This window comes from Hippichthys cyanospilos, chromosome 1 (assembly GCF_059441005.1).
Source record: "Hippichthys cyanospilos isolate Australia breed blue-spotted pipefish chromosome 1, RoL_Hcya_1.0, whole genome shotgun sequence".
In the NCBI taxonomy this organism is placed as follows: Eukaryota; Metazoa; Chordata; class Actinopteri; order Syngnathiformes; family Syngnathidae; genus Hippichthys; species Hippichthys cyanospilos.
The window spans coordinates 9,741,475-9,883,260 of record NC_142369.1 but is presented as its reverse complement, the minus strand read 5'-3'; the positions used below and the strand labels follow the sequence as shown (position 1 = coordinate 9,883,260).

The 141,786-nt window shown below is 40.9% G+C and overlaps 10 protein-coding genes across 21 annotated transcripts in view; 7 read left to right on the top strand and 3 right to left on the bottom strand.

The window, feature by feature from the left end:
• The window catches only part of ksr2 (kinase suppressor of ras 2), a 75,091-nt gene extending 56,849 nt beyond the window's left edge, over positions 1–18,242 (top strand). For both annotated transcript variants that reach the window (XM_088409692.1, XM_088409684.1), the window contains 8 exons: positions 3,173–3,242; positions 8,619–8,667; positions 10,962–11,323; positions 12,761–12,857; positions 13,191–13,324; positions 13,399–13,533; positions 15,908–16,037; positions 17,547–18,242. In XM_088409692.1, the coding sequence (XP_088265818.1) occupies positions 3,173–3,242; positions 8,619–8,667; positions 10,962–11,323; positions 12,761–12,857; positions 13,191–13,324; positions 13,399–13,533; positions 15,908–16,037; positions 17,547–17,693 (1,124 nt within the window). In that variant the 3' untranslated portion in view covers positions 17,694–18,242. The remainder of the gene's footprint in view (positions 1–3,172; positions 3,243–8,618; positions 8,668–10,961; positions 11,324–12,760; positions 12,858–13,190; positions 13,325–13,398; positions 13,534–15,907; positions 16,038–17,546) is intronic.
• A 6,795-nt stretch (positions 18,243–25,037) lies between these two features.
• On the top strand, positions 25,038–85,706 carry nos1 (nitric oxide synthase 1 (neuronal)). 3 transcript variants are annotated; one of them, XM_088416225.1, is made up of 31 exons: positions 25,038–25,105; positions 31,392–31,437; positions 37,051–37,762; positions 45,575–45,677; positions 50,261–50,398; positions 53,834–53,979; positions 55,588–55,750; positions 56,814–56,905; positions 57,555–57,696; positions 58,466–58,605; positions 61,199–61,373; positions 61,463–61,564; positions 61,776–61,970; positions 63,292–63,377; positions 66,978–67,122; positions 68,098–68,202; positions 68,500–68,558; positions 68,653–68,769; positions 70,343–70,495; positions 70,621–70,795; positions 72,297–72,435; positions 73,396–73,474; positions 73,739–73,932; positions 75,662–75,831; positions 78,654–78,864; positions 80,395–80,482; positions 80,574–80,695; positions 81,266–81,414; positions 82,053–82,247; positions 82,510–82,628; positions 83,606–85,706. In XM_088416225.1, the coding sequence occupies exons 3-31, from the start codon at positions 37,107–37,109 to the stop codon at positions 83,619–83,621; spliced, it is 4,374 nt and encodes a 1,457-aa protein (XP_088272351.1). In that variant the 5' UTR covers positions 25,038–25,105; positions 31,392–31,437; positions 37,051–37,106; the 3' UTR covers positions 83,622–85,706. The 3 variants fall into 3 exon arrangements, with proteins under 3 accessions (XP_088272351.1, XP_088272359.1, XP_088272365.1); XM_088416233.1 differs by lacking the exon at positions 25,038–25,105 and having other exon boundaries at positions 31,213–31,433; XM_088416239.1 differs by lacking the exons at positions 25,038–25,105; positions 70,343–70,495 and having other exon boundaries at positions 31,215–31,437.
• Positions 85,707–102,136: 16,430 nt separating this feature from the next.
• LOC148429049 (uncharacterized) lies at positions 102,137–106,040 on the top strand. The gene is made up of 4 exons (XM_088428231.1): positions 102,137–102,386; positions 103,148–103,357; positions 104,184–104,312; positions 105,161–106,040. Exons 1-4 carry the CDS (start codon positions 102,209–102,211, stop codon positions 105,775–105,777), a joined length of 1,134 nt encoding a protein of 377 aa, XP_088284357.1. The 5' UTR covers positions 102,137–102,208; the 3' UTR covers positions 105,778–106,040.
• A 2,320-nt stretch (positions 106,041–108,360) lies between these two features.
• Positions 108,361–110,881, bottom strand: LOC148429048 (uncharacterized). The gene is made up of 2 exons (XM_088428462.1): positions 110,599–110,881; positions 108,361–109,537 (listed from the first exon to the last, which is right to left on the bottom strand). The coding sequence occupies exons 1-2, from the start codon at positions 110,774–110,776 to the stop codon at positions 108,687–108,689; spliced, it is 1,029 nt and encodes a 342-aa protein (XP_088284588.1). The 5' UTR covers positions 110,777–110,881; the 3' UTR covers positions 108,361–108,686.
• Positions 110,882–111,337: 456 nt separating this feature from the next.
• On the bottom strand, positions 111,338–115,891 carry nudt18 (nudix (nucleoside diphosphate linked moiety X)-type motif 18). 3 transcript variants are annotated; one of them, XM_088428251.1, is made up of 7 exons: positions 115,816–115,891; positions 114,443–114,684; positions 114,250–114,360; positions 113,809–113,918; positions 113,611–113,727; positions 112,912–113,033; positions 111,338–112,792 (listed from the first exon to the last, which is right to left on the bottom strand). In XM_088428251.1, the coding sequence occupies exons 2-7, from the start codon at positions 114,605–114,607 to the stop codon at positions 112,410–112,412; spliced, it is 1,008 nt and encodes a 335-aa protein (XP_088284377.1). In that variant the 5' UTR covers positions 114,608–114,684; positions 115,816–115,891; the 3' UTR covers positions 111,338–112,409. The 3 variants fall into 3 exon arrangements, with proteins under 3 accessions (XP_088284377.1, XP_088284396.1, XP_088284386.1); XM_088428270.1 differs by having other exon boundaries at positions 114,443–114,659; positions 115,816–115,889; XM_088428260.1 differs by having other exon boundaries at positions 114,443–114,692; positions 115,816–115,886.
• Positions 115,892–116,117: 226 nt separating this feature from the next.
• sdhaf1 (succinate dehydrogenase complex assembly factor 1) lies at positions 116,118–117,405 on the top strand. The gene is made up of 2 exons (XM_088428449.1): positions 116,118–116,249; positions 116,914–117,405. Exon 2 carries the CDS (start codon positions 117,012–117,014, stop codon positions 117,258–117,260), a length of 249 nt encoding a protein of 82 aa, XP_088284575.1. The 5' UTR covers positions 116,118–116,249; positions 116,914–117,011; the 3' UTR covers positions 117,261–117,405.
• A 739-nt stretch (positions 117,406–118,144) lies between these two features.
• LOC148429045 (uncharacterized) lies at positions 118,145–119,792 on the top strand. Its single transcript, XM_088428427.1, has 3 exons — positions 118,145–118,310; positions 119,166–119,297; positions 119,538–119,792. Exons 1-3 carry the CDS (start codon positions 118,263–118,265, stop codon positions 119,676–119,678), a joined length of 321 nt encoding a protein of 106 aa, XP_088284553.1. The 5' UTR covers positions 118,145–118,262; the 3' UTR covers positions 119,679–119,792.
• LOC148429044 (bile salt-activated lipase-like) lies at positions 119,087–126,040 on the bottom strand. 2 transcript variants are annotated; one of them, XM_088427987.1, is made up of 13 exons: positions 125,872–126,040; positions 125,651–125,798; positions 124,715–124,834; positions 123,679–123,876; positions 122,722–122,852; positions 122,528–122,635; positions 122,317–122,440; positions 122,054–122,240; positions 121,551–121,754; positions 121,261–121,458; positions 120,981–121,088; positions 120,810–120,905; positions 119,087–119,290 (listed from the first exon to the last, which is right to left on the bottom strand). In XM_088427987.1, exons 1-12 carry the CDS (start codon positions 125,956–125,958, stop codon positions 120,812–120,814), a joined length of 1,707 nt encoding a protein of 568 aa, XP_088284113.1. In that variant the 5' UTR covers positions 125,959–126,040; the 3' UTR covers positions 119,087–119,290; positions 120,810–120,811. The 2 variants fall into 2 exon arrangements, with proteins under 2 accessions (XP_088284113.1, XP_088284106.1); XM_088427980.1 differs by lacking the exon at positions 119,087–119,290 and having other exon boundaries at positions 120,669–120,905.
• A 1,363-nt stretch (positions 126,041–127,403) lies between these two features.
• Positions 127,404–135,464, top strand: LOC148429043 (hamartin-like). Of its 4 annotated transcripts, none has more exons than XM_088427783.1 (22): positions 127,404–127,459; positions 127,900–128,009; positions 128,097–128,200; positions 128,323–128,475; positions 128,721–128,793; positions 129,018–129,172; positions 129,303–129,376; positions 129,460–129,596; positions 129,664–129,734; positions 129,858–129,966; positions 130,034–130,113; positions 130,201–130,264; positions 130,460–130,683; positions 130,748–130,911; positions 131,349–131,419; positions 131,780–131,946; positions 132,968–133,150; positions 133,220–133,330; positions 133,411–133,533; positions 134,225–134,412; positions 134,512–134,619; positions 134,877–135,464. In XM_088427783.1, exons 2-22 carry the CDS (start codon positions 127,901–127,903, stop codon positions 135,388–135,390), a joined length of 2,982 nt encoding a protein of 993 aa, XP_088283909.1. In that variant the 5' UTR covers positions 127,404–127,459; position 127,900; the 3' UTR covers positions 135,391–135,464. The 4 variants fall into 4 exon arrangements, with proteins under 4 accessions (XP_088283909.1, XP_088283894.1, XP_088283902.1 ...); XM_088427768.1 differs by having other exon boundaries at positions 128,649–128,793; positions 130,463–130,683; XM_088427776.1 differs by having other exon boundaries at positions 128,649–128,793; positions 131,349–131,392.
• A 379-nt stretch (positions 135,465–135,843) lies between these two features.
• Positions 135,844–141,786, top strand: part of ak8 (adenylate kinase 8) — a 6,613-nt gene continuing 670 nt past the window's right edge. The window contains exons 1-13 of one of the 3 annotated variants that reach the window (XM_088428139.1): positions 135,844–135,934; positions 136,635–136,786; positions 137,064–137,148; positions 137,819–137,868; positions 137,940–138,050; positions 138,114–138,182; positions 139,154–139,235; positions 139,334–139,405; positions 139,463–139,660; positions 139,903–140,025; positions 140,089–140,178; positions 140,557–140,698; positions 140,986–141,060. In XM_088428139.1, coding sequence (XP_088284265.1) covers positions 136,691–136,786; positions 137,064–137,148; positions 137,819–137,868; positions 137,940–138,050; positions 138,114–138,182; positions 139,154–139,235; positions 139,334–139,405; positions 139,463–139,660; positions 139,903–140,025; positions 140,089–140,178; positions 140,557–140,698; positions 140,986–141,060 — 1,193 coding nt within the window. In that variant the 5' untranslated portion in view covers positions 135,844–135,934; positions 136,635–136,690. The remainder of the gene's footprint in view (positions 135,935–136,634; positions 136,787–137,063; positions 137,149–137,818; positions 137,869–137,939; positions 138,051–138,113; positions 138,183–139,153; positions 139,236–139,333; positions 139,406–139,462; positions 139,661–139,902; positions 140,026–140,088; positions 140,179–140,556; positions 140,699–140,985; positions 141,061–141,786) is intronic. The other 2 variants (XM_088428155.1, XM_088428148.1) reach the window with 2 other exon arrangements.

The following is a 141,786-nucleotide window of genomic DNA, read 5'->3' as shown; positions in this document are numbered from 1 at the left end:
AGGTCGGGGTGTATTTACTCTTGCACCGGTGCAGGGTAGGGGAGGTACAAATTTCTTCCGTCATTATTAGCGTTCCTCGGGCGAGGCCAATGTAAGAGTGAAGAATAAGCAAGATATCCTTAGAAATACATAAATGGAGAAAAATAACACTTTGGCGGTGTTTAGGGTCAGAACTCAATATTGTTACATGGTTAAAGGCCAAATAGTTGAGGTTTTGAAGAAAACACAATTTTTTGCTTGAATCTAGCAAAACTGAATTTTGAAACAAATGAGAAAATATTGTTTTTACAGTATATTAGAACCATTTGCCATTAAAATAAGCATCCTTTGAGCCTAGATCTAAGGCTCAAACGATGCTTATTTTAAGTCATATTTTGAAAAATGTTAGCTTTAACTGAGAACTATTTGCTTAAATTTGACTTGCAACTATCTTAAATTAAGATTTGCTGGCTTGTTTTTGCACTCACATTGTTCTTAAAGCATTCAGAAAAAAAAGTCTTGAATTAGGTTTTCTAGGTTAAAAAAAATCATACCACATTGTCTGATTTTTTTTGCTTGAAAAAAAAAAGTCACTTTTGTTTTTTTGGGGGGGTCCGGCATTTTTTTTATTTTTTTTTACAGTGTATGACAGAAAAGACAAAGAATATAAAAAAAGAAGAAAGGCAACCACATTCTGTACCAAAGACAAAGAATTAAAAAAAAGAAGAAAGGCAACCACATTCTGTAGTAAAGGCGTTTTAAAAAGAGAACTTATTCACAAAGTATGAAATAAAAGCTTGATTGCTAAAACTACTAAGTGAGTAACTATCAACTACCTACACAAAACTTCAGTCATAAAGCATACACACTTGGAGATAGCTTCACTTCCATTTGTATGCTGCATTACAGCCAAATGTTGCTTCATCATGTTTGATTCAACGTCATGGGGTCCGCTAATGGACCCGAGTCTGCCTCTTAGCGTACATAAAAATAGCCGCTTGTATTTGAACTTTTTCAAATATTCATCACCTAAACCTTTTTGTGATATATGGACCAGTAGCAGAAGTTTAAAATCATTTCTACATATGACTGAGAGCCATTAAATGTAACATGTTCTCATCACTTTATTTTGGCCCGAACAAAGAATATAGTGGTATTGATTGATACTGGATACTTCCAAGTAATTTGGATGGACGCCATTTTGGCACTGTGTGCTGAGCCGTAAACAATGTGAAGTGTAATTGGGGATTTACAATACTTTTATTCATTTATTTAGTGTTTTGCTAAAGTCTCATTGTAGTAGTTTTTGTCAGTGTAACTTCTAAGTCAGATAACAGAGAACAAAGGCATTCCTCTCGGGGAGTTGCCCTGGGGGCTGGGGGTTCCTGGACCCCCACTTGACCAATGAGCATTTGCCAGAGGTTGACTAAGACACGTCATTTGAGTAGTAAAGGAGGAGATTAAGAGTTTTTAAGACAAGAACAAGGAGCTATGAGCGCTCGCCACCTTGACCTCATGACATCAGCGGTATGAAACGATAGAATAAATCGTTTTCCAAACAAGATGGCTGAGTCCAAGCGCTCTTCGTTTTCATCACCGACCAGATTCCGGAAACGCAGCTGGGCCAGAACCACTGCAAGCGTTAAAAGAAATTCACCACAGAAGCCCATGTGGACTTCATTGTCTTTGATGTTGACGAAAACTCATTTGTTTGGTTCTTTTGTATGTCGGTTCCTTCGTGTCTTTGATACAGCTCTGGTTTTAGCTATTGTTTGGATAGCGCCGCGTTGGCGCCTGCTCATCAAATGAGTGAATAATCAGCATCCGTCTTCACACTTTTTGGCTTTTTCCAAATCGTATTTTTAATTTCAGCGACGTGCGAACCGCGTGGGAGGCAATTAGCTCATCAGCATCCTCAAAGATTTGTCACTATGTGGTAGATGCGATACACGCTTTTGATTCGGAAGTCCGTTCCCAGCCGAGGTCTTGTCACTTGGGCCCAAGCTCCATCGACAGACTTGCATATGAGCCAATGGAGTTGGTGCACCCCCTTCCCAAATTTAACCCATATGTAGCTTTAAAAAGTACCAAACTAAAAAGAAGAAAATAAAAGGTTAAAGTCCAGAAAAGGATTGAGTTGAAAATGTATCAATTTAACTTTTTTTTTGCCCAAGTGTTAAATAACCGACACACAATGTGCAGTATCCGCCTAATTCCTCCACTTTGGCGTTAATGGTCCACTTAAGGTTCCACTAACTCAGCTTGTTTTTACATTTGACTTTTGTCAATACGGTTTATTGTCACTAATGCGTTTTCCTCATTAGCATTTGGCCCAAGCCATTGTTTGCTGGTTAACCCGCAGTGCTTTTGTGATTTCAAACTAATGCAGTCCTCCTCATAGTGTGTGTGTGTGTGTGTGTGTGGGGGGGGGGGGGGGGGGGGGGGGCAATTTGAATGCATCAATACATGATATTGATTCAGTATTTTTTCAGCATCAGACGGCTCAGTTGGTCAAAAAATTCAAGTTTAAGTAAGGATTGACTTTTTTTAAAATTTGCATTTTTCCCCTTGACTAAGCTGCCACCTGTATAAACATGACAAAAAATTGTTGAAAGTGGATTTATATTGCCTTTTTCTTTTGTTAATGTTATAGGGGTGCAATTTTAGGAATACTTAGACCATATTTTTTGATAATGATCTTAGTTGCCGTGGTGAATAGGGGGTGCATAAAAGGTATTATCTATCCTGGGGAGGCTTTGCAAAAATAATTGAGAAGTACTGAGCTAATGGCGCAAGCTTTTGATTTCAAGCAGTTGTAATCACAAGATGCACTGCGAATCCCGTGGTGCCAAATGTGAGGACACATTTCGTGGGGATGTTGAAAGGTCACGTGGCTTAAAAATTCGAGAAACTGCTATTGGAACTTGTCTGAGCGAACTTTTAGCATTCACAGTGACTTTACATCTTTGAGTGAGTGCCCCAATTTTTTCACGATTTCAAAGGGTGCATGAATTGAATGAATCTTCAGAACATGGATTCTTAGCAAGTTCAGGGGGTTGTTTTTACTTTTGGTCTTTTTTGAGTGTATGTGCAAGGAAGATGGGAGCAGCCATCGTCATTTTAGTTCTTGTTGCTACTGAAATCAATGTTAATGCCAATGCTAAACTTTTTTTTGCCTGCTCTGATTCCACAGACGTCACACCTGAGGCTCCTCCCAGCAGAGCACCGCAAGTTATCCTGCATCCCGTCCTGTCGGAGCCAGGGTGAGTACGTCAACGAAAACGCTCTTTTAAAAAAGCGTGACGAGCAGAGAATGTGATTTCTGTAGTAACGTCAACACTGAAGTGAAAGTGAAATGTGGAATACGAGTCGAGTAATTATGAAGTACGGAATTAGTAAAAAAAAATCAGAATAATCCGAAGAATGTGAACCTGAAAACGTCTCTCCCCATTTCAGTGGAATATTTGTCTGAGAGAATGTGAAATACTGAAAATTGTGAAGCAATGTGAAAAGAAGAGTTGTCACAGGTGGAAATTGGCATGGCTTTATTAAGAGAATCAAGAACAGTCATTTGCGCGTGCTGCATTTGCGTAACACCAGTAATATTCCACCCTGCGTCTTTAACCTGCAAAAAGTATATAACTTCCGAATACGAACACAAGAAAATACGATGACGTTACAAAGATGAGATTTATTCTGTTTTGCTATAGATGTCAAATCCTATACACCGTAACAAAGAAAATAGCAGAATTTGACCCTAAAATTAAGGGTTAATATTAAAATTGGGGAGTTACGGTAGCTTAAACATGGTAGCTAGCACATTACTCCTTGTGTCAGCTAGCTTGTATGCAATCTCAAGCAACATTTATGTTTTTTTCCGAACAATGCCGATCTTTATCTCCTGTCTTCTTTGCCTTCTTCATGTGGGAAAGCAGAAGCCCCAAAAGTCTTCGGCACACTCGTTCTCACTCTCTCTTTGCTGTCCCCGACAGTGTCACTTACATCACTAGGCTAATTCGCGATGAGCTTGTGCAGTCCTCTCCATCACGCATCAGTCCAAGCCTTTTGAAGCCCGTTGGTAAAAGTGGATTTTTTTTTTTTTTTACACTACTCCACATTGTCAGGATCCCGCAAATTTCAGCAAGGGTTGCTCTTACAAGCGGTGTCTCACTTTTGACATGTGGCCAAGTTTAGGGGAAACATTTCGTCATCCATGCCTCCCCCTCAACTATGCTGATATGAAAATTTAGTTAAAGGGGGACTTGGACAGTTTAATTCATTCACTGGGATGTATTTGCTAATTTCAGTGGTCAGATGTGACGAGACTGTCCGTAAATTTATTGGCGGCATGAAGACTGCCAGTAAAAAAAAATGAACACACACATCATATTTTATAGTCCAAAAAGGGATTTTTTTTTTTTTTGCCTTAATCTGTGAAGTTTACCATGTGGAAGACGTGCAAGAGTGACAAAAGTGGGATCTTTAGGAATGTTAAAAAGGGTCACAAGAATTAAATGAAGAAATAAAAAACGATTTGATAAAAACAACAACAAATTAGACAAAAAAAATCGTCTTTTCGACTTTTACGCAAATAGAACAAACACAACCTGAGAAAAAAATAATGCATGTAATAACTTCCTATAGTTTAATTATTATGTTGTAATTAAATTATACCACCAAGTAAATACTTTAAATAAGAAACGAATGCTACAGCAAACATTAGTATACCGCTAAAAAGTCACACTAGTGCAAACAAAAGGCGTAAGGTTGCCTCGTGAAACATTCATCACAGTCCGCAGAACCAATCAATAACATGATTGATCGCCTCACAAATGATCAATTTACAGCAGATCACCGATTTTGCAGAAAATGGCAGTTATCGACAAATCCCGATCAAGCCGATCAGATTAGTATAAAGCAGTGCTTTTCAATTATACTTTGCCACGCCCCCCCAGGAAAGAGAAAACTTTCCGCACCGCCCCCTTGACACGCCGACTATAAATAAGATTATTATCCATAAAAATTGTATAAGTATACCTAAACCTTTGTCCTTTTTAAAATTATCAAAAGAAAACAGCAATATACAGTAATTCAACTTTCAACAACTGTTAATTATTTTTACAGTGTTTTGTATGGGTTACAGCTTAGTCTAAAACAGAAGAAAAAAAATAATCAAGTGCAACAATGTGCATGAAACTTAAAAAAAAAAAAGCCTTTTCCTCGGGGTCATACGCACCCCACTATTTGAGAAGCACTGGTGTAAAGTCACATTTTTAAGAACACAAGGATGCTACCTCAAAAACTTGACTTGATATAGAAAAACAGATCAGTTTTGGGTGATAATATTGCATTCATTTGAGGATTTTTTTTAGAACGGGCTGAGAAACGTGGACCCCCCCCCCCCCCCAGCATAGTAGTATGACTAAGAATTTGTCTTGCTTTCCAGCATTTACACATTAAGTTCCCCTCATTAGCGCAGAGCTTTTTTTTTTTTTTCCCTATTTCCGGCTGACGACGCGGCGATTTTTGGCCGGGTCGTAGCGGCGGGCAAAGCTCAGTGGAGCAGCGAGAGACACGAGCACCGACGGGCTAATGTTAGCGCTTGGCGGGCTTCACGCTACGCCGGCCACGCCAGGCGGATTTGGGTGGTGGGGGGAAATGAGGAAACCAAGAGACGGAATGCCTCTCGACCCAGACGTTGATTAGATCAGCGTCGCCGTCCATCAGCGACCCAACAAGACGCTCCCGAGCCAGCCAAGGCGGCTCGCCGTCAAGCCATCAACAGCCAATAATGCCACGCCTCACGTTTTCCTTGATTTCTAATTCAAATCTTCATGTCATGATAAATGTAGGATAAAAACACTAGGAATAAAAGTCCTTAAAATAGGAAGAAGTAAATCGAGTTCCTTACTATCATTATACAGTATGACTTTACGTTCATCCCTCTAATTTTACTTGCAGTGATGGTACAGTTAAATCAGATATTATGCTGCATAATAATTCCTATATAGGCCAATCAAAATAGTACAATACAAATGTGCGCATAAACTTAATTTAGGCATTAAATGTATACTTTATTTCAGCAGAAAAAAAAAAATCTTTTGTCTAGAGTTATTTTGATAGTTATTGTTTGGCATGTGCAATTTTTGTGCCGCTTACTGTCAACTGAAAATGTCATCGCATGTAACAACCGATCACGGCGTAGCTCGTAAAAGTCACATGACCACATACAGGAAATAGGTGAGCCGTGGTTGGTTGTTACCTTAGCTCTGAGTGCAAAATATTAGTTGCTTCTAATAGTCTAAATAAGTAAAGAATCCTTTTTTGAAAGTTTGAAATACTTTAAAAATACTTGAATAATAGTGAAATACATTCTACTACAAATATAGTACTTAATACTTTAGAGCACATTTTCCGCCTAGAAATGATTATTATGATTTAAATGATATATATATATATATATATATATATATATATATATATATATATATATATATATATATATATATATATATATAAACGTAAACATACATTTGCTTTACTGCTAGATTGTTGGCTAGCAAAAAAATAAATAAAATAAAATAAAAACTTGCAGATAAGCCGCACTGGACTATAAACCGCAGGGCTCAAATCATGAGAAAAAAGGTGCACCTTATAGTCTGAAGAATAAGGTATTCTTCCTAGTTTTGTTTTTGTTTTTATCCATCCATCCCTGCCTCCCTCCTCATTGATTGTCTATCTACGCATCTATCCTAGATTTCTCTCACAATAGAAAGAAGGCAACACACACACTCACACACACACACACACACACACACGCACACGTCGTCCTTCGAGGAAAATTTCCAACATACCGCATCTTTAGTGTGTCGGCTTAATGGCCAGGTGGTGAACCCCGCCCGACAAGTGCCCGCGGGATCTCCTCATTAGAGCCGGCAGGGAAGCGGCACCGCAGGAAATCAGGTCCTTATCTGTCCAAGATGACCGCCCCGCGCCGGTGATGAAGCGCCGCCACATCGGGTTATTATTGATTTATTTTTTCCCTGTGAGAAGGCCTCACACCGAGGCAGGAAAGCATTAGATTGGATCTCTGGCGGATTATAGCCGAGGAGGACGATTTGACACTTGATAAAACGCTCGTGTCAGTACAACGGTTGGACATGATGTCAAATGGCCAAAAAGAGGCCTCTGAAACAAAATGAAAACATGTGTTGTTTGTTTTTTTGGGCCCCCTCATGTTGCGCAGCAATACTCAATTTCATGCTGCTGAATGCAGTTTCAGCATTTGAATTAAATGACCGTATTTATCAGCGTACAAGTCGACATCGCTTCCAAGTCCACCCCCTCTTTTTACTTCAATTTGCCTGAAAATTTTTTTTTAGAGTCCAGATGTTCAACGTTAATGATTTATTTTATTTTTATTTATTATTGTTTTGGTTAAAAAAAGTGGTTGAGTGGCTGGTGGTAAAGAACCGTGTGCTAAAGTAATCAATTAGTTTAGTTAAGTACTAATCTAAAAATAATAATAATACTTTATGCATTAAAGTAATTATTATTTTAGTCCTCAGAAGCTGACAGTGCGCCTTATAATCCGGTACGCCTTATCCAGTGCATAAATGACAAGTTTTCACGTTTGGGGGATGAAAAAATAAAATAATTCAATCACCATGTAAATTCTTTCCTTTTTACCCCTGTAGTTCAGTTATAAATGTATTTTTGATTTTTTTTTTTTTTTTTATAACACACTTTTAAATTTTGGTAGGCTATATATGCTCAAATTTTTTAGCAATTGCATGGGGACAAGACGTGAAAACTGAGTTTTTGTCAAAGAAAGCATAATTTAAAAAAAAAAATCTTTTTTAAATGAACAAAACAATATATTGCAAGGTTTTGCTGCCACTTTGATTAAAAATCATAATGAATCAATAATTCTGTTCTTTTAAACTCTTGATTGGTCTCGGCGTTGATTTAAACAGTCTTTTAATGTAATCAAGAGGTATTTTTTTCCCCATTCTTCAGGTAGTACTTTCCACATGTCATCTTTATTCTTAATTTCTGATTGTCTTAATCATAATCATGTCTTTGACTGACTTATCTGATGTGTTTTGTTGACATTCCCTTTAGCGCAGCTCCATCTAGTGTATGCAACCACAAGTGTAGCTTCTATTCTATGCACCTTATAATGTGGTGTGCCGTATATATGAAAATGGTTTTAAAATAGGCCATTCGTTGAAGGTGCGCCTGATAATCCAGTGCGCCTTATAGTGTGGAAAATACGGTACCTTTATACTTTATTTTTCTTTAAATTATGAAGGTATCTGTATTGAATCTCTGGACTCTTAAAAAAGTGTAAAAAAAAAATGTCGTTGATAATGAGTTATTTGATACACAAATTTTATGATAAAATGAGTTTCAGCAGCGTGATAATCGCTGTGTTTTTACATTTGGCAAAGATAACGAATCTCATCACTGTACAGTAGATCAAAACTGTAGCGGCTTGAACCAACAGAAGGAATTACGCACAAATTAAACAGGACGCTGCAACATTTTTTTACACAAGTCATCCGATGTTGAATTAAAAAAAAAAAAAAAAAAGTTTGCCGACGATGTTTTCTGACAGAAGTTGTTTGTGCCTCCAGCAACGAGGGAAACCCTTTGCTTCAAATCGAAGTGGAGCCGACTTCCGACGTGAGTCAATCTTTCTTTTAATGTCTATTTCTATATTGTATACGTATTGTTTTTGTCTGATGGATGCAAAAAGTGGGAATCATTTGGGCCCTCAGGTAAGTTGTGCGTCACAAACAAGAAGTATCGAAAAGGAAAATACTTTCTTCCCGCTAGAAGAATGACATATTTAGGGGAACGGCCATGGAAATTGCCTTGAATAATATTTCCAGCGGGTGTCTTGGAATAGATCATTTTCACCCTTGCATTACATTATGTTTCAAATCAAATCGGAATGAATCATCCAGTTAGTTCCCCAGGCCCCCCTCTGGCTATTTTTCCCTTTCATAACTCTAATTTGTTTTTTTTTATCTGTCAAGGCCTAAACAGCAGTCATATTTCAAACCGAACCAAAAGGAAATGCAAACGTATCACTACTGCATCAAAAGGAGGGTGCAGAGCGACCGCATTGTTAATTTGCATCCTTAATCTTTCAACCAGTGGTCACATTTTGAAATTAATCCAAAAGAGAGACCTTGAAAGATCTGATAAAATTTTCAAAATCGGGTTGCCTTTTCTTGGATAACATTTGGCACTGAAAGAATTCATGTTGATTCAGATTCAGCAATATTGTCATGATGAAAAGTGCTCTAATAATGGGTAGATTGCTCTTTTTATTTTCTTGTCCTCGATTATTAAAACTGGATTGCTTGCAATGGAATACTTACAATTATCACTTTAGAAATAGGAAAGGAAAAGGCCTTTGTAGCCAGACATTTTCAGGAATCAATTCCACAAAATGAAAAAGAAAAAAGATGTGGATTCCAATAAAGTCAGCCGGAGAATGAACTTTTGAACTTTTCATTTGCTCGTTTATTATGAGATGCATGAACTGAAGCTCGGATGAAAGTATATTGAGTTCAAGACATTTCTCAGCCCAGACAAACTTGTCTGGAAATGGAGAAAGGCACGAGAACTTGCTGATATCTTCTCGAAATCTCAAAAGGAAACTAAATTGAGATGAGGTTGTTGAGGAGAAAAAGATGAGCCAGAAGTCCAAGAGTGGTTTCATCCAAACCTCAGTTTTCTAGAGGTAAATACACCCTGTTTGCTCTCTCCTTTCAACATTTCTTTTCATCTGGGCATGCCTACCAATTTTCACGTTGCTAAGTAACACTGACCGTTGACCAATTTTTCAATTTCATTCTTGAGGTGCGAGTGAGCCACAAAGTCTACTTCAAACAGAAAAAGGTGCACTTCCTGTGCTTTTTCCTGCTTGTCTTTTTGAGGTGTTTGTGGGTCAGGAAATGTATGCTTTTAAATATCGACGACCACAGGGTCTGAATTTTTCAATTTAATTCTTCAGAGTGAAGCTGGGCCAACATTAAACCAAAATGGAGGACTTTCTCTGTGTTTTTAGGCATTGTTGTCCTTTGGGTCTAATCATGATAAACCTCGTTTCCGTCGATATTATCTACTCGGTTTCCATCAATTAATCTGCCCGGCTCTAACCAACACTTTTTCTGGTACCTACTGCTTTGTGTTTCCTAAAAAAAGAAGCAGCCTGGTTCAAAATGTGACAAGCAGTAAATACTCAAGGTGGGCTCTTTGTCAGCACTGACGGGCTGTCTGAATAGATTGCAATTGCATCTATTCTCTGATTGGCTCTTGGCCGGGAAATGCAAGATAGAAGTTCTACTTAATCCTACTTAAATTATGTTTTAAATGTAGTAAATTCAACCTCAGCAATACTTTGTTTCACTTGCAGTGTATGTGACAGATGACATTTAGAGAAATTTAGACATTTTTTTAGACAGTTTAGGCATTTTTTTAATGTGATTCTTGAGGCGCTACTGAGCCAAACTGAAAATGGGATGATTCTTTTGTGATTTCTTGCTTAGCTTCTTGAGGGTTTTTTTTTTTTCGTGGGTCTAGGCATCATAGGCATGTCTACTAAATTTCCTGTTGCTGAGTGTAACTGATTTTGGGACCTATTTTTTATTTTTTTTAATATAATTCAAGAATGTTGCCAGGCCCAAATTGCTGGTTCAAACCAAAAATGGCAAATGTCTTGTAAATTTTGTGACATGGCTTGTAGAAACATTTTGTGGGTCTACGCTTGTTGGACATGGCTTCCAAATGTGATGTTAAAATGTGAAACAAATTTTGAATTTTCAAAATTTCAAGCGACTTCATTGACAGCTTAAAAGGATCATTACAGACTTCTAGTTTGTTTCAAGGCATTTTTGCGGGTCTACTCTTGAACGACATGCCCACCTGCTGGAGTTCCCCTCCTAAGTGTAGTTGTGACATTTCAGAACGAGGAAGGCAACGATGAGGAATCAGGCGACGAGTTCGAGGAGATGAACCTGTCGCTCCTGTCGGCCCGCAACTTCCCGCGCAAGGCCAGCCAGACCAGCATTTTCCTGCAGGAGTGGGATATCCCCTTCGAGCAGCTGGAGATAGGCGAGATGATCGGCAAAGGGCGCTTTGGCAAAGTTTTCCACGGCCGCTGGCACGGCGAAGTGGCCATCCGCCTCATCGACATTGAGCGCGACAACGAGGACCAGCTCAAAGCCTTCAAGCGCGAGGTGATGGCCTACCGCAACACGCGCCACGAGAACGTGGTCCTCTTCATGGGCGCCTGCATGAGTCCGCCACACCTGGCCATCATCACCAGGTTGGTGACCCCGTCGGATGAAAAAAAACTGACAAGGTGTGGCTTGTGAGTATTTGAGGTGTTTTTCATCTTGATTTTCCTCGATTACAACCAAAGACGTCAAATACACAAAAACGTTCCCGCGTCTTCTAAGAATATATGAGATGATCATGTGGTCTGAGCTGTTGTGATAATTGGTTACAAAACTCTTTCTCTTTAATATGTAAAGTCCTGGTCTTTTCTCAACCTCCAAAAATCTTGGGTCTTCTCTGGTTCAATACTCTTAAGTCATGATAATATCTTGGCCTTGATTGGTGTCTACCAAACCTTCGTTGAAAGCAGTGCTTCTCAAATAGTGGGGCAAACTGCATTGTAGTGTAATTGCAGTAAAATGAGAATTTTCATCTTTTGTTTTTTTTTGTTTTTTTCCAGGCACTTTGATGCACTTGGGTTACTTTTTTTCAGTTTTAGACTAAGCTGTAACCCATATAAACACTAAAACAATAATGAAAAGTTGGATGGGAGAAGTCTCGGTGAGGTTGGCCCACGGGTGGCGTCCTTGACGATGGGGAATGTCATACGATGTAGCTGCGCCGTAGATGATTTGGTCCACATGTTGCACATGTCCTCATGCTTGACATCCGCGTTCGTTATCAACATATTCAACCGAGTAAAGTGGATGCGCAGAAGTTGCATACATGCATACAATATGTGTCAAGCAGTTACATAATCACGAACGTTTACAGTGGAGGTTATGGAGCTTCCGGGCCTTTTGTTGCTGATTAGTATGCATGAATCATTGGCTTGAGGTCATTTTTTTTGTTTCTTGGCTCACCTGCATGGCACAGCCGGGGTTTGGGGGGGTGGGGGTGAAGGCTCCTCAGGTGCATGCCAGGGGGCGGTGCAAGACCTTTCTATTAATACGCTTCGATGACATGCCCCCCCCAAGAAGTGATGGCGAACCTCGCCCATAAACCTTTGGGGTTTTGACAGCAGACTTACAGTCGCACTGGTCTAGGATTCGGTTTTTCAAGGATGCCAGAATGTCAGCAATGATGTTCTCTAGGGTTTCTCCTCTCACTCTTATTTCTTCCTCTCACATTTGTCTTCTACTCTCATTCCTTCATTTTTTCCCCCTCGCGACTTGCTTTTTTTCCATCATGTTTGCACTCACGCTTGTTTTCTTCTTGCTTGCTTTCTCTTCATGTGTATTTCCTCCTCTCACATTTTTTCAAGACAAGATCATATTTACTTGTCCCACGTGAGGAAATTTGCATTGTTTCAGATACAAAAGATGTCAATTGAAAAAATAGAAAGCTAATCTATGTTCTGTGCATACCAATCCAATTTATCCAACTGTCTAATGTTCCGCTTATATACTCTTAACAGCTGCAGGCGAGAAGGAGCAGAGGAATCATAGCTCGCTCTTCATCTCTCGTGTGTGTTTTCTTCTTGCAGTCTGTGCAAAGGCAGAACGCTTTATTCAGTGGTGCGCGATGTCAAGGTCGTCCTGGACGTCAACAAGACGCGGCAAATTGCACAAGAGATGGTCAAGGTAATGCAACGCAACAACGAACACATAATGATATCCTTCTCGGACCCGGCCTAATTATTTGTCCTCACTGTTTTGTCTTAGCAAGACAGCCAAATTAATTGCATACCAGCCAAACACATGAGACATTGAAAGGCCCAGGATGTTCTCTACTTAGCACATTAGGATTTAGTCGGGTGGCTCGGATGGGCCAAAAGATAGAGACGAAAAAACAAATATTCACATTAGTGGACGCAAATGATTGCGGTCTCACAGGCTTGTTTGGTAGTGTTGTGCATTTCAAAGGATTTGAGTTGTCCTGCAGAAAATCATACTTGTACACTCCTTCGTTCGCAGGGCATGGGCTACCTCCATGCTAAAGGCATCCTCCACAAGGACATGAAGTCCAAGAACGTCTTTTACGACAACGGCAAAGTGGTCATCACCGATTTTGGCCTTTTCACCATCTCGGGGGTCCTGCAAGCTGGCAGGTGAGTCGTCTGAAACCGCGTCAACTCGGTTTGGGTAAAAAACCCGTGTTGTTGTTTTTTTTCCGTCCGCATAGCCGGAGAGAAGACAAGCTGAGGATCCCGAGCGGCTGGTTGTGTCACCTGGCTCCGGAAATTATTCGACAGCTCTCTCCCGACACCGAGGAGGACAAATTGCCTTTCTCCAAGCAGTCTGATGTCTTCGCTTTTGGGTAGGCCGTTTTACTGCGCAGCCAAATCCGTTAACGGAGCGAAATTCAGCAGGTGCTCACAGCGTGGGAAGACGCTAACATTTTGGGTCGATCTCTTTCGCTTCCGCTGATGAGGTTCTTTAGCAAGTCAATTTTTCAATGGGGACTGTTGTGGGAGAGCCTCATTCTACCTTGGAAAAAAAACTCATCCGACACACGACTGCCAGTAGGTGGCAGTAATGCATGGAAGTTGCTCTTTTGTTTTTTCATTTGAAATTTTCCAGTTAACGACCATGGGGCAGTATTATCGGAGAAGCTTTGGCCTCCAAATGCAGGTGAGTATTTTGGACCATCGATTGAGGCGTGTTGTCAGCAAAGGCTAGAAAAACACACGTTGTTTGGGGCCGCTACCTCGCGGCCACTTTACGAGTGGCGAAAACGTGCCCTATGGTGGTGTACAAGAGATGATCCAGTGCGTTTCAAGAGGTTTTAATCAAAATGGCGTTTGAGCACGCGGTCCTGAACTGATGTGATGATTAAAGAATGCTCGCGATGTTATTGGTGGAAAACCAGGTAATTAGGTAATGTCTTTTTTGGTGGGGAAATTTTGAATTTTTTTTCATATCAAAATATATGCTTTTCTCTTGTAAAAAAGATGTCTTTCTTTTCCCTAAAAATGCCTTTTTTTTGCATTCGTTAATAAGATTTTTTTTCCCCTTTATGAAAATGTGTTTTTTTTCCCCCCTTTCTTATTTTTCTTTTAACTTGCTCAATTTTTTCTCGTAAAATGTGTTTTTATTTTTGGACGGAACTTTTATGGTTAAAAAAAGATAGGATTTTTGTTCATAAATATAAAACTTTTCTCTCGAAAGGACAAAATAATAAATTTGGTGTATTTTCTTCTATGAATGGAATTTTTTTTTCCAAAAATTAAAAAAATTATCGTCTTCTTTGTAAAAAGTTTTTTTTGTTTTCAAATATATATATATATATATATATATATATATATATATATATATATATATATATATATATATATATATATATATATATATATATATACACACACATATATACATATTATGCGGCTGCATGGTTAACCCATTTATAGTAAATGTAACAGCTTGAACTTTGATCCAAATAGGTTGTAAAAGGATGGGCAATTGCCCTTCATGTCGACGCCAGCGCTCCAGCCAACGCCATTAACCACATATGAGTGTGTGCATCTGCGTGCATGTGCATACGTAACTTGTAATTGAATTGGAACGTACAATTCATGGTGGGGGATGAGCAAGCCAGCATTGTGGATCTGTGCCTGTTTTTCCCGAAAACAACAGAGAACTGGGCAAAAAATTCCAGCTGTTGTTGACAGTGTAAAAGGGGCCTTACACACACAAGTTCTGTACCGCCTATGTTATGGCTCTTTTTTTTCTAAGGTTCATCCGGTTGTTCTGTGTGGATGCCATTTAGTTGGTGCGACGGCGCATAAAAAAAAGACAGATAATTACTGGATTTTGCGGGAAGTGTGAAATGGTCTTTAAACACAGATGGCCTCTCGCCTTTTTTGTGGTTCTGTTGGGAAAAAAATTGACAAGGCAATTCCCCCCCCCCCCCCCCCCCCCCCCCCCAATTCCAATTTGGCTACGAGAACAAAATAGGTAGAAAACACTAGGTTTGACGGGAACTATAAGAGAGGTTCACAAACCTACGACCTTACTACGGGTAAAATTTGTGCAGATTTTAACTGAAAAAACTAAACAAAAATTTGCAGATTTTAGCTGTACCACCTATGTAATGCCTTTGTTAATAGGGTTAGGAAGCAAAAAAATGTTGGGTCAACTCAAAAGCTGCAGGCAGTAAAAATTGCTTTTTGCACATAAATTGTGTCCTAACCTTGGTGGAGATTTTCCAGATTGACATCATCACCTATTTATACCCCACGTCGATGCATTTTGCATACAGCGGGAAAGGGGCTTCGTGTAATTTGGCCGGCTTGGTTACCGAGAAAATGTTTGAGGATCCCGTCAAGGTAACGAGCGGCGCCTGTGGAATCAGCTTACCCTACAAGACCCACCTCGCAACGTCCGTCCGCTTCTGAAAGTCACGCTGGAGCAGGTTAAAAATAGTCAAGGGGGAATAAAAAATAGAGACCTCATGAATATGCAAAACTGCCATGGGGACGGGGGCGGGGAGGGGGGGCTGACCTCTAGGTGGCAGCGCAGATGTACCTTCCGCCTTTGTCCTACCTTTAGCGCTCTCAGTTTAGACTTGAAAATGTAACTTAAATCCTCCTTATTGTGACTAAAATCCTAACCCTGATCAAGCCCTCATTTGCAATCTGAATTATGGCGCGGAACCCTCAATCAAAACTCTGTCTGTCCGTCTCCCGTTTCAGCACCATCTGGTTTGAGCTGCACGCCCGCGAGTGGCCTTACAAGAGTCAGCCAGCGGAGGTTATCATGTGGCAGGTTGGCAGCGGTATCAAGCCCAGCCTGGCCCACACCGGCATGGGCAAGGAGATCCTGGTGAGGTCATAACAGGAACCACATCGAGTTACAAATGAATTACTAAGTCACATTGGAGCTACTACCGAGTCATTACTGAGTCATCATTAAGTCACTGCTCACACAAAGACCGCTGAGTTTCTACTGTGTCACAACCGCGTAAACTACTGAGTCATTACTGAGTCATCATTAAGTCACTGCTCACACAAAGACCGCTGTGTTTCTACTGTGTCACAACCGCGTAAACTACTAAGTCACCGTAGAGTAACCACTACCCAGCCACTACTGAGTCCTGAGCGAGTCACTACTGAATCACAACTGAGTCACCATCGAGTCACTCCGCTTGAATCCAATCAAGAAAGGCCGCTTTGAAACTCACTTTAGCTTGAGTCCCGTATCTTGACTTGAAACCCTGACTTAATCCAGGTTATCCCCTATCCCGGTGCTTCTCAGCTATAAAACTCTTCGCACCGCCCACTCGACACGCTGATAAGATTATCGATTAAAAATTGTATAAGTGTACCTGAATCTGTATCATTTTTAACATTAATGAAAGAGAAAAGCAAAATAAATCAACTTTCAATGACTGTTTATTATGTTTTTTACAGCGTTTATATGGGTTACAGCTTAGTCTAAAACTGAAAAAAAAAGCAAAACTAAGACAATGCTGAAAATGTTTATTTTATTACTATCACACTTCACATGACAAAAACAAAGTCTTTTCCCTGGAGTCATTGGTGCTTGAGCCCCGTATCTTGACTTGAAACCCTAACTTAATCCAGGTTACCCCAGGTTACCCCCTTACCCGGTGCTTTTCAGCTATATTTTGCCAAAAAGAAAACTTTCCGCACCGCCCACTCGACACGCTGATAAGATTATCAATAAAAAGTGTATAAGTGTACCTGAATCTGTATCATTTTTAACATTAACAAAAGAGAAAAGCAAAATAAATCAACTTTCAATGACTGTTTATTATGTTTTTTACAGCGTTTATATGGGTTACAGCTTAGTCTAAAACTGAAAAAAAAAAAAGCAAAACTAAGACAATGCTGAAAATGTTTATTTTATTACTATCACACTTCACATGACAAAAACAAAGGGGTCCCTGGGGTCATTGGTGCTTGAGCCCCGTATCTTGACTTGAAACCCTAACTTAATCCAGGTTACCCCAGGTTACCCCCTTACCCGGTGCTTTTCAGCTATATTTTGCCAAAGAGAAAACTTTTCGCACCGCCCACTCGACACGCCGACCATACAGTAAATAAGATTATCGATAAAAATTGTATAAGTGTACCTGAATGTATCGTTTTTAACATTAACAAAAGAACTTTCAATGACTGTTAATTGTTTTCTTACAGCGTTTATTTAAGTTACAGCTTAGTCTCAAACAGAAAAAAATAAGCAAGCGCATCAAACTATAGACAATGCTGAAAATTCTTATTTTATTTAATTTTCCTTGGGGTCATTGGTGCAACCCCCCTGGCACCCCAATATGAGAGCTGAACCTTTTTTTGCTTCTTTTTTCTTCAGGACATTTTGCTGCTGTGCTGGGCCTTGGAGCAGGATGAGCGTCCCAGTTTCTCGAAGCTTGTGGAGCTTCTGGAGAAACTGCCAAAGCGCAACCGCCGCCTTTCGCACCCGGGACACTTCTGGAAGTCGGCCGAGTACGTCAAATGAGTTTGGCTCTCCTGCCCAAGGCGCCCGCAAAAAAATGAAACGCGTGACAAAACCACCCTTTCTGTCCTTTACCGATTATTTTGGGGGTAACTGACGAATGTGACTGTTGTACAGTTGAGTGTGTGGTCAGCATCCTTTTTCGGAAGTTCTGTCAAATTTGTGTGTGTGCAAGCGCTTGATCCTTGATAAAAGCTTTAAACGGCTGCTTGGGTTTCCAATTTTTTTTTTTTTTCTCGTAGTTTTTGGTCGTCCGCGCCGTACCGCATGAATGTCAATTTTTCTGCCCGGACGTCGAAATGTAATGCCGACACGATGCGCCAAAATTAATGATTTTTTTTTTTTTTTTTTCCATGATGCATTTAGAGTCGGGTAGCCAAATGAAATAAAATGAAGATGAATTTGGCTTGAAGGATTCGGGACACAATGGGCGAAAAAAAAAAAAATCTCAGCGATGAGAAAAAATGAAAACGAAAAAAAAACTTGCTTGTGATTTGCTTCATCAGGGAAAATGTTATTACTGAATTGGGGCGTGATTTTTTTCCCCATCCATCACACGCTCGTTTGAATCGCACCGGTATTGTCGGGGTGTCCACACACGCGCACACATATTAAATAGACAATCACATCATTCAAATTGCCCCCCCACCCAAAATAAATAAATAAATAACATTTTGATGCTGCTGCTGTTTTTCCGGGACTGGACAACATTTGTATATTTGAGATATGTTCAGTTCCGGAAAGAATGAAGAAACCAGAAAAGACCTTTTTTTTTTTTGTTGTTTTTAACTTTTTGTGCAATTAAACAACAATACGGTTGACAAGCTTATTTGTTTCCAATTGGGTAAAAAAATGATGAGTTTTTTGGGGATTCTGGCTATTAATTTTTCTATTCATTTTTTTTTACAGGAGCATATTATTGACATTGTTTTAGCTGACATGATTAGTTGCAGTAACTTTTTGTATTAACTCATTCATTGCCAGGGACGTATTTTCACATTTTTCTTAAGAGTCTGGACATTCAATCCCTGATTCTTAAGTATCAGTTTAATACTTAACTGTATGTATCTGGAAAATAATGTACTTTCGTATTGATCTAATACGAAGGTATTTGGGATTTAATCTCCGGACTCCAGAAAAAAGAAGTGAAAATACGTCCTTGGCAATGAACGAGATAAGCAATCAAAGGTAAAATTGAATGATTTGCAAATTTTTACTCTTTGCAAATTCCTGATCCCTCGCTCATTCTTTGTTTGTTTTTTTAAGTATATTTGCTTCCTATCTATGGAGAAAATCATTTTGAAATGATCTTTTTGGTTTTCTTTAGAGCTATATTTATCACAATTTGGTTACACCATTTTACATCAACACACATACATGCTATGTATATATATATATATATATATATATATATATATATATATATATATATATATATATATATATATATATATATATATATATATATATATATATAATGTATATGTGTGTGTGTATATGTCTAAAAGAGTGGAGTTGGGGGGGTTTCAAGTAGGTTGCCCTTGTTTATAATTATCCGCCCTCTTGTCAATACCAAACACAAGCAATGGGGGGAAAAAAATGCCAACGTGCAAACAAGCAGCGAGCGGCCAACAACAGAGGATCTAACATTAGTGCCAAGTGTACAGAACAGATTGTAGAGCAGCTTTGCCAGATGATTATGATTATTATCAATAGAATGATTAGCATTAGTGCGTTTTTTTTCACTCTACTTTTGAATGTAGAAGAAGGTGTTGTTGTTGTTGTTGTTGTTTTTGCATTCCTTTGCTGACGGTAATTTTCTTTCCTGGATGTGTTTTTGTGTTGTAGCTTGTAGACAAATATACGGTTATCAAGCATACGGTATCGTGTATACGGTATATGCTTTAGGAATTGTGAATGTGAAGGACGCCTTCTTTCTCTTCTTTTTCTTTCTCCTCACTCTTCTTCTTCCTCTAGTTCTTCTTCTCCTTTTTGTCCTTCTTCCCACTGGCTGATTTGCACTCATCCTTTGTCAACATTTGTGGATGACAATAAAAAAGCTCTTTTTCTCTTTCCTTTGTCATTTTTTTCCCTATGCCGTATAAATAATCAGCTCTGGGGTCAAACTTTTTGAAAAATATAAAAATAAAAGACCACTTAGTTTGAGAATAATAATATTGTTATGAAACTTTTTTGCTCCTCAGCCAAAAATGAAGAAGCCAAAAATACGTCCTTGGAGTATTTTCCTTTTTTTTTTATTTTTTTTTTTTGGGGGGGGGGGACAATTTTTTTTCCAGAATGTTTTTTGTTTGAGTAAACATATTTTTTATTATAAAAAAGGGGGGATTTCATAATCAGCAGTATAGACAGCAACAAAAACATAAGCTCAATAGGCAAACATTGCCGAATACCTAAAGAGGGTGAGGTAGATCCTCCAGCAAAAATAAGAGCCAGGCAATTCATACTTTGGCAATGCCAAATATTAGATGCCTTGTTGGCATAATATTCTGGCCACTGGAAGAGATACAAGCCACTGATATCAAGACAAGGAAGAAACTGAAAAATAACAACCGGCCCCTCCAAGAACAGTTTAAGATGACAACCTGCTTAGTGAATGTCAAAGGCAACAGAATCCCAGTCAGGAGAAGGAGCCAGATGGACTGTCATGGAACGACAAGTCCTTATGAGGGATGTACTAACTGACAAATTGGAAAAAACGACAGACATGAAGGAAGCAGAAGAACAGACAAGCTTAGGAAGACTAACAGGAGTGACCATAGAGCAGTTTTGACAGCAATCGTAAACCTTCAAACAACTGTTGCTTTAACGCGTGGAGCAGCAACATATACAATGAATGACAACATACAGTATGACAATGCAGGCAGAAATGCTTTCGTAATTACTTCCGCCTCCTCTTCCTTGTCCTCAAAGTTTGGTGGACTCACACCAGTAAATTGTTAAAAAAAAAAATCACTATCTCTAGAAGAGCACCTCCATAAAAAGCATCAGAGCATATATGTCTGGGTACCTTGCATGCTGGCTAAACTGATAAGAGCCCTGAGAAATTTGGCAGGAAAAAAATATTTTTTGCTCTGACACCATATGATGCTGAAATTCCGATCAAAGCTAAATAAATCAGGATCAGTTGTGATGAAATAAATGTATGGCGAGTCACTGTTTTCTACTGTGACTTGTTATGGACCCACCAATATCCACTCTGACTTTTTAACATATATTATGTCTCTTTATTGTCCTTGTTGGCAAGTCAAATTGATACAAAAATCAAAACAGTGCAACAATCTTTAACATTAACAAAAATTCTTCATGTGTCTTGGGACTGCAGACTACTCTCCCAGACACAAGACTAGTCTTCTGTCTCTTTTGATGTAGACAGATAGGAACATCTCAAAGAAGTGACCAACAAGTAAGCAACTGTAAATAGAACAAAATATGCCAATTACCATCTAATTTTTATGATCAAAGTGTTTCCCAGTCAGGAGAAGGAGCCAGATGGACTTTCCCAGATGGTAGGAATTATTTTCCAGAGCAAGTCTTTTCTTGACAAGCTTGCTGTCTTACAATACTTTCGCCTCCCGTTCTCCTTGGAAACACTCTGGGAACAACGGCTCACATCCTGTGTCAGTTCTTCTTTGTTTTGGGAGAGATAGTGTGTGATAACATGAGACTTGTGCCTTGAAGGACTTGTTTGGAGACAGATGGTGGCCTTGAATCTAACTATTGACACATACAATACAACCAAATCTATTCCATGCCTGATTTTAACAAAGCTGACTTTACCTGAGATTTATTGGTAGCTGCTCCGTTTCTTAGTCCTGGTTTCAGGTTTCTTGCTGATAAGAGCATTCTGGGAATGCAGAACAAGTTTGCATTCTTTCTCTGATTGGCTCTTGGCCAGGAAATGCAAGATAGTTTTTTTAAGATTTTTTTTCAGTCAATTCAACCTCAGCAATGCTTTCTTTTACTTGTAGTGTATGTGTTATATGAAATTTAGTCAAATTTAGGCAAATGTTAATTAAACCGTCTTCTATAGTTGTAGTGCAGGCAGTTATAAATGAGATACAACATCCATCAATTTGGTGCCATGTGAAGTGTGATAATGCCATCCAGTGGACATCATGGTTAATTGCGCACTTGTCCCCTGGATTTCTCAAATGTGGGATAATAAACATGATGTTGTATTACAGCCTACGGTTAAAATTCTTAGCTGGCTTTGTTTTCATCTTACACTTTTATTACTGTGTCGTGTTTCAATTTTAACACAGACACAGTGTTAACTTAAGTATAAGTACTGAAACAAACAAAGAATTAGTCATTGCAGACAGAATTAGTCAATCAATCAATCCAATTTTATTTGTATAGCCAATGATTTCGATGACAACAATTACAATTTCGTCTAGTTTGAAAAAATGACGGACTGACAATGACGGAAAGGGGGCGGGGGCGCTGACGAATGACGAATGTCGGACCAGCAAAAAAAAAAAAAAATGTACGTTGCCCACCTCTGTGTTTATCAATAATTTTCATCAGTTCACCATAAAGAAAAGGCCATGCAGCTCCGACTGTGGTTAATGACTGCAATCGGCTCCAGTTCATATAAATCAAATCAGAAATAAAAAGGTGAAATGACGGCAACAAGTCATAAATAATGCATTACAGTTTTGAAGTAACTTGCCCAACGCTGCTCAATACTGATCCAGTGGATGACATCGAACCATCGCTACGTAAAACAAACCAGAGAAAGTGAAAAAGGAAACAAAAGATTAGTGGGTAATTAACAGCCGATAAAAATGTAAAATGCTCCCAGAGTGAAACACGCAAATAAAATCTAAATAGAGCATCAATAATACAAATGCGCAGTAACAATAAAAACAAAGTGAGCGTTATTTCCTGTTAATGTAGTTCAAGAAACCGCAAGGAGCCCTGGAGCCACGTTAGCGCGGACAAAATGTTTGGGCCGCGCAGCCGCCGAGGGCAGCCGCCCACTTTCCGTTCTCTTCAAATACGCCCACGGAGCTCATTATGTCCAGGAAGCGTTTCATTAGACGCAGACGTCGGGCAAAAGTGCGTCCCACCGGGGCGACGGACGGATGTCCTGAGGGGGCGCTGGGGCTGGCGCTGGCGCAGCACCTGTATGCCACCGCGTTGCGCAGCCAAGACACAGCTGTCCACACGTGCAGTTGGCAACGCAACGCCCCAGGTGTTGAAACCTCCGTCTTATCGTCGCTCTAATTACCCGAGAGTCCCATCGGGGTGCGACTCCAACTACTCGAGAGTAACGTCTGACGCTCGAGACACAATGGTCCCGAAAATGTCCAAAGCTTACGTAATGAGCACAAAGAAGACAGGATGTGACACTCGCCTGCCCTGCGGCCACTCGTATGCTGGCCCATCTGTTTGTGTGCATTCAAAATGAGATTGTGGCTCGTGAAGGTTCACGCCGTTCCGCTAACGTCTACTGCGATTCGCCGACGTCTCCTGTGACTTGCAAAATTTCTCTTTGCGCTATGACTTGCTAACGTTCACGTCAACAAAGTAGTCACTAACCCTTTCAAAACCCCAATTTTGGCAATTTCGAAAGAACATGTAAAAAGGAATAGACTAATTAAGGCCAGGCCAATTGTTGTTGCCAATATTCGCCTTATTGGAGCACATCACATTTTTTTTTATTAATCTAACGGCCAAAAACTTTGCCATTATGCCTTTTCTTATGGAGCCTTGCTCCAGCACTGTCCCTCCCTCTCACAGGATCATCTGATTGGTTACCCTTGTAAGAGCTAAACCCAGTAGTGTATTATTGTATATATATATATATATATATATATATATATATATATATATATATATATATATATATATATATATATATATATATATATATATATATATATATATATATATATAATAACAGTCAATTCTATTTTAAATGTATATTTGGACCGGACAACTTGTCCTACGTGAAAACAATCTGAAGAACCTCAGTGATGTAATGTGAATGTCCACAGCCCAAGGCGAGGTACACCCGCCTGACGTATGCTTTGAAGCAAAATGTTTTGGAACAAAGTGTTATTTTTTTTCCTGGGGGCGTCACACTGGCGAGGTTTTCACTCAACCTGTCATTTGCATTTCAAGGAGACATTCTTTGGACCAAACAAAGACATTTCAAAGGGTTTATTAAAACATTCCGACCGACACCTGATGAGAAAATATGTGTCGGTAAAAAATGTATACAGTACCTGTTTTTATGGAATATAGTGGAACATTTAATGTAGATACCATCTACATCTCTCGCCATCGACGTAATGATTTCTACCTTCGTGGTGTTATGACGGATGGTGATGGATTAACTCTACTTGATTTTATCGCTTAGAGTTAAGTGTGGCATATTGTCTGTAAATAATTACATTTGAATTGCAAACTAATAACATCAATATCACATTTTCAAGCTGGCTCCCTTCCGAGTCTAGTTTTCGAGTCTAGTCTTCCAAATTATATATATGTATATATATATATATATATATATATATATATATATATATATATATATATATATATATATATATATATATATATATATATATATATATATATATATATATATATTCACACAATAAGGATTTGAGAGAATGATTAAAATTCAAGATATGATTTTGACACATAATTTAACGTATGGAACTCACGTTTCAAGCCAAGTCCAAATAACTTTCTGTAGACGCAAATGAGCGTTTGTGGGCCTATTACACAGCAGCAGCTGTCTTGTGTGTAGCCACAATTTGCCCCAAACCCCTAATAGGACCCTGTTGAGATCAAACGCGACAAAACAAAACATCTTCAGGACACGCCGATGGCGCAGGGCCGCCAGCATCTCATCACTCGGCCTAATAGCCGCCACCCACTCGCGGTGCGCATCAGCTCATTTGCGGGCGTCAGTGACACCTAAAAAAGAAAAGATGAGATGCTCGTTTGCCTTCTGGTTCAAGGTTGCACAAGCAAAACAGGCCTGCATGCATTACAATCTCATTTCCCGTCTCCTGGGATTCATTTGGAATGTAAAGAAAAGATTCGACAAAAACACATCAGCTCATGGGGCAAGACAAAAACAAAATGTTTTGATGGGGCACAAACCTTTGACATTGTTTGTGTTTCGCCGTAAATATCGCGCACAATTCCCAACGTAGTTAGTTTTAAACGTCCATTTATTTGTTTGTCAAAACGTCACCTGTCAAGTAAGTGCTGACCCCCCCCCCCCCTTTCAACTAGCATTAAATGGTTCAGTCCAATCTAAGCAGATGCGATACACCTGTGTTAGCAAGTCCGCTTCAGTAACAAAGTTAATACATCAGGTGGTCCATAAAGAGCTTTCTGGAATTAAATAACCCGGAGTGAGGTGTGTTGAGGTGAGTCAATTTATCCTCAAATATAGATTTGCGAAAACCACACGCTATATTGATGCGAAACAGGCTAACAATGCCAGTAGCTAAATTATTGCAGGTGTACGTCTGAATGTAAGACAGTGGTGGCAAACTCTTTAGAGAAAAAACAAAAATAAGTTTAACTTTCCGGGTGTTTTTATTTTATTTTTTTTATTAATAGCCAAAGCTAATCTATGATGTTCTAAGTTGAATGAAATGGATAACGTTTCTCCCGGCTGGTCCTTCATCCTAGTGAAACCGCTTCTTCCAGATGTGCGTGTGTGCGTGTTTTTTTTTTTTTTTTTTAATTGACTCGTGACAGAATCAGCGTATCGGCCGTTGCCACGGAGACTGAAATGAATGCCAAAGGGGCATAATGAAAGAAAAAAATAGTCACACACCTGTATGCGCAGGAATTTACATCCTTCATTACAAAAACAATGCGGTTCTTTTGCTACCACCTCCAAACTTTCCTCCCTCCCTACTCCCACTTTACTCCTTCCATCCTTTGTTCCTTTACGTCCTTCTTTCCATTCTATCATTCATCACTTTGTGCTTTCCATCCTTCCTTTGTTCAATTTCCTTCCCTTCCTTGTTTACTTTTCTTTACTTCCATTATTTGTTTTGTCATATGTTGCTTTTTCCTTTATTTTGTGCATATGTTCCTAAAGGAAGAATCCTTCAGTTTTTAATCCCTCATTTTTTTGTTTCTTTTCCTTCCTTCCTTCCTTCCTTCCTTCCTTCCTTCCTTCCTTCCTTCCATTATTTGTTCATTAATTCATTGCTCTATTTCCTTCTTCTTGTTCTATTCATTCCTGCCCAAAGGAAGAATCCTTCAGTCTTTATTCACTCATTTTTTTCATTTCTTACTTCCTTCCATTTCTTTCCTCCCATAATTTGTTCGGTAATTGCTTTATTTCTTTCTTTTGATTTGTTCTGTTTATACCTTCCTAAAGGAAGAATCCTTCAGTCGTTATTCACTAATTTCATCATTCCGTTTCTTGATTTGTTTTGTTTATGCCTTCCTAAAGGAAGAATTCATCAGGCTTTCATTTCTTCACTTCTTACTCATCTTACTTTCTTTTTCCTTCATTCCTTCCTTGCATCAATGAATTGCTTGTGTCCTTTTTCCTTGTTTATCTGTTGATGCCTTCCTAAAGGAAGAATTCTTGACTCTTTATTCTCATTTCTTCATTTTTCTTTTGTTCATTAATCCATTTATTTCCTTTTTTCCTTGATTTGTACTGTTCATACCTTCCCGAAAGATGAAACCTTTCTTTTTCTGGTTCATTTCTTTTAACATTCCTCCCTTTTCCTTCTTCCTTTCTTTGTCTGAGTTTCCTCCCTTTTCATTATTTCCTTCATGTTTTTTTTACTTCCTTTTATTTTTACTTTCTTGATTTGTTTGTACAATCATTCATTCTTCATTTTTGTTCCTGCCCGCCACCTTACAATCCTTCTTTCTGTTCTTTTCCATCTTCTTCGTTCCTCCTTCCTTTCCTTGTCTCATTTGATCGTTCCTTCCTTTTTTCAGTCATTCATCGCTTCCTTCCCTCTTGGAATTTTTCGGTAGTGCAAATGTTTCTGTTTTGCCTTCAGTTTGGCTCTGTTAGGTTGCGCTCACGCCCACCTGGCCTCTGTCCTTTCATCACTTTGCAAGAATGACGAGGTGCAATTTAATTTTGGCTTCGGCATCCAGGAGCATCAGGTAGTGTCGCTCTTATACATTTTGCTGAAGTTGTGCAGAAATTGCAGCAGGATTTCAAGCGAGTGCGCGTTTTTTTTTTTTTTTTTAAGGTGAATCTTGTGCGCGAGAATCTAGATGTGCCGCCACCGCCTAACTTGTGCGCGGTGATGGTGGAGGGCGCTAAGCACGGGGGCTTTGCACAGTGATCCGCACGCGTGGCTTCATGAGAGGGCAGATGGCAGCACTCAAGCAGGAAGTGATCGACATAATGACATGCGAGTGTGTGCGTGTGTGCACATAAGCACACATCCTTGGTTAAAAAATAAATAAAAACCCAAACTGTTTGCATTTCCTGCAATGCACTCTCATTTGAATTCCTGACAGTATGACGAAAAAATTGTCAATCATGTTGATGATTTCTTGAGGTGCGATGATTAATCGTATTAAAATAAGGTAACTGATTTAGAGAAAACTAATAACAGAATTTTGTCTATCTGTCCTCCCTCCCACACATTATACTTAGATAAAAATGACCTATGTGGTACAGTGGACCCCCGGCTTACGGCGTCCCTTACGTTTTTTTTACGTTACAAAGTGGAGTGCTACCTTTTATCGTCCCCTCTTAACGATATTTTTCCCGCTTAACGGCCATGTGACAAATAAATAAATAAATTGTAATGTTTCCTTTTGTGGCCAATCATGCAGAAATGCAGAGGCAACTATTGTGGCTTAGATAGACCAGAAATGCTGAAATTTTGAAAGAGAAATGTACTCAATTGAACGTTTTTAAAACCGTTTTAATCAGAAAAGTCTTTTATGATTCAAAATCGATTCATCAAACAGCCTTACTGGGCCGACCTCACCAGAGATGATCCATTATTTAATATCTTACTGTTAGTAAGCTTTTGAGTCCTTATTGCTGCTTATTCGGTAAAAAATAGCTAAAGGTATCAGCAAGTCAAATGCTGTGACAAGAACGGTATACAGTATTTTACTTTTCAGATGAATTACTACTGAATTAGAACATTATGAGACTTATTGCTAGTATCGTAGCAACAAAAGTTTCATATGCCTTTTTATTTTAAGCTTCATACACATGCCATGTCATTAATGATGCAGTTTTCTTGCAGGAATTAAAAAAGGATTTTCCATGATCTATCATCAAAATTAATCAAAAATGCTTTGCACTGATTTTTTTTTGGGCCCAAAAGATATTTCACTGCGGGAACATCATTAAAGAAAATGCGTCGAACCACATTTAGGAAACATGTTTTCATTTGATGACAAATTTTAAGCTTGCATAATAGGGGTGTTGTCTGGTTGGTGCGCCTTTTGCAATCTCTCTTCCCTCTTTACTGCGGCAAAAATAACCGGATTTACATTTTCACCACTGACTCGGTCTACTGACCTAAACGCATGCGAGTCGTGCTGGATAAGCAACAAAGCAGGAGCGGGAGTACTCTACGCTGCTCCATTACTGTGGTTAGAAGAAATGAAGCCAATTACATGATTCTATTCCGGGTGTAACGCATAACCTCACGCGGCGGAGATCGTGGTGATGATTATGACGATGATGATGATGATGATGATGATGATGATGATGTGGAGAGGGATGAGCAGGTGACAAAAGTGACAGCGCGTGGCTCGGCTTGTCTATTTGTTGGAAGCACCCACGCATGCTATCACATTCGCGGGGTCAAAGATCAGCTGGAGAGCTGAGGCAGATCTGTTCAAGTACGAGCAATTAACCGAGGAAATATACACTGGATATGACTTGCACAGCACACGTGCCGCATTCGCTACCAATTTGACGGAATGCCTAAAAATAAAAAAATTCATAGTTTTAAACCTTGTTTATTCAACTCGATAAATGAAGCTGTTCAACGCAGACCAATTGGTGGGGCCTGGAATTCAAAGCGAACGTGGTGAAGCAGCGTTTAGTTGCTTTGCTGCATAAGCTGGACAACATTAGTCAAGTCAGCCTTGAGTGTAAATGCATTCAAATCCATTAAAAACAATCCCCATACTTCTGTTACTGAATGTATTTATCCGTTTTCAGCAGTGAAAAATTAATTTTATTTTTGTTAATATTGTGTATAATTAATTTCATAACATGTATTTTTCTATCTACGACGAATAACTTTAGAAGTGTCGTTTTTCACTTGCTGTTGACTGACATCACGTGTATGGGCTCAGGGAATGACCAATCACGTCTCTGTTGTTTTCTGGGGTTTGCTCATGTGACATTTTGAGAACTTGAGATCATGCGATTTCTTTTTCAATTGACAGCAATTTGCAAAATGAGTTTTAAAGGTATTAAGTTGACATGGGGAAAAAAAAATCAAATATAGATGAAATATGAACTTTTTACTGCTTAAATGGCTAAATGTTTAGTGTCCCTGGGGGGTGTTGTTTTTTTTCTTCCAAACATTTTAGGATCCATTTCATAGAAACTTTGTTTAAACATTTTAAACTGTTAATGTTTAACATGTGTCAGGGAAGTGGCACAAACTTACTTTGAAAATCAAAAGGGAGTGCATTCATGGAGGGCAAAAATCTAAGAATTTACCACTCAGACGTTATAATTGTGCATATTTGGACATTTCAAATCCAACAAGGCCTCTAAATTGATAGTAAAAAAAAAAAAAAATATTTGAATAATCAATTAGTTGCTGATTGTTGTGCTTTTTTTTTGCAAAAAAGGAATAAGAGTTAAAACAAAAAACCTTCTACAGTTAGTTTTTTTTATGGATTAAAAGTGCAGTCTTTTAATAATTTCAAAAAATTCTCAGCAATTTGAACTTTTAATGTCATGAGTGGAGGATCCATGACTGTCAATATTATAATTTCTACGTGAGTGGAAATTACAGATTTGCTCCTGTGAACGCGTGCAATCTTGAGGCTGTTTTTAGCTTAAAAAGCAGCAAGTAAGGGAAGAGTCTCAAAATTGTTTGTGATTTTTCACAAATGATTTGTGACATTTGCAATTTCCATGTTTTTCAGATCATCATTCATGATTTTCACATTCAAAATTCACAAATACACTTACGATTTTTCACACTTTTAATGTCGTATACGCATTAACATGACTTACCATTTGGAAATGTTTTGCCTGTAAGTTGTCAGATGTGCGTTTGTGGATCGGTGTGCTCTCATTTAATTTTTTAGACGTGCTGCTGCAAAGTATTCACACACACACACACACACACACACACTGGTTTTAAGAAATGCATGTGTCTAAAGGCCCATTTCTCCTCCTTTGAGCATGAACTAAACTTCCAATTGTGATAGTAGAAGTAACCTTCTGTTTTGTGTTTGTTTAACACAAGTCCAAAAACAAGATGTGACCCTATTTTTTTTTTCTTTTGAGCCGTTTAAAAAAAATATATATTTTCATATTTTGCCTTCACACACCTGTGTTTCCATTCAAAAGAAAGGGCAAAAGTGCCTCTGTGTAGACCAGTCCTTCTCAAATAGTGGGGCATTCCCCCCTGGGGAGAACACGAGGCGATGCTAGGAAGTGCGCAGATAAACCCAGGAAAAAGGATTACTATTTGCTATGCAAAATATAATTATGATCAAATAAGCATTGGCATTTTTTTTTTAAATGGGTAATTTGCACTTTTTTCTGCTTGGACAAACCTTTAACCTGTGTAAATTCTGTATAAATGCACCCTTTTGACAATGTCTGTAATGTTGGAGGAAACCGGAGTAGCTGGAGAAATCCCATGTGGGCATGGGGAGAACATGCAAACCAACAACTTCTTTATGTGAGGCAGACGTTCTAATCAGTCTGCGTCTGTCTTGCCCCACCATGAAAATCATGGCTGTATTTGTGTGAATAATATTTATATATAATAAACTTTAAAAGTGGTGCCAGAAGTTTACAGTCAGTCCATCACTTGTATGGACGTGTACTTTACTTCTCATGTCATGTACTGTCATAAATGTCATAAGACAAAACAAAGCAGAGGGCCTGATTTTTTTGGGGGGGGACTTGCTCAAGTTCCTTTGGTTCCTGGGAAGCTGTGTGCTTTTAGAGTATTTAAGGTTGCCGACCCCCGGCCCAGGAAGAAGCAGCCTTTTAATCAAGATTAATGAATTGTAGCTCTTCAACAAACCGATAAATCAAAATTTAGCGCCCGACCCGTGGGCTACGACCGTGCAGAAGAGGATGGAAGCTCCATCTTCCCATCCTCTTTCCCTCTGCAGCGGGAGGGGGGACGAGGACAGCGAACCTCCTACCGCGAGCCGAGCTATGACGACAGGCGATGTGCAGCCCCCACCCCCCCACCACTCCCGGCCCCCGCTCCGGCTCTGTTCCCTCTCTCTCTTTCATCGCTTTAAAACTGCGCCCGAGCGCACTGTGCAAGCCACAAGGCGAGCCTCCAGAGAGGCAAAGCGCATGAAAAAAAAAAACACCGCTTTTTTGTACACCACAGACACCCTTTTTCCTTTTTGACACCCCCACACTCCAGCCCTCGTCTTGGTTTTTGTGGGGGTGTGTGAGGGATGAACAAGGCATACCGCTGAGGAGTTTCACACCAAGTTTGTTTGTTTGTTTTTTCTTTCTTTCTTTACCAGGGGGGGTTCTGTGCAACTGGAGAGCCGGTGATCTGATTCTCGGTGGGTGAGTTGATTTCCTCGTCTTTCTTTGCGTTCTCCGCTATGTTTGCGCAAAATCGGGGTTGCGCGATGCTGCTGCGTGCGCGGAGCCTACTTGAAAATGAGACTTCACACCTCTGCCGCTTGCCGCGATCCCCCCCCCCCCTCCCCCCCATCCTCGTCGAGTGATGGAGAACTTGTTGCTGCTCAATCATCCACACCAACACGACTGTGCATTTTTTTTCCCCCCAAACATCAAATTGTTGCAAAAATGTGAAGCTATGGATTGAGTTGTCTTCTATTGGCAAGATATATTTTAGAAGGAAATTACACATTTTTCAGTTCTGACAAACATGTAAAATGACATGAGAAAAAAAAATATCGCACCATAACTTTTTAAAATGAGGTATATTGAATCATAATCTTTCTGATCAAACAAAATAAAACGTCCTCAAAACATTTCACACACCGCCAATCGAAACTTCTTGTCGAGAGATTCGCACCAACACTTTTGGGAAATATTTACATCAAGTTAGCTGAAGACTAACTGCTTTTCATTTCACCAAAACATGTTGCGTTCATTGACAACTTGATTTATGAGGGGGAAAAAAACATGCTCAGTAGGTAAAGGTGACATTGTTGTCATTGCTTAGGAAAACATAATTAAGGTTCAGTCAAGACTAAACCTGTCAAATTGTATAAAGACATGAGTGTTAACCACTAAATTGTCTTCAAAAGCTATTTATTAAAAAAATCAAAAACATTTTTACGGAAGACTGGGTGTCCACGTCTGGTCCTCGAGCCACAATTCAGCCTCTTTTTGATGTTTCCCTCCAACCAACACGCATGATTCAAGTGATTAGCTCCTCAGCATGTCACAGAATCCTGATAACGACACAGATTTGAATCACATTTCTTGCTATGAGGGAAACTTCAAAAACAGGCTGGATTGTGGCTCCTGAAGACTGGACTTGGCTGCCCGTTACCTAAATCGTCACTAGTTTATTACACATACTTTAGTTTATCAGAGACTATGTCACTGCCAAATTAGATGAAAACATTTTTTTTAAGCGTTTATATCATATTATATCAGATTATATCATCATTTTCACAAGAACAAGTTGGCTTTAGATGTTTGAGAAGTCTAAATTTGCTCAAAAATAAATTAGCGAAAGATTTCTTGTGCACATCAGTTGTGACAAGAATGTGTAGTGAGCTGTTATTTAGCATACAAATATGCAAATCTGTGTGTGTGTGTGTGTGTGTGTGTGTGGGGGGGGGGGGGGGGGGGGGGGGTACTGTGCGTGTCTCTTCCCAAGGCTACGCACCCAGCAGATACGTATATGCTAATGTGTGCACATGTATAATGGGCCAACGTGGCTTCTGCTCGACTACACGCTCTTCTTCGCTGTAATGTGTGCGCGCGTGTTCCATCCGAGTGCGTGTGAAGCCGCGTTGCCACTTTGACACTGTCATCTGCTCGTTACCAAGGAAGCGAGCGTGAGTCAAAGCCACGGGAGGCGCCCAAACGCCAGGCTGCGCCAGCCAGCGACGCTGGCTTCCATCCTCATCCACATTTCCATAACTTTTTGGTCATTTCGCACCTCGGCAGGGAGCCCACGCAGACGACGAGGGATTAAAGGGCCGCCGCCTTAACTTATTCCCACGCCTCGGGGCCACTCTGCTCCCCATTGGTTCGCTAAACGTGGAAGTTAGGTTTGTCGAGGAGTCCGAATCATCAGCGACTGTGGAAACATGAAGGTTAGGTTTGTTGAAGGCTAAATCAGATGGTTACCAAAAATGAGTGCTTTCAATTCATTGGTGACCTTCAATTATGTGCGTTCCGACAAAATTGTTCTCAATATTTCTGGAAACATGTAGGCCTGGTGTTTTGTTAACAAAATCATAGACAGTTAGTGGTGTCCTGATGCAGATCACGTGATCAGCCCGATCACATCTGTTTCAGCTCTGTTCGGGGGAATGCCGTTGAGTATTTGGTATGTTCTGGCGATCCTATTTGTGATTCCTTTTTCACCTTTAAGATTGTGGTGATTCAGGGTTATACAAATTGATGTATTTTCACAAAAGCAGGCGTATGTCGTGGACATTAGTTTTGCATTCCAGTATTTCCAAAAACATGAATTTTTGACAGTTGATATCCGTTTTGAGATACCTACAAAAACGACCTTTTTAAGGTTTCTGCTTCAATTTCCCTGCAGCTACAACCCTGAACTGGTTGTCGGTCACTTGCAGGGCACGCAGGGACGAACAGCCATTCATGCACCGAACCACACCCAAGGAAAATTTATTATGTCCAATTCTCCTGCCATGTATGTTTTTGGAGTGTGGGAGGATGGCAAAGTACCCGCAGAGATTCCACACGGGCTCGGGGAGAACACGCAAACTCTATACATGACTGCCGGAGCGAGGTCATATATATGAAATAGCGAGTGTGTGTGTTGACCCTTTGCTATGGCCAAGCAAATTTGTCAACGACTGTCAGTTTAGTGAGGTGCTGCATTGTGAGCGTACAAAAATGTTTGCGCAGCGTCACGCAATAACAGTACCATTGTTTTTGTGGTTTAAAAAAAAATATTCAGGTGTAATCCATCTGATAGAATGATTGTCAGTAAACCATAACGGCTCTAGTGTGTGAAGAGATCAAGTGTAATAGGTCAAGAGGACAACTAAGTTCAGACTAAATAAATAGAGATAAAAATATTTGAAATTGTTTTTTTTATCTTTGAAATCGTCTCATGAATTGACATCAAGTTCCTTGGATGTAAAGTTCACATGAGAATCTTTTTTTCAAAAGCTCTTGTTTGTCTAGGATTAAGAGGCTGTGACCCGATTGTGAGGGTTTAGCCCTTCTCACTGTCCAGCAGCTTGGCATGGCCCTCGACCACTGCAGCAGAGAACCCGGTTTTCAAGTGGGTGGGAATGGATTTGATTTTTGGTGGCGTAGAAATGTGCCTGTATCGCCCCCGGCCTTGATCGAAGGCCACGGTTTTCAAATCCCACAAGCACTAAAGCGTTAGTGAATCTGTTCTCGGAACGTCAGTCACCCGACCAATGACACGCCCTGGCCAAAGAATAAACTTCATCCGCATGTCTTATGTAATACGGTGTTCGAGCACACATGCCAATTGGCTTCTCGATCATCGACCAATGAGGGCAAGAATGGATTACAACTTCATCTCCCATCGGTCGATGTCGTGCCGGGAGCCAACTTGTGTCTTGTAGGAGTGCCTGTGAGCTGATTGACTGACTGATTTTTCACAACAGTCTTATCCAAAATGTTGACTGCATGTACCTGCAGTAGCAGTCTTCGAGTGAACCTCACACGCGGCGGGAGGAATACGGTGAAAAAAAGAGCGTGTTTGGGAGTTTCGGAGGATGCTACTGAGAGAGTTGTAATAATTTTGAATTTCCATTGTAAACTCTGCTACCCTGTTATCATGTTTGGTCAGTTGCGGGCCATTACTCCAACTCAGGGCTGCCGTGGTTCCCGACTATGGCCAAGGGATGGAAACGTGAAGGCATAGCAGTACAGTTACTGTGTAAGGTTTAATGATTAAAATTGAAGTAACTATGCTTACTACAGTAATCCTTGTCTCATGTAAAGGATAAATACTATTCACGTTTTAAAAACTCTAGTACGCATACACAAAAGTCTGGGGGAGGCTTCTTTGCAGATTGTCACTTTTTCGGTGACCATTAACATTTAATAAAAAAACCAGGGAACACTGTTTAGAGAATATTACAGTACTGTATATCAATACATAGATATTAAGTAGATTAATTGAAAAAAAAAATCAGTTACGTCATTGATACAGTCCAGCATGTGTCTCTCCCAAAAGATTCACGGATCTTTTGAAGCACAGGTCTCCCTTGCTACCACCGTGAAAGAGATTCCCAAAAAAGTGTACACCTCTGCCAAGGGACTATTTCGATCCCATATTGGCAAATGTGAAGGTGTTTTTTATTTCCTTGTTTTATCCACTTTTTTTCAGTTTTCGTTTGGTTTGAGAAAAACTCTTCCTTTAAATGGTTGATTTTTCCCTAACTCAACGAAACTGAAGTTCACATTTTTTTTCAACATAAAACACCTCAAGAATGAGGCACAGAAGTCACAAATAGTTCGTTTTTGACAAGCACCAAAGTGATGATGAACCCATTTTCGTATCGGCTGTCGATTTGACATGACGCCCTGAAACAAGAAATGACATCAGGAAGACCTCCAATTGTTCGGACTTTGGCGAATCTCTCCGATGATGTCCTCAAGTTAACTCGCAATGTCCTCAGGAGTTTTGAAGGCGTGGTAGAGCTGATTGAAGGGAAAATCAATCAAGCAAAGCTGTGCTTATACAACAAGAAAAAGCCGTATTATTGACGGGCATTACTCAGAACATCTACTGTTATTTCAACCTTTTGCATCTGTCAAAGACAAAAACAGTCCAAGTTCAGCAGATTATCAAGTGAAAATTTCAAAAGATGTTTTGTCAGGATCTGACATGATGCCGATTGACCCTCCCAATCGCCTTAACCTGTTTGATTTTTTTTTTTTTTTTGTCTCTTCAGCCTGTCTTAATTTTAGCCACTGGAAGTATTCCCATTGCTTTAGTTCTCCACTAAAACACTTATATATATACTGTATATACACACACCAAAATATCAATATGATATAGAATACTTTTAAAATATCAATCCATTTTTTACACAGTTTTTCAGTGTATTAACGAAAATTAAAACCTGTTTTTAGTGTTCTAGTTCTCAATAGTCTTGGTCTTGAAACCTGTCTTTGACACTTTTTTACGTATTTTCTCATCTCAGAATTGAAAGAATTTTACTGTTTTTTGTCTCTGACAAGCTGGACTCTGGATTTTTGATTAACATCGGTCCAGACCAGAAGAAGAGTACCACTGTAGTTGGCGAAAAAATGCACAATGCCGGCGCTCCTCCGCTGTTGTGGTGATACTTGCTTAGATTTGAGAATTTTTTTCATTTGTCTGTCTCGCCTCCCGTCTAGTTCTTGTCTCGACCTCCAAAAGTCTAGTTTGTGTCTTGGATTCATCCTCCAAAAGTCTTGATCCCTCCTCGGTCCAAACCACAGAGAGTCTTGCTCTTGTCTCGGGCCCGACCTCACAAGGTCTATTTCTTGCCTCGATCATGACATCCGAAAGTCATGGTCTTGTCTCTCTCAACATCCGAAAGTCTAGTTCTTGTCTCGACTACCATCTCAACCTCCAAAAGTCTTTGAGGGAAAGAAAAAAAACAAGGATTTTAGAGGTCAAGATTGAGACCTTCTCGATATGCTCTAGTCTCAATGTCTTGATCGTGACTGCAACACTGAGTTTTTAAAAAACAGATTCAAATATTAATTTTTTGGTAATTATTTGACAAAATTGTTAATCTCCAATTGCTGCCCTACTGCTGATTATTTTATTTTTGTCATTTTCACCATCAAATGTGGCTGGAGCATGACTTTAAAGTTTGACTGGATCCAAAACGTCAAACCTGTTTGATGCTGCTCCTTTCCTGTCCAACAGAATCTTAGTAGACATTTTTAAAAAGTGCTTCCTGCTAAGTCAACTTCCTTTGAAATTAATCGAGACTCTTTCCTCCTTTTGCTTTTCAGAGACTCCTTGGGGACGCACGCACACTAAGCCTCCTACACACACGCACAAAGACGCCATGCAGGAGTCTGAGGCCAGCGTGTGCCAGCTGCAGCCCAACATTATCTCGGTGCGCCTCTTCAAGAGGAAGGTGGGCGGCCTGGGCTTCCTGGTCAAGCAGAGGGTCTCCAAACCACCTGTCATCGTGTCGGACCTGATCCGGGGCGGGGCGGCCGAGGAGTGCGGCCTGGTCCAGGTGGGCGACATCGTTCTGGCCGTCAACAACAAGCCCCTGGTGGATCTGAGCTACGAGCGCGCCCTGGAGACGCTGAAGAACGTGTCGCCCGAGAGTCACGCCGTACTGATCCTGCGAGGGCCCGAGGGCTTTACCACCCACCTGGAGACCACCCTATCGGGGGATGGCCGCCCCCGCACCGTGCGGGTCACCCGACCCACCTTCCCACCCTCCAAATCATACGAGAATTGCTCGCCTCAGCTGAGGGCCATAGAGAACCTCTCCTCGCCGTCCATTGCGCTTCTGGCCGCCCAGGACCCCCTGCTGATGAGGGAGGGGGGCCGGGGCGGGGGACTGTTCTGCAACGGGCTGGAGGAAAACAATGAGCTGCTGAAGGAGATTGAGCCTGTGCTGCGTCTGATCCGCAACACTAAGAAAGAGCTCAATGGTGAAGGCCAGAGGAGCGCCGCCCGCAGGGACGCCGGGATTCAAGTGGCCTGGTAATTATTGCCCCGCTGCTCATTACACTCTTCACACAAAACAGCCTTACCTTGACTTTTGAGGAAAATTTGTTCCGTGACTAAGATGTTGTGCGTGAGCTGAATAGTTTCGGTTTCGTGTGGACAAATGTAGGAGGAGGAAGTGAATTTGAATATTACCCCCATTTATTTGTGATTTTTTTACGTGATGAAAATTTCTGAATTTGGAGAACTAATAGATATGAATAGTTTTATGTAATGGTTTCTATCTGTGAAGTACTGCAGAAGGTGGTGGATCCGTAACATCTTTTTTGAGCGGAATTATGTTGTGAAAATGTTCACGGTTTTGCAATGTGATGAACAGATAGTACTCATTGATAACACAGGATGACACGATCACGTGCGTGCCATTCTATTGGGCCAGCGTACTGAGTCTGTATTGCTCCCCGTTGAGTTAATAACGTTACACCAAGTGTTATTTTGTTATGTAAAATGTGCTCATGTGTCTCACAGTATTTCTGTAGGGAAGATTTTATACTGGCGGTTTAGAGATCTGCAGTCCTTGGAGCGGTTTACGTCGGAACGTTGTTTGATTGATGGAATTGTTTGGAAACATTTGCCGCTGTACGTATTTCATGATGACGTTCACGTATATTCTGAGGAATGATTGGTTAACCTATTGTCCTCGATACCTAGCCCTGTATCCACATTTATTTATTTTTGCTGGCTAAAAGTAAGCTAAAAACATGGATTACCCGTTTTGACAGCTTTGGACTGTTTTCAATAACCGGGACTTTTACGATCGTCAATCTGGTTGTCGGCCCATATCTATTGCCTGCTAACAAATGCACTGCTGCTCATTACCTTGTAATGCTCATTTACCAGAGCTGATACCAAACCTTTTTTGGGTAGTTACCAGTATTGTGTATTGGGCCTACTCATGCATCACGCCGTAGCATATTTTGCGATTTCTATCTAAATCCAGTCATATACAATGATATTTTTTTTCCTATATGTTTTTGTTGTTGTTTTTTTTTTTTTTTTGGTTTTTACATACCAAAGATTTTAAAATAAATAAATAAAATAAAAAGATGTATAAACAACAACAAAAACTGAGGTAGGAGCATGGTCAGATTAATTGATAACTTTTTTTTGTTTTAAATTCTTTAAATGTGTCTTAATTTAAAAAAAAAAGACTTTCAGGAGTGGTGTCACTGTAACATGAGTTCACGCATACAACGGGAAAGAGCACAGAGGAGTGATTTCAGTGTCAAATTCTAACATGGTTATGTTACTTCTATACTTCTAGATGGTTTTACGTGTTGTATCATTATTATTTTCCTAATTTGGGGTTATATTTAAGATAGTGGATTTCATTTTCCCCCAAAATATCAAACGCATTTGTTGCATTTACCTGGTGACAAGTGTTCTGGCGCGTTCTGATTTGGTGGATTTGTAAGCTTATAAACGACAGCAGTGTCCGAGTATTGTCGAGGACCTTCTGACTGATATCAGAACAGTCTTGTCTAGCCCTTAAAAATTCTTGTTGAAAATTACATAGACAGTGATGTTTAGTCTTTTTCTGCTTACACACTGTTTTCATGCATTTTGTTGTCTTTGGTCGGCTCAAGATTGTCTTAGTTTTAAGAAATGGCAACTTCCAAGACTCTTGATTTTCCAGACAGATTTTTGTCAACTATATCTAAATTTGCAGTCCATTACACTGCTATAAATTGCATAAACTAGGTGCAGATGTTGTAATTCATGCACCTTTTTTCCATAGGCGTATCTGACCATTTTTGGAGGCTGCTGAGCCCACCTACCCCCTCAAAAAAATATGCCATATTTTTTCACGTTTACTCTTTTTAAACAAACGAGAGGTGTATTAAAATACAATACATTGTTGAAATATAATTCTTCAACAGCAACCTCACTCCCACCACAAAAAAAGGTGAATGAATATACTGCATTCCAGTAGTAGTCAGACAGCACATTTGTTGTGTAGGTAAATAGCTGGCTGAAGCGTATCTTATGTGGAACATTTTTTTAACCTTCTACCACTCAGTACTTTACCAAATATTATAAAAATCCATCCATCCATCCATTATTTGTAGCCGCTTTTCCTCATTAGGTTAGCTGCCTGGCTGGTGTTTATTCCAGGCAGTCTTTGGGCAGTAGGCGGGGGACACCCTTGACTGGATGGTAGCCAATCGCTGCGCGCACACAAAGAGGAATAACCATTCACGCAACCAATCGCACCTGAAGACAATTTAGAATGGCTAATACACATGCCATGCATGTTTTTTGGAGTGTGGGAGGAAGACGCAGTGCCAGGAGAGAACCCACGCGGACTCGGCCAGAACATACAAACTCCACATACAGGAGCTGGATTTGAATTATGAACCGTGTGCAGACGTGCTAACCAGTGCATCGCCGAGCCGTCCTATTATAGTTAACCATTCCTAATTGCTTCTGAATGTAATTTTAGCTCATAGGTAGAAGTTAGTATTTTGTTTGTTTTTGTTTAAGTCTGAAAACGTTTACATCTGCTACCGGCAAGCTGATAGAATGCCCATGACTAAACAAAGGTTAACCTTCATCGGTCATGAAGTGATTGCGTTAAATTGTACGAAATGTTAAATTTTTCCTCATTCACCCCTGCATTAAAATGTACTTGAGTTCTAATTCGTCATTATTCAGATCAGCCCCCCCACCAACCTCTGATCCTAAAATCACCTTGATTTTCCACAGTTTGAGATTATTTAAACATAAGTCCTTTACATCAACAGTTATGTAATGCCAACACTTTAGAGATGATCAGATCTTAAGTGAGACTATGGAAACGTTTCAGGCTTTTTACATGTTGTGAAAAATCAAAAATACCATGGGCAAGTTTTTTTTTTTTTTTTTTTTTTTTTTTAATGGACTATTGTTGGTGATGAATGAAATGCATGTTAGCCTTTTACTGTTACTACTTCCTTGTAGACAGTGACACAGCCAATTCCATTTGCAAGGGACTATTACGCCCTACCCTATAGTGAACACCGACAAAAGCAATGAGAAACGCCTACAATCCACCATCAGGTCACCTTTTGTCTACTTAATGGAGATGATTATTCTAGCTGTGTAGAAGTTACCGGTGAATTTCCTATCCAGACTGCCTCTGTCTCCTGTTTCATTGGATGGCGCCCATTGTCCTCACTCCTGTGACCCATTGAAATCAAATTGAGGCGAGCCGTCCCCCTTTGATCAATATCTCATTCTTGATCTGTCCATGCGTGACTGCTCCTCATCCGTAAATACCCTTTAGATGATTTATCGCCTTCTCGTGGGGTGAGGGGGAGGAAGAACAATTTGAAGCCAATAAAGAGACATCCTGCTTAGCTAGCTTGCTTAATGGGGCCTCCCGTGTGTGCACGGATGCAGTTTAAAATGCATTTTAATCCCCGGGATGATCTGGGAAACATGCTGACATTTGCTGAGCATGCTAATGGGAGTCATTCGTACAATGACTTCTCGTTGAAGTCTCAGCGACATCTGACTTGGCCGGTGAAGAAGGCAATATGATTGTAGTGCTTTCCTAGCCAGGAAGAAACATTTTGTCGACAAGCGATTCTGTTCAGTTAAGATTTCTAAGATAAAGAGCCTTTTTTTTAATGTTACATTCATCTAATAAATTGTGCCATGTTTCATGGGGAATTAGATTCACATAGCACAGCCACTCCTAGTCAATCGTCTTGAACGACACCCTTTCATAGATAAGGCGACTTCTTTGAATAGGTCCACGTCGCGGAGAAGGAAATGTTGACGAAACAAAAACAACACATGACGGCATATGACCGGCACCTGAAATTCTAAGAAAAGTAACACTCGGGCTTGAATTACTTGCTCGTCATGCCAATCATCATCATCATATCGAAAGATATTGGGAATGCACTTCCGTTTACTGGTATGTCAAAATCAACTTCCTTGAATCCTCAGCTTTAGAATACCAAGAAAAAGTTGAGGGCGCCGGGGTACCACACGGTGTTCATCATGACTTTTACGTTTTGCCAACATTGAAGATAACGTGTTAACACTCAATAGTACGACGTTTCAAAGAGAGTGGCCAATGAGCTCTGAGTTAAGAATGTTTTAACAGAGAAACTGGATTAGTAATAATCATAGAGTGGAGTGGAATTGTTCACACCCAGACACACCAAATACACCATCACACTTGTCGTGAATTTTGCTTTTTGTTTGAGAGGGAAATGGAGCAGAACTTACTCCAATGTTCAAAAGTTTTTTTCTTTTTTTTTTGTGGGTGTGGGAAATAAGCACCCAAGATATGATAGCTGTTAATGACATTTCTGCAAAGCACAGTTTGTATAGCTTTAAAAATGACATCTCCTATTAGCCGTTTTCAAAAGTCAAGTTCATTTTTGTCAAAAATTAATGTTGATTTTGTTTTTCTATGACAATACTTTTTAAAAGTGCATTTACAGTTTCTGGTGTCAGATTGGCTCAGTAGCCTCCCTGAGACCGAGAGGTTGAAAGTTCAATCCCTAGTAGTATTAATAGTAGTTGTTGTAGTCATAAGAGCACCAAAAAAAAAAAAAATCCCTAGTCTGAGTAAAAATGCATTTCAGTTCGAGACTGTGTAGACATCGTAAATGTCGATTTTTATCAAACCCTTTTTGCTCTGAAAATAGCATTTGTATTTCTTCATCCATTTTCTTCCCTTTGTTTTTTTTTTATAATTATCACTGGAAATAATTTAAGCATAACGCGGTTCATAAGTGGTCTTGATACGGGACTAGAAACCAAGACTGAACTACAACTCTAATCCTTGGTTTATATTGCCATAGTGCCTCAACACAAAGCCCGATATTTTTTCAGTTTGCTCTTGTGGTTTTGCAGAAAACCGAAGAACCTGCTGATTCAAGACACAGGCCAACATATTTTGAACGGGGGAATACAATTTATAGCAGTTCACAGCTTTCTCAGTAACATTTTTTTTTCTAGAAAAGGAATTGTGATGATGTGTTTCGGCAACTAATTCTCACCCCTTATAGCACAGGAGTCGAGATCCAGTCCTGGAGGGCCGGTATCCTGCATGTTTTCAAACCTCTCAAACTCACCTGATTCAAACGATTGTGATCATTTTCAAGATCCCGCAAAGCTTGCTAATAAGGTCGTCGTTTGAATCAGGTATGTTGGGGGGAGAAAACCGGAACACATGCAGGATACCGGCCCTCCAGGACAGGAATTTGACACCTGGGCCCTATAGCAAATGAACCCATGGACATCAAATTTGATGGCTGCTTCATGCAACCAGAAGCAAATCCTCCTGAGACCCACCCGGTTCATTTGTGTCCACTATTGTCTCCATTTTGGCTTACCAGGACAGCAAATTTAATTGCTTCCTAACCAAGCACATGAGACGTCATTGGAAAGGCCAGGATGTCCTTTCCTGCTCTTTTGCGGATACATTTTCAAATCCAATCTACTGGATCGGTCGCAATTCAGGCTAAAATGACTAGATCAGTATCGGATTGTTGTTTTTTTTTTGTTTTTTTTTTTTTATGAGAGCCAATCGAATCAAATCCAGACCAGACCGTGTGTTTGTGTTTTAGTTACATGAGCAGTTGTATGGCAAATATAGTGTTTCAGTATCAAGCAAATTACATCTACATGTTATTAAAAACATTTACGGTGACAACAAAAAATCAGATCGGTGTAGAATTGGCGTCAGCCAATCCTCTGGGCTGTATTGGAATCCGTGTTGGATATGAAAAAGTGGTATCGAGCCGAGCTAATTTTTATAGGTGGGCAGCTCACAAAAGATTTATGCCGCTTGCTTAATTTCACACTCGATGGCTAGCCAGGCACCCCAGAGACCCCAAACTATTTGTTCACAAGCAATTAATAATTCATTTTTCCATTATGTCCCAGACGAGAAGCTCAAGCATGTCATTTGCTGAGAATGCAAAGGGTGGCGGCGCCACTGCACACTTCTGTATGAGGCGCTGTCTAACTTCGATCCACATCACAGCTTTTATATGCACCTTGGTATGTTTTAACCAGTGAGGAAAATAACCTGCCTGTGTAAGTCTGTGATTACTTAGTGCGAAGCTCAGAAGAACCAGTTTTGGACATGGTCCTTGCTGCTGGTCACACCACACCCACGGCTTTCCACAGCTAGCCCCCCCAGTCAAAAGCTCGAAGCCAGCGCATCCACTTTGCTGTTGTCATACAGGTAGGCCACACCCCATTTGGCTTGAAGACAGTACTTAAGATGCCTGTGTGGAAAACCTTGAGGAGAAATTCTTGTCCTTCGAGGCGCACCTGCCGCATCTGCCAGAAAAAGCTCTTTTCACTTTGTCGAGCTTGTGTTTGTTTTTCATCTGTTGGAACGGTAAGTGTTGAGACGTATCAATTGGTATGTTGTTTTGATTTCATGTTCTTGCTGGCTGAACAAGAAATCCCCAGAGACATCTAAGGTGAGGACTTGTTTAGTTGCGGTGATTGCGAAAGGAACCTGTGGAGGCACCTTAGGGACTTGATTTATTAAAAAATTCGCTCGGGATAAAAAAAACGAGCGCAAAATTGACTGCTCGTGCAAATAAACATGGAAGCTGATGGACTGACCCGGCACTGATCTGGTGTTCAATTTTACATTTCCGTTAGAGGTTGATCCAAAATAGCTGAGTTTAGCACTGATATTGTGATTGATCAAACCGGAGACTAATTTCAGTGGACGATTTTACATCTTTGTAACCTCTGCCACTCCGCTTAAGTTACCATGACGACAATTGTTGCGGGAAGGATGAAGAGTAGATGTCTGGCTGCCGGTGTAAACATTTTAGAAATGCCAGAACGAAAATCAATGTGACGCAATGGTGGAGCTTCTGAACCATCTAAACAGCTGACTTGGAGCCAGTCACATGGAAAAAGTCATGCTGAATCACCTTTAGCAGAAGTCTGCTTTGGCATCTTCATGACTCATTTTGTTTCACTGTAGCAAATCTTGTTTCACTCTCGCAGAGCAGTTTTTCAAGTGTGTCATCCCAAGTTTTCGCAACAATAATGCACTGGACTACTATACTCAGGATAAGTTCAATCAATGAAAAAATGGCAATACATTGCATTATTGATCCAAGCTATTCAAGTATTCGTTTTCAGTGGATGTCTTGATCCTAATTGGGGACATGGCATCTATTCTTGAAAGTGATTTTGGAACTTCATGAATGGGGAAAATTGACAACTTTACAAAGTGATCTCTCCACAAGCTCAGAGTCAGTTTCACAGCTTTCATTCTCACCATGATAGCGAGAATCCATGAAAACAGTTTCAGGGAGCTGTGACTGAGGACGTTCAACAAGTCAAGTGGCCATGTTACCTGGATACTGCATTAGGACAAACCCTTTGAATTGTTTCTAAAACCCAGCCCACGGAAAGTGACTTGGGAATGTGACATTTGGTAGATGACATTGTGAGTAAAGCGAAAAAGAAAAGAAAGAAAAGATGACATTTGAGGCTCATTTCATTCTTTAGAGATAGTCACCCTTGAGATTTTGTATGGTACATGTATGGTACAGGTTTCTCACTGCACCAAATATTCAACATTTTGTTGCGAAATAAACTGGAAAATAACGTTTTTTCATACTGAAAGAATTTTGCTCAATTTGCCCACCCATAGTGGAATTCTAATATCGACCCAGGAAAAATGGATAGAATTAAAGAAAAAAAAATGTACACGTGTCAAAAAAGTTAGCTTCTCCCTGATGCTACTTGTGCATTTTGTGCAATTGGGCCCGTGCGACTGACCACTCCCTTTTACCGCTGTTGTAGGGAACTCGGCGTGGGTAACGGCACTTCACCCAAGCTTTCATCTGAAAACAACAGGAGACGGGACAACATGCCTGTGGTGCTGCACAACATCGAGGCTGAGCAGGTAAAAAAAATAAAAACATACCATACAGACCAAAATATAAAAATTAAATATCACCTTTTTAAACTTTTCATGTTTGGAATCCAACTTCCTGAAGAACTGTATTGACAAAAGTTAGCAGATGGAGGCCTTGCATCATTTTGGTTTTGAGATCAGCACAGATTTTGAGTTGAAGATCCAGATGTCGCCCAATCTCAGCACTCAAAATCAATTATGACGGAGCAAAATGCAAACACATTGGAAGTTTAGAGTGAAAATGCCAGTCAAACATTTTCAAACACCAGCTATTGCTTTGAAAAATAATGTTTTTTTTCAGATTTTCTGAAATGTTACAATCCAGGAACTCCTAATTGAATTTGTATGTTGTTGTTTTTTTTTTTGCACAGTTTCCCCTTACGCCATTAAATTTGAGTGCTGCCACTCTCCGTGTTGTGGCCCAACATGGTACTACATGGAGGGCGTGTAACTGAATTTGGAATTTGTTTTTAGGAAGGAAGTGCATCCGCTTAAAATAAATAAATAATTAAAAGGCATTGGCCCTGCATCCCATCATCTAGACACCCTCTACCTCTGGTTGATTCTTCCGGGCGACTAGCCGCTGCCACAGCGGCGACGTTAAATCCGGATTATGCCGATGGTGTCCTAATCTGCACGTGCTACATGTTGATCCTTGAAATAGTCCCACAAGGCAAAATGTAGGCACCCGCCATCAAACAGATGCCCCTTTGCAGGCTGATCACACCCCTCGTGAAAACTGGGGGAAATTTAGAAAACTCTTAAATTTAGAATATTTTAAGTGTACTCTATGCTTATATTGATATTTTATGAATTATTCCCATTCAGATAAAAAATGTAAAACTAAAGGTTTAAAAATTATGTGTTTTTCCTCATCTCTGGGGCTGAAGTCACCTCGGTGGTCAAAAAATTCTTGGTGGCAAGGTCCCAGGAGTGAATGAGATCCGCCCGGAGTTCCTAAAGGCTCTGGATGTTTTAGAGCTGTTCTGCCTGACACGCCCCCTGCAACATCACGTGGACATTGGGAACAGCACCTCTGGATTGGCAGACTGGGGCGGTGGTCCCCCTTTTTTAACTCTTTCAGTGCCATGGATGAGAATTCTCATCTTTTAAATGTCATAACATTAATAAATAATAAAATTGTCTTTTTATGGATGGTAACTGAAACCCTCGACTAATGCTTACCGAATATAAGGCAATTGAGTACTGTAGTGATGACTGTGACCATTGGATGGCAATGTTTACACACAACACAGACATTACCCACATGCAATTCAAAGAATGGAAATCAATCTTTCATATGATACCACCCATATTTACATAGACATAGCACACAATATTCTGCCGGCCTTGAAAGATGAGTGAAAAATGCTCAGTATCCTGGCCCTCTAGAGATTTTTTTTTCTGATAACGCTTGGCACTAAAAGAGTGAAAAAGGGTTTGCTCCAACTATAGAGGGGTCACACTCCAGTCTCTCCAGTAAAGTCTACTCATGGGTGCTGGGGGGGAGAGTCCTTTGGGAGGTCAAACCTTGGATTCAGGACGAGCAGTGAACCAGTTCTACTGTACATCGGCAGAATCCTTGAGTGTGCATGGGAGTTCGCCCGACCAGTCCAAATGTCTTTTGTGGACCTGGAAAAGGGGTTTGACCGTGTCCCTCGGGGAGTACTGTGGGGCGGGATGCTTCGAGAGTGAGGGTACTGATGCAGGCTGATCGGTCCCTGCACCACCATTGTCAGAATTTGGTATTCGTTGCCAGCAGTAAGTCACATCTGTTTCTGGTAGGGGGTTGGACTCCGCCAAAGCTGCCCTTTGTCACAGATTCTGTTCATTACCTTCATGGACAATCTCTACGCGGAGCCGAAGCGTTGATGGGGTCCGGTTTGGGAGTCCCCGCCTTGCATCTCTCCTATTTACGAATGATGTGGTGCTGTTGACACCTTCAGGCTGTGACCTCCAACTCTCACTGGAGCATTTTGCAGCCGAGTGGGAAGTGGCTGGGATGAACATCAGCACCTCCAAATCTGAGACCATGGTTCTTATTCGGAAAAGGTCGGAATGCCATCTCGGGGTCATATCGGGGCGACTCGACACCCCCCCCCCCCAGATAAAGATAATAGATGGATGGGTATTGTTGTCATCATTAGCTTGATTAGAAACATGCAAAATGAATTTCAACTCCTTTCAATGATGACATTGTTTCACTTCATTTTATTTTGACAAAATGGTCAAACAATGAAATTGAAAACGTGATTACAAAGTTATAGTAGCTAATTTAATTTAAAATTATTCCACTAAAACAACTTAAACAGGAAAATACATTTCAATGTTATTTAATTGTCTAACGTAAAATCACACACTTGGGTGCAATTTTGACTGGAAAATAAAATGTGTGTGTGCAGAGTTGATACACAGCAGGAGGTCCCATCACTTAGTGTTTAATTTGAGCAAACCCAGCGCGGTGGGAAATGTTATCAGCCTTGGCTCGGATCTAAGTGTTCCGTCCTCTCACTCAACTGCGAGATTAGCCATGCGTATCCCCACAAGCAACCCCCCCCTCCCGCCCTCCTGCATAATGTAGCATTTTAATAAAGGCCGGAATGTTCTGTGGGATCGGGGCAGACCGATTGCTCGCTATCGTCCATTTAAAAGTGCCGGCCATTGGTTGTCGTCAGCAGAGTTGACGTGACAGTCATGCACATCGTAGCCATCTCACCTAATCTTTTACGCTTTGCTTTCCCCGGCTGCTCTCATCCACATGGATTTTTTATTGGATTTATTTATTTATTTATTTGCATAACGCGCACCTCAAAAGTTGAGTTTGTTGGTGCGTGAAGAGCAGCCCCGCATAAGTACACAGAATATTTCCATCTTTGTTAACCCCTAAACAGATACTTTTGTCACTTTGGCACACTGAAATGTAGTGGATTGTAAATTGCAAAGGCAGTTTTATTTGTTATTTTGATTCATTGACATGCCAACCACTAGAATGGAGGATTGAAGCTATCACATTGTTTAGCTAGTTTAAAGCATTGATGGTCAGGTTTGCCCGACTGAATTTGAATGCCCCAAGTATTTCTGTTAGCGGCTAGCACTAATGCAGAAGACTTATGCTCTATCATGCAATGATAGCGTTCTTGACTAGCTGTTTCATAGCATCCTTTATCTGTGATTGAATTAGATGTTTTTTTTTGTTGTTGTTAATTTTGTTAACGTTCTTGCTAGCAATATGATGTGTTACCAAAGATTGGATTTGTGAGGACGAATAATCGAGCTGCTTCACAACCACTGCTGCAAGGAACAACTTAAAAATAATAATAATGCTATTGCGTTGACGTCATTGTATTATCTTGTGTGTTTATTTTTAAGTTAGCCTTTAAAGTATGTTGAATTATATTGTTGCATTATTACATTATCAGTGCGCATCAGATGACTATAGGTAAATATGTCAATACGAAATAAAAAAAAATCCATATTTCAAATATGTGATGTGGACTGAACAAAGTAAAATATTGACATATCTGCTCCTACTTGACAATTATTAATCTTTTAGTTTTTTTCTGACATCACACAGACCAAATTAATAATTAAATAAAAAAATATATATTTCTACTATCAATTTGAAAACATTTTGAGTTAGTGTTTCAGCTATACAATGAATATTATTGCTTGCTTTTAGACTAGGTTTGATTGTGTTCAGGTTGAGATTAGGGTCAGGCAATCATATCTGATGTTTAGGGTTTGGGTTTGAGCTGAGGAAATGCATTATCTCAGTATATGTCCTCACAAGTTTAGACGTAGAGTACAAACGTGTTTGTGTGTGTGCGTGAATGCGGTGAGTTTATGGCACTGCACTGTGGCTAACCTTCTGTGATTGCCGCCCCCGATCACAAATGGCATGCCTGTGATCAATCAATAGTCATCTGAAAGGTTAGCTGCTGTTAGCAGCTGATTGTATTCATCACAGGGCATTCAAACGACAACAGGAAGTAAATGGGGAGCCTCGTAAAAGTCAGTCCGTCTCCCACCATGCACTTCATCAACTCAAGTAGGGCGCCGCCATGAATCCATTCCATCGATACGGTGTCCTTGCTGATGTGAACTGATTGCACTAGCAACACAGATTAAAGCAAAATTTCCAATTTGATTCCAAAGCGGACTTCTCCATAATGCCAGCCACCGTTTGACAACGTTTCAAGTATTGTGTTCTGCATTTACATAAGTGGTACGCTTACTTTTCAATTTTTTTAGTGCACACTTGTTACTTTGAGTGGCCAACTGTGGAATTATACCCAACATTAGTGAAATACTGGGCCAAATAGTTCAAAGCTGTGCAGAAATAAATATGTGAAATAGCAAGACTATGCGGTTTGTCTTCCAGTAGAGCTCAGTGCTGCTACGTTTATGCTGTGGTAAAATGCGGTACTGCAATTAAGGCATACCCCTGGAAGCTTTATAAAACAATAGGTTTAAAATCCACAATGAAGCGATGTAACGCTCAAATGGGAAGGGGGGGATTGTTTTCTTTTTGCGAGTGTAAACATAAAACAATGCTGCTTGTCTGCTCTCAGGGCCCTGCCCAGGGGCAGACTTCGCCCACAAAGACGCTGCAGAATGGAAGCCCCTCCAAGTGCCCCCGCTTCCTCAAGATCAAGAACTGGGAGACTGGAAGCGTCTTCAATGACACGCTCCACCATGGTGCCGGCAAGGTGAGACGCGCACAGCTGTTGGCTTCTTCCAAAAAATAACTTATTCATTGATTTCATGTGAGCATACATTGTAAATCCAAACGTAAAACAGAGTATTTTTTTTAAACAAATAAAAATTCTGTATGAATCTATTCATGAATATTTAATTTTCATATGAATTTGTGTATATGTATATATATATATATATATATATATATATATATTAGTGTGTGTGTCAAGCTCTGCTTCTTACGCTGCAGCAGTAAGCTAGCAATGAGCTTTTGCTGGCTACTTTTGTGGCAAGGTGATCCTGTGCGAATGTGGGCTGAGGATTCATGCGAGGTCAGTGTTTGAGGGAGGGGGGCATTTGTAGCTGACCTAGGGGCGGGACTTTGCCACTTGGCAAGGACCGACAAGCAATGTACTCGAGCGATGACTGAATGCAACAGGCGGCCCAAAACATTTGCGCACTTTCAGGATGGCGCCAGAATGAAAATCTGCTTTGAGTACTGTTGAGACTCGTAAAGCAAACTTAATGAAAAAAAACATTGATCACATGTTACATTTCGGCAGGGGCTTCCAAACGAGGGGGGGGTTGCCGGCAGTTACCGAGCAACCAGGAAGTTGCGACATGGAGCCGCCACGCGATTGGTTAACACTGTATGGCTGGCTCTCAATAAGCTCACAAGTGGCGAGCGGGCTGTTTTATTAGCCTAGCGCATTTGATACGCGGCCTTCTTCCGCCTCCGAAAGGGCCAACCCTCAATGCCCCCAATTTGCTTTTATTTTTATCTCACTCTCATCCCTTTTCTCATCTGGTTTTTTCGCTGTCACCTCTCACGCTTTCCTCGAACGCCCTGCTCTAATCTTTCGCCTTTAATACTGTTTATCCTCTTATTTTTAGCCATGTGCTCACTGATTCTGGGGGACAGTTTTTTTTTTCCGCCATTTCCATTTTTAACTTTGCACCAATTTCTATACATCAATGGGAATCTAACCACTTAAAACCCGTGGTGAATATATTTGTCGCATGCATGTTTCAATGGGCAGGCACAGTCTGACCCAGCTTGTTTGTGAAATTCAAGCTTGCGAATCTCTGTAGTGACAAAGAGATCACTGTAGATGGCGACATTTGCATGGCTCCGCTTCGGTCCACAAGCTGAGCATTAATCAAATCTCATCTTATGATGTAGAGAAATGTCAATGTGGAAGTCGTACAACTTTAGCCACTTCATATTCCAATAGCTCATGTGTATATACTTATGTATCATTCACATTGTGCCTATAAATTAAGTGTAAGATGCACGTGGAATACAAATATTTTGCTCACAAAATAGCAGCGTAATGCACATTAAATAAAAAACTGTAACCACAATAGACAAAATTACGGCTATGAAATATTGTAGGTAGACATTTGAATCAAAAATTGCCGTTCGTTAAAGATCATAATTGTTCTTCATGTTCTTAAGTTTCTGAAAGTCATGTTCAAAATGAACTAGATTTTCCCTGACGATGAACATGACAATTCCAGGAGGATAAGAATTGGAACAAGGGCAGAACAATGTTATCATTTTAAATATCCTTACAACGCGAACAAATACGATTCTTTAAGAATGTCTTAAAGACGTCTTAAAACACTTGAAAGACACTTGCAACCCTGAACTAAAACTGACAATCAAAAGAGCCACTACCTACGCCGACCCTCGCCAACGTTCGCCCCTCAGTGCAATAGAGGCTTTGTGTCTACAAATTAAGTACATATTGCAAATACAGAAAAAGCAAACTTGTGGCCACAAAATACTGCATTACAGTGTGTCCAGGAAATGGCTTTAATGTGCAAATGCAAGAAGAAACGATCATGAAAATATGTATACCATGCAAACAAAGTAGGAAACAGAGTAGCTGAAATAACTGACGTCCAACACGAGCCATGTGACAAGCCAGCGTTGTTAACTCCCGTCTCTCAGCGGTATATCTATGAATTCATGAGTATTTTTTTTAACCCCCCCAAAAAAAACTATAATAAAATAGTTCTCTCTCCTTTTCGATCCGAGCTGTTTTTTTTTGGTGAAACTCTCGTGGTTCTCTTAGTGTAAATTAAACAAAAGAAAAAGCCTGAATGGCCCATTTTTCTGGTAAAAAGAAAATCGGTGCTCTTATGGTCAACAAAGTCAATATTGTGTGGGTCTTGAAAGATCAGTCAAAGCCTTGAATACATATGCTGGAACGGGTTCACACATCTGTTTATTTGATCCACTCGCTCAATTTCCTCGTGATGTTTGGCCTGGACGCCGCGGCGCGGTTTATTTTGGCCCCCGCGTCGGGACCGCGTCCTTCCCGAGACGAGCCAAGTTTGGACTGACACCGGAGTCGCTGTCTCAGCCCGTCATCGTCTGGCATAACGAGGCTAAACGACAGCTGACGTTAGAATCATCCAAGCGGGCTGTGCGAGAACTCTCCTCTTTGCGTCGCTTCCCCCTCTTCGTCTTCATCTGGATTTTCCACGCTTCGTTCCGTCGCCGCGCATAATTGACTCATCTTGATCACATCAGCAATCTCGCGGGAAGTAGTCATCAGCCCCTCTGGGCATTTGGTTTTATCAAATTTTAAAAAGGCCTTTTATTAGAATTGAGAGGGACAAATACACATTTTTTGAACTCCTAGTTGACACACTACTCCATGAATTTTTCCCCATATGTCTATCATGAGTAGACCCACAAAAAACATTTGAGTCCTATAAGGAAAATCTACTAGGAAGTCAGCCATTTTGATTGGGAGCGACCTAATAATAAAAAATAGAAAAAATTGCCCAGGCCTAATATCTAACATGAGGAAACCTCGCCCTCCAAAAAAGCTCAAGAATCCAAAACCCAAAGTCCACTGTAAGTCAATCATTATGTTGGATAAAAAGGAAGTTATCATTTTATCAAGAAGCCTTTTTTAACTCCATTTTTCCAATTCAATTTCTTTACTTTGCTTTTAAATGTATTTTGCTCTTTTTTGTAAATGGTTGTGTAATTTGTAGGGATGTGAAAGCATGAAAAACTAATTTTGACGTTAACTTTTTTGATTTACTTCCTGTGGCAGCTGAACTATGCTGACTTTGCATCCAAACTTAGTCACCAGCACAAAGATGGACTTGTATGTAGTTTAAAAAAAGGCTCGACAGCTCGTTCAAATTTTAATTTAATTAAAAGATTTTACTTAATTAAATACAAGCTTAGATACAAGCTTCATTGAAAATAATGGAAAATGTGATTAACTGCAAATAAGTGAAAGATTTTGTCATTAAACATTTGAAAGTGTTTGATCACTTGACAGCATCTGTAAATTATACTTTTAATTGTCTGAAGCATACGTATGAAATCTACAATAGAAATAAAGCTTGGCCTTGCCACCTACTCCCAGAATTTCCAAATAGTTGCCAGCTTTTAAGCATTGTTTTCTTCCTCCCAGATGCCGACTTGTGGTGAGAACGTGTGCCAGGGTTCCATCATGATGCCCAATCTGCATTCGCGCAAGCCAGATGAAGTGCGGTCCAAAGAAGAGCTTCTTACCCTGGCCACCGACTTCATCGACCAGTACTACACCTCCATTAAAAGGCAAGACGTGTACACATTGAGAAAAACTGCATTTAGTCTTGTAGTGATTAGCAAGGTAGGATTGAAGGTATGGTTCTTAAGGAGGGATTCTCCGGGAGCTCTCCAGGTCCACTGTATGATATAAACAAAAAAAAAATCATCGAAAGGAAATGAGTGAATAATTCACTACAAAGATATATAAAATATGTGTGTGTGTGTGTGTGTGTGTGTGTATATAAAATGTCAACATACCGCATTGGTTTGTTTGGGCTCAGTTTTTTTCAAGTCAAGCTGCATATTTTAGATTTACTTCAAATCGTTGGCAACCTATGGCATACCTTTGTAATAGTCCTATCATTTAATTAGGATGTTGTTGTGCCGCACCCTTGAGAAGTACTCTCTAACGCATGATACACACTTATGGAGTTTTCTCATCTTATGTTTTTTTTTTTCTCTATGCCAGCTGTTCTCAACCTTTTTTAGGTGATGTACCCCCTGTGAAATGCGTTTTCAAAAAATAATCAACACAAACTGTACTCTTTTGGATCATATAAGAGACCTATTATCAAAAACAAATAACTTATTATAATAATAATTAACATAGTGTCAGACCTGTTCTCAAAAAAGAAAAAAAAAATTGTCTACAGAAAAATATTAAACATAAAATGCTCTCTTTTGGGATCATAGTAGAGATCTGTTCACAAAAATAAATCACCATCTTAATTATTAATAAATATTTGAAAAATGAATATGAAAAATAATCAACTTAAAGTATCAGTACCTCAGTACAATCAGTATCAGTACCTCTTTTTGAATTATAGTAACATAAAATGTGTTTTATGAACTTACATTTTTGTGAAACATGTAATTGCTTCAATTGTTTTTAAAACTGTTTTTGCATGATTGTTTGTTTTATTCAAAATGTTGAGGACCCCCTGGAATTCCTTCAAGTACCCCCAGGAGTTCCTGTACCCCCATTTGAGAACCACTGCTCTATTGCGGAGGAAAAATCTAGTATTGAACAGTTAAGCTCGTATGATGCGTGGGTGTGCTTCCATAAGCGTTCCTTTTGAAGTAGAGCTTTCACATGATCACACGCAGTTTACAAAGACAAAGAATTAAGATTACTCCCGGATTGGTTGCCATGTTTCCAAAGAGGACAGGAGATGGGAGTCTTGAAATATGGCAAGGTCATCAAGGAAAGCCTTGATTTGATATTTTTGGAAGTTGAATCCAGATCTGGTTCAAATTTGCCAGCAGTGTGAATCCAACAGTAATAATGTATTCGTGTCATAGTTTTTCATGTCCTGTTTATTGTCTTGTTATTCTTTTTAGGTCCTCGAATTTTAAAAATGAGTAAGTCCACTTCAGACTGTCCACAAGTATCTTCCGCTTTTCCTTGATTCACTATTGGCTCTTTCTGTAAACGGCTGTCTTTGGTGTTCGAATTGGAAGGAATAGTTTTACGGTTTGGAGGATGATGGTGTTTCTTCTTGCCTCCGCATGAACTTGACGTCTTTCAAAAACGAAAATCTAAATTTGAACTCATGCAGAAATGAATCTGTTTTTTGTTTCTTTGCTTTGTTTTTAACGCTTGATTGACACCGCCCGGTTTCCCTTTGCGCGCAGGTACAGTTCAAAGGCGCACGTGGAACGCCTGGAAGAGGTGACCAAGGAGATCGAGGCCTCAGGGACGTACCAACTCAAAGACACGGAACTCATCTATGGAGCCAAGCACGCCTGGAGGAATGCCGCCCGTTGTGTCGGGAGGATCCAGTGGTCCAAACTGCAGGTGACGTGAACGAATGGGCTGTTTATATTTATTTTATTTTCCAAATGATGTGATCGCTAAACACTGGCAACGGGTGCCATATGTCAATGGTCTTTTGTTAGCACCCTAAATTGGCAACTGCCAACAACACTGTTATTCTCAAATTATATTCACTCTGCCACTTTGAAATAAAAGCATATCAAGATATTTTGTCCTTATATTATCTGGTAAAATATGGTGTAGCTTGAATATGGCCTTTCCGCCATGTTTCCGGCATGTTTTACTTTAACAGAGCATTAACAATCGATGCAGAAATTGGCCTGCCTTATTTTGTGGACACTAATAAGCTGGTATGCAGGTCAAGAGCAATGCCTTGAGCATTTTTTTTTTTTTTTTTTTTTTTTAACAGAGGCCCTTGAATTTGTCACTTGTTTCAGCCTTAGTACAGCACAGTATTTTGTACAGAACATTTTACTGTAAAAACATGTACCATAATTCCCCAAATATAGGACACATCTGTTTATAGGACCGAGAGTTAATATCAGGGTCAAATTCTGGTATTTTCTATGTGTTATAGAAAATGCGTAGGGCGCAGCAAAAGTTTGGCGACAGTGTAAAAACTGTGGCAAAACAAATCTCATCTTTATAAAATTCTTTATATTTTCTCGTTTGTCTCATTACAGTCATTGTAAGTAAGAATATCGCCTATATAAAAATTACATCTGTGCGTCAAAACACTACTTATCTGGCTGACAGATCTATCTTCCTCGCATGCTGTGCAATTAAAAACAAAAAAAAAAAAATCACATTTTTATGTGACCGTATATAGGATGCACCCATACTTTTGGCCTTCATTTTTAGGGAAAAATAATACATCTTATATTTGGCGAATTTAAAATAGAAACAGAAGAAAATAGTGAGCAAATGCAATTGTAAATTTTCCTATGTTTAGGCTGTGACCAAATAGTCTTTTCAGAGTAAAATCTACTCGAGAATGTTCTTGTGTGCAACCGAGTGTTTGGACTTTGTTCCAGAACCTTCGAGTTGAAAAAGGAGATTTTTCTTTTCACCTTGTTTTCTGCAGGTTTTTGACGCAAGGGACTGCACAACAGCTCATGGAATGTACAACTACATTTGCAACCACATCAAGTATGCCACCAACAAGGGCAACTTGAGGTAAATAAAAAATCCCACAGAATCCTACAGAATCTCCAGCGACCCAGCATCCGTCTATGCATTAGTGGTTCTCCGTCTATCCACTCATAATCACATGTGACACTCAATCTCCGCTCGACATCGTCACATTTGTTAGCCAACGTGGCCTGACCTTCGGGATGGGACGGCTCGCTTTGATAAACGGTGGTATCGCATCTCCATTTCATGCAGCAGCTAACGGGCAACGGGTTTAACTTCAGGGAATCCATTTGTTTTTATCATCTACTGCATGTCGGAGGAGTTTTTCTTTTTCATCAGTCTCAATAAGCAACCCCAGTGCAGCGCAAGATTGAGCGGTTGGTAGTGAATGAGCCCAATTGGTGGGTGAAAGAATGACTGAGGAAGCGCTGCTCAATTCAAATGACCCAATGCTTCCTATTTAGTCACACTTTTCAGTCACATCATATCATCATCTGTTATCTTAATGCGAACTTACAACGCATATTCACCTGTAAATATTTTACAATACAAAAAAAAAAGTATGAATGTATTGCATGGTAATCGTCACCCTTCAAACGACACACATGGAACACCGACAGAACATACAAGAAAACCTGCGTGTGCGAGCCTTGTCATTATGTCTTTTTCGCTTCATTTTGTGACGTCGCAGGTCGGCCATTACCATCTTCCCTCAAAGGACGGACGGCAAACGCGACTACCGCGTGTGGAACTCACAGCTCATCCGCTACGCCGGGTACAAGCAACCCGACGGGAGTATCCTGGGAGACCCCGCCAACGTGGAATTCACAGAGGTGCGTGCGCACGACGCCGCTCACTTGACAGTTACTGACCCATTCCTTACACCTCCTGAATGATTATTTTTTTTCCTACAGATTTTTATCAGGTGTAACGTAGCTAGTTTTTGTTTTACAGATTTGTGTGTACATTTTTTAAAATTATTTTTAATACTAGCTTTTTCTTTAGTGTAATCAAAAAAGTTGTAATAAAGTGGTCATTTGTACTGTGCAATGTAGGTCAATTCTCAAACTAATATAAAGATTATGCACATTATGCATTTTCAACAGTAAGAGTTCATATTTTGTCTAATTAGTTTTAAAAATTATTTTTCATGTTTCTTCAATAATTTGAAAACACTATTTGCAGTCAATTGGATAAAAAGTTACATGTTTGAGGCTCAGGTAACAACTAATCAGAGTTTAGTTTCGGCAGTCACATGACCAAACCCAAAACAATAGGTGAGCCATGATTGGTCATTACCTGCAACAATCGACAGCAAGTGGAAAATTTTGTTTGAGGTATTAACTGTGTGTGAAAGTTAATTTACTTATCAAATTAATTATAGGGAAATTTTTCACTTTTTACTGCTGAAAATGAATTAAGTTTAGTATCTTTTCAATAATAGAACAAAACCCCAAAAGGTCATGCTTAAATTAAAAGACAAAAATAAATGACATTTTTTGCTACAATAACATTGTATTTGGAGTAAAGTATAATAACATTTTTAGAGAGTGATGTTGCGTGATTGTTGTTGTGATTGTTGCCCCCACTCCCACCGGTCAGATTTGCATGCAGCTGGGCTGGAAGGCGCCCAAGGGTCGATTCGACGTGTTGCCCCTCTTGCTCCAGGCCAACGGCAATGACCCCGAACTCTTTGAATTGCCCGAAGATCTGGTCCTGGAGGTGCCAATCACGCACCCCAAGTAAGTCCCGCCACATAATTGAAACGATAACCCAATATCAACACTGCATTGCTTGTTACTGTATGCTGCTATTTCTCTACACTGTTCATTTACATTACTAACCAGCTGGAAGCTTGATGATAGTTGTCAGATGATAAAATGGCTTTTGAAGATATAACTGGCCAGATCCATGCTTTTATTTGATTCTTCCGCAAGCATACGCAGAATTGTGAAAGTTAAGCGTCATTTTAAGATGATGCGCAGATCCTTCGACCAAATGTCCACTGAACTCCGTTCATTCATCCTTCCGTTCATTATCTACATCTCATCCGAGCGACCGGTAAATCGAGAGCTTCGCCTTTGGGCTCAGCTCTTTCTTTACTGCGACAGACAGGTACAGAGTCCACATCACTGCAGACACTGTTCAGATCCGCCACTACAGCTACCCCGAATACACCTTGGAGTTTCCAAACTCTGCTTCCTTACAGAAAGAATTAAGTCAGTGGAACTGAGAAGGTTCTTCAAAGTATTCTCCCCATCTGCTCACGGCGTCCTTTTGAGTTCAAGCGAATTCATTTGTTTCCCCTTGATATTAATCACCTTATTGAGTCACCTTTTGTCGGTAAGATAACTACTTAAAGGGAAATGGTGAATTTAAAATACTGACAATTTCATCCAAATGGACGGCAAATGACAACAAAAATGTCATCGCATCGACCTTGAATTGAGACTTCTACATTGAACCGTCATTCCAATCAGCCGGACCGAATCAAATTATTTAATGAATTGTTGCGCAACCCACCTATCAAAAACCGTACAAATTGTCTTTTGCAGAGATGCGCACCTCATTGCTTACATTTCAATTCTGTGAGACGGTTAGCATTCATAAGCACAGATTCGTCACATTCATTGCACGACTTTTTATTTTTTTTCTCAAATTGTCTAACTGCAGCCATTTGTAAATGACAGGAGTTTGGCTGATGAGCATCATTCTCCCACTGGATTATATCGAGGGCAATAGTGGCTTCTTTCCACTAATGCTTGTTTTGGCTGCAGCCCCCCGTTTTCCAGTTGGGTAACTATTTTTTTACCAAAGAACATCAATAGATGTATTACAGCTAGAAAATGAAAAGTTTTTATTTTACACACAAACTGACTGAGAGTCGTGAAAGTCTCTCGATCGTTTTGCTGCACAAGCCCATGTTAGTAAAGCCTCGCTCCTCTGAGCTTTCAAAGAGGCAACTGGCCGCTGAGGCTCGACTGTAAGAGCTGGTATGGCTTTGACGGCACGTGACTCTTCGCCAGGGATCTGCATATCATCAAATGTCGGACAGATGTGCATTATCGGGACTGTTTCCGTAGATATTAGGAATCAGCTGAGAAACTCAACGCTATTTCACTCTGGTGCTTATGGGAGGCTGCTAAAAGTACCAGAATCACTCGAAGCGGGTATAGACTTAGCAGTCAAAATGTCATGGTAGCCGGTTCAGAATGACCAAGGGGGAACCTGGGGGAACCGGTACGTGCAGCATTTTCTTCCTTTTTTTAACAGCTGTTGAACTGCAGTTACTGTGCCAAGATAGCCATAGTGCAGCATTGACAGCACAGTATCGGCCACTTGATTGCGACGTTGAAACTTTTTTTTTTTCCGGTCAGACGAGTTTTGCCGCAAAGTGAGGGACGCGCAACGCAAAAAACAAGAAGAAAGGTGCTGTAGGAGAAAACATTGGCTCTGCTACATCCCGGAAAAGTGAAAGTTCTCAGCGGTGTTCTCTTTTCCGGATCCACTGTAAAGTGCACAACAAGCCCACCCCCCACCCCTCGTGCGAACATTTGAACAAGCTAAATGCCGGCAGTTAACACCTGGCGACCGAAAGCCTGCTGAATGAGGATTCGGGTCACGTTTTTGCGTTCGTTTTGCAGCACTTTAGTGTATACTCGGTGCGACTTTTCCCGGCAGTCAGACTATATTCTCCCACACTGTTGGTAGTAAATGTGGTCTACAGCATGCAAATAGCACTATTCTATAAGAAGTAGAAAATCCAAGCAGATTAAAACGCTTTTTTTTTCTTTTTTTTTTTTTAATAAGACTCCTCATCTCTCCTCAATGTGCATGCTCACCGGGAGTTGTTTACAATATTTAGGCGTGTCTGCTACATGTCAGATGTAACACTGTACTATGCCAATATGTTGTTTATTTGCATGTTTAACGTTGAAAATTTTAAGTTGTTGGTTATTATAAAAAAAAAAAAAGCTGCTGCCCCTCTTGCAGGATTTGCTCGCTTGCTTTTTCTTAGGCTTAATGAAGTCTTAAACGTGCGTTTGCTCCCTGGTGGTAGGATAACTGAAAGTGCTTGATTTGACATGTACGTACCCGGCTTTTTAATTGTTAAAATCACCAAGGATCAGCTTAATTGATCGTGGCAGCCAATATCTTGATCGCGATTAAAATTCAATTAATTGTGCAGCCCTAGTTTCTGATAGCACGTTCCTACGCATATCACTGTCAGACGGCACTCCTGCTCAGACGAATTTCCTCCATTAAATCTGGATTCCGTTTGCTCAGACGTCTATTAAATGGAAGTACTAATTCTGCTGCTGCTTTTGTGTTTAGGTATGAGTGGTTCAAGGAGCTGGAGCTGAAGTGGTATGGCCTGCCTGCAGTCTCCAACATGCTTCTGGAGATCGGAGGCCTGGAATTCACCGGCTGTCCCTTCAGCGGCTGGTACATGGGCACCGAAATCGGTGTCAGGGACTTCTGCGACAGCTCCCGCTATAACATCCTAGAGGTCGTCCTTTGGCCTGCTTCGATTACTGGATTTTAATTGTTGCGATGAATAATGAAAACGCTAACAAGAATCTCTCTAATTGTCCACAGGATGTCGCTAAAAAGATGTCCTTGGACACCAGGAAGACCTCTTCCTTGTGGAAAGACCAAGCGCTGGTGGAAATTAACATCGCCGTACTCTACAGTTTTCAGGTGCCGCTTTACTTTCACTTGAGTAACAGTAGTTTTGACTCAGCAATTTGACCGGACAAGACTCATTCCAGCCGACAGTGATTAAGTAATGTTTCGAAACAACTTTTCATTCCCAATTTGAGACCAATATTGCTGCTTACCATATTGGCAGATCCCGACATTCATCCACTGGTCAGTTTTAGCAGTTTTGAATGCATATGTACCCTTTCAGGTGTGCAAAGTGACCATCGTGGACCACCACTCGGCCACAGAGTCGTTCATGAAGCACATGGAGAACGAATACCGTGTGCGAGGCGGTTGCCCGGGCGATTGGGTGTGGATCGTTCCGCCCATGTCAGGCAGCATCACGCCCGTCTTCCACCAGGAGATGCTCAACTATCGTCTCACACCTTCCTTTGAGTACCAGGTGAGTCCCTTCTAATCATACTTTAAAATATTCAACAAATTTAGCTCCTGCTTAAAACTCTAATTTGAAGATTCAAGAGTTTTGTCATATGCCTAGTAATACTACAAAATGAAATTCTTATTCTGTTCACTTCCCTGAGCAGACTACATTCCACAATCAAGCAAATAATAAAGTAGGCAATAAAACCAAAAAAGAACAATGACCGGAACAACAATTAGAAATACCATATCTTTCTTGAAACCCTAACACCAAAGTGTGACCCTGAAAACCCCAGATTTAATTCCCTAATCCTGTCTTGAAAACCTAACCATTGTTTAAAACCCAGCCTATACACCTTGACCTGGAATTATAATTCATATGTTATTAGTTCAAAACCCAACAACGGCTTTAGACTCTCTTTAAAATCCCTTGGTTTAAAGGGACAGTGTGTAAGATTTAGACCGTTGTTAAAAAGGAAAAAAATAAATGATTATATATTTAAAAAACTAGCAAATAAATGTGTCCTTAACGACCAACAGTATGTTTAAATATAATTGCAGGTCAAGTTACCATTAGATTATATTACATGGTGGGTGGCACTTCTCCGGAGGCGGCCATGTTTGTTATAGCAACGGACAATGGTAAATGCAGCACCTGCAGAACTTCTTGCTGCCCGTAATTAAAAACGGTCTAAATCTTACACACTATCCCTTTAAAAGCCCAACTTGAATCTCCTTGTCTGATCCCCTCACCCAAGCTTTGAAGCCTCCTTTAATGTCATAACCCCAGCCTGAAACAACTCTCATTTAAAACCCTAAGCAGAAACCTTAATGGTTCAAACCCTAACAAAGGTATTGAAGCATATTTTGAAACCCTATGCAAAGCTTAAAACCCTGATTTGGTACCCTTACTGGCCCTTATTTCAAACCCTGAGGCAGACTCCCTCGTTTGAAACTCAAATATTTTGTGTTGTTGTTGTTGTTGTTGTTTCAAACCTAAACAAGGCTTCAAATTCTTACGCTGACCCTAACTAAAGATTTAAGCTCTGAGTGATAAAATAAGCCTTGTTTGAATCCTCAGTCTCCAAACCCTGGCTTGAAACCATAATTTTAATACACAACTCGATTTGACAATCGAAATCCTTGTTTCAAACCCAAACCAATATATCAAACTCTCTTTAAAACCCCAACTTGAGTTGAAAAGCTTGTTTGAAGCCCTCAAGGCAGGCTTGAAGGCCCTCATTCCATACCCTACCCCAGGCTCGCCAAGCAGATTTCCACTGAACCGCCATCATAAAATCCGTATTTCAGTTCCTCATCTAAGGTGCGCCTCTCTGCCGTAGCCCGACCCGTGGCACAGTCACGTGTGGAAAGGAGTCAACGGAACGCCCACCAAGAAGCGAGCCATTGGCTTCAAGAAACTCGCCAAGTGAGTGCTCCGCCTTTTCTGCAGCAATTCCACAGAACAATGTGGAAAAGCTGAACCGAATTCGTATTTTCACTGTCTTAAATGTACTCATTCACTGCCATTAACAGCTATAGACGTTAAAGATTTGTTTTTACTGAGCTGGAAGTGAACGTGTCAAGAATTTGAGATTTATTTTATCGTCCTGCGTTCCTTAACCAAGTCAAAGCATTTTAACAGAGGGACCGTCCACAAACTACACATTCCATGTTCACTTAGAATTTCACCAAAAGCAGATTTGCAGACGATTTGAGCTGTAGGAGCGAGTGACCTACTATTGCCTTCTACTATAACAAGCAGAATGTGAAATGTTTTCCTATTTTTGTGTGTGTTTTCATAGAGGGTTTTTTTTTTTTTGTGGGGGTGCAAATTTTTGTCCATTTATAATCATTTGCGAAGCTCAAATGTTTCTTGTTTCTCCAGTAGAATAGATCTAGAGAAAGTATGAGCTGCAGTAGGTAGTGGCCAATGATTGCTGTCCATCACAGAAAAATGTGATCTTTTCATTGATTTTTGGTGCATATTTTTGGCAATTTATAACAGTTTATTTATTTATTTTTGGCCCTTAAATGTCTCTTGCTTCTCCAATAGGACACATCTGAAGACAGTTTAAGATGTAGTAAGTAGTGGTTTACTAATGCCTGTTACTACAGCAGTAGAATGTGTAATTTGTTGAACGTCCCATAATAAGCAAATATGAAACGTCAAACGCCTGGCCAGCTTTTTACTCGCTTCTTTTGCGAACTCGCTTAATTAAGACCGAGCAAACGTGAGTATTTCAACAATTTCTTTCAGTGCTTCAGAATCTGCCAGAAACGTTGACAGGAATTGTACGTTCGTGTTTTTTTTGTTTAACTCTTGCTTGTCACGCTCAGCTGGAAATGAGATAAACGGCGCACATCGGACGGCATCACGTCGCGCGAGAACAATCACTTTCGAATACTCGACTTTGAGGTGTATTCAGTCGGCCCTTCTGGGCAGGAGGGGGCGGTAATCCCACAATTGTTTTGGGGGTGCGCTTGTGCGTGTACGCTGTTCAGAAAATTGCCAGGGGGAGATGGAAGGCAAGCTGGCTGATCAGCGTCGTCACACGAAGCTTGCCGAGCGGAACAGACGCGTGCGCCGTGTTTCATAAGCCGAGCTGGGTGTCTTCTGTTTTTTTTTTCGTCTGTATTTCTGTCGTTACATAGAGATCATGGGGGGAAAAAAAATGCTGCTGGTGTGGTACTGCCATGCAACCTCGCAGATGTTTGTTACAAAGGATGCGCCACAGGTTCCCGACAGCGTTGAGGTCTACGGATGATCAGGGTTTTTTTTTCTCTTGATGCTGAATTTCAAATTATTATGTCAGGAGCATTTTGACTGATCTTTCGAGACCCATAGAACATTGTGTTCAGTCACAATATTAACACCAAACCGAAAGCGTACGCTGTTCTTTTCCCAAAATGTCTCGTTATTCCAGCTTTTTGCGATCTTCAGAAATTAGCATAATAACTTGAGATGCTTTTACAAGAGCAGCAGTTTCTGGCCCAAAAGCAGTCCAAATACGATTTTTATGAAGAGAAACATGTCAAGCAAAGCTATGACAGTGATGCTTAATTATGGCGTTGTAACAAAATTATTTTTTAATCAGCAACTAATCGTCCCTTATCTATTTTTTTACCTCAAATTTTCAGCCCATCAACACTGAATATTCTCTGACTCATCAGTCATTAAAGATCAGAGTTTAATCAAAGTCACTCGTTTGCTCTTACTTTCAAAAACAATGAATTAATGATTGCCTCTATTACGACTAGCATTGACTGACTCATTAATTGGCTTTCTGTACTACCAATTTGAACAAAATCCTATTTTTTAAATAAAAGGATGGAAATAAAATGTTTCTCATCAGTTTCACATCAATAATTAAAATAATCATTACCTCCAGCCCTACTTATATATTCAGGGGTGCACTTTTTTTTTCGTGCGTTACATGAGTACCGGGACGTGGTGCGTGGTACTCACCCTTTTTTTTTTCATTAAAACGTCTTCATCAATTTCATTCTCTGTGTCATTCCCACATTAAGTGCACTGCCTGTAAGTGCGTAGCGACATTGCATTATTCAAACTTGCATGCTCAAAATGTTTCATAAGTCCATGGGTTATGGTTCGTGCGGTTGGTTCAGGACCCGGTTTTATTAGTCAAAGGTAAATTCTCTGTCAATGTAGCGTGACAACGTAAACAATCTTATTCACACCCTCACGAGACTGATATGCGCCCGATAAACTAAATTTAAGTGTGTTTCAAGCCTCCGGACATCTTGGAGCCACTTTTCAGGAAAAACAAAAAGTTCTGCTCAGGCTCGGTTTTTGTCAAGGGTGAAAGTTAGGGAAGGTGAAGTTAGGCAAAGCTGAATGGTGGCCAGAGATGGTTTCCCCTTGTCAATCTTTTGATGATCATTTTTTATCTTAACATGCACAGCCAACAATCATCGAGTTGCATTCTCCCAAGCCATGCCTCCAAAATATTTCTGGCTAAACCCCTGTTGTCATTGAAAAGGGTGATAACTGCCCCCAAGATCTAAAGTAATATTTCTATTTTTTTTATTGCCAGAATGCCATCACCGTATGTGTCTCAAATGATTTGTGAATATTCTAATTCACACATCCGTTTGGCTTTTTCTTGTATTCCTTATACTCCCATTAAATCTAATGCAAACGAATCATCATGCATTCAGACTTTTTTGGAGGCAGCCTTACACTGTCGCAATACACCAGAGCAATCTGAATGAGATTAAAAAAAAGTTGAATTGCAATTTCTCTTTCAGTATAAAGAAATTATTTTTATGAAATGGACCTCTACAGAACTGAGAAGGTTGCAATTTAGATGAGTGTAATTGATTGCTTTTGTCTCTCATGTGTGGCACATACGTGTTGAAATTCAAATTCATGATGATTGTTTGGCTTTGTGACAATAAAAATGCTTTTCGATCATTGCTGCAAGTGAACCTGAAAACAAAAGGGCATCCAAACAGATGCCTGTCTTTCAGTGCCTTCGGTGTTGGCGGAACATTCTGTGTGCAATCAGAGTTCACTTGGCCAGAGAAATCATTACAAACCCTGCGTCAAAAATCCGGATTGGTCTTGATTTTTAGTTTGTAAACATTACAAATGCTCAATTGCACAACTGTGAAAACGGTGTGTGCGTGATTTGGATCAGCAGAGGGTTTTTTTTTCTGCCCCAAAGAAAAATAAATCACAACTGAATTACTACTTTAATCCATGACACTCTTGTCTTCATACATTCAGAATAATGGGAAAGATATGATGCCCCATCGCACAGCTGTGTATAGTAACAATTTTTGGATGCTCCCTCTAGTGGCAATGATGGGGAAGATTGATTGAGATTGGTAAAAGAACACAAAAAAAATCTCAAAATTCCTACAAACGCTGGCAACCGCCACTTTGAAAAACGCCCTTCAAAATCGGCGTTCCACCGAACTGCGATGGAAATCAATTTGTCCTGAGAAAATTAAGTTCTAAGCCTGAAAGTCGGCATGTCACCCTTTGTCTTTGTGTCCACAGGGCGGTGAAGTTCTCAGCTAAGCTGATGGGCGCGGCCATGGCCAAGCGGGTAAAGGCCACCATCCTGTTCGCCACCGAGACGGGCAAGTCTCAGGACTACGCTAAGACGCTGTGCGAGATCTTCAAACACGCTTTTGACGCAAAGGTACGCTCTTGCCCGCACCTTGCGTCACCCTCGCCAGCTTTTGGCTCGCCAACCAAGGGGGCGGGGCACAACACCTCGAAAATGTAACCACGCTTAATGCGCATTGCCTGTGGTTTTTGTCTTTCCCTCGCAAGTTAAGAGAGTTAACCTCAAGCTATGCGGACGTGCGGGTGCGTTAAGTGCGGTGCAAGTCACAACTCACAAAATGCCCATGGCGGCTTTGGCGTTGTGCTCGTTTCCTCATCGAGGGGCGGCAAAACTGCCGTGTGCTCCCGAAGCTTTTCACACACGAGGTTCCTCAGAGTTTCTCATACCAAAAGTGACATGTTTTACAAACGAGAAATAAAGGTATTTAATAACAAAGAAAAAGTACAGTAACTACTAAGGTGATCAAAAACATGAATGGGAAGTTAGTTAAAAAGTCTTTTGATTTGTTTTTTGTTTCACAAAGCTTCATAAATGCTTTATTAAAAAACACAAATATTCAATATATGTTTTCCATGAAGAGTGGGGTGAGTGGGGATCGACCCAAATGTATTCATTTTTTAAATCGGCAAATTTGCAAATCCATGAGTGCCAAGCCACAGTTATGCAGGCGCCGTCTGTATAGAAATATATCAATGGTGGCAGAGGATAACGAACATATGCCCGTGTTCATATTTTTTTCCAAAATGTGTGCTCCTGAAAAGCGATTTTGACAATACAAGGCTTCCCTCTGAGCCCACGGATATATCATTTTAATGTCGTTGTACCGTTTGTGTACAAATAACTGCTTATGACACAGAAACATTGATGCTAGTTTCTCTAGCCTGTCTATGGTAGTTCCAATTGTGTGTTAGCATTAAGCTTTAGGGACTGTTATGAGTTCACTGCTGCCTCAAGTTCATGCTCAAAATTAAGTTCTCTCCCTAGTTGTTAATATAGTGTGAGTGCCATACAAGCATTTTTTTTTTCGATCTCACTTGTCACTTGCAGGTAATGTCCATGGATGACTACGACGTGGTGCACCTGGAGCATGAGACGCTAGTGCTGGTAGTGACCAGCACTTTCGGCAATGGCGACCCTCCTGAGAACGGGGAGGTCAGACTTCCTCTTTGACCTTTTAGCCTTGACTTTTTCACCATGCTGTGGCACCAGCTGTAAACCAAGCAAGTTGCCTCACTGGTTTGAATGCATGACATATCAGCCCAAAAAAAATACACTGTAAAAGGGCAGCCCTCACTTGAAACTACCAATTTGAATGCATATCAGTGACTTGAAAGCCTACTTTCAAATTCAGGTTTACAGGTCAGGTCAGGTGACTTTACCACCCCCCCGCATTGTGTTTACAAACATGCTGAATGTGTCAAATGTTGATTGAATCGCTTGTCATCGTAGAAATTCGGAGCTGCCTTGATGGAAATGCGACACCCGACAACCAACACCGAAGACCGAAAGTGGGCCCGCGCCGCCACGATTGATTTTTTTTTTTCCTGTGTCGACACCAAACAACTAGATGGAGCTAAGTGTGTTTTTCCCCTCCATTCTCAGGAGCTACAAAATTCGTTTCAACAGTGTGTCTTCCTACTCGGACACCAGGAAGTCGTCCAGCGATGAGCCGGAAGCAAAAGTTAACTTCGAGAGTACCGGACCGTTTGCCAATGTCAGGTACGCCACAACTCCACTGGCCGCAACCTTCACCTTTATATTCCTTCTCTTCTACTTTGGAGCTTTTTTTTGGGGGGGGGTGCAGACTTTCCCAAACTTTGTCAGGAGGAGTGAGGATTCTCTTCCTAACTACAACAATTATATACCATAAGTGGACCCCAGCATCCACGTGGTTATTATTTGTTTTGTTTTTTTATATTTTATTTTTTACCAATCCCTATTGCAGGGGAAAGCGTCGAGCTATCACAAATAGCATAAATTATCATGAACCTCAGCAAACATAGTTTGACCAATTTACAGATTTTTTTTTTCATTTATAGGGAGAACCAACCCGTTTTTTTTTTTTTTAACAAAAAAGTACTTGTTGCATATCTCTGCTTATTTTTTTTCCAATGTGTTTATAATGTACATCCGTTACATTAGAGAATACAAATAAATAAGAATCAGTTAGTTCTGACAGTTGTTTTTAACACGTTTGGGTGCTGTATCTCAAACTGATCTTGGTTTTTGTACATCACGTTTAGTTTTGAGCTATAGGAACCATTTTTTTTAAATATACAATGAATTTATATTTATGTGACTTAAAAACCAAGATAGAATTATTGCAAGCTTTGAAAACTAAAATCTTAATCTGATGGCAAGTCTTTCTACACCTAATCCGTGTAATTTTACTTATCTGGAGGGCAAATTGTAGAGGGAAAAAAAACTGACAAACTGGAATTTTAGAATCAACATGCATGTTGAATGTAATCATCATAGATTTGTAAATTGTCTTAATTCTTTTTTCTTTTTTTAAGATCAATTCATTGTTTTTGCAGGAGAGGTGCATCCAAGTTATTTTTGTTTAACCCTGCTTTTACCAATATTTTTTTTCAGGGTTAAAAAAAAGAAACATTCAAGTTTTTATAGTTTTTACAGTGTAATGGGCTTTTGTTCTCTTAACTCCTGAAATTAGCCAGAATCCACTGTGGAACACAATGTAAAAATCCCATCAATTTAGAAGTCAGGACAGAGTTAATGATTGCATAATAATTACCAAGGGATTTTTTTTGTTGATAAACTACCTAGGTCCATCGTCAAAACCCCTATGTAGTGAGTAGGAAAGCGTCAACAATTCCAGCAGTGTTTTTGTTGTTGTTGTTGTTTTTTACAATGTTGGCAAAGAGTTTTGATGTCAAAAACAAAAAAAGTTTGGTTAAGTCTGGATTATGGATGGACGGAGGAACAGATGTATGAAGAGGTGGAGGAGATCAACTGCTGCAAACCAATTTCCTTCCTTTCTTTCTTTTAACGGTTTTACTCATCTGATTTGGTGGAGGGATGGATAGCAGGCAAATGATCATTTGATCAAAAAGGTGGAGGGATGCAAAGATTGGATGGCTACCGGGAAGAAGGACGGAAAGCAACAAAGTCTGATGCGGGCAAGGTGAAGGCAAGACTCTGATCCGTCGGTTGGTTGATTCGCGGGTGGCTCAGCTAAGCGCAATCACGGCAACCAATCAAAGGGAATCATTCGACGACCGGCAAGCGAGCGAGCCCGCGTCCAACCACGCCATCTCCTTGTGAAACGCAGTTCTCATGCCGCGCCCGACGGCCTGGGAGGGGTCACCCTCAGGCCTCCCAATGAGCTCCCTCAGGGTACAGCGGCAGAAAAGCGGCGCGACGGAAACGACGGCAAAGACTCAAATGCCACCACACCTGCCAAGAAAGAACGAAAACCGCTCAAGTATTTGAAACGTGTCGGCAGGACTGTTTTGCTTTGGGGAAGGGCGGCTTTTTGCAGTGGGTTAATGCTAAACCGGTGTGTGTGTGTGTGTGTGTGCGTGCGTGTGCGTGTGCGTCTGCGCGCAGGTTCTCAGTGTTCGGCCTGGGATCCAGGGCCTACCCACACTTCTGCGCCTTTGCCCACGCTGTGGACACGCTGTTCGAGGAGCTCGGGGGGGAGCGCATCCTCCGCATGGGAGAGGGCGATGAGCTGTGTGGCCAGGAGGAGTCTTTCAGAACCTGGGCCAAGAAGGTTTTTAAGGTGGCAATCAAACCACACATCTAACTAGGCTTTGAGCAGAGTACCGATACCAAGTATTTGTATCAGAAGGATAACTGGCCTTATTTCAAAATTAATTCTTTGGCATTGATGTCATGTTTTTTTGCTGGAGAAATGTTGTGTATCAAAAGTAACACCGGTGTGGTATCGGTACTTGGTATCGGTGACTACTCAAGAGTAGCGTTCTCGTGCTGTGTCGGTCCGATAAACGCGTCATAATCAGACATCCTTATATACGATATTTGCCTGCCAGAGATCAGGAAAATTCGAGGTGGAGATGAAACCAATTTACCCGCTAAAATGATTGCGAATCAAGGGCTGGCAATTTATTTTTTTATTTACTTGGCAAGAAACCAAAACTCTTATCAAGGGCCTCGCCAACATCGCAAACTCATTTTTTAATTATCTTAACAATTAAAGGAATACATTACATCCTCAGGTTGAAAGTGGCTGAAGAACTTCAGTATCTTTTTAATATTTTTTCATAAACAGTCACGCGTGTTTTAATAATATGTCACATGTGTAGCTATGGTATACAATATTTTAAATTAAAAAAAAATACTCTAGAACCTAGTGGAATAAAAGTAGCATCAGTCACATTTAACATTAAAAGATCTTGATTGTCCCCAGAAGGTAATTTCATTTGCACTAGTGTGGTCTAATCAAACACTGCAAAGAAAACAAGTGTCATAAATGCATATTATAACTTTGTTGTCGTTAATAAAATATGGAGTGCAATCTCATAGCTGATTTCAATGCTTAACTGTGGGATCTAATACATCTTTGAAAAGGCCAATCCTGTATTTAATCAGTATTTAATCAACAGTAAATGAAAAAGCTCCTGTAATATAGCATCTATATTTTTCATATCTATTTTTAAAATGTACTCACATTGTAAGTCCTGCTTAGAACTCCCAAATCGTGATGAGGAAAACTCTGTCTCTTCTCTCTGTTGTGCAGGAAATATAATATAATAATATAATAGTAATAGTATATAATAGTAATATAATAATAATATAATAGTTTAGTCACCAAATACAGCAACAATATCTTTAAGTTAGCAACACTGGAGCTAAGTAGCGATTTTGAGGCCAGGAAGAAAAAGAATACTAAAGTGGATGTCGATACTAATTTCCAGAATCTATTTGATTTCGATTCACAAGTTCTTTGATTTTCTTTTTTTTTTTTTATATCATTCAATCATATCATTCATGAATAAATATATATATAAATTGTCCTTTCACGTCAGTAGCGCTCAAAGTGTTTATGAAAAGCCACTTTGTGTTTTTTAAAACCAAAATATTCCATTTTCAAGTTTGTTTTCTATCAGTTCCGTCACGTTGTTTTGATCCGCTGCCTGATCTCACGTGATCTGAGAGGATTGGCCATTAAAAAAAAAAAAGTGAAAGCTGAGCAACGCGGGCAGATCTTCGAGCTCGCTGTACCTGTGCTTGAACCATTTTGCCGTCTTTCTCGTCTCAAGGCCGCCTGCGACGTTTTCTGCGTGGGCGATGACGTCAACATCGAGAAGGCCAACGACTCACTCATCAGTAACCATCGCAGCTGGAAGAAGAGCAAGTTTCGCTTGACGTACGCCGCCGAAGCACCGGCTCTCACCGACGGTAAAAACAAAACAAAAAACGTGTATCTGTTCTGCTGTTTGGCACATTCGAAGCATGCGCCGACATTTCACACCTCGCGCATGGGCGCTTCGCCACTGAAATCATGAGCGGGCCTCACTCATCGGACTAACGGCGTGTTTATATTTGTCCGTTAGACCAGAGTTCCCCGACCACCGGTCCGTGGATCAACTGGCACTGGGCCACACCCAAAATAAAGCACTATCTCCGTTTTATGTATCATCAGCGTGAAAGCTATTTTATTTTGAAAATGCTTTAGCTTTGAAAACTGGCCGGATTTTCTTGCGTTTGTTTTGGTCAGTAGAGAACCAAAATTTTACTCGCAAATAAGAAACAGATATATTTGGGAAGGGGAAAAGCTCCAGTCAAGAGACAGGTGATGAGCCTACAACTTCAAATAAAAAGAAAGCTTTTAACAAGCAATACCATGAGCCCTACTCAAAATAATGACTTCTCGTGGGAAGGACTTGGAGCGCTACTTCGTCGTCAAAAAGGACCCACGAACTATGAATAGATCCTCTACCTTTTTGTTACCGAACCAGATGAGCTCTCAAATGGCGGCAGCCTCAAACGTAGGTTAGAAATTCCAGACAGACAATGTGTGTGAAGAGAGAAACAAGCTGAGGGATCCCATTAGTTTGCCGTCAATGGCGAGTTCAATTTTCATGTGCACTTCATATTTGGTATTCCCCGCAGTCGACGATAATATTGTCACACCTTGCTATGAGGAAAGATGTTCTTGTTCTTGGAGAACTTTGAATTTATTTGTCCACTAGATGGCGCTCCTTTTCGAGCAACTCCATTTAACGCAGTTTACTGCTTGTTTGTGTTTCATGAAATGAATTTTTCGGATTGTGTCTATCCAAAATGAAAGTGATTAGCTCTTTATTACCAGTGATAAAATGACAATTAAATGTAATGATTTTTTTTTTTTTCCCCCAGCACTGTACACCATCCACAAGAAAAGAGTTTACGCGGCCAAAATGCTGGAATCGCAAAACCTCCAAAGTCCCAAATCCAAGTAAGCGTTGTTCTTTGTTTGTTTTTTGCTTTCTCGATTTAAAACATGGCGACGTTCATGATCAGTAGTTTGACCTGTTTACTAGACTGGGTGAATAGTAATCACCAGTAAATTGTCTCCACTCTGATTACATCGTCGCTAAATCCAATCGAGCTCAGTGCTGCCATCTTGTGGCCTCCTGTAGTCACCTGTATACTGCAGTTTACCTGCATGCTGTGGGGAAAAATTTCCCCGATGAATGAAGAGTTTGCTTCGCGTTCCCAGCCGCTCCACCATATTTGTGCGGCTGGACACCAACAATCACGAAAAGCTGAGCTACCACCCCGGCGACCATCTGGGCGTCTTCGCCGGCAATCATGAAGATCTGGTGACTGCCCTCATCCACAAATTGGAGGACGCGCCCGATGTCAATCAGATCGTCAAGGTCGAATTCCTGGAGGAGAGGAACACTGCGCTAGGTGTCTACGTGTGTGTTGTTGCTCTGAGTGTGCGCAAGTGGATGTTGCGTCTACCTGCGAGTGAATTGTGTTTTATGTGCTTGTTTGTGTGTACCGGCGAGTGTGTGTTTCTGTGAGACTGCACGCGTGCGTTTTTATATGCTGATGTTTTTGTAATGTGTGTTTTTTCTTTGTTTTTTTAGTGAGTGTACGCAAGTTTCTTCTCTGGTTTTTGTTTTGTGTTTTTCATGTGCATGTATGACATAATTTGACTGTGTTTTTCCTATGTGTACATGTGCGCATGTGTGATTTTTTTTTTTTTTTTTTTTTTTTTTTTTTTTTAACACGTGTGATATAAGTTCTTGCATATGTGTGTCCTTGTGCTCAAGTCTGTGCTTTTGTGATGTCTTTTGTGTGTATCTCTGCGTGGGTGTTGAGTGAATATAAGGGGTTTGGATTTTTTTATTTTTTATTTTTTTTTGCATTTTGAGTGTGTGATGTGTTGCTTTATATTCTAAATATGTGTGTCTGTGGCATTTGTGTACCTAAAGTCACGGTGTGGCTATAATGTGATGATTTGGAGTGCTCTCATCACAAACTTCCTGACATTCTGCACTTAATTAACCATCCTGCGCATGCTGCTTTCTCCTGCCATTGTTCATTATCACTATGATATATTTATTATTTAAATTCCTGACCTTTTGGCACTCTCATTTTTCTTGAGGCAAAAAAAATAATTGGCCCGTTGGAAAAACATCCTTACAGCATATTAATGCAGCTTGCAACTGCATACAGTATCGAGCACCCCCCCCCCCTCCCCAACACACACACATTGGCTGCCTTTTAGAAAATTCAGTGTCCGTTATCATGACATTGTTTTAGGCATGGGCATCACGATTAGATCCGCAAAATATGTCCAAAAATGTCATTCCGGAAAAGAAAGAGGAAGTCAGCCATTTTGGTTTGAAAACAGCTAATTTAACACAAAGACTGCAATTAAAAACCTTCAAAATACTACCTTAAAACACACAGGGAGCAGCACCATATAAAGAACAGCGCATACAATGACACTCAGTGGCATTTAGACTCTCACTGCTCCTTAACTCATTCCCTGCCATTGACGAGTATACTCGTAACAGTAAACAGACGGCCATAGTCATCAATGGTAATTACCCTGCATGTACAGTATTTTATTTGAGTACAGTGCCGCCCAGCATTTTTGTGACATAACTTGATACTCCACCGATTGCGCACAGCTGTAAACTTAAAGTTTGTATGCATCGTAGCCGGGCGGTCACTGTAAATGCAATAACTCTGGCCCTTTAGAAAATCTACAAAAACACTCCAGTGTACTTTTGCGCTTCAGGAGAATAACCATGTAACCATGGTAACACATTGCCAAGAAGTGCTCGCAAGCATGGAAAGCATGTTTCGTATGTCTGGCGGAACATTGGGTTGATTACATACAAGAGCAAGTTGACCAAACAGTGATCACTGTAAACAGTTGGCCAAGCAATGTAGTTAACCCCTTTACTCCCATAGACGTTTATTTTTCTCAACTGGAATTTCAAAGGGCCCTCTACTGTCAAAAGCCATCTTCCTTGTGGCCTTTTTGTACTTTTTGGCAAAAAAATTGTCTCATGATGATGTCCTCCAGACATGTAGGACGTCATGAGGAAAATTTGCGCACGGTAGCTCATGATGTCAGGCTTCATGTGTCCCTAAGATCCGTCTTTCCTAACTCCGACAGGCGTCATCAGTAATTGGACCAACGCCAGCCGCATCCCCCCTTGCACCATCTTCCAGGCCTTCCAGTATTTCCTGGACATCACCACGCCACCCAGTCCTGTCCTTCTGCAGCAGTTTGCCGCACTGGCCACCAACGACAAACACAAGAAGCGGCTGGAAGTGCTCAGCAAGGTAAATTCCAAAAAATAGACAAGCAAACTCTAAAATAAAGTTTACATGTTTTTTCTTATTTTTTCGGGAGAAGGAATGTGTTTTTTGAAGCTCTTTCTCACCAATCTACAAACCTCATCTTCAAATTACATGCGGCAGTGGTTGTGGGCGCGAATCCTTGAAGTTGGCTCATTGTAGTGCAGTGTTGGAAAATTCACTCAAGGCCAATTTCACAATTTGGTAGATCTCTGTCGTGAATAGATCCATAAAAATTCCACGCCTGAATATCCACGTGAAGTCTACTACTTTCGCCTGAGGGGATATTTGGCCTCCGACTCGTGATCGGCGTTATGTAAAAAGTCAAATCCGCAACATTACAAATCATTCTCATTGCTGCTACGTTTGATCCTGATAGAAATAAACAGTGTTTGTGAACTGACGGCCACTGAAAGGAAAGCATCCTCGCATTTTCTTGTCCCGGGAGCGCCTCACACAGTTCGCAGTATACAGAGGGGGGAAAAAAAAAAAAAAAAACTCTGGCTGAGGCCGAGCAGTGACTCACGTATCCGTGCCGTTGTTGTTAATGTATAAAGACGCGGAAAGGAAGCCATCCATATTGAGTCAAGGAAACAAAAGCGCGATGCCTCATTCCGTTTTTATTTTTGTATGAACTACATGTGAACTGAAGCCGTCTTTTCGCATCCTTTGTGCACGTGGCACAGATTTGCCTCCTTGTTGAAGGCATTTCAGTAAAGTCCTATTTAAAGGCGATGTTGACCTTTTTGTTGGTTATACGTAGAAAAAACTCAATATGCCACGTTTTTAAATTCTAGCTTTAATCACAAATGGCATGCGTTCTCAAAGTAATGGCTAGCCTAAAAATTGACTTGACCATCTCCATCTTCGCTCAAAGTTATAGCTGCTAGCGTTAAAAGCTAACGCACGTTATAGTAACTAGCTTTAAAGCTAATTAATGTTAATCTTAATTCAGTATTGGCGGTTACAGTGAAAAGTTAAAAGAGCAGTCTATATGCAATAAATTCACACGTTATATAAACATAACAAAGGTAATCACTTGTCAGTCTGGCGAGCAACCTTGTGTTATCAACTTAGTGAATGCTAAATGCTATCTTGACAGTTCTACAGCAGTGCTAAACTAGTCAATGTACTCAGCATCATCCAAGCTTTTTGCCAATGCAGCTTGGTGTCAATGTAGTAAAATTTTTGCAACTTGAGTTGACATTTGGAGGTTATGATTTTGGTTTAATAATTATAACGTTTCCACGTTCCTCCTGCAATGTGCAGATTGATTAGTCATTGCCGTCGATGGGTTGAATGAATATTTCCATAGATGTTTGAGGTGTCATCCTGTTTGAGTGGTCAACTCGATTCAACTACTGCGCACAAGTGTATTCAGTACTTCATTTAGTTTGCTTGTTCACGTAGCTATCAGTTGTTGAATGCAAGCGCTTAAAAAAAACAAAGTGTTCATTAAACTGAAAATCAAATCGCCTGAAATACTCAGATTGCGTAAGGTTTGACATTTCCCATGATTCTTAGACACAGATGCTGGAAGTCGTTTTGGAACAGTTAAATTCATGTTTAATTGGTTTAGCATATTAATCAGCTTGACAACTGTGTAATTGACATACACATGAATGGTCAAAAGTAGCCATTGGCTAGCTGACCGGACGAAAAAAAAGCATGACACATTACAAGTGGAACAAAACAATCAGGCTGTCTAAATCAATCAAAACATGGGAGAAAAGGCTCAAATCCAGAACGTTCATAGTAAAACCACAACTGTCTCAGGTAAACTTGAATGTCTGGTTAACCGACTGTCAGATTTATCACTAATAGAGATCGGAGGCAATGAACACAAACTGAGTCAATGTGTTAATATGTCTTTTATAAAAGGACAAGATTTTGACTGGTCATACAACTGTTCCTCTAGCTTTTTATTCCTTCCTAAGATACTCAGAGACTTTCCTTTGTGTACTTTCTGTGACAACATGACACATGTGATACAATCAATGCAAAAATCAACCTTCTACCATCCCCAGTTGGTATGAACTCTTTGCATTGTGTGACGGTTTTACTCTTATTTTTTTTTTCTCTGTAGCTTCCAGTACAGTATAGCAGTTAGCCCGAATGTAGCAACCCACATCTCATGCTGCAGCGGCTTGTGAGAAATGCTAACGTGGCAACAAATTGTAGACTTGAAAGGACCGCTGTCTCTTTAGTCGGCCGGCTGCTCGCGTCTTGTATAAGCAGAGTGTCGAATGTTTTGCTTTCGCAACTGACTTTTGGCCGCCTAAAATAATCACCTTCCAAATGTCGATGACACACGCAAACAGTTGGCAGACGCCACCGCGTTCCGCTCTCTGTGCTCTCTCCGTGTGTTTGCGCGGCTAAAAGAGGAAACCTGTTTGGATTAGGCCAGAAAACGCAACAGTTGCGCGTCTTATTGCTTTAAATCCGATAAACCCAGCCCGCCCAAAAATAACACTCATCAAAAGGGGTCCCTCCGGAGAAACTGTTAAATCTCATATATCCTACCGGATCCACTTCCGTTGTGTTGGTCAACTTCCAGATTAATTTTAGATGGCAATTTCACCTCATATCATAAAGAAACCCAAAATAACAAACGGTTAAAAATGCGGTACGCATTGAAATCCATGGCAAAGAAGAAAAAGTGTCCCGCATGCGCACAGAGTGTATCTGAAGATTGTAAAGACTTTTGTAAAATAGGCTTTGCTGCGAAAAAGTGGGCGCCATGGCAACACCAATTTGTGTCCAGCAAGGCTCAAGTGCGCCGTATTGGCTTTGCTGTGTGGTTTCAGGGTCTGCAGGAGTACGAGGAGTGGAAGTGGTACAACACGCCCACCCTGGTGGAGGTCCTGGAGGAGTTCCCTTCCGTGCAGATGCCGTCCACGCTGCTGCTCACTCAGCTGCCCCTGCTGCAGCCGCGCTACTACTCCATCAGCTCTTCACCTGACTTGCACCCTGGAGAGATCCACCTCACCGTCGCCGTTGTTTCCTACCGGGCCAAAGGTAAACCGCCCCGGCTGCCCTTTCACATCACTCATGCAAGTAAATACCAATACTCTAGCCAGGGGTCGGAAACCCAAAATGTTGAAAGAGCCAAAATGAATCAATAAAAGATGAAACAAATCTGTCTGGAGCTGCGCCGCAAGGCTGAAAATTGGGACTGTTCATCTTAAAAGGGGAAGTGTAGTCACCCTAGTTTAGTGTCCATTTTCAAAAACACTCTACTCACCTCAACTCAATTATTTATTTTCGGTAGAATACCAAGGGTACTAAGTCAATAATACCACTGGTACCACTAGCCATAACATCTGTTTTCTTTTTGTTGAAATTCAACAACTTCATTACCTCCCAGGCTTTAATTTCCTCCAGACAGGAACCCAGGTGCAAAAAATACAATTTCCACAGCAGGGTCCCCAAAATTGAACCTTTTGGTACACCATACAACAATGGCGCAGAAGGATTAATACTCAATAATTATTTTTAATTATACCCAATAACCTATTTCTATGCATAACACAAAATAGCAGTATTACACTCTGGTCTTGCATGGTAAAAAAATACCTGAGAAATGTATTCAAGCCCCGTAAGAAAGAACTGCATCTGCCCCGCTGTCAATCAAAACTTTAATTTTAGTAATACTCATCATCACCACAATACGAATAATAGCTTGAGGCGTGCAAACATTCGACCGTTGCGCTTTCCAAAAGTGCCTGAGGGCGTGAATAATATTTATCATCGAGTGAAAACAATGATTTAACTGCGTTTGGTCTGGAGGCCAAGTCTTAACAAAGCCGGTGTAATCGGCGCCTTGACGGACTGCCAAGGACGCACGGCATGCTCGTTGGAAGTCAAACGAGGGCTTGTCTGCTACTGGGACCTGCTGAACAGGGTTGTCAAGTAGAACTGAAAAGAATGGAAATGCCAATTGTTCTTTTCAGCTACTCCAAAAACATGACTTTTTTTCAGCAACAGCGTAATTAGGACTGCAGCTTATGATTAATGAATACCTGATATCGGTATTAGACTAATCTGTATTCCAGTAATCGAATGACCTTTCAAATATTTTTTTTCAGTTAATCAATATGCATGATTGCACACGTGTACCTTTTTTATTCACCGTGTACACTTGCACTTTAGTGGAGGTACCACTTGATGCTTGGTTTATTTGTTGAGCATCTAAACACAATAAAATGTCAACAATGAAACAATTTGTGTAACCGGATTGCTTGTTTAGTCTGGTCCTTTGGATGTGTGCCCTTGGGCCACCAGGGGTCAGTATCATGCAGTCGTGCATAAATTAGACAAGGTTCACGACTGAGGATGGATTCGCATTGAAAGACCAGTTGCTCAAAGACAACCCCAACGTTGAAGCTTGTTTTCATTGTATGTTAGCATTCAGCTAGTGGACTCTCAGGATTAATCTCATCGACTCTTAAATCATGTCGTTTAATTAAATGCAAAGTCATAATGAGCTCAAAGCAGACATAAACAAGTAGGTGGGGTGAAGCCAACCTTGTCCGTGATCTTTTACAGACGGAGAAGGCCCGATCCACCATGGAGTTTGCTCGTCATGGCTCAACAGGATCGAAAAAGGCGACATGGTGCCCTGTTTTGTGCGAAGGTAAAACTGAAACGAACCCAGCAAAATTACGCAAATCCTCGCGTTTGTCCTGCTTTTACTTAGGTTGGTTTGTTTGTTCATATACGTTTAGTGCACCCTTATTCCGCCTTCCCAAAGACCACCAAGCACCTTGCATCCTGGTGGGTCCCGGGACGGGTATCGCGCCCTTCAGGAGCTTCTGGCAGCAAAGGATGTTTGATCTTCAACACAAAGGTCAGAAGAAAATGATCGTAATAATCCATTAAAGTGTCAGTGTATTAATTAGATGTGAAAGATCACACGGACCAAACTCTTTAACTGAAATAGAAATCGGCCAAGTTCATTTGGTGGCAAAGGTTTTCCTGAGTGTCTCCTGGGAGAGTTTTAGAACATTATAATGCTTAACTTTTACTCCATGGGGCCACGTCCACTATTGAGAACCAAGAATCTCACACAAAGTTCTGAACTAAATTTAGAGGACCGCTTTTATTTTAAAGCAAGCACAGACCTTCCCACATTCATGTATTCTGACCCCGTCTATCAGAATCTGCACTCTAAACTACCATGCGGTATTTATGATATCTTAAGTGATAATAATCCTTTCAAAGCTAGTGAATGATGCAGTAGAGTTTTTTTTCAACGGTCTATGACTTGTCATGGAATGACCCAGTGGTATGAATAAACAATAGCATTAAACAGGGGAGCTTCTCTCGCCGTTTTTTGTACAAGGCACCAGCGGAAGTCGAGGGGAAGCTGTTGCGAGTGCGCCTTTTAAAAGGTGCTTTTGTGCCTGTCTGTGTTCAGGTGTGGAAGCGTGGCCCATGATTCTGGTGTTTGGATGTCGCCAGTCTGAGATGGACCACATCTACAAGGAGGAGACCATTCAGGCCAAGAACAAGGAGGTCTTCAAGGAGCTCTACACCGCCTATTCGAGAGAACCCGGAAAACCAAAGGTACTGTATACCCCACGGAGAGTTGGACTGCGGCACAGACTTCAAAGTTCTGAATGTGCATTTCCTTGCCTCCAAAACAAATGAGTTGTTCCCCTTAAACTACCAACACCATTCCATTGAACCTTAACTTGAAACTAGAACCTTTTCCTGGAATAAGGACCGTGTTCCAAGATTAGTACTTTCTCTCTAGAAGGTTCACTTGGGACTAGACCACAGGTGTCAAGCCCCAGTCCTCCACGGAGTTCTCCGCGGAGTCTTTCGTGTTTTCCAGGTTCCTCTCCCCAGAGCACGTGATTCAAATGATTAGCTCATCAGCAAGCTCTGTGGGAGCTCGAAGATTATCCCAATCATTTGAACCAGGTGTGTTTGTGAGAGAAACTGAAAACCTATCCCTCAAGGACTGGACATAACTATCTAGTTGAGAAAAGGTCTAGTCTATATCTCAAAACCTCAACTGTTTCTCAGGGCCGCAACATTTTCCTGGCATTGGTACATTATCTTAGAATGCAAATCTCTGCTGGATTTGCGTTTCTTTCTTAAGTTCGGTCCATTGATGTTACGTTGGAGTTTAGCACGCGTTCTCTGTAGCCTGGAGCTGACCTGCAGCGTTCTTGCTGCCCCTTGTTGTTCTCCTCCAGAAATACGTGCAGGACATCCTGCGTGAGCAACTGTCGGAACGAGTGTACCGCTGCCTGCGCGAGGAAGGTGGTCACATATATGTGTGCGGAGATGTCACCATGGCGGGAGATGTCCTGAAAACTGTGCAGCAGATCGTCAAACAGCACGGAAACATGAGCTTGGAGGACGCCGGCTTCTTCATCAGCAAGCTGAGGGTACGAGCGCAGGAAGCCTTATAACGCAATTATTGCGTCGTAAACTAGCTTTGGAGGAGATGCTCACTGTTGCAAAATCTTTCCCTTTGCCGTCCTTTACTTCCTGATCGGAGAATGGCCGCAACCAGCTCATAAAGTATCGTGGTTGCTTTTGGCGTTATTTGGGAGAACAATGCCGTTGTTTTGGCTGATATCAATTCCCTTGTTTTTTTTTTCTTCTTAATTAAAACAATTGATGATGACGACACACTGATCTTTGCAGGACGAGAACCGCTACCACGAGGACATCTTTGGAGTCACCCTGCGCACGTACGAGGTCACCAACCGACTGCGCTCGGAGTCAATCGCCTACATCGAGGAGAGCAAGAAAGACCCCGACGAGTACGTCTCACACACCCGTGAACCACATTTACATATAATACCAGTGGCGAGCTGACCATTTTGGAGGGATCGGTACGTCAAACTGATAATAGGACGTGTTTGGTGCTACGAGACCTGAAACATGACGCGAGACAGCCACTCAGTTTCAGGAAGGTAAAAACAGGAAACAGAAATACAGTGTAGCGCGGCCTTCCAAATTAAAACCGCACATTTTTAAAGTAAGCTATAATAGAAGATTAAAGACAAAAGGGCTTGAAGAATTTTACACAAAATAAATGTCATCTTGATGCCCCTGCGTGTGAATGAGGATGGACTCAAACTTTGGGTCAGTCTGCTAAGTTCTTTTCTTGAAACCAAGAAGGTAACAAGTTTACCTAACACAAACACCGCTAAAAGCTAAATGACTAACGTAAGCAGGAAATACAGTGCGGCCCGCCAGATTAAAAGCAGATATTTCAAAATAAGATAACACGGGTAAGTAAACAATACAAACCGGAGAGCTTGATAAATTCTTAACACTGAATAAATCTCATCTCAACGCCCCCGTTTGTGAACGCGGATGGATTCAGACGTTGGTTCGGTCTGCTTGCTTCTTTTATTGAAAATAATGCGGTACAAGCTTGGTTAACAAATGCTGCTAACACACAACTGACTCCGCCGCTCCCAGCCCATAATACCTGGAAAAAAAAACATTTTTTCTAAAATACAAACAAAGTTAATTTTCCTCCGTTTTCTTCACAACGTTGTGACTTGTTTCCGCACCGCATGCTTCTCCTCGCGATAACATCAATCGCTCCTCAAGCAAAAAGGCATTGCGAAATTCTGAACTTCTTACGGCCAGTCCACATGAAAAGTATCTCCTCCTATCTTGTTAAGCAGACAAGCGCGTCGCCATGGATACGCGTTGGAGGAGAGCCTTTTTTCTGCCTAATGAAAGTAAACAAGAGAGTAACGTCTCCATTTACGTCTCCTCGCAGGGTTTTTTGCTCGTAGGCCGCCGCCAACGCCGACGAGGCCAGGATGCAGCAGCACTGGTTCCACAAAACTGTGCCAATTTTTGTACTGAAAAAGACAAGCTGGAGAAAAGATACAGTCTCTATGTGGGTTTATTTTTTTTTTTGATACTATGTTTGTGGGCTGCACAGACGTTAAGTGGTTCTGCGTGCGCCTCGTGTTGCTTAATGATGACCATGCATGATTCCAAGAGACAAGAAGATCCACTTGTAATCTGTAGTCCGTGTTACTGTGCCGCAGCGCAAAAGGCTACCGCCGTCTTTTTGGGTTTGTTTTGATGTTTGCACAGTGCATGTGTGCGGCAGATTGTTTAGTCCCACGGGCGGCTCTTCGACAAAGCATGATGGGATGTCGGAACCTGCCGGAACCGTCCGACCGACGTGAATGCGCCCTCAAAAAGAATCCAAACGCTGCTTTTTTCTAGACTTCGCAAATGCACCGTCAGAAGAAAATCAAAAGTGCTATTTTTTTTTTTTTAACTGAGAAAATTGATGCAAGGATGCAGCTGATGTGAATGTGTCATTGAAAAAATAGAAAAACATATTTTCAAATGTTTTCTCAATGGATACGCACGCCGATATGTCCCAGCTGACGTAAATGCATCATCGAAAATAATTCAGCCTTCTTATTCCCAAAACAGTGATGAAAATTTTTTCCGCTCCATAAATTAATTTATATCCTAACAGAACGCGTTCATTCCTGAATAAGTGACTTTTTTTCAACGCTGTTATGAAAAAAATAACTCTCCCATCTTCTCCCATACTTTTTTCTTTTCAATATTGATTTTTTTAGGGGGGGAAAGGATTTTTGACACCTGTAATATTGCAGATATAGACTCATTACAAGGTTTTATTCATTTTTTTTTAAATACTTCCTGATTATTTTTATCTCAAAGCATTAAAAGTTATTATAAATAAGACTTTATCCTCCGTCTCTTATTAAAATCTTGTGGAAAGGCTGTACCTTTTCCTAAAAAAAAAAAAAAAATTCCTACCGGTTTCTCATAAATTATACTTTTGTCTCCTAATATTAGTTCAAATAATAAAATGAAGGCTAAGATTCCCGTCACATTACGGCAGTTGTGACCTTTTTTTTTTTTTTTTTTTGATGTCGGTTGGTACACCTGCTTTCCATTCGCCACTTAACACAGTTAGCTTGAAAGCTAGCATCGCACCAACTCATCACAGCAAACTGCGGTTAAATTAACGTTTGACATTTTACGGATGAAAAAAGCCAATTTGGTTTTGCGAGTGCCGCGTGAAGTCCGTAGCCTCAAACATGCAGCAGAAAAACAACAGAAACTGCTCATTGAATGAGCAGCATATATATATATATATATATATATATATATATATATATATATATATATATATATATATATATATATATATATATAAATTCTCACTGCCAGGCAGAAATGTGTTCATTCGTTAGCGTTAGCATCATGAAGAATGCTGCATCCAACTCTTGAGATTAGTCATCTGTTATTTGTAAAATAAATCAATAAATAACCCATACGTGTGGCTTGACCAATAGCATAGATTTTAGAGAGAAAAAAATACATTATGAGGTTTTGGCCGGATGACAGCGATATTCAAAGTACAAGATCTTTTCTCAGAATGTATCTTCATTTTTTTTATGTCAGTGCAAGCGTTCAAAATCATTGCCCCGCCCCTCCACCCAAAAAAAAAAAAAAAAGGGGTCCGCGGGGTCTGCCCCATATTTTAAGGTAACAAAGCTCAATGCATGGTGATCTGGTGTCTTCTGTATTCATCATAAAAGTCTCTCAGCACTGTCGTGACTTTGTCCAGCCGCGGCGGGCCGTTGGGTTCTTTGCTTTCTTGGCTGCTTCGGTTTGTGTGCGTTTCGCTGCTGCTGCTGCTGCTGCTGCTGCTGCTGAGAAGACGACAAGGCATGACGCCGATCGTTCGGTCCGGTTTCTGTTTGCGTTTCTCTCTGCGCCCAGGAATCACCTCTGTGCACCAAATTCCATTTGAATGCATAATACTACTGCAAAGACTGTACATTTACATACGAAATAAAGTATAACATTTACAAAATACACACAGGCTTCCTTTGTGCTTCCTTTTTCTTATCTTTCAATTTTGGATTTTTCTTTTTGACTTTTTCACTTTGTTTATAGTTCTTGTCTACAAGTGTTCTATTGGCAGAAACCTAACGTAGCTTTTGATGACTGTCATCAAGAAGTCAATGCAGCGGGCCCCCGGTTTACAAGATTAATCCGTAACAAGAATTCGCCGAATTTGCCAGCGATCCAAACCTACGTTAAGCTTAGCTAATGTGTGTAAAACCCCAGGTAAAAACATAATTGTATTTTGAAAATTGGGAACAAAATAGTATAGTAAGAGATTCTTATATATAATATACATGCATACAATTAATATAGACAGGGTTTATTTACCTTTGATGTGACGAGCTTGTTATGGCCTTTTTCCAGGGTAGCCTAGCCTAGCCTTCTTTGTATTTCTTGATTACCTCCAGCTTCATTTCCATACTAATCATCTTCCTACTTTAACATCACTGCAATCTTGGGACCCATGGCTCACTCATTCGATTGAATTAAGCACTAAAATGCACAATAAAATACCATATTGAAAGCACGCTCAAACGAGATCACGTCTTTGGGCAGCTATTTTTGTGACCCCGTCACGCCGACCAATAGCAGACCAGCATTGTAGTGACATATGAGCATGCATGCACGCACACTGACCGCCATGTTTGAGAAGTTATTGTTTTTGATGTAACGTGAAAAAAATGGTGTAACGAGGGAAAAAAAAAGACATTGCGGCCCACGTCGTACGGTGAAAAAAACATAAGGCAGGGACGTCGTAAACCGGGGGTCCACTTTTTCACGAAAAATAAACGCGTGAAAGTGAAAAGGTAAACTTTTAGAACACCTAAAGCAAGAAATACCCAACTCTTTGAAGGCAAATAAAAATGTTCTTCTGTGGTTGAGGACAAAACAAGACAATGAACTGGAGGTACACACAAGCAGCAAAAGCTAGTGGAGACTTTTTGAAGACACAAAAATGTATTTATATTCAACTGGGCAAGCCAGAAAACAGAACCTAAGCCAATGAAACTTTTCACATCCTGAAGGAACCTAAAATCAAGATTTCAAGACTTGCTGAAGGCAAGTAGATGCCTGGCTCCGAAACGAGCTCGCTGTAGATTGCGTGGATGCCAGACTTGTGGTAGTGAGCGGTCGTCACGGCAACAAGCTCCTCACATCCACAGCGAAGCAAAGTGGAGGGAATTAAAAGGACAGGAAGTCCTACTGCCACACGGCGATCTTGTGAGAAGAGTCCATCCAAGTTCTTGTATCAACTCAACTATATGGCAACCATCCATAAGATCCTGATAGAAGGTATACCTAAAATTTAACAAACGAAGGGAAAAAGCAATGTAAATCAACACAATTTTACACTTTACAGGGCAGGTTACAGGTTAGTCTAGGAAAAAATGACTTCATCATTCATGTGTTTTAAAGAGACAGTGACGATAATTGAAAAAGTTTATTACAGCCGCAGACTTTGACAAGGAGATTACACAGAAAGAAGCAAAGGCTGTTCCCCTGGTCATCCACGTATCGGCACGGTGACGGCGTGCAATAAAATAAACACATGTTCATGACTTTTCATCTTAAACACCTTTGGAATAAATTTGAAGATGATTGGGTGAATTCTCTGCAAAAACGTTTGTTACAATTACCCCTATAAAAGCCTCCAAAATGTCACCAAATTCAACACTTAAAGAAAATGGCTGATTTCCTATTCGGGTAAGCATAAGGCTCCCGAAGACTTCTTTAGCCCTTCCAATTTTTATCGATGGAGGTTGACTCCATGAATGAGCTCATTTTTCAATTCATAATTTTGTTAAAGGACAAAGGCTTTTATTTTGAAATTGTGATTGTGATTGCAAATGGGCAGAAATGATTGCAGTTGAAATGATTGGGATCGATCAAGAAAAGTGAAAATTGGAGGTATGTGGATGAGTATTTTGAATTTGATGACTTATTTTGAATATCTTCACTATTTCTATTTCTTCACTATATCTTCACTATTTAGGGAGCGGGAATGGTCTCAATTTGATGCTGCAGTGGTCTGAATATCACAAACTTTGGAAACTGGAAGTGACAAAATACAGTATATATACAGTATGTTTATTTTTTCCAAGTCAAACACCCTCCATAATAACATAATATACAAAGTATATAATTATTTTGTAAGCAATCAATTACATTCATAGTTAAGCTTTTTTTTTAACCTGGTTTCTTTATGCTGGTTATATCCGTTTTTGTACGTCAGGCTTCCTGTACACGAGTTGTTGGGGCTTGGTAAACAAAGGGCAATCACACCCCTGAAGTGGATACTGATTGGCTGTCATTGTGTTCAGCATAACCCGTTAGGCTCCTGCTGTGAGTGGGAGCAAAAGGTCAGTGGCAGAAGACGCGAAAAAGGAAGAGCATGTGAGGCTTGTGGATTGGATAAATGGTAAACTTACCTTGAAATAAAAGGAGAAAAAAAGGCTCTGATGGCAGCTCTTATGAGGGTAGACTGATTTTTTTTTCCATTATAAAAGGTGCTTGCTTCTCATGGAAATATGTGTTTTTATAAATGCAATGTATCCGTAAGTGTGTTCGGGAAATTGTAATATTCTAATAAAAATGAACACGAAGTGAGATGGGTTTAAAAGCGGGGATATTATTGGCCCCGGAGACATCCAGACCGCTTGTCTCCTACAGAAGAAACAAAAGGCTTCCTCCAACAGAGAATTAGCATCCGACTGTGAACAAAAGGCCATCAGAAGAAGCTGCCAATCAGGATTGATGGCTCCATTGATGACACCATCCCCACGCGCATACCTGCATTCCTCAGTGAGACCACATCCCCCAAAAGTGTATAAGAACTGGAAGTGGAAGGTGAAACTTTGCCACTTCTGCTTCGGCCCGCGGAAAGGTAACTCCAGTGGTCCGGGATCCCGTGTACGCTCCTCTGTCTCGATTAAATCAAACGTTTCAACTATGTTGCGGTACGTGCGATCTTTCAACAAAAAGGAACACGCTAGGGGCTGGTTTGACGTGGGAAATTGATCTCACTTCCTTTATTTCCCACAGAAGCAACTCAAATTTTGATTACCACATCAATGCAAAGCACCCAGCTGCGGATGCAGCTAATAATAGCAACAAAAATACAAATGTATTGAGCCTTAGCAAAGCTTTTTTTCTTTGCCACTTTCTTTGTACTGGTAACCCTGGGGGTACTTGAAGGAACTCAGATTTTAAATAAATCAAACAAACATGCAAAAATCCTTTAAAAAAAATATTGAATTCATTCTTTCAGGAAAATACAAATTCAAGCCAGATTCTCCCCCATACTAGAACGGTTGGACCCAACTTGTCATGTGCCACCTCTCGTTACCTGTCAAGTTCATGATTTATTTTTGTGAACACATCTCTATTGTAATCTAAATAGATGACGCTTTAAGTTGTATATTTTTCTGCAGACAATTATTTATAATTATTTCTTTTTGAGAACAGGGCTGACACTTTATGTTGATTTTTTTTTGTGGACAAATATCTATTAATAATTAAGTTAATGATTTATTTTTGTGTACGGATCTCTCCTGTAACCCCAAATCAGGACACTATATGTTTAATATTTTTCTCTGGACAAATATTTGCTTGTAATTATTTCGTTTTGAGAAGAGTTCTGACACTTTCTGTTCATCATATTTTGTAGACAAATTTTTATTCACGAGGGATTTATTTTTGTAAACAGATTTCCCCAAAACAGGACTCTTTATGTTTAATAATTTTCTGTGGACAAGTATTTATTTACATATATATATATATATATATATATATATATATATATATATATATATATATATATATATATATATATATATATATATATATATATATATATATATTTAAAATTATTTTTTAAACAGGTCTGACACATTATATTGATTATATTTGGGGTGGTAAAATAATATTAATATAGCAATACCCAATGTAACCCCTCAAAATCCCCAAATCCAAAATAACCCCTTTGCCGTGCAGCAAAAAGACTTTGAGGAAGAAAACGGCGACTTTCTCCGGCGCGCAATGCTGTCAGGTAAGGCTTTTACCGCACAATTGTTTGCGCGGCCACCTGCTTAAAGTGACCAAATTGATCTCGACAGGAGGTGAGGCGTGTGGGCGATGACACGCGCCGGGGGAAGGTGCCGCCGACACCGGGGGGAAGACAGAGGTGAAAATAACCGCCATAAGGACACGGTGATGGCTGCGGTGGACAGCTCCCTTGTCATATCGCTGGATCGATAACGTTAAAGACAAAGCCTGATAAGGTACGGTGGCCCTCAATCGCAAATCACACAAACAGAAACCTAAGCAAACAAAAAGTCATCACAAACTAAAAAAACACCTTACAAGAGAGCAACCATGAAAAAAGAAGCACACACACAAAAAAAAATCCTATTTTCTGACTGACCTGATTTAAAAGGAAGCAAAATTGAAAGAAAAATAGTAAAGTAAACCCGCAATAGATAACAGTATGGTCATAAATGAAAACCCAGGTAGGAGAGCAGTTGTTCGAGTACCCTTGGGGGGCACTTGAAGGAACTTCAGGGGGTACTCGAGATTTTAAATAAAACATGCAAACAAACATGTAAAAATCCTTGAAAAATAATTATTGAATTAATTGTTTCAGGAAAATGTAAGTTCATAAAACAAATTTTATGTTCAGTAGGTTAATTTCATTATTTTAAGCTTTACTAGAATTGTTTGACCAAACTTGTCTCGTGCCACCACTCGTTACCTGTCAAGTTCATGATTTATTTTTATGAAAACATTGCTGCCAGCATCCCAAAAGAGGACGCTTAAAGTTGATTTTTTTTTTTTTTTTATTGGTGGGGGGTGATTTTTTTTTTATTAAATTCCTATTTGTCAACTGGTCTGACTTAAAAGGAAGCAAAATTGTAATAGATACAGTCAAATAAAAAAAAAACCATGTAATTAGAGGTTTAATTAATTTTGTTTTTTAAAAATTGCTCTTTTTTTTTGACTGGTCTCACAAATCCGTCAACTGCCTCATATGTCTCATCTTTGATTTAAGTGTGTCTCACGTCATACCACATATGTCTCATGTATACTAAGTGTCACATGGCTTCATAAGACCTCAGGGACATCTTAGATTTTGGTCCAATTGTCCCAATTTGTGCCTTGGGGACCATCAGAAGTTGACAACGCAGTTGTCCCAATTTGTGCCTTGGGGACCATCAGAAGTTGACAACGCAGTTGTCCCATTAACCCCAGAAAAGACGGCTTGTTTTTTGCCATTTGCACAAGTCTGGAAAAGCAACACGGATTCAATTCGCTGTCGCATTTTGACACGAGTAACGCGCTCATTCATTCCGAGTCACGTCCCCGTCCTCGCGGGACGGCGAGGCAAGTGTCTCTCCAAGGCAGTGGATCATGTATGTACATAACTTACTTACACGCAAAACACTTTGCATGCAAAGTCCGTCAGGCCATCTGCACGCCTCGCTGGACACATTGGACGCAAAGCAAAGACATCATTCATGCCCATTCGTCATCCTCCTGTCTCCTGTGTCTCATGCGATCCTTCTCCAAAATGTCATCTGTTGTCTCATATGGCTCATCTCATTTCTCTTGTCACGTCTCTCATCTCTTGTCCCAAATGTTTCGTGTGTGACTCATGTCTCAATTCAAATATTCCTCATGTCTTTTGTCTCACTTGTCTCATTGCTCATGTTTCACGTTTTGTGTCTTGTAGCAAATATCTCATGCAATGTAACTGTCATGTCTTAATTTTAAGTGTTTGTCTCTCATGTCTCATCTCTAGTGTCCAATGTCTCAATGGCTTGTCTCATCTTAAATATCAAGTGCCATGTCTCATGTGTCTCATTCCACGTCATGTCTCATGGGTCATATTTCATGTCATGTCATCCCTCACCTCAAGTATTTCTTGTCTTTTGTCCAAAATCTCTCATGTCTACGATGTCGCTTATTCATGTTTCAAATTTTGTCTCAAATAACTCATGTCACGTGATTGTCATGTCTCAATTTGAATTATTTTGTGCTTTTTCTCTCATTTCTCGTCTCTAAATTCAACTGCATTGCTTTTCTCCTCTCAAATATTATGCCATGTCTCATGTGTCTCACTCCACATCATCTCTCATGTGCCATATTTCATGAAGCATTTTCATGCCTCACCTCAAGTATTTCTTGTCTTTTGTCTCAAATGTCTCATTTCTCATGTCTTGTTCTGTTGTTTCATGTCTTGTCTCATGTCTTAAATGTCGTATCTTCTATTTAATGTCTATCTTATGTTTCATTTCAATTATTTTTGTCTCTAAAATCTCTTGCCTCCAATGTCAATGTAGATCGTCCCGCGTCTCATGTCTCAAGTGTCTCTTATCATGTGACTGTCTATTTCACGCCTCATTTTGAGAATTCCTCTTGTCTTTTGTCTTTTCCATTTCTAATGTCCAATGTGTTTCCTGTCTCAAATATCAAGCGTCATGTTCTGTGTGTCTCATTCCACATGGTGTCATAAGGCATCTTTTATGTTATGTGTCATGAATTTCTCATTTTTTGTTTCAAATATAATCTCCCGTCTCCTGTTTCATGTTTCTCTTTTGTTTCATTTAAAATATTGTTTCTCATGTCTCTTGCCCCAAATATCCAACTTGTTTTAAATGTATCGTATCTCATTTCTCATATCGTGTCTCATTTGTTGGTCTTGTCTCATCGCACAAATGTTATTCCTCCTGTCTGCTGTATGGTGTCTTTATATTTCATTTTGAATATTTCTCATGTCTCTCATGCCTTTTGCCCCAAATGTCCAATTCGTGTCCTTTGTATCAAAGAGTTAGGGTCAGATATAGTTAGGGTTAATTTCTCATGTCTTTAATAGGTTATGTCTCACATCATTGTCTCATTTCTCATGTACCTAATCTCTCTTGTGTCATTTCAAAAATGTATCATGTGTCTCACTGGACATACCACATGTCTTAGGTCTCATATGGCTCACATCTCATATCACGTCTCTCTAATCTCTCATCTCTCTCTCTTGTCTTGAACCTTGTCTCATCACTTCTCATGTCTCATCTGTAATGTGTCTTATCTCATGTCACATTTCATATGTTCTGTATATGTCTCCTGTCAGGTCTCATATGATAAATCCAGTTTGTCAATATGTTACTCATACTCGCAAATGTCTTGTTTATCACCCACCTCATGTGTCTCATGTCTTCCATCTCAAATGTTTGGCATTTTACATCTCATGAAGACAGCCTGTATTTCTTTATTTCTCTTATGTCTCATGGCACATCTTGTCAAGTGTCACTTCACATGCCTCAAAAAGGTATGTCATGTCTCATTTTTTTATGTCTCATTTTGATCATGTCCCTTGTCTTCTTGAGACATTTGTCAGGTCTTGCGCATTCTTCACACTTCTTGCATGACTTACCTCATGTCTCAAGTCCATTTTAATATCCTTGACTGTCTTTTGGATGTAAAAAGAAGTCAACCATTTGTCACGGTGCATTGCTACAAGTTGAGTTGAGTCCAGCTCTCCTCTTCCTCCTTTATTAGCCGCACACTCCCAAAGTAATCATGAAATAAAATGTTGAGTTGGTGACCTGCACGCCTCCGCAAATGCGCAACTTCATCATCACTGCAACATTTTTTTCCACCCAAGAAAAATGAACAAAAAAGAAAGTGCTGTGTGTGTGTGTGTGTGTGTGTGTGTGTGTGTGTGTGTGTGTGTGTGTGCGTGTGTGTGTGTGTGTGCGCACGCGTGGGCACGTACGCATGCGTGTGTTTGCGGGGCAGCAAAGCGCCGGCGGTCGCTATGGCAACCAACACTTCCATCGTCAGCTCCAACCTGTGAAATAATGGTGCTGACAGTCCGGGCTGGGCTGACGCCGACACTCTCAAACGCACGTTACAGGTGCGCCCACATCCCACCCATCCGAGACAAAAGTATTGGGTCGCGCGCGTACATCACTCAGACTGGTGATTCGCAGAGGAAAGAATCACTGCAAGTGCAATCAAGTTGTTGATTTTTAATTTGTTAGTCTTTTTCATACTTTTTCATTACAGTTATTTAGTTTTGATGTGAAAATAGGATTAAATGATATCTATCACTTCTATCTACATAGATATCTTTTTATTACAAAAAGCAGGGGCCGAATTCAAGAATATGAAATTAGATTGCATCCCTGCGTACTCGCTTTGACGCATATAAATTCATATGTTCAGTTTTTTTTTTTTCAATCTTTTTAGAGGGGTACAACCACAGTGTTTTTCTTTTATTTCACGACATTTTTGTTTTTACATTCAGGAACGATTTCCCTTTTATTTTGGGTGTGATTTCATTGTCAGCCACTAGATCTCAATTATATTGGACCAAGCCCCCCTAGGAAAGAGACCCCCCCCCCCCCCCCCCCCCCCATTCAACATCTATACTGAATTAGTAAGAGTATCATAAAACTGTGTTCTTTTTCACATTAACAAAAGAAAAAGTAATATAAATCCATTTTCAACAACTATAAATTATGTTTTAGCGTGTTTATATGGGTTACAACTTAGTCTAAAACAGAAAAAAGTGCATCAAAGTGCCTGAAACAAAACAAAATAATGAAAAATCTTATTTTATTGCACTTACATTTCACATGACAAAAACAAAGCCTTTTCCCTGAGTTTGTATCATTTTTAGTGGGCAAATACTTATCAATAATTAAGTAAATAATTTATTTTTGTGAAGAGATCTCTACTGTAATCCCAAAACAGGACGCTTTATGTTTAATATTTTTCTCTGGACAAATATTGTAATTATTTAGTTTTGAGAAGAGTTCCGACACTTTCTGTTCATCATATTTTGTAGACAAATTTTTATTCACGAGGGATTTATTTTTGTAAACAGATTTCCCCCAAACTGGACTCTTTATATTTAATAATTTTCTGTGGACAAATATTTATATATATATATATATATATATATATATATATATATATATATATATATATATATATATATATATATATATATATATATATATATATATATATATATATATATATATATATATACTGTATATATATATATATATATATATATATATATAATATTATTAGAACAGGTCTGACACTTTATATTGATTATTTTTTGTGAAAAAATATTTATTCATTTATAAAAAAATAATAATAATAACTAAATAAATATTTATTTATGTATTTTTTTTACCACAGATTTCTTCTATGGTCTAAGGACACTTTAGGTCGATTATTTTTTGTGGACCAATACAAATGAAGTTTGAAAGGCTCCAAAGTTGAATAAATCAGACATTGATGGCATGTTTTAAGACTTTTTTTCTTTTTTACCCAAAAATGGTTTGCATTGGCTAAGGGGTACTCAGTTGAAAAGATATTTCACAAGGGTTACATCACTGAAAAAAGAAAAAGGTTCTGTAAATGCTATAAAAACATTGGAGTGCTGTCTGGAATGTAAACAAAAGTGCAACAAATAACAATTCAAATGTGTATGGTAACTGGGCCACGCGGAAGAAGAACACAAAGCAGCTGATCAGTATCCCATAAAAGGACATTTCAGTCGTCCATCTCCCCAAAAATGACCAGCGTTATAAAACAGGGCACGCTCATGTATTCATCAAACACTCACACAGGTATGAAGTGCCGTTCTTTCGGCCGATGATCTCATTTGATGTTACGTAACGTCAGTGGGTAGAATAGCGGGCAGCGCTATTGTGTGCCAACACTCCGGCCGCGCACAAAAGATTCAAGTAGCGAGCGCCGGCTCGGCTCCAGAAAAGGCCACCATTAGGTAAACCACCCGATGGCCAGCTCGTTCATTAGTGCTCGTTTGGAAAAACACACCGACTTGATGTATTTACCGGGAAACGGAACTTTTACACTGAAGTTGCTTAATGTTCCAGGTTTGACCCCGAAAGGACTGAATTTCAACAGAATCTCAAGTCCATCTTTGTGACTTTTTTTGGAAAGTTCTTGAGCCGCGCTTTAGATAGACTGCTTGCACCATATCCAGTTAAATTGCTACAAGAGAGAATATGTAGCTAATTATAGCCCTAACTATAACTTTTTAAATGCATACGTTTGACCTTGAAAGATGATGCTGTCATTTAAAAATGACTTTTAAAAATACTTTTAATATCTTCACTATGGAGCCCCACAGTACCTGCCAGTCTCACTGCATCTTCTAATCCGTCAATAATCCACTGGAGTGTTGCCTTCTTTTGACATTGAGGTTTTGGAGAAGGATTTGTTTTCAACGTCATTTAAATATCCTTGGCTTTCATGTCCAGCAGAGGGAGGAAATGCAGGGGGGAAATAGTAGGGCTACATATGGATAAAATGACACAGCATTGAATTCCAAACAATAACGCTGGGTTTCGTTTCCACTCCGTAGCCGGCCGGTCGGGAACAACATTTGCGTTCAAACACCAAAATCCCCTCAGGTACGGTTGAAATATCACATCTGGCATTTTTTTTTTCCATTGTTTTTCTGTTAATGGTGTCTCACTTTGGGGAAAAATGATGTTTTTCTTGCTTTACTGTTTGTAGCGCTGTTAAAAATCAATTAAAAGAAGAGAGGTCAATTAAGATATAAATTATAAATATATAAATTACTGAGAAAAAAAACTTCTAATAGAATTTTTTTTTAGGTTTAGATACATTGTGTATCTAATGAGAAAAAAAACTTCTAATAGAATTTTTTTTCTTTGTGTACATTGTTTACATTGTGTATCTAATGAGAAAAAAAACTTCTAATAGAATTTTTTTTTAGGTTTAGATACATTGTGTATCTAATGTATCTAAACCTAAAAAAAAATTCTATTAGAAGTTTTTTTTCTCCACTCTACCCACTGACGTTACGTAAAAAAACTTCTAATAGAATTTTTTTTTAGGTTTGGATACATTGTGTATCTAATGTATCTAAACCTAAAAAAAAATTCTATTAGAAGTTTTTTTTCTCAGTAATTTATAAATTAGAATGAACTGAGATGAAATAGCAGTTAATTATAACTCTTAATTGACCTCTCTTCTTTTAATTGATCACTATTGTGGCAAGTGAAAAGATTGCTATACAACAACAAAAAGTGGCTTCGAGATGAGACCCAAACGCTGGGGCAACGTTTAGTTTCGACTTTCAAGGAATTCATTCGATGTTAAGATTAAAATAAAACGCCATCCATCCTACCCATCGAAGAATCACTCAAACATGGGGTGTTCTCAAGTTTAGTTTGCTAATACTGTCTTTGCCGCTATGGTTACCTGTGGCTACAGTCGCAGCTCGCTGCTTTGCATTTATGTGGTAGGCTAAACTTGAATTGCTTTTGCGGTAAGCAAGGTCCTTCTTACTATTCATTACATAATATCACTCCCCTTTCACAAAGGTCCAATCGGGGTGTTTTTTTTTTAAGTTTGCCACTTGTTGAAACAACAACTTTCACCTGCTCTTGCATTTTCACGACTTCCTCAAATTTGCCTTTCGACTCACAACAGGAGGCTTTTCAGGTTACGCCAAACACGATGACAGCCAATCTGCGCCTACTTCAAGGTTTGGTCGGGCCTTTATTTTCCAACCCCAAACAACTAAACACACAGAAAGCATTAATTTAGGCTAGGTTTGCACTGCAGGGCTTGGGCCATGGCAATTTATGCTGTGACAGCAACGTCCCCCTTTGCTCAGTCACTCCATGCGATCGAGACTTGCTGATGGAATTTCGCTGGCACAAACCCCTGATTCAGTTGAAAATGACTACAGGTGACCGAATTACCATAAACAACTCCTGGTGAGCATGCACACTGGGGAGAGATGAAGAGTCTGTTAAGATTAAAATTTTAAAAAATAGCTTGGACGACGCTGAAGTTGGCTTCACGGCGCCCTCCCGAGATTTCAGCTTTCAGTTCCACCTTAAAAGCCTTTAGATATATATTATTTACCAGTGTGAAATGGCGTTGAGTTTCTCACCTGATTCCTAATACTTACCTTGCTAGCTGTCAATTGAGACCCATTTTGAAAAATCTGATTGGCAAAAAATTGGAATATATTCGGTTTGAAATGACTGCAAATGACATTTTGACTGCAAATGGATGAAAATTTGCTTAAAAGTAAACAACAGGCTTGGTTCTAAGTAGGCTTCGTTTTTTTCATAGGTTTGCACTTAAGTAAGTTAGCTGTGTTGCCTTGTGTGGCAGGTTTTTGCCATGTCTTGGTTTAATTAGTTTTAATTATTATTCATTAATTTCAGTTTATTATTGTTAATTTGTAAGTATCAAGCCTCGAAGCCTTGTTAATATACCGCTTGTTTAAAAAAAGGGGAAATAAATAGACCTCTTGGACCAAACGTGACTTGAATAATAATCATGATTTCAATATTGACCAAAATAATCGTTATTATTGTTTTGGACATAATCGTGCAGCCCTATCAGAGAGTGATGAAAAAAATAGGAATTGTGTCTCTTCAGGCTACAGTGTGAACCTAGCCTTTGAGATTAAAAATGAGATGAATGTGATTTTAAAAATTACACTTGTACTGGAATGAATGGATCCCAATTAATCCGTTCATCTCTAAAACCTTCTTGTTTTTTTTTTTAATATCGCATTGAATTACTCACGACACCTTTGGCATTTTCCGATATTACTTTACACATGCATACGATCAAAGAAAACGGGCCGCTTTTGATTACATCCAACCCCTGTCAAGCATGCGCAGTTCGCTCCACTGTTGAGTAAGCGAAGGGCTTCTGTACGGGAGGATCGGCGGAGCTTATCCTGTGACACGCTCTCAAAGGGCCTGTAATTGATTCACTTTAATCTCGGCGCATTGGCGCGTTTGAATAGTTTGTTTTGACAGCGCTCCTTTGGTACGACAGACTCTCGTCTATTCACGTTCACATCCTCGACAATGACAATAGCCAGCCGTATTCTCCTTTCATCCCGAAATTTGCTCCCGCCGCCACGCGTCAGGCCCACTCGCTCAGTATGCGCGCCTTTCCTCCCCGCCAACATTAGCGTGACTATCTGGTGGCGCATGTGTCACGTCGGCGTGTGGCGAGCCCCTTTCAACTTCCTCTCTGATACGGACATGTTGCCGGGAGCCTTTTCCCTCAACTTTCTTTCTTGCCGTTCCCCCGGCGCGTAGGAGGGCTCGCCTTTGCTTATCAGTGCCAGGGAAGATGCCCACTTTGACTCCGACCTGCTGGAGCGGGCGTGGAACCGTGCGAAATCCAATGTTGGCGCGCTGTTGGCTTAGTTAGGCTCATTAGTGATCTTCGCGCCAGCCAATGACAGCTGGAGCAACAATTGTGTCTTTGCAAAGATAATTACAACATATTTTGGCACCGGAGGGTAAAAGAAATTGCAATTTCGCATCGCCCATCTGTCTTGGACATCTTCTACTTGGGGAAAATTCCACTAGGTCCTTCATATACATACATACATATATATATATATATATATGTGTGTATGTGTGTGTGTGTGTGTGTGTGTGTGTGTGTTCAGCAAAATAATATCTCAATTAAACAAAGCAAGACAGAAGAAGACGCTATCGAGATATTGATTTGGGGTTTGAACTGCTTTTTAGGTCTGCAGTATTCTGTTCTTGTTGTGTTGAAAATATCCATCCATATTTACATCCACCCATTAGCAGACTGTTAAAACATTAATACATTGTTTTGTTAATTGAAAAATTTCCATATACAGTCATCCCTCATTTTCCATGGTTAATGGGGGCCAAAACCCCACTGTGATAAGTGAAAAACTGTTAAGTCCACCCCCGTGAATTTTCATGCATGTGTATGTGGGTACTTGAATTTGTCAAAGTGAAAAATATTCATACTTTACTTCCATATGACAAATATTACTGCCGTACACTTATTTACTTGAATCTTCAATGATTAAACCTTATACAATAACTGTACTGTTATCCCTTCCTGTTTCCTTGACTGTAGTCTCACGGATAGCCGCAGCTGTATTAGCGGTGAAGAGTGAAGCCTGTCACTGACGTTACAGGAAACGTGATTGGTTCCCTGTGCGCCCTTCGTCCAATGAGGGCAGGAGTAGATACGCGAAGATAGAGCAGAAGAGCAGTTCTGCTGCAGAGGGTTTTAAATCTCTTACCTTGATTTCTTTTGTAATAAATTGGAATTTCAAGTGTAAACTCCAATTGTTATCATGTTTGGTCAGCTGCAGGCTTCACTCTAATTTGACTTCCGGGCGCTGCTAATATAACCGCGGCTCTCTATCACTCCGTGAGACTACAGCCAAGGGGATGGAAACAGGAAGGGATGACTCTAAAAATATAGGCACTAAAATGCCTGCAATCACAGTTTGAAATTTGAGCAAGAGTAAGTTTTTATGTTTTGTTTTTTATGTGAATGCAGCTAACGTTTTAAAAAATACTTTACTGACTATCAACAACAAAGCAGTGTTGAGATTTAAGTCGGGATTCTTCAATTATCAAGCGGAATGCATCCTGGGATTTGGGGAATGTGAAATTGATTTTAAATGTCAATTCAAATGACATTTAAACATCTTGAATAACTTCCCTTAAAAAGTAGCAACACAGAAAAATCAATAGCTCAATTTTGGGGAATATTTCAAAATATGTAAAGGTGGAGGTGACCTTAAATGAGTATTTCGATAGGTTTAGGACAGTGTACTTGTAGAAACTTTTAGGAAGTATTTCAACTGCTTTCCGGAACTTTTCCTACTTTGAAAATGAAAAATAATTCAGGAAATAAGTGTACTAAGTATAAATATTGATCCTTGGGGTGTTTTGATAAGTCATATGTGTTATTAAAATACCTGGGAAGACTTTTTCAGCGTGAACAAAGAAGTGTGCTTTCTTTTACAAAAATCAAAGAGTGCAACACAGAATTCTGTCCCATTTGATGTCTTTTGTAGGCAGTGTGAACCGTCGCCGCCACAAAGCCACCGAAAAGAAAAAAAGGGGCAAAAAGCCAATCAGCCGGCTGCATAAAAGTCGGAATCCGAGTGTGAAATTGCTTTGTTGAAGAATGGGATTGTTGCTGGTGGATTTTTTTTTTTTTTTTTTTTTTTAAGGCCGGCACAAGGTGTCCGAAGAGTGTCTCGGCTTTACAATTTTGGATGCGGCAACTGTGCAAAAAAACACACCGCAAAGCAAATTGGATTCTTTGTTGTTGACGATGATGACGATGATGTTGATGATGATAATGATGCCGATCGGGCAATAGAATGGGAAGCTCCTTTTATGAGTTCACAAGATTAGTTAAGCGGAAAATAGAAGTAATAGACGAGAATGAGTAGGGACGCATTTTCCTTCTTTTGTGTTTTAATTGTCTATTTAACATAGCACAAAAAGTAAGGAAATGCGCCTTTTCTGGATTATTTCCTTTTTGTGACAATGCTTCCCGGCAATAAATCGTCGACTGCTGGAAAGCTTCCTGATTACCCTTTCACTGTCAACAATGAGCATACGAGCAAAAGAAAAGACTTGGCCCGCTTTTCAAATTGTGCATTCTTTGCCTGGTTTTTCCACTTAAAGGTCAAAATTGTTCTCAAGACATTCTTAACCCTTGTGAAGTATATTGCCCAATCCTATGATCTTTACATAACGCATTTCACATCAAAGGGGAAAGCATGGAAAGAAGACACCAAGGCGCTGAAATTCCATCCAGACGGTGACAACGTGTCAAAGGTCACGTGCCGTCCCTTCGCTAAAATACTTCAAGAATTATGTGGAAGGCAAAATACCATACAAGGGTTAAACAGTCTTAAATGTTTTTCATGTCAAAATATGGTTACATTTTCTTTGCAAAACAAACAAAGACGGTCGATAAATACTGAAGAAGAAAAAAAAGATCAGACAATGCGGTGAACAGGAGCTGTATACTTTGGTTGCTTGGTAAAAACTATTAAGTATTAGCAAAGACCTCAGCAGTAGCTTAAAAATTTGCCTGCCTTTCCTTTTATATTTACATTTGCACACCAGATCGTTCATTTTGCTGCAGTCTGCTGCTCAGTAAGAGGGGAACATTTTAAAAACTGGATTAAAAATGCTGAAGGGTCTTATATAGTACTACAGTACTTTCTTGTGTGGTTGACGTCAAATTCTCTTACGGCTCGTTACTGACCTCTGCTGGTTAGTTTGTTGTACTTTTGACGTCACCGGTACAAGCCTGAAAATGCCTCGATTTCATATTTCTTTCAAATGTCACGTTTGATTTTTTTTACTTTTATTCTAATATTCTTATTTGCAGACACGGTACTTCTGTGTTATGTCTGTGACCATAAAAAGGTGAATCAGCTGAATCCTGAGCGGTCGTCAATACCGTTGCAAGATGGCCGACTATTGACGCCCTCGTCAAGTACTGCCGTTTAAAAACATCGAAGAAGAAAAAGGCGGAAGTTCCACAACGCTTCAAATCAAACGACCCATCGACAGCCAGTGGAAATCAGAGACGAGGAGAAAAACAAAACATCAAAATGTTGAAGGATTTGGTGAGGGAACGACTCATGGCGGCCGCTGACGAAATCTTGGAAGTGTTTGAACGGACGATCGCATCGTACGAAGAGCAGCTGTGTCGAGCGAGAGACGAAAGCGAGAGACACCGACGACAATTGGAAGCTTTTTGCAAACCTTTACATGTTGCACAGCATCAAGGTTTGGGCGCACTATTCTTCAACTTGATGATTTGGCTCTTTTAAAATATTCGAACGTGTGTCATTTTAACTGCTTGTTACAGACGACGCACGTAAGTGTCATGCTCGAAGATAAACAGATTTAAACGTGGCCACCCTTATCCGATTGGTCTTTCTAAAACGATTCCAGTGACATTAAGGAAGTTATGCCCGTTTAAAACGGCAGCAATTTCTGGCCAGCGTCTTCTTCCAAATTCAGCTGCAGTCGAGAAACTTTCATAAACTTCATAATATGACCGTCACCCAATTTTAATCATTGGAAAGCTCGCGGCAACAGACAGCATGTCAGTTTTTTTCATCACATCTTCGAGCCGATCACTACGCAAATCACTTAAATACGGTATAGGATAACGACAACATAATTCGAAAAGTGGAAGGAGATCCAAATTACATTTATTATCCTCGCCCCCTTTTTGGTAGAACATAATTTTCAACTTTTTACTGATACAGAACACATTTAAACAAATCATAAAGTGGGCACAAGCACCAACATCGAAATATAATTTGTGCTTAGTAATGAAATGATAAGAGCACTCTTAAAAAATATCAAACAAGGATGGGGAGCTGTGTTTGAGTCCCAGAAAGACTGCAGTGTTTTTTTTTCCCCTCTATATCATACTTTGTTTTTATGCTTGCTACACAAACTTGATTAATCCATACATTTGTAATGTAACATGAGATGGGTGGGTTAGTATCTACAGAACTAATGTGTTTGTGTGACAGAGCTCTCTCAAATTGAAAATAAAGAAAAGGATCCAGAGCCTCGCCTCTTAGTTAAAAAGGAGGAGGAGGAGGAGACCGGCATCAGCGAATTTCATCTGAAGGCTGAAGGCGAAGCACCGGATTGGCTGCAACCCCAAGTGGACAGCTTTTTAGCGCCGCTCTCGGATGGCTACGTCGAAGAATCTTTGAGGGATCGTCCACTTGCTGAAGGTGAAGACAAACATTAATTAGTTTTATACTAACCGTTCACGAGACCTGTCACGATAATTACTTATCAACTCATCTTTAGATCAAAAGAAAAAAAGGGGGGGGGGCACACTTTTAGGGCTGAGAAAGAAAGTTGACCAAGCTGGATAAGTCAACTTTAAAAATAGGCTGACCTAAATATCCTCCACAGGCCTCATTGAAGCATCATTTGGAAGTGCCTTTATGGATACTATTACATGTGTAATGTACATATAACATTATGTTTGTGTGCACGAAATGTTTGTTGATCCAAAATGTTAATCGCTAGCACAGTGTTGCTAATCCTAATTGCTAACTGCTTAGCATCAGGAAATTTATACACAGAAAGTTGAAATGAAAATAAAAACACAAACTGTTTTACTCTTAGACAATTACTGCTACAAATACATTTTCAATTACATATTGGCAAAACTAGTTCTCATTTTAAAAGGAGCTGTCTTGTAGTCTAACTTAGTTACTTTAAAAATCAAGTAATCAGTAAAGTAACTAAGTTATTTTGGAAGGCAACTGCAGGAACAAGAATCGGGACAGTTGTTTGGAAGATATACAGTATCGTTCAAAAAAAAGTTTTGTGTTTTCAGCCTACCACTCACTTTGGAGCAAAAAAGGGTTTTACTCCTGGAATATGAACAAGTGCCTGCTGGTGTAGGTGAAACCCTTCCGTCGCTCAGTCAGCGCCCAGAGATGGACAAGGCGCGCATTTGAAGTTGGACATGGACCTATTTCTTTGGCCGCTTTTTATTTTCCTCTAATTGGAGTTAGATTTTTTGTTTTGATTTGTTTCTTCCAGGCAACAAAGATGATAATAATGACTCGGCTCCAACTTATGAGACCGAAGATGATGACAGTACCTTAGAGGTGGATCAAAGAGAAATCATTCCGGGCCATGCAAAATGCAGCGTTAGTGAAGAAAATGAAGGTGAGTGGAACACATTATGGATGACAAGCACATGTACAAAGACATGTTATGAAAATATTTGAATACCTACAAGCAAGTCCCTCTTGACAGATTTATGTATGACTTATATGTATATTTACGTCACAAGAGTCTAATTAAATAGTGTGGGGCACCAAAATATCATTTAATGAAGAGTCTTTAAAGGGAAACTCTAAAAGACAAAAAAAAAAGAAAAGGGTAATTGAGGATGAAATGTGCCCAGTCTGCTTGTCTAGAAGAAGAAGACGAACAGGAAGTTATTGACCTCGATTGCCCAATTGTAACTAACCTTGCAGCTCCACTCTCAAATATACTCATGGAATTTTGTTGAACCACATTTTGTAACCGACTTTAATGAACATGTGTAAAGTGCATATAACATTATGTGTGCGGGAACTAAATATTGTTTGTTGACCTTAAAAGTTCATTGCTAGCGCAATAATGCTAATAGTGATTGCTAACTGCTTAGCTGAAGCAAATGTTGTATTTACTCATTCGTATGTGTACAAGATAAAAAACAATATTTATATCCACTCAGTTCAATTTACGCTCAACCTCAGTAATTCGTCTAAAAGCGACTTTTCACATACAAAATTGTGAAATAAATTACTAAAATATTTGTGTCAAGAGCGTTATGAGCAATAGGATAGGTCTTGTTCTTTAGTCATCAATATTTTTGGGGAGGAACTTTATATTGTTATTGAAGGATTTTCAAGGCATTTCAAGAGTGTTTTGCTTGTTAATATATTGGACACTACTTTTAAGTTTAAGGCCCTAAGAAGGGACCGCTACGACAAGCATGAGTGTAAATATAGACCTCTCCGTTTCAGCTTCACCGCCGAACGGTAAGAAGAGAAAACGCCGGCCTCACAAATGGATGAGAAGTAAAAAGAAAGACGCCAGAAATAAGGACAAAGTTTACGTCAACACCAGGGGCGCCCCCATTACGCAAAAAAACCTGGTCGCCCTCCCTCGCCATCTCTGCCGACACAAATGCACCGAACACGTCTCCGAAGACGAACGCCGAGTCATATTCCAGAACTTCTGGGACCTGGGCAATTTAAATCTGCAGAACGCTTTCATCTGCGCGTCCATCAAACTGGTCAAAATCCAACGCCGCCGACCGCAGCAACAACAGCAAGACGCGGGGGAGTCCAAAAACCGGACGTACTCTCGAAAATACAGTTTGACCACCAGCCGAAGCGACAGCGTGGAGGTGTGCAAGACTTTTTTCTTGTCCACGCTATGCGTTTCCAACGGGCGTGTTGATCGAGTGCTTCAAAAACAAATCAGGAAAGGCCAAGGTCTACCCTCTCCCGAGGGACGGGGCAAGCGCAAGAGAGTCAGCGATGAGACCCTGCAAGCCATCAAAGACCGCATCGACTCGTTCCCCGAGTACGAGAGCCCCGACGCGCAACAGGACGTGGACTACCTCGGCCAAGACTGACCGTCGCACTAATGCGTCGTCTATACGAAGAGCATTGCATAGAAATTGCAAAACCGGAGAAGGGTTAGCTCTATTGGAGGATCTTCTCTTAAGAGTCCAGCTCCCTTGCACACCAGCTTGCGTATTCATCTCGCACTGATCGGGGCAAGATCTGAGCTGGGCATCTTCCCGCAGCACTTTGTCCCATGCCGTGGACTTTCTTGCTGTCTTAAATGCCTTCCAGACTGCAGCAACTAATTAAAGAACTTCTGGATGTGCCCTAAGCTTTTGTGTACCCTGCTCCCCCGCCCCTTCGAGGGTTTTCAGTAGGGAGAGGAATTGAAAAGCGTTTCTTGTTGAAAACCGGATCTCAGTGTTTCAATTCCTTGGGATTGTTTGTTGTTTTTGTTTCCAGTCATGACATCATCTTACATATTACGCTTTGTGCACACAAGACAGTGCGCTGCTAATGTGGGAGCGATGCCGAGCGGACATTGAGGAAGACCGTTTTTAATGAAAGAAAGGTTACGTTCCAGTTGCTGTATTTTCCACACTATAAGACGCACCGGATTGTAAGACGCACCCTCAATTAATGACATATTTTAAAACTTTTTCAATCACAATATAGTAATACTCAAAGTAATAACAATAACTCAAATAATAACTCTAAACTCTCAATAGCATCATAACTCAATGTCAATATGACCAACCTTGTTCAACTGTAAACAAACAAAAGAAACAGGTAAAGCTGACTAAATCAGTTCATTCCCCATCTACGGATCCCAATCTCAATATTGATCCACATATAAGGCACACCTGATTATAAGGCTCACCATCAGATTAAAAAAAAAATAATAAATTAGGGCTTTTAAGGTGCGCCTTATAGTGCGGAAAATTCGGTACTGATGTTGTGGTACTCAGGTGAGCGGACTCCTGCGTTTTGCAACATGCATGGCAACGTTATTACAGTATTAGCGCATCATGGAGCCTCATGGCGCAAACGCTTGAAGGTTTGCTTACATTTTACAAGGGAGGATAAGAAAAGGGCAGCTTGCAATACTTGCAGTCGATATACATGCATACACACGACATATAAAGAGGGGGATTTCTTATCTACCTTGCTTATTCACTTATTTCCACAAAACTATTGTCGGATGAGTTTCCAGTCAAAAATGTTACTCAATATTGGCAGCTACAGACTTCCGGACGAGAGGACACAAAACACTAAACAGGTAAGACCTTTCTTGAATGAGAGGCAAATGTACGGTGGCCGACTGGGGCAAACGTGCTGCAAATGGCGCAACACACAAACAACGGTAAAAACGCGCTACAAATGGCACTTGCGGTTTCCCAGCATCTTCCCAAACCCTGACCCGCATCACCAACATCATTCAAGCGCCAGAAGTTGCTGGCAGGGATGAGCGTGAAAATCTCTTTGAAGAACCGCATAGAAAGAGTGGTCTTAGAGCTCCTTTGCAGTTGGAATCAGCTGTTAAGACGCGACAAATGAAGCACTTCACTAATATATCAGCTGCAATGAATTCTGCAGGACCTCGACTCATGAAGATCACCTCAGAGTCCCATGAGTCGGATTCCGAGATGGTTTCCTGAGCCGTGAACTACAAGTATAAGAAGATATGAGACTATTACTTACAAGAGGTGAAGAAATCTTCAGTTGTACAAATGTATAGTGTGATACGTTGGTAGGCCTTCCCCAATGCCGCTCTGTAATCTTTTAGAGTGAAGGGGACATCCGTTCCTGGTATATATGTTACTTTTGTACAGTCGGGGTAGAGAAGTACGCAGGGTCCACCGTGTAAATTTCGGTGTAAGGTCTTCAGTTTTTGCTCGGCGGCCCTCTGCAATTCGTCAGCATTCATGTCTGGTCGCGCCAAAAGGCGAAGTGCTGTTCCTCTTACAGCCTTCAGTCCGCCACCTTTCAAGTGCATAAGGCCGACTGAAATCTACAGAGAAACATTGAAATAAGCGCCTGTTAACTACTTGGGTGACACTATAAATACATGACAGAATGTCCGTTCTGCCTGCAAATTATTACCCTATCTCAGCAAAAAAGTTACCTTCACAAACTTCAGGCTGTCTTTTGGTGGTGTTTTTTTCTTTTTGAAAGATGCTCGTGTCCCCTTCTCTTTTAGACTCCTGAAAGTCTGTAATGACTTTTGTATACTTTTTGCAGGAGCCTCTGCTTCTAAAAGTTCAATCAGTCATCAATGAGAACGAACAGAGAGACGTACTGCGTTCTCAACCATAGTCATAAAGGTGTAGATTGGACATGACCTAAACTTCAAAAAACAAAAACATTACCTCCACGTGTGCCAGGTTTGTCTACATCACACAGAAATTTGATGTCCTTGCCGCATGAACGGCAAAAAGATGGTTTCCAAGACAGCTGGTGTCCACAAAAAGGACAATACATTATGATCTGCAACAAAACAAATCAAATATATTACCTTGCTTTGCACTTCAATTGTATGAACATTTTAAAATAATACAATAACATGTAGAAAGAATTGTCATTACAAACAAGCGATATCTCAAAATGAATGACAGTTTGCAGCTTTTCTTTTGTTTGCAAGGTTTCTTTTATTTGCAGGTGTTGTGCACTTTGCAGCACGTTTGCCCCAGTCGGCCACCGAACAAATGGGTTGGAAGCAGGTTCTGAAGCACTTCTGATGTGCTTTGCCCTGATTCATAAGGAAATTTATTGCTAACAGACAGCAGTCATCGTCATGAAATGTCTTTGTGGAACAACATCATTTCATGCAGTATTTTTCATATAGTGTTTTTTCTGCATACTGCTATTTACGTAATTAGTCTGCCAGCGAAAACACTCAATAGCTGGCACAGAAGTGCTGTTTTGGCCACAAGAAGAGAGTGATGTGAAGGAAGCCGAAGACTGAGCAAATCACTTGCTAGACTCCGCCGCCATGTGCGCGCACGTGCGCCGTCAGCGTTCTCTTTCGAGCAAAGGTCATGCCGCAAACGGGGCAGGCGAACACATCCTGTCCGCCGTGCGAGTCCATGTGCGCCTTTAAACTGTTTCTGTACAAGAAGCGTTTACCGCAAAGTGAGCAGCTGAAAGGTTTTTCTCCCGTGTGCGTTCGCATGTGGACGTTCAAACTGCCCTTGCAGGTGAAGCTTTTGCCGCAGAGTGAGCAAGCAAAAGGTTTTTCTCCCGTGTGCGTTCTCATGTGGGATTCCATGTGCACCCTTTGAGGGAATCTTTTCCCGCATACAGAGCAAGCAAAAGATTTTTCTTGGCTGTGTATTCGCATGTGCGACATCATGACCGACTTGACGGCATAGTGTTCGCCGCAAACGGAGCAAGCGAACGGTTTTTCTCTGGTGTGAGTCGTCATGTGGGATTCCATGTGCACCTTCTGCGAAAAGTTTTTGCTGCAAATGGAGCAGCGGAAGGGTTTCTCCCCCGTGTGCGTCCTGCCGTGCGAGATCAAGTGCGACTTTTGAGAGAACCGCTTCCCGCAAACTGCGCAGCAAAAACGTTTCTCTCCAGTGTGCGTCTTCATGTGTGTGACCAAATTGCACTTGTGGGAAAAGCCTTTGCCGCAAACGGAGCACATCTGACATTGTTTCGTCGTAATTACATGGTCACCCATCGGCGTCGGCTCTCCCCGGTCGTTCTCACTCTTCACAACGACCACAGTCAAAGGTGATTCGCCAACGTCCTGCTCCTGCTCTTCCTCTTTAAAGTGGGGGTGCTGGGGGTCCTCCTGTCCAATCTGCCAACTGCGGGGATCTTCTTCTGTAGGATGCCAGAATTTAAAAACACTTTAATTCACAGTTTCCTTTGATGTTTTCCCATCACCAGGTTTAACTGAACAATTGTGAACAGTTTGTGTAAACTTTCCTCCCAACAACAGAGATGCCTTTCATTCTGTTTATTTTGTCAAGACAATTTGCATCTCAGCCAAAACATCAAACACGAGCCAGCACACTCCCAACAACTCGGCGAGTCCTATTAGGGAATGGAAGATCATTGGGCCAATTTTATCATTTCTTTTTAACATTAAAATATATGGCAAACATGATCAAATTCAAACACCCTCCACGCGCAAAAAGGACTTTTTTTTTTCTCCCTCATCAAAGTAAGTGAAAGTGCAAAGTTTCAATCAAACGGCCTTCCTGTGAGACATACAGTCATTAGTACTAGAATTGTTCGGGGCCCAAAAATAAGTGACTTTATTCATTAGAAATTCCTTTAATAAACCGATTCCTTGTGATTGTATTCAAAATTGAATTCTACCAAATATCAGTTGAAATGCACAACCCACCACCAATATATATCCATCCATTGATTTTCGAGAGCCTTTTATCCTCACTAGGACACCCTGAACTGGTTGCCGGCCAATTGCAGGGCACACAGAGATGTACAACCATTCACACACCCGATCACACCTAAGGACAATTTCGTATTTCCAATACACCTGCCATGCATGTTTTTGAAGTGTGGAAAGAAGCGGGAGTGCCCAGAGAGAACGCACATGGGCTCGGGGTGAACATGCAAACACCACACAGGAAGGCTGTAGAGGTAAATTTGAACTTGGGTATCTGAACTGTGCAGCGGACCTTCTAACCACTTCATTGCTGAAATATCTACCAAGATATATAAAAATGTATGTACATATGTTCTGTTCTTTTATCCTGCAGTTATAACACTGTGCTGCCTGCTACATTGCGGTTCGTTTCTTGCAGCTCAATTCTATCGTGGATTTTCTTCACGACCATAACTTTTTCAAAATAGGTTTATGTTAGGTTTATTTCTCTAGGAAAGGTTCTTAAAAATGTAAAGTGTGTTGCACAAACCTTGAAAGTGTGCGACATTTGGAGGAACGCAAAAAGCTTCCAGTTGTCGTCGGTGTCGCTCGCTCTCCTCTTTGGCTCGACCCAGTTGCTCTTCGTACGACGCGATGGTCCGTTCAAACACATCCAAGATTTCGTCGGCGGCCGCCATGAGTCGCTCCCTCACCAAATCCTTCAACATCTTGGAGTCAATTTTCAATTGTTAAAAATTTGACTAACAACGGGTAGAATTTTGACCGATTTCCGTGTTGCTTTCAGTGCCGTCAAAGGGGTAACTTCCGCCTTTTCTTCTTCGTTGGTATTAACAATTTACGGCAAGCGAACACGTCGCGCGGTCGCCACCTCGCTACAGTCTTTTCATTATGACGTCACTAGGAAAAGACTTTGCTTAGTTTTTTGTCCGACCCCCACCTTACCAGTTTGAATTTTTTACCCCCCCCCCCCCCAAAGTGTTTTGTGGCTTGAATTGCACTTAAAAAGTACTCCACAGATGCAGTATGTAGACAGATACAGACAGATATGAACAGAAGCAACTAAAAGTCTAAAATGCATGAATATGTGTTTAAAAAAAAAAAAAGAAAATAAGGCTTCATCAGAGAGTTTTCTGTAGCATGGGACGTTAGTTGCATCAACATCTTTTAACACAACACATTCACAGAGCTGCCAACTGGTACAAATTCATTTCCTGAATAATGTCATCTCATTTTTACGTTTCTGTCAGCAACATTACAGCACATGGAAATGGCTTTACAGTATTTAATAGTAATTATTCAAGGAATAAATCACAAACAAAATACAAGCAGTGACATTTCAACAATAGTTTGTTAAGTTTATTTAGCTATTACCCACAAATCACAGGACTTAGATAAATATTTCCATATATTTTCCAACAAAAGTCAGTTCCATATTGATAGATGACGTCCTGTCCAATGTCCGTTCGCATGATTTCATTCAATCCCAAAAACATTTTAGTTTGTTTGTTGGTTTTTGAGTCTTTTTTTTTTTATTAAGTCAAATCAAGCATTTTTCTATCCTATCACTAGGGGGCGTTGTTTGCCGACTGTCAATTTTGAAAAATTAGGCAAAAAATTAGAAAGGATTCGGTTTGAAATGACAGAAAATGTCTTGCCTGCTAATTGATTAAAATTTGCTTAAAAGTAAATAATGCGCTTGTTCTAAGTACTTATTTTTTTTCATTGGTTTCTTTTTTCGAAAGAAGTCTCGACATGACCTCTTTTTACCTGTGAAGCCCTTTGAGACTTCTGTGATTTAGGGCTATACAAATAAAATTTGATTGATTATTATCCATTGATTATTCATAGTTTAGTATTATTATTATTATTATTATTATTATTATTATTATTATTATTATTATTATTATTATTATTATATGTAAGTATCAAGCCTTGTATATATACTGTTTTTTTAAGACAATAAATAGACATAGTTAATGAATAACATGCTGAATAATCGTGATTAACAATCATTGATTTCAATATTGACCACAATAATCGTAGTTATTATTTTGGCCATAATCGTGCAGCACTAGTTGAAGGCATGATATTGCTCTAAAAGTTTTAAGATAAAAAAAAAAAACATATGCACACCATCTTTCTGCATAAATATCAGAACAGTAATAGACAGAAATATATTTCCTGTTCAATTTTTGTTGTTGCGCCTTATAGTCCAAAAAAATATCTAGTACCTGATTTAATACCAGACATTTGTTGCTATTTTTTTTAATAATTTGAAAAACTAAAAATGACTTTCATCTGTCTTTGGGTTTGAATGAGCGATGAGTGCAGCGCAGTCCATCAGTAGAGACTGTGCATGGGCAGAATGCCGGCACTTCTGCTCTTTTCCACTAGTTTCTCTCTGATGCCGGGCGTGAGGACCCGATGCCAGACGTAGCGCGGGTTCTCCACGGGCGGCGGCCTCTGGGCGGGCGGCGGCGTTACCCTGGCCCCATCCTCGTCACGCTCCACTCGGTCAGGCTGCAGGGCCACGAGCGTGTTGAAGCACACGCCGTCCGTCTTTCCGTGCTGCCGTCCGTCGTGCTGCAGGCTGAACACGCCCAGGGTGTTGACGTTGTGCTCGTAGTACGCCGACGGCATGGCGTCCTGCACCACCATGTTGGCCGCCCATGTGACGGCGTGAGTCTTCAGAGCCGCTGCTGTGGGGAGGTGTGGCCTGGGAGCTGAGGGACAGACGTCATGAGAGGACAAGAAGTGGACTCATACCCATAAAGCCAGTAAAGTACTGTATCATAGCAAAACTTGGTACTTAATGGACAAATACAATCAAAAGGGGGTCTACCCTTGACCAGAAGGATCCAAATATTATGCTCTGCAATGAAGATCAGCACCAGTCTCTGGACCACATGGCGGCAGCTCATGTCTAGAGGCAGTGTGACAGGATGCCAGGCTTCATGACGGTACCTGAACGGAGCACAATGGACACTCAAACTAGTCTGAACACTCAGAGAAGAGTCAAAGACAACACTGGCTCAGATTCATGGAAACAGCACCAGGCCAAGCCCTCTGACTTCTTGTACTCCAAGACTACCTTGACTCGGAGACACGTCCAAAACTCCTAAATTAGTCTCAGAGGCATGTCCAAAGTCACTACGAGTCAGGGAGTTGTCCAAAACCCATATGAGATAGAAACGAGTCCAAGAGTATACTGATGCAGGTCAATTTCAAGACCACTCTTGACTTTTTGTACTCCAAGACGACCTTGACTCAGAGACTAGTCCAAAACTCAGAAATTAGTCTCAGAGGCATGTCTAAAGTCGCCACTAGTCAGGGACAAGTCCAAAACCTGTTTGAGACAGAAAAAAGTCCAAGACTATACTGGCGCAGGTCAAATCCAAATCATTCTTGACTTTGTGGACTGCACGACGACCTTGACTCAGTGACTAGTCCAAAAAAAGTCTGAAATTTCTCAGGGGCATGTCCAAGTCATTAACCCTCAGGAATAAGTCTAAAAGCCATATGAGACCACTTTGAAGCTTACTTGAGCCCAAATTCTATTAGACGCAGGATGTCCCGGCCCCTCAGCGGGAGTGGAGCACGTCGGTCCCACCAAGTGGCCTGAAGAGAGTCCTGATCTGCCGACAACAAAGTCTTTATGCTCCCGCCTGAAAATGCAGATGTGCTGATTACAAAGGATATTACCACAATTGTCCTGCAACTGAACGGACTAACGTGTGACCGCTCGCCTGTGATCTTGGCTAGGAAGATGAAGCGGATCCACTGAGGTCCCTGCTCCTGGATCAGCAGCAATGTGATTGGCTGGCAGTCAAAGCCCGCCTCCTCCTTCACCTGTATGCAAACAGAACTGGATTAGCGGCAGCGCAGACTTTTAGTGTTTGGAAAAATTCCGCTCCTCAAGTCCTGGCTGCTGAGCAAGTTTGAGGCGTGGCCAAGCATTTGACTCCGCCCACAGCCTGAATGCCTAATGAAGCCTCATGAACCACTTGTGGTATTTCTGTTACTCCTCTCGATGGTGCACTTGGTTTAAAGACAAAATGCTAATGGAATGAAACTGTGCTAAGTTTCCACTACATCTTTAAACCAAGAGCGCCATCTAGAAGAGCCCAAAATACATCGTGGTTCATGAGGCTTCGTTTTCACATCACTACCGATCACTCACCTCCCTCAGCAGCGCCTCCTGCAGGCTTTCGCCTACCTCCACCCTCCCAGCTGGCAGGTACCACTTTTTGTAACAGTCCTGCTTGGCCTCCTGGACCATCAGAACCTCCTCCTGACACACAGAGGCGCTTAGGTTACAACTCTTGAGTTAGCGAATCCATTGGAATGGGATGTATGCTTGCTGCGTGCGTCACCGCGTCGTTGAAGATGACGGCGCACACGATGTACGTGACGTTGTTCCTCAGCGACGCCGGCTTGCTCTGGTCCAGGCCCACGTCGCACTCCGTCACCTCACAGCCCAGGCCGGCCAGCAGGCGTTCCACTTGCGCCTCCACCTGCTCCAGCGCCATCAGCTCCATGTGACCGGCTCACTGGACACTCATTGGCCCATCGCTGTCAGCTGCCACGCCTCTGGTGAAGAAGACCATTTTCGTGCCTGCATTTCTCAAATAAAAGGATGTGCCAGGGCCCTTTTAACTCATTCATTGCCATTGACGGATAAAAATGTGAACTATCCATTTTTACTTGACTGGCAGTAAATGAATTAACTTTTTTTTAACATTTTTGTTTATCCAGGAAAAGCAATTGACAATCGGGTTATCATTTTCAGTTACACAAACAGAATAAAACAAAGCTTTTTTTTATTATTAATTTAAGAACAGTGATCATTCTTTTTAAATGTTATATACAAATTATTGTGTAATCTTAATAACAAAGTTTCACAATTTTTTTATTTTACACCTTATTTGACAATTTGAAAATTGCGCTAAACTGAAATAGTGACTTTTTTTTTTTTTTTACCTTAGGTCAAATGTTTTAAAGGTTCAAGACAAAATTGATGATTGATATTATTTGAAAGTTAAAGTACAATCATTAATTAAACAGTTGTTTAAAAAATGTTAGTGTACTCAAAATTGTTTTTAATTAATATTAATATTTCTTCTTAAAATTGATTTTACAAATAGACACAAAATAATCAAAGTCAAATTTGTATGGATGGTAGTGTTTTACTTTTTTATTTAATTTTAAATGGTTTATTTTACATGATTGTATTTAATTTGTAAAATTATGCCAATGTTAGGAAAGTAAAAAAAAAATGAGGTGTGGAGCAAATGCTTGGTGGCAAATCAGATTACACAGCGTGCCAAACGATGTTCAATTCACCCATGTAGTTGTTGACCAAAAAATGTTGATTGACTGAATCGAATTTAAATTGAAGTACTGTATAGCGCAATGTGAACGCTGGGTAACAAACAGTTTTGCAGTAGGGAACACGGTAAGTGAACTATTTTTGTAAATCAGATGTCATCCCTTTCCTCGTTCCCAGCAGAATGCAAATCGATATAAAGATATGAATATGTTAAACCACAAATCCAATGAAGCGTACACGTTCTTCAAATCCGATTTTAGTGCATTACTAGTTAGTGGCTGTGTAGTTACGCGAAGCACAAATCCCTGTAAACCGAAAGCAAACAAAGTCATCAAATATCGTCAGGTGACCGCCATTTACTGAACGCAGATTATAATCGATGGGTTTAATGTTTCAATTAAAAATACGAAGACTTACGGCGATCTGATTATCTGTTTGAAATCAACTCTGCGATGTTATGACATTTGAGGATCGATGACGCTCCCGGACGCACATTTTACATTCACCTTGAAGTTTAGAAAGTAAAAAAATAAATGTGTGTTCATATCAAATATTAGAACAAGGATATTGGTACAAATGTAGTTTGAAAATAAAATGTTTGCACTATAATTAGACAACGTATATGTATTCCGGGACGTGTGCGCTTCTTTAGTTAGCATTACGCAGAATGCAAAGTAGGTAAAATCTTATTTTGAAACATTGAATCGGAAGTACACATTCTGCTTGTCAATGCGCTTCTGTTGTAACACGCTAGCTGAGCTAGGCTATCAAGGAGCGCGTTAACTGTGACTTTAAGGTTGTCCTTTCGACGCTAGCTCAATGACGGATAACTGCTGAAAGAGCGTCACACGGTGAGTTTAAGTCATGCATTTGGCTGAGCTCTTTGTTTCTTGCAGTAGGTTAATTTGTTGTATCTTCATCTGTTTTTGCGGGGTATGGACCCCTGAAAACATGAACAAGTTAAAAATAATTGATTTCTCCTTCGTTTCGCTGATTCGTCTCATGTTTCATTTATTTTTTTACGCACCTACTATGTTGTATAAGAACATGCTATTAATCCGTTTTATTACAATATTTGTACTACTGTACACTTTAGGCTTTCTGACCGTATTCGCGATGACGAATTGTTAATGAGCGTTTTCTTTTTGGAATCTGCTGATTCGTCATAATATAAGCGACGGTGCATAATGCATTACAGGTCTGATCCCTCCTTTTTCCTGATTTTCAATTGAAATATTTACTTTTAAAAATACATTTTTCATTGTAAAAGTTTATTGTGTAATATATAAGTATAATTAAGCCACTTTATGGAATGCATGCTTGTTGTAGCAATGTCATAAGATCTTCTCAAAAGAAAAACATGAAGCTTTGAGTACAGGAGCGAGTTATCTTAATCGTGTGCAGGCCGCTGGTTTACATCCCAGGTTTGGTTACCCTGTCCCTGGTGGTAATTGAGGGTTAACTTGTGAACATATTCTGCATTCAGCATCTGAAGTTGTGCTTCCTGTCTCCCAGCCAATCAGTGCTTCCCTGGATCAACACGAACCTCCATCCTTGTGGGATGTTATCCTCTTCTCATCTTTAGCTTTTGGCGACTTCCGTCAGCATCCCGGATGGCGCGGCACAGCAAGTTGCAGAAACAGGTCTTGGCATTGTACCGAGAGTTCCTGAGGGCCGGGCGGGACAAGCCAGGCTTTTTGCCCCGCATTCGAGACGAGTTCCGGGAGAACGCAAGCATCAAAAAGACGGATGTGATGCACATCGAGTATTTGTACCGGCGAGCTCAGCGGCAGCTGGAGCAGCTCAAGGATGTCAACACCAAACAGCTGGGAACCTTCGCCAAAAACAAAGAACGTACCTGACTGCTCACCTGCAAAGACAAACTTCAACCCACCGGCACACGCCGTTTCATGCTGTTAATGTTTCACCCAAAATATCACGTGATTGCCAAAACTAATCTGAATTGAGTGTTCATCTTTTTTGCTGAAATACATGAACATGTGAAAACCTGGTCTAAGTGTCTGACGTGAACCACAAATTAAGGCAGCAAAGGATGCAGGACATCTGTACTTGGGCCCAACCATGAGGGATTTTTTTTTTTTTTTAACGTTTTGTATATACAGTATATTACATATCTATCACATGGCCAGAAATGTTTAGTTAAAAGGAAAGCAATCGTGAGTCCTTGCTTCCTGCAGGCATAAAGAAAAGGAATAAACACATTGGCATTCAACAATCTTCATTAAAAGCTAGGTAAAGCTTGAAAAACCTTTCACTCTTCTTCTTTCATATTTGTAAAGTACCAGAAAAACTTTGGAAAGAGTGACAACCTCTAAGTGTTTGTTCATTATTTAAACATTTTCTAAATTGTAGATTAATACCAAAATATGTAATGTTATAAAGAAAATGTGATTAAATTACTTGGTAAGCAAAAATTTAATCCTAACAGCATGTATTATCATTTAGCATAATACCGTTGCACATTGAGGATTTTTCACAGCTTTATGATGTGGATGATGATTTAATTTAATGATCTGGAATTACCTTCAGCTCATGTTTGTGCAATACGACCGCTTAATATATTTAAGACCATTTGAATTTGAACGTGTTTTCATAAAAGAAAGTTACTTACGACCAATATACTATAGAACGAACAAAATGGGTGGTCCCGTTTTGACGCAGAGCCGTCTGCATTGTGGCAAACTAAACGCTAGATGGCGGCAGCGGCGTAGCTCACATCCAATCACCGCCAAGAAGAAGAAAAAAGAAGGCGGAAAAGGAGAAAAAGTAAACAAAAAACAGATGGGCTTGCATTGGGCTATTTTGACGAAAGTGTCTTGTTTGTTTTCGCCACTGTGTTAAAGATGTCGACGGGCGACGGACAAATGAGCAACTTGGATTTATTTCAGCAGGTAATCAGGATTTTAGCATCTGCAAAGACGATGACGTCTTAAATGCCGAGCATCCTCCTACAAGTGCCTAAATATGTTTTGCCGTAGCAATCCAAACTGGTCTCTACGAAAACAATTTCTCTTCAACTGCTCTACAAGAGCGCGAAAAATAGCAGTTTTTGTTTAATTTCCTTTTCTATGGGAATTTTACTCGGTGTTCTGCGCTTTACTCCCATTGTCCAAAAACAGACATGCTATTTTGCTTTTACGCACTCAATCAGGACTCTAGAAGTCAATGTATGTGGAGGTCGCTGGAGATCCAGTCTGGGTCTGAATGTCCTTCATCGAGGATTCAACACATCGAGGATTCAAGACAGTTTTGAGTATTAGAAAAAATGACAACTAATCCGTTACTACCAATGCATTGTAAATACCATTTCAGATCATTAAATATTGTTCTCAACATAAACAAAGCCCACTTCCTTTTATTGTGACATTTGGATGTTTTGAGCATCTCGACTTTGTGTATTCCAGATATGTCGTGGACCCCTTTACTCAACTGACTTTAAAAGTTGTTCGACATTTGGTTTTTGCGTTTTAGGGACCATCCACAAATTACATTTTATCCGCAAAAAGAATCAAGGAAAGCACATTTTATTGTTCTGATTGCTTAGTAGAAGGTAATGGTTTACCATTGCCGAGTATACCTGACAATAACTTTGCGTCTGTCTTTTTTTGAGAAGTAAAAGACATTTAAGTGGCAAAATTGTCATAAATTGACCCAAACACAACGAAAATAAGGGTTTAACTTTTGTTTCTCATTGTGATTGCTGCAGAAGAAGGCAATTGTAGGTGACAACTTGGCGTCTATTGCAGGTGGCGCTGTTGAGATGGCTGAGCTCGGAGAGCCCCGAGGACCGCGGACTCCTGGCAGCGGCCACCCGTGTCCGCATCGCCAAAGAGCTGCTGGGCCGCCTCACAGGACAATCGCAGGTGGATACCTACAAGGTAGGAGGACCACCACTGCTTTTCACCAAAACTTTGCGTCTTAGGTCTTTAGTTGAACTGCTATAATTTTGTGTCACTTTAAAGATGTGTTAGTGTGCAAGTCAAAAGTTGCAAAAGTGATTTTTTTTTGCCAGGATGCTTTATGATTTGGTAGGATGGATGTTGCTCAGGTCGTCGGAAAATTGTTCAAGTTTAAATCAGCAGAATTTCTTTTGATATTGTGTGTGTCCATGTGCGCAGAGAGAGTGCATCCTTAGCGTGGCTCAGTTTGTGCGCGAGAACCCGCGCGCAACTCCAGCAACAGTGAATGCTCATGTGGAGAAATGTGTGGCACTCTTCGCCGCACGCGTGGCAGCTCTTGAGGCTGCACCGCTTTTCTGATTCATGATGCTTTCTAAAAATCATCTTGCCTGTCACCAAGTTGTTGTTTTTTTCCACAATGTGTGATTGTCACTTGTAAATGAAAACAATCAATAAAAGGAGAAGGAAAAAATATGGACTTTCTCTTTTAAAGAACTGAAACAGATGAAACGTACACAAGTAATGGACCGGTTGCCAGTTAAACAACAGGCAATACTTACTGTCAGTTTCTTGAAGCGGAAGTCAGGACCCAAATTTTATGTGCAGTATATTTTAGTACTCGTTTGTTATACACACGTCAACACAACAAAGACAATGACATTGAGCCACTAAAAAAATGCAAAAATTCGGCCATGTTACAAAATCTTGTGGAAATAAAAACTTAATCATCATTCACATCTTTATTGTAAGCATTAAGGAAGATTTTTTTTTCAAATGGTCATAAGTAAAGGCACTTCAGGGGCTATGTAAGATTTTTTTAATAGGGTTTTGTGGGTGTTAGCAAGTCTAATTATTTTTAACGGCGTGACAAACAGTACAGCTTTCTTTTCAAAATAAGAAAAAAATAATTGGAACATGAAACAACTCAATGCTAAATTGTATTTTTATACTCACCAATGGTTGAGCTTCCTCTAGTCACTCTATTGGTGAAGAATTCTCTAGATTTTTCTTCAAGACACAAGTACAACAAAGATCCTGGCGAATCTTCACGATCAGATGCACCGTTGTTGGGGATTTTTTTTTCTTGACCAGGCAGGAAAGAATTCTGGGTTGGTTTTGAGATTTGGTGTTGCCAAGTGAGCTCACGAGCAATGTTGTACAGAATTGATTTGGCTAAACCTTTTTTTCTGATTGGTTTGTTGATCTTCCAACAGTTCAGGACCGGATAGTTTGGCCCTATTCGTATTTATGGCCAATCCTTACTGCACTGTAATACCGTATCATAACTTAATATCAGAGAATAGTTTTGTGTTAGCGTAGTAGCTTCTTTACCTATGACCAGAGGAGCAGTGAGTAATCAAGGGATTTTATTCAATTTCTGGACCAAACCAAAGTGTGATAGGGTTATGTTGTGGCTGAGCTCGTAATCTCGTTAGCCGTTAGCTGCCTAAATGCTAGGTGAAGCCTGCTCCCAACAGTCATCCTTCTCACCGTCAGTGTGTTTGCATCGGTTGTGGTTGCCGCGCCGACGGCAAGATGCTGTACTTCTCCGTCCAGTAGGTGACATAGTCGTGTCTCAGGTCGTAGCTGCAGGGACAGGTAGCGTGTTAGCGACAGCTAATGAGTAGCAGACAAGTAAGGAAACAGCGAGAGAACAGAGACCCGACAGATGACTTGCTCATCCTGTGGTTGATAGTCAGGTAGGGACGATGGGATTTGCTGAAGGCGGGCCATTGGACTGGAACCTTACTGCCTCCTTGATTGGGATCGCTGAACCCAAGGGAAAGACAAAAACATGTGGACATGAAGACACCCGTATGGGGGAACAGATAGATGCAAAGGCAACACCATTAAAAGACACAAAAACAGAAGAAACAAGGAGACAGAAAGACTCCTGAAGGACGTCCCTTCAGTCTCTTCCATCATTCCGTCAACGCTGTACCCGGTCTTGGCGAAGTTCGTCCAGTATGCAATCATGTATCCGGACAGGTCACGGTGTCGCGGGAAGTAGAGGAGCGACATTGTGAAAGGTTTTCCAAAGAGGTACTGCAGGTCCTCGCTATGCTCCGCCTCCACCCAGCTGGGGAAGCCTGGGATGCGAGTCTTCATGTTGAAAAGGTAGGAGTAGGAACGGCCGGCACTGAAGGACAAAACAGGCGCGGGACAAAACTCAGCAAATTCGGCTCCATTTCGGATAAAGCCATACTAACTCAAAGATCTTTTAGATCTGACCTGCTGTGGTTGGCGTGGAGCTGGAGCGCGATCTGGGTCGGCACCAGAAAGAGGAAGTCTGTCTCGATGTCGGCCACCGTCTTCTTCACCGTCGCCGGATCCGGGACGGAGCCCCAGTGGGCGGAATACACGCTGAATGCCGAGCCCACGGCCGCTGTACCTTTTTCTTTGGTCAGACCAACCAGGAGACCCCTCACATCCTCCCTAACGGGGACAGCAAATGGTTCATTAAAAGGTCCAACTTCTGGTTGTCAGTGTGACATGAGGTGACACACCGCATGACATCTGGATCTGATGTGATGTGAACGTGACTTCAAGTAATGTCAAATCACATGTGCCATCAGGTATGACGTGATTTCAAGTCAGAGGTGATACAATGTCACATAAAATAGGACATCTGGTGTATCAACACTTGGCATCAGGTGTGACATTTGGTGTCAATTGGGATGTGACTAAAGCAGGTTTTATGTTTGATCAGATGTGATGTCTGGCGTGGTCCTCACACGGTGGTGTTTGCTTTCTTCTGGTTGATGGAGGGCACGTCAACACCCGCAAAGATGTGTCCATCCATGGAGTTGACGCCAGCCATATAGTCAACATCGGCGGCATTGTGGAAAAGACGAGCGGGCTCGTCAGGAAGGAAGTCACCGTCAACCACGGGAGCATATTCCAGGAGGTCCATGACCACACCTACAAACCAAAGAAGGCCGGAGCTTTGATGTTCTGTCATATTCAACCCCCCCCCCGTGTCCATTTGTGTCCTCACCTTTGCCCAGCATTTGCAGGATGTCAATTTTTCCCGCCATGGTGAGACCCACTGGATCCGTCATCTTAAGACACGTCAACATCAGGTCCACGTCGGTACGGTAACAACCAACCTTACGGGCGACCTGCGCCAAACAAGGAAGTGGGATAGAACGTTGTCAAAACACAGGAAGTATGTCACGATAATAAAGAGGAAATGATGCGTTCAGTACCTTCTTGGTGAGTGCCAAGGGTTCCCTCTGTATGGCCCAAGGACTCAAGGCCACACCACACTGAGTGATGGCCCGCCGGAACAATCCTTTACTGTATGGGGACAACATCTAAACACAAGCACCAACACGGTCACTTAGCATTGTGGCTAACATTAGCATCTCTGTCTCATTTATGAAAGCGTTGTTGTGGTGACCTGGAAGCTGACGCTGGCGGCTCCCGCCGACTGTCCAAATATGGTGATGTTGTCTGGGTTTCCTCCGAACGCGGCAATGTTCCTTCGCACCCACGAAATGGCGGCATGCTGGTCCCACAGGCCGTAGTTCCCTGAAAGTGCTCGCACAATAATCATTTGGAAAACATGCAAAAACTCAAAGCTAACCAAGATCAAACATTTTAAATTCATGAACATTTTTGTCTTGCCAACTTGTCTCTTCTCAAAAGGCAGTTTTTCTTGTCAAAACAAAATTATTGAAAATTTAACTCATCTTTTTGGTTAACAAAAGATCTTTTGATCAGTCAGTGGCAGCTTGAGTAGGAGCGTGATTGTTAGCTAAATTTTATATTACACATCATAACAACTCTTATAACACGAGGATAAAAATATATATATACAAAAAAAGTCTGATTTTAAAGAGCTGATTTTTTTTTTTTTTTGAGTGGAGTCCATCTCATTAATTTACCATAGCATACATTTACTAGATAAACGATAGTTGCTTTAACGGGAAGAAATTGGAACTGATTGGAAAATGAAGCTTCATGAAGCACTTGTGATATTTTTACCTCCTCTAGATGGTGCTCTTGGTTTACAGATAAATGCTAGTGCAGTGTAAACAAATAAGATTTCTCCTGCCTCTTTAAACTACGACTTCTATTGAGAGGAAATATAAAAAAAATATATATGTATATATATATCACAAGTGCTTCATGAATCTTCATTTGTCCATCTATGGTGAAAATGCCACAATATATGGCATGTGATTGTCCCAATTGGTCTGGAAGAAGCACTACATACGGATTTCATTGGTAAGAATGCAATTAAAAAAAATCTTCATATAAGGTGCCGTATATTTGTGAGCACTCCTCCAAAGATTTCTCTGCATGCATTTTTGACTGTATGTGAGGTATTTGTTGCCGTTTGCCATCTGTGCACCTGGCATTCGAGAATCTCCGCTGCTGAGGAAGCCCAAGGTTCCCACGCGATAGTTGGCTGACACCACGATGACATTGCCCCGCTCAGCCATTTCCTTGCCGTCGTACAGCGAGTCTCCCAGGACGGTCAAGTCGTTGGACGCCCCCAGCAGGAAGGCCCCCCCGAACAGGTAAACCATGACGGGCAGATTGGACGACACTGACACACACATGAAGGACTGTTGACGATTCATTTTCACATCTCACATTCTATGCTGTATCAGGCGTGACATCTGATGTGACAGGTGTGATGCCAAATGTCACATTAGGTGTGACACCAGATGTTACATCAAATGTCAAACTTGATTTCACACCACATATCATATAAGGCGTGGCAGCAGATTTAACATCAGATTTGAATCTAGTGTAACGTTTCACATGCGATCTGATTTGACAGCGGCCAATTTGAGTTCTGATTTCCTGTCAGATGAGAGACCTTGCGTGTCATCACATGTAATATGAGATATAAGATCTGGTGCTACATCCAGTGCAAGATCCGGTGTGACACCTAGAAAGATGCAATGTGACATCTAGTGTGACATTTGGTTTGTGAGCAGATGTGACATCAGAAAAGATATCTGGTGTGACATCAGATGTCACATCTAATGTGACATTTGGCGTCACACCAGATGTCACACTTCATCACATCAGATGTTAAATCGGATGTGAAATCTGACATCCAGAAAGACATGAGTTGTAACATCTGGTGTGACATTAGACATGAAAACTGATATGACACCTGATGTGACATCAGACGTGACATCTTATGTGAGCTCTGACATGCCAGCAGAAATGAGATCTGGTGTGACATCTGGTGCGATTTCAGAATTGAGATGGGCTCTACTAATCTGATAGCAGATGTGACACTTGTTGTGAGATCCGATGTGACACCAGATGTGATCTCTTCTGTTTCATCTCACGTGCCATGTGTTGTGAGATTTGATGTCAAACCAGATGTGAAATGATCTGGCTGACATCAGAAGTGCGTTACTGCTTACGTTTGTGTCCCTGGGGTACAAAAATGTTGAGGTACAGACAATCCAGGCTGCCCCGAGTTTCGGTCTGCAACAGGTTCACTTGCAAGCAGCGTTCAGCGTACTTGGTAGCCTTCCTCACTCCTACACACACAAATGCCGTATTTATTTGTGGCTCAGCTACCCAGCAAAATCCTACCAAACTCTCACAACTGATAGCAGAGGTGCCTTAGCCCTTCACTAGCTGTGCATGGAAAGCAATAAAACAAAATACAATAAAAATGAACCCCAAAAATCACAGGAGAATTGTACAGGAGCGCTGCTGTAATTATATTCAATTTAAGTTATTCTTACTTACATTAGATACAAAAGATTTCAGGTAATTTTCTTCACTCCTGGGTAGGGCTGCACAACTAAGCGAATTTTAATCGTGATCACGATATTGGCTGACATGATTAATTAAAATGATAATGACAGATATTAACATTTAAAATGATGGCTATATTGCATGTCAAATCAAGCATTTTGTCATCTTACCACTAGGGGGCAATTTTCCCACATGTTTGCGTGACAAACGTCTACTTTTCTCACCTTAATATATTATTTACCAATGCAAAATGGTGTTGAGTTTCTCACCTGATTTCTCACTTCATTTCAAAAAGTAAAACTTATGTTAGTTCACCAACCACAAAGTGAAATATTTCAGGCCCTTATTTGATTAAATTTTGATGATAGCAGATACCACAGCATCCAAAAAAAATTCAGTCTTTCACAAAATTGGAAAATCGTGTCAAAGGTGAACATTGCGCCACACAAATATTTCCCTTTGTGTGTGTTGAATAAATATACCAATTCAAATTTAAACTTTTTGACAATAATTGAAATATATCGACTTTTCCTCGATAGTATTTGTTTTTTCAACACAGATCACTTTCTTCTATCTTCAAGAAAGACACCGACCGTCCCATCCCGGGTGAGGTTTTGGTTTCTCCCACAGTCCTGGGGTGGCGGCGAAAGGGATCCCCTTGAACACATCCACAGACGTGAACAGTCCTGTGCCTTTGTTGGTACCCTGGACCTGACCACTTTCCGTCTGCACCACTCCCAGCTAACATGCACGCACACACGCACATCGTGACACAATGAACATGATCTGAAAGAATTTCCAAATGTTTCCTGACCTTTGCAGACGAGCCTAACCCCATCAAGACGCTCATGAGCGTCACTGTCAGCATCGTCGTCATCCTCATCTTTACCTTCTCACGCATCCACTGTGCGGATGCCTTTTATAGCCGTGCCGCAGGAAGCTTCTGCTTGGGCGTCATAGCAGCAACCAACGAAAGCGTGCAGCAGCATTCAAAGGGGTGGCTTGATGGGGTGCCAATAAATTTTTGTAAAGGGGGTCCCATGAGGAATCCGAATGCTTGCCAAGGGCCAAGCCAACATGCTAACGTGAACATAAAAAAGCAGTGTATTAAAAGTCCAGTGTATTAAAAAAAATCACTAAAATACATCCACAAGTATGTACAGTAAACTCATTGGTGCCATGCCACAGGTTGGTGGGGTTCACTGTATGTCAACCATCAAAACCTTGAGTCTCCTCCCAGCTTTCACTCGCAATTGAAGGACTGGTTAATTGGAGAACTTCCAGTTGAATTCATCGCTCAAGGACTTGAGAATAAGCGCAGATGATGGCTAACTTTATCACCATATGCTAACAATCTTTAGTCAATCATTACACTCACACATGCACAGTTCCATTGGATGCATGTCAATTTTGTTATCTCGGTCAGGAAAACAAAATGGATCCTTCCCTCATGATTTACTTTATATTTCTGTGAAATGAGTGCGGAAAGTTTGCCTTGCGCACCAGATGTGACATTTGTAGATTGTAGAGAGTAGAGAAACATTGTCACATGCATAGCACGAAGATTGTAGATTGTAGCATCGAAACTAGAACGTTTTCAGAGAATCGGGGATAGTGCCACTGAGGCTGGAAAGGAGGCTACACTTAAAAACAGTTATGTCAAAAATAACACAATTATGGTGCAAAAAGGGACCCTGTCAACAAAAATGAACGTAACTTTTTTAGGTTACCTTTCACGAAACGACCCATTTTTTAGATTGTTTTGTGCAAAACAACCCATAAATTTGATATGGTTATTTTTTTTAACCCATCTGAGTGTAAATCCTAAATCTGTTGACTGGTATTTCGTTTCTCAGCTTCCCTAAAGAGGATTAGTCAACTAAAAGGTTGACTATCATGTTTGTCATGAACTAAATAAAAAAAAGTCATTTACATTGCGTGTCAGTAAATTGAAAAAAAAATCTAAACTGGAAACAAGAGTGTCTATTTGTTTAAAATATTTAGAAGGATGCTAGATGAGACTTTCAAGGAACAATTTGAAGTTAGCAAAAAAGTAATCATAAAATGTAAACGTGTTCAACTGAAAAGCATAAAAACAATAATCTCGCCTTTCTTTCTTTCTTTCTTTCTTTCTTTCTTTCTTTCTTTCTTTCTTTCTTTCTTTCTTTCTTTCTTTCTTTCTTTCTTTTTTTCTTTTCTCTCTCTTTCTCTCTCTCTCGCTCCCCCCCTCACCTGTTTTCAATTTTACCTTCCAAATAAACTAACTTTCCTTAATTTTGTCGACGTGCCCTGAACGCCTCTCCAGGCATTGATAGACAAGCGCAGGTGTCGGGTTTCCCGCTGTGGGCGGGTCTTTCGGTGGTCAACATGGCGGCGTCCTGCTCTGCTCAACGCGTCTGAAGGTAAAAAAAAAAAAGTTTTCAAAACTTTAGACCTTACGTCAACGAGTTCGCTTTGACGCCACCGCGAGTCGATCGTCGAGCCTGTTAACACCCTGGAAGCCATCAAGCAAAGTGGGTTTGTGGCGTCACCGCTGTTAGCTTGATAGCTCGGCTCAAGGCTAACCGAGTGGCTGCTATGTGTGCTTGTCGAGCACGTGACAGTTAAAAGGCGGCTGGCTTGTGACGTCACACCGTGTCTCACGACAAAGAATTTGAATGACATTGCCACGGTGACCCCCCTAAACTTCTATTTGTGTCAGTTGTTGTATCTATTGAATCACTCAATATATTATTTTTGCATGTTTGAATGATTTATTCTTGTTTGTTTTTTAAACTTTGTTCGCGTTTATCCTTGTATTTGTCATGTGTGTGCGTTTTGTGTCTTCTTGGCACGCTTGCAGGATGTCCAAGGAGCAGGTGAGCGTCGGTGAGCTCCTGCTCTCATTGGACAGCGCAGACCTGCAGGAGGCGGAGCAAGGCAGAGCAGCAATCAGCCACCAGTTGACTTCAGGTGCGCTCCTTCGTCAGAGTGCCCCGCCTCCTCGTGGGTACGCGCTTGTGGCCGCTGGCGAGTGTTGACTACAATATGTTATGGCAGACAGAGGAGGCGCTGTGCTCTGCAGTCTGGTGGATTTTTATTTGAATTCTTCTTGCGCATTGGCCTTGACGCTGCTTTCCTCCATTCGAGAGCCTCTACACAAGGTTGCACACACACAACACACACCTTTTTTGCATGTTTGTGGAGTTACCGCTTTATTATGACATCATGTGACCAATACTTGTGTTTTCATGAGTGCACATGTACTTTGGCGTGTTCCTTTCAGGCCCTGCTGGACAAACTGAATGAAGCGGTGTCTAAACCAGCAAGCCGATTGGCCGCCGTCATTCTGCTGGGTCACATGATCAGCCAGCAACCGCCATGGATTCATCTTGTCAGCCGATCACCTCTCCTCACTTCGCTGCTGCGCTGCCTAAAGGTGAAACCTGCACACTCGCTGAGCTCATGCACTTAAAATTGACCTACACACAAACACTCATGTAGTATATGTATTTATTTAGTCTGTCTTGAAATTATTCGAAATGTACCTTTAGTCATATATGGGACCTTGAGTTACTCTGTAGAAATATCGCTGCTTTTCCTTGCATTTAGAGCGACAGCGATGTGATGGTGCTGGTCCCCGGAGTGCTGGTGATAGTGACACTATTACCCATGATTCCCCAGGCCGCAAAGCAGCACATCTACGACTTCTTTGACGTTTTTGGACGCCTGGCATCATGGAGCCTCAAAAACCCTGGTGATGCGCACACACAGATATTTGCTCACATGGTGAATCGTAAGAAGGAAATACATGCTAATGGATTAGTGAGCATACGGGCATATGGAATGTTGCACTTGTAGCGACATAGCAGTTAGCATGGGTTACCATGAAAGAAGATCATTGTTTTTTTTATTACATCATTCACACTTGTATTGAATTGATGAGTAAACAATGGTTGTAAAAATGAGGCTCGCTCATAGGGCACGCCCCCGCATCCCATGTTGTACACCTTCACGCCGCCGTGTACTCCTTGTTCCACCGCCTGTACGGAATGTTCCCGTGTAACTTCCTGTCGTACCTGCGCCTGCACTATAGCATGAAGGAAAACCTGGACACCTTCCACCATGTGGTCAAGGTAAAACGATTAGAAATTTGTGTTTTATCACATCACAATTATATTGCAAATGCAATTATTTGTTCAGCTCTCGTGTTTACTAGGAGTTCAACATGTGTGTTCCATCTTGTTGTTCTTTGATTTGCATCAGCCGATGTTAGACCAGGTGCGTGTTCATCCTGAGCTGGTGAGCGGCACTCAGGACTCGGAAGTGGATCCCTCCAGGTCGGTCAGTCCCCCGAAGTCATCCAGCAACTTGTGAGACTTTTATTTTGAAGTGTAGTATTTTCCCGCATGTGTGACTTCAGGTGGCGTCGCTATGAGGTTCACGACATCCTCATGGAGTGCTCCCGAGTCTCCCTGGACCCCCTGGAGTCCTCCTGTGATGATCACACGCTAGTCCCGCCCCCATTCACCAACCAGGACCTCACCTGTCTCCATGAAGGTTGTCACCTGTCATTGGCACTTCCTGTCTCTAACTTCCTTCGTCTAACTTCCTGTTGTTAAATCAGCGCACAGCAGCAAGGACACCTCTTCATGTCTCTCAGGAAGTGCGCTCAACATTGATCCCTTGGATGTACAAGTATGCCTGTGTGACTCTTGTGGTAGATGCTACACATCCAATATGACGGATATACTGCCGACAATTTACATTGGACGTCTGTTTACTTAAGTGGAGTTTGATAATGTCACATGTCGTTCGCAGCTTGATGTCACATGGAGCCCCTCCTCTCAATGTGGGTTGTCGACCCCGCCTCCAGAAATGGTGGCTCTAAGCCCCGCCCACCCCCTGAGTAGAAACAACTCTCTTTCAGGTGATGCGCTCGTACACGTATGTATGTGCGTGTTTGTCTCCGCTGTACATGCTGCACGTGTACGCAGGTGTAAAATATACCACATCAGCCCCGGCTCGGCCCACAGGCAGCAGTCCAGATGGCGTCCGGCGTGCAGATGACTCCCAGGTGACTTGAATGCTTTTTGCTTTTCTGCTCTGTTACTGCCTTTTTATTTTGATGGAGCAACAGGTAGAGCCCCCTTACATCCCACAGGTCAGGCAGCAGCCATCCAAGAAAGAGGTGGGGGAGCCAGCGCACGATGATGTCATCGCTGATGGTACGCTCACATCAAAACAAGCCCCCCCCCCGCATCTAACACACTCGCTTGCCACCATTGTCATGGTTGCATACATTCACCTGGTTTGCAACTTTTGGGGGTCCTGGACCCGTTTATATTCCGAACGGACGCCACTGCCGAAGCTCTGCCCACTACCCCATAACACTGCCCCCCCCTTTCTTTTTTTGTCTTTAGCAGACAAGACCTGCCCACCGCAGTCTATCTCATCTTCTTCCCAGCCTTCCCTCCTCACCTCCACACCTGCCCGCCAGCAAATCCCACCCATATATGATTTAGCCCCGCCTCCTCCCTGCGCCGGTTCACCACGCGTCACCACTGATCCTGCCCCCTCCTATGACTTCCTGTTTGAGCTTGCGCTTCCTCACGCCGCCATGTTGTTTGTGAAGAGCAAGATGCAGGTAACCGGCCTCGACCTCTCCCGACGGCCGCCTCGATGACGTCATTGCCGCTTCGGTCTGGCAGGAGGTGCAACACAAGACGGTGGTGCAGCGCAAAGCGACATTGCACAAGGAGGAAGAAGACGCCGAGGAAGAGCTGACCACTGCGTCTCCATCACCTCTGCATTTGTTGGACCGCCTCATCGCCCAAGGACACGATACGCACGCTCGTGTTAGCGTTAGCAGGAGGTGAATGTCACAGCTTGCTAGCATGGTGAATAGTTTTGGGTTCAATTTTAACTTTTTAGGCACCAGTTTTGCTTCGTTTTGGGGTTTTTTTTCAAACGAATATTTCGATTTTGTATCACTCTTTCAATAGGGCGGAGGACACAGCTTGAAACGCTAGCTTAAAAAGAGTTAGCAAGAAAGAAATACTGTAAAAGTGGCTTGTTCTAATATTGCTGTTTTGGCACTTAAATTACGTGAAATATTTACAGCCAAGTTGATTCAACGTTGACTGTGCTATCATTTTATTTATTATTTTGTACCATTCCTAATATGCATCATGTTATAAAGTCACTTTAGCGTCTTACATTCATCTTGGAATATGCTAATGCATTTTCTCAATATGAGTGATTCATGTGATATATTATTTGAAAACTTCATTACATTTAATTTTTTGGCAGGTCTTCAGCATCCGAGAAGTCGTTGGATCGCAACCCTTCTGGAGGTAAACAACAGAGCATGAAAATCAAAGGTACTCAAACTAACTCGCCAACTTGGCACAAAATGCAGGAACCATGTTGATTTTTAACGAGTACTTGCAGATAAACGGCAAACTCTGCTGAATTTGGCCCGGTTACGTTGGTCATTTAATTTCTTGACAGTAATAGCTTTTCTAGCGTCCCAATCGGGAAAATTCGGCATTGTGATTTATATTTTGTTTGTGGAATAGGAAAAAAGCAGCAAACTCAACCTGTTTTCTCATGGATTTTGCTACTTCACTCATATTCCATAAGCGCAGTATTAATCAGATTGGCATGTTTACGCTTGTATGGGCACAAAGAATATATTGTCAAGAAGAACCCTGCTTATGTGTGTGCATGGTGCGTCTCAGGCTGCGTACAGGCGGAGGATGCAGAGGCGCTGCATCGCGGCCTGCAGCTGGCACAGGCTCAGCTGCAGTACGAGCGCTTCAAACGTCAGCAGCACGCCATCAGGAACAGACGCCTCTTACGCCGCGTCGTCAGCGCCACCGCCCTGGAGGAACAGAGCGTCGCTATGGTAACGTACTGGCCCGGACAGCACGCGCACCCCGAGATTGTTACCTTATTGCTCATATTTGGATAAATGTATTTTTATTGTACTTATTTTCAAGGATATACTTGTTTTTCTCTCAAAATAGGAAACATAATAGAATGATTATAATTTGATAATAGGGTCTGTTATTTTCTACTTTTGGAGAACCATTGGCAAGCACGATTTTGAAGTTAGTTGCTAACTCCTCCATAGTCTTTGGGATTGAGAGAGCTACTGCACCACCTGGTCCCGTGGATGTGAAATTACACCTTACACGGCAAGAATTTCTTTAAATCAACAGTGGTTTATCTATGAAGTAAACTTGAAGCCCACTTTTTCCATCATCACAAAAAATAAAGGCACACGTTGCAAACACGTATGCTTGACTAGAGCCTCAGTTCAAAGGACATTCATAGATATGAAGCGCGAAATATGACGTTCTTCAGAGCTGCATGCTCATGGCCATGCTAAGCTAATGTCAATGTGGTCCATTATCCCTAATGGGGGAATGGGAAAATGGGATTGCCCCTGCTAATATGGCTGCCGTATTGTCACGTTTTGGTGTGCAGTAGTCTACTGTAAGTCCGTTTAACCATGTGCAATCAGGCAACATGTGACGCAACGGTTCATTTTGCTACCACAGTTATGAATTCTGGCCAATTTTCTAACTAATGGAGTCAAATGGACTCAAAGAGCTACTTTAGGAGTGGTGTTTTTCAGAGGACTGGGCACCCTTTTCTGTTCGTTGAATTGAAGGTATATTGGTCCATTCAATCCATCGTCCACTCCAATTGATTTTCAAAAGGGAATTATTTGCTGCTTTTCACTGAAATAGATGAAAATGACTCCTACACACCCAATCCATTCACTGCCATTGACAGCTATAAACTTCTGAGATCTATTTTAACCAAACTGTCGGTGAATGAGTTCCGATACGATCCCTAGTTTCGGTGCTCGACGGTCCCTATTTGATCGCAGTAACTGTGGTTTTCGGCCACCTTTGCAGCGAGCTCAGCTGGCGGTGCAGGATGAGGAAATGAGGGCGCTGGCGAGCAGCCTGGATTCCGAGCGGCAGCGCTCCACTCAACTGCAGCGGGACGCGAGTAAACACGCGCAACAGCTGCAAGCGCATGTGGAACAGTTGCTGCAGCAGCAGCAGGAACACAACACGCAACACCTTGCGCTGCAGGTAGCAACTCACACATGCACGCTCTCGTCCAAGTGGCGGTGTGGCACCAACTGACTTCTGCTGTTCCAGACGGAGCTTCAGGAGTGTCAGAACAGGATGAGAGATTTGGAGGCGGAGCTTCAGAAGGCTAACCACAAGGCTTCCAATGCGGAGCATCAGCTGAGTCAGCTGTCCCTCAAGGTGATTTGGAGTGGGCGGGGCATTGCTGACGGAGCTGTCCGTCAGAGGCGAGCGATGACGATGTGGATTTCCCGTTTCAGTTGAGGAGCAGTGACACTTTTCGCCATCAAATCTTCCTCCTCAACCAACACTTAATTGTGCTCAGGGAAACTAACAAAACTCTCACACAGCGACTGGATGCGCAGCAGACTAACAGCGTCACAGTGAGTACACACACGCATGCACACAAGTGGCGTCTTGTCACACATATGCACATGCATTGTGTCTTTCTGACAAACACAAGCTTTATTTTCTCTCTCTCTCTCTCTCTCTGTCTCTCTGTCTCTGTCTCTCTCTGTCTCACACACACACACGCAAGGAGACCTCTCATTAACTCATGCATGCACACACCCACATGGGTGTCTCACCCATACAAGGGGTCTCTAACACAAACTATTATGTACAATACTCACTCTCTCACATACACAAAAACTGACACACACAAGTGGAGCGCTTTGGGGTGTCGAGCTCACTATCTTGTGCGCACACACAAACTCACATGATCACATATGAGACACCCTCTTTCTAAACCAAACACAAGGCCTTTCCCTCTCTCTCTCTTGTTAGTGTCTAAATCTCACACACCTTTTCTCTCACACACATACCCATACTGTAACTCACCCAAATTCACATGCACACAAGAGGGTCTCTCACTTATCCACTTACACACACGGCTCTCTCTGACCACCGCACACACACATGGGGCCGCTCACACACAGGCAGAGCTGGCTTCCACGGGCACTCACTCACATGCGCATATCACACACACTTATTGGAGTCTCTCCTGCCCATGCAAGTGGTGCAGGGTCTATACCTGGCTTTTGTGGACAGTTGTGGTTGCACTTTGTTGCCCAGGAAGCATCCATGCTGAGCGGCGTCACCAGCCGGGAAATCCAGCGCGCCAAGGAGGCGGAGCGAGAGCACAGGCAGAAGCTGGATGCGGCCAATCACAGAGCAGCAGAGCTGGACAAGCAACTTGCCCACAAGGAGACGCTCGTAGAACAACACAAGCAGCTGCTGGATGACCACAAGAGGCGCAGCAGGTGCGGGCTTGTTCGCCAATTTAATGTGTGATTGTCATGTTTGTGTGCGTGGGTGGTTGTAACGTGTTTGAACACACACACACACACACACCATCTCAGGGGTGAGCTGTCGGCGTGCGAGGCCCAATGCGCGGCACTGCGGAAGACTGTCCAGGCCCTGCAAAGCGAATTGCTTCATCTCTACAGCGTTGTGGACACACTCAACAGGTGGGGCACACAAACACATCGGCACATGAGTGACCACGTCTGTCATCAGCAAGCGATGTCATCATGGTATTTTAATGAAGATGATGTCCTTGGTGGTTGCAACACAGTGTGATTACCTCATTATCATAGGATGTGAGCCAGTCTTAATATCATGTCATCAGTGTCATGCGTGATACAGAGAACACCACACATGGATGTCAACATGACAATGACATCACAGCAGTTGGTGACATTTTTTTCCCCTCTCTCTCGCACAGGCCTACCACTGAAGACAGCAATCCCCAGCTGTCCTCTTCCTCTGATGTGGCCGTCATGAACGTCGGCGGCGCATCCCGACATTCCACTTCCCCCCTCCTCCTCCCCGCCGCCCCATCATCACCCACCTCGCTGTCCCCTATAGAGTCCCCGCTGGCAATTGGCTCTTTCCTGGAGCAGAAAGCCTGGCAGCTCTTCAGACCGCCCAGTCACAGTCCAGAGGAGGCGGAGCAGCAGGAAATCGAGGACAACCCTGATGATGATGATGATGATGATGATGTTCATGAAGGTGATGATGATGATGATGATGATTATGATGAAGAGCTGAAAGAAGATGAGCAGGTCCAGACAGGAAGTCCAGGCGAGGATGCGGCCCTACTCATAGGAAGCCCCCAGATGGGGGTCTGCCTGTCACCTCCTGCCCCTGGTGCCGCCCCCGACCTTTCGCTGGCCGTCCGCCAAAGACGGCGCGAGCTAAGCATCATGGACTACGACGACATGACGCCACAGATGTGACACGCGCCACAACGATGGCATTTTGATTTTTGACAATGTGAACACGAGCTCATAAAGGCATTATATGAAAAATCGACTTGGGAGTTTTAATTAAGCACATGACACTTACATTATTTGAGCAAGTTCCCGTTAAATTCTGTTCCTGTTGTGGTGTATGTGAGTTGGTGTTTACATAATTATGTGTGTGCCAGGATGCATGTCTGGGAGATTGTATGTACATGTGTGTGTCATATGATTCTCAGTGTGCTAGCTAGACAACTGAATCATTGCAACAAATCAGTTCAGGTGTTTCCAAAGAAAAAATTGTCTTTGCTACATTTAGACAGTGTCATTTTTCAGTATCGTTTCTTTTCTATAGATTGGTTATTCTCGAGAATTAAAAATGTTTTGTGTAATTACGCTCAAGTCTTTCTTTTTTATGACGACGTTCATTTGTTTTTCCGTCAACCACGTGAACACGTCTGTTGACGACGTCATGACGCCAGAGACGGCGTTGCCGGGACAACGACACTGCGTCGGAAAGCGCAAGAGGACCTCTTATTAGGTAAACAGAAAATGTTGAATTTGAAAATTCGTTGCGTCTCACGAACAAAGTTTATTTTGCGGCTTAAACATTTGGACGAATAGCCGTTAGCTCGCTAAGCTAAACCTTCGTCTTCCCTCGAGTGTTTATCCGCCAATGTCTCATTTTGTTGTCTCAAGTATATATCTAAAATAACTGTAAAATGTCTTAAATTTTACTCGGGCAAAGTCCCTAGAATCTAGAGTGAAAACTGACGGGATTATGTTCGTAACGAATAATCACACAAGTACAATTTAGTAACTTTTGTTGAAAACATAAAAACTTTAGTCGATACTGTCCACTAACTATTGATAAGTATCGCAATATCCGGGTGATTTGCATTTCCGGCGACACCAAAAAAAAAAAAAAGTCAACGAACACAAGCATTTTCCACATCAAAATGTGAAAAGTCCAACCGACAGAAACAGTTCCTTCTTTAAAATGCTCATCTTTTTCAGAGCTTTTCGGATTTTGTTTCCACATATTCAGTATTTTATATTTTTCATCGAAATACTACTTAGTGGGAATCTACAAATCGTTCTCCTTATTTGCGACAGAGCCGTAAATTATTTCCCCCCACTTTCACAACAACGCCAGTATTCGAAATCTTCAACAAAACGACTGTTATCAAAAGACGGAATCCAAATGAGATTCTGAATTACAATTCTCTTTGTTATCCGAGGAAGCACTCGGAAGGATTACGGTTCCATCCTTTTTATCCTCTTCCTCGCCTTTTTGATGAAGGTGAAGATGGATGAGAGCTTTCAACCCCTGCGGGTCCCCCCTCAGATGTCCATTTATGCCGACCAGCACAACATTATACATCTGGTCCAGGTGCGCCACTCAATATCTATCTATGGTCCAGGTGCGCCACTCAATATCTATCTATCTATCTATCTATCTATCTATCTATCTATCTATCTATCTATCTATCTATCTATCTATCTATCTATCTATCTATCTATCTATCTATCTATCTATCCATCCATCCATCCATCCATCCATCCATCCATCCATCCATCCATCCATCCATCCATCCATCCATCCATCCATCCATCCATGTGTATGTTTGATTTATTTATTAATAATTACATGCATGTGTGTGTTTCAGAGTATGGTGTCCAGCCTGGCTGTGGACCAGCCGCAAGACCCCATCGCGTACCTTCTGCTTTTGCTGCAGGAAAGCAGCGTGCACGGTCAGTCACCTAAACACACTCACAGTCGGGGTAGCACAAAAACATAACCCTCTTTGCGTATGAGCGGAAATGTTCCGAATGCTCAAGAAACAAGAATTTTGACATTAGCCTGACTAACATAGTAATTCTCTTGTTGTTTAATGTTTAATTAATTTGATTTGGGAAAATATGTTTTGAAACATTGTTTCAAATGATGAACTTGATTAATCTTTTGATGATTTGGTCATTGCTTTGTTTAGTCTGCTTTGTCACTTTGTTTAGTGACATGTCAGAAGATTTTTAAAAAAAGTAGTAGATTTTTTTGCCCATTTTTTTCTTTTCAAGAAAAATGATATTCAGAATCCATTTGGACAATTGTATGTCCTTAACCAATCGCTGATCAAGAAACAATTGGGTATGGGCCAATAGGAGATGGCCACTGTTTGAAAATGCGAGAAAATTATACATATTGGATTTAGTACCCAAATGGCCCGAGTCGTATTTAAAAAAAAAAATGCAGTTTGGACCAATCTATTGACACGAGTGACAAAGCCCACATGTCTTATTTTTGCACAAAATTCCACTTAAGGTTTAATAATGGAAATGTTTGAATCTGTAAAAAAGGAATAAAATACAAAATGATTAAAATGTTGTTTTTGATTTTGAATCAACCATTCACTTTGCCATTCAGTTCCCAGGGTGGTCCTGCTGGGTCCCCCCGCCGTGGGCAAAACCACTCTGGTGAGTCGAGCGGTACGCGCCCGCCCGTCAACCGGCCGGCTGGGTCACGTGACCTCCCGCGTGCCGGACAGGCGGGGAGGCTGTGCGCCGATCTCGGAGCTGTTCACGTCACCATGGAATCGCTCCTGGATGACGAATCGCAGCTCGGCGAGCAGGCGCGCAAATCCGCCCTCAAGCAGCAGGTACAGGCGCATACGCAACAATTCGCCCGCAACACCTCAACGCTGGTTTTTGTGCATGTTCAGGAAGTGCCTGATCAGCTTCTCGTCGATTTGATTCAAGCCAGACTCAAACAGTCCGACTGCTTCAACACGGTACACGCACACGCACACGCACACACGCCGGGGTTAGCAGCGTTTGGGATTTTTCATAAGTTTTTTACTTGTTCGAAATGTTTTCTTTTTTGTCAGTTTTGGTATTAGCTTTTTAATCTTCATAGAGTGCAAGATTTATTTAAAAAAAAGACAGAAAAAAAGGTTGTTACATATTACGCAATAAAATCTACTGTTCTCAACCGATTAGTTGAACTTCTTTCAAATGTTAGGACACAGAGCAATACTAAAATAAATGCATTTCAAATGAACCCTAAAAGTTCCTATTTTAATTTAATTAGGGCTGGAACTATAGCGATAATTTTGCTAACCGGTTATCTGTTGACTATTTTGTGTTTCGCTTTAATTTTCATGCCCTAATTCAATATATGTCATTCCAAATTGACATGAAATAATTATGAATCAATTACTATTATACTATCAATTACTTTGGTCCATAACATGTAAGAAAATTGCCAAAAATGGAAATGGGAATGGGAATTTTATGTATCAATGTTTTGCTATTGCTTTACATGGGTACCGTCGAAGGAAAATCAGTAATTGAACAATTGTTTAACTTGTTGAATTAGTTTTTCACATCTTTGCACAATAGTGACTTTTTAATAAAAAAAAAAATAAAAATCTTGCAATGGACAAGCACGCTATGTATTTAAATAAATAATCTATTAAAAATTAAAACTAAGAAAAAAGTCAAAGTGAAGTTCTAATAATAATATAATATAATAATAACAATAATATATATATATATATATATATATATATATATATATATATATATATATATATATATATATATATATATATACATACACACATATATATATATATATATATATACATACACACACACATATATATATATATATATATATATATATATATATATATACACACACATATATATATATATATATATATATATATATATATAAAAGGTATATGGTGCATTTCAGGGCTGGGTGCTGGATGGGCTTCCTCAAACTCGGCTGCAAGCTCGGAGTCTCCAGCAGGGCGGCGTCATTCCCAAACACGTTGGTAGGTCGTTTTCTTGTTTTGTTTTGTTTTTACACGAAGCAGGTGTATGCTCTGGGTGTTTGCATGTCAGGAATTGACGTGGTGCTGTCCTGTGACAGTTCTACTGGATGCCGGTGAAGACGTTCTCCTAGAGCGACATCGTGGCAGGCTGCTGGACCCGCTCACCAGAGGTACGCCACTAACACCTGGGATGACTTGCCGCAAACGACACACCTTCCCGTGTTCAGACGTGTACCACGAGACATTCGCAAAGCCATCCGAGGCGACGGCGATGCTGCGTGCGGAGAAGTCCGCTGCACAAGTCGGGGGGCTGACGGCAGACCTGCAGCGTTATCGCTGCAAGGTCACCGGCTTGAGCTCCGCCTACCGACACATCCTCAAGATGGTGGACGCCGACCAGCCGCCGATTGACGTGTACCAGCAAGGTCGGCTTTGCTACATCGCTACTAGCCTCAATTTAGCTAACGCTACGTCTCTCAAGTTTGAAAACGTTTTTTTTGATAGCACGCCATGAGCCAATCAAATATTAACACCCATTATAAAACTGTATTCAAAAACGTTTCGCATAATTACTTGTTCGTGTGAACATTCACATATGTGATGTGTGTGTGTGTGTGTGTGTGTGTGTGTGTGTGTGTGTGTGTGTGTGTGTGTGTGTGTGGTATAGCGGTGGCGTTTTTGCGGACTCGCCGTTGTTCCAGAACTCCAAGAGTTCTTCTGTTAGGCCCACCAGGGTCAGGGAAGAAACTCCAAGCCAAGATGCTGGCTGACAAATACAAGATGGTGGACGGTACGCACACAAATTCATGAAGATGCATACACTCACTGTGATAATGTCTTGTTTCCGTGTTAGTGTGTTGCAATGACCTTATACATTGGGCTGAAACTGACCCGTCTCCAGTGGGAGAAGAGGTCCGGACATACCTGCACCACACTCGAACAGGTGGGCGGAGCTTTGTCTTGTTTTGTGTCAGAATTATCAAAATGAGAGACCGGAGACAAAGAACACAACCTGAGTCAAATTCTCAGTTATTTATATTGAACCAGAACACATTACAATTCATGTTTTCTGCCTTCAATGACGCCTGGAATCAAACTTCTCCCAAATTTTGGGGCGTCCCAGAATTTGTTGAAAGTCAGTTAAAAAAAAACAACTTTAAATAACTATTAAGATTTTTTGTGAGAATTTTTGTGTCGTTTTTTACATACAAGCCTGATGTATGTGCTATCGTTCACTCCAGTCTAGTGACCCCCTACATGGAGGTGCAAAACATTTAAAGCGTTATACTCACAGGCCTGTGTGTGTGTGTGTTCATTTCAGTTCCAATGAGTGTGACCTTAGAAGTCTATCAAGAGCGTCTAAATCGTGCAGACTGCAGCCAGCGAGGTTGGATCCTTCACCATCTGCCGTGCGACCTCCAGCACGCCAAACATCTTATGAACTCTCTCAACGCACCCAACAGGTTACAACTGTACACACACAACACATTGGGTGTGTCAGCACATGTGTGTGATTTTGTTTTTGCTGTCTCTTTTGGAACCTCTTGTCCTTGTGGGGACATTTGTGCCAAAATGGCCGCACAAGGACAACACTTGATTTTACACTTCATTTTTTGATTGAATTTTGGTTGAGGGTTAGGATAAACGTCAGGGTTAGGCAATCAGTTAGGATTGTTAGAACGAGGAAATACATTTTGCGATTGGGATGGCCCCACTAAGATAGTAAGTAAGACAAATGTGTGTGTGGCAGGGTTTTCTTCCTGGAATTGACTGACGACGTTTGTTTACAAAGAAGCACGATGAAGCACACCATGGCTGATCCCAGGTCAGTTTAACAGGCGCGCTGTATGGGTTTCAATTAAAAAACAAATAGAAGTTGTGCAGGTGGCTTATTCCTAGTAGTGATGGCAGATTACAGTCCATCTCGTCCACACATGCTGATTTTTGACATTAATTACTTTTAAGCAAATTTTAATCCGTTAGCAGTCAAAATATAATTTTCTGTAATTTCAACCAAATTTATTCTAATTTTTTTACATTTGCATTTGTCAATTGATATATTTGGAATCCGATGAGAAACTCAATGCCATTTCACACTGGTGAATAACAAATTAGGATGAGAAGAGGAGAGGCTTTTGTCATGCAAACATGTGGTAAACATTGCCCCCTGGTGGTAGATTACAAAGTGCTTGATTTGACTTGTAATCAAAATTGCTTGACTTGAAATATTAATATCGCAGAAGAAGAGCTTATTAATCGTGGCAGCCAATATTGTGATTGCGATGAAAATTTGATTAATTCTGCAGCCCTAATTAATCGCTTTTTTTTTTATAAACAACCATTGAGACCTTGTTGAATTTTTGCCTCGACACCAAATGATCTGATTTCTGTTGTCCTTCACATAAGAATTAATATATCTGTTTTGAAATAAATTAAAAGAAAAGTGTTTATAAACACTTAATTTTCCAACAAAAATCAAACATTTCTGCAATTTTTTTCTGTTCAAGACCAAACCACTAACTGAGGCTTGAATCATTTATAATTTGCATTA

Coding starts and splice junctions, on each gene's coding strand:
- nos1 (XM_088416225.1), top strand. CDS start 37,107: ATGCAGGAGTCTGAGGCCAGCGTGTGCCAGCTGCAGCCCAACATTATC. Junction 61,565..61,775: donor CCGTACTCTACAGTTTTCAG/GTGCCGCTTTAC, acceptor GTACCCTTTCAG/GTGTGCAAAGTGACCATCGT. Junction 70,796..72,296: donor GGGCCAAGAAGGTTTTTAAG/GTGGCAATCAAA, acceptor TCTCGTCTCAAG/GCCGCCTGCGACGTTTTCTG.
- LOC148429049 (XM_088428231.1), top strand. CDS start 102,209: ATGTTGAAGGATTTGGTGAGGGAACGACTCATGGCGGCCGCTGACGAA. Junction 103,358..104,183: donor GGATCGTCCACTTGCTGAAG/GTGAAGACAAAC, acceptor TGTTTCTTCCAG/GCAACAAAGATGATAATAAT. Junction 104,313..105,160: donor CGTTAGTGAAGAAAATGAAG/GTGAGTGGAACA, acceptor TCTCCGTTTCAG/CTTCACCGCCGAACGGTAAG.
- LOC148429048 (XM_088428462.1), bottom strand. CDS start 110,776: ATGTTGAAGGATTTGGTGAGGGAGCGACTCATGGCGGCCGCCGACGAA. Junction 109,538..110,598: donor AAATGTCGCACACTTTCAAG/GTTTGTGCAACA, acceptor GGCATCCTACAG/AAGAAGATCCCCGCAGTTGG.
- nudt18 (XM_088428251.1), bottom strand. CDS start 114,607: ATGGAGCTGATGGCGCTGGAGCAGGTGGAGGCGCAAGTGGAACGCCTG. Junction 113,034..113,610: donor CTAATAGAATTTGGGCTCAA/GTAAGCTTCAAA, acceptor TGCTCCGTTCAG/GTACCGTCATGAAGCCTGGC. Junction 112,793..112,911: donor TTGGATCCTTCTGGTCAAGG/GTAGACCCCCTT, acceptor TCTGTCCCTCAG/CTCCCAGGCCACACCTCCCC.
- sdhaf1 (XM_088428449.1), top strand. CDS start 117,012: ATGGCGCGGCACAGCAAGTTGCAGAAACAGGTCTTGGCATTGTACCGA.
- LOC148429045 (XM_088428427.1), top strand. CDS start 118,263: ATGTCGACGGGCGACGGACAAATGAGCAACTTGGATTTATTTCAGCAG. Junction 118,311..119,165: donor ACTTGGATTTATTTCAGCAG/GTAATCAGGATT, acceptor CGTCTATTGCAG/GTGGCGCTGTTGAGATGGCT. Junction 119,298..119,537: donor CGCAGGTGGATACCTACAAG/GTAGGAGGACCA, acceptor CCATGTGCGCAG/AGAGAGTGCATCCTTAGCGT.
- LOC148429044 (XM_088427987.1), bottom strand. CDS start 125,958: ATGCGTGAGAAGGTAAAGATGAGGATGACGACGATGCTGACAGTGACG. Junction 123,877..124,714: donor TGTACCCCAGGGACACAAAC/GTAAGCAGTAAC, acceptor TGTGTGTGTCAG/TGTCGTCCAATCTGCCCGTC. Junction 120,906..120,980: donor ATGAGCAAGTCATCTGTCGG/GTCTCTGTTCTC, acceptor CTGTCCCTGCAG/CTACGACCTGAGACACGACT.
- LOC148429043 (XM_088427759.1), top strand. CDS start 127,901: ATGTCCAAGGAGCAGGTGAGCGTCGGTGAGCTCCTGCTCTCATTGGAC. Junction 128,476..128,648: donor CGCTGCTGCGCTGCCTAAAG/GTGAAACCTGCA, acceptor CCTTGCATTTAG/AGCGACAGCGATGTGATGGT. Junction 129,597..129,663: donor CCTCACCTGTCTCCATGAAG/GTTGTCACCTGT, acceptor TTGTTAAATCAG/CGCACAGCAGCAAGGACACC.